The sequence below is a fragment of the Oreochromis niloticus genome, linkage group LG15 (assembly GCF_001858045.2).
Source record: "Oreochromis niloticus isolate F11D_XX linkage group LG15, O_niloticus_UMD_NMBU, whole genome shotgun sequence".
Lineage (NCBI taxonomy): Eukaryota > Metazoa > Chordata > Actinopteri > Cichliformes > Cichlidae > Oreochromis > Oreochromis niloticus.
This window is the reverse complement of record NC_031980.2, coordinates 13,512,377-13,624,099: the sequence shown is the minus strand read 5'-3', so window position 1 is coordinate 13,624,099 and position 111,723 is coordinate 13,512,377. Positions and strand designations below refer to the sequence as shown.

The window sequence follows — 111,723 nt, the reverse complement described above, 5'->3', positions numbered from 1 at the left end:
ACTTTGTAAATAATCAGACATTTGAATCTTTATCAAACTAACCTCGAATTATTCGGTGAAACCTACACCCTTTTTCGTAACCAGTGTGATCTGACTAGGAGGGATATTGTCAGGTGTTTTGTTTCCGTTTGTATATGGATGATCTTCCTAAAACATTAAACAAAGTGAATACTGGAAGTATGATGTGGGGGTCTTATTAATCATCCAATATAGGCTGATAGTTGTTCCAGCAGCTGTTCAGGGTTCACTTAATTTATAATTTGTTGAAGTAAACTCTAATTTTCGCTAATTCTGTTTGGGTGATCATTGTTTAAATGCATAGACTATAGTTAGATATTTGGATCACAGGAATGATCTCTCTGATGATCATCATCATAATCCTTATCCCTCTGAAGCTACTGCACCTCTGCACCTCATCCTTTCAGTGGACTGTGTAAAAAGTCCACTGAGCTCTCTCCTAGACATCTTCATACCTCCACAGGTATGTCATATGGACCTTTCTGCTCTGCCCTCTCAATAGCTGATCTCACTTCCTCCTTAGTAATCGTCTGCACTTCCTTATTTACTAACTTTCCTTCTCTCCCTCTCAGGAGCTCCTCAAACTACTTTATCTTCTCAGTGAGGAATCCAACCTCATAAGAACATTTAATAATGTTAATCTACAAAAGTGACTAAATACTAAAGGTTCCTGACGTGGACATGTAAGGATTTTTAGTTATGGGTTTTATTTTCATTCAATAGCATAATATCTAAACCAAAAAAGAAAAGAAAAAAATGACTTCACTTTGTACGATTACTACTTAGAAGCTTTTATTTTGAACGCAGGATCATATCATTTCCGATCCTGTTGATCTTTTGTGTACATTGACGCGGTGTGATCGGCATCCGGAGAAAGACAACGGCTCCTGGAAGCTGGAGACGAGAAATCACTGATCTTTGTATTTGATGTGTACCTGCGGTGCATATTTTAAGCCGCGTTTGTCTAACGATCAGGGCTGATCCCAACAGGCCTTCCCTCGTCGGCTGAGCCGCCTCTCGTCAATATTCGCTAATGGGAGGTCGGCTAACTTGACGATGACGATGATGGTGATGATGCATCAGAGGATTTATCCCGGTGTCTGACTGAGATGGAGCCAGCGGCGCTCGAGTGGAGTGGCTTGCTAGCCAGCTAGCGAGCTAACGGTGCCCTCCGGGATTGAGCGTGTTCCCGAGCAGACCGCGTTTTACAGCTAAATGGGTGCAGCCGCAGTTTTATCGCGCAGTATTTCCACCTTTGACCCCCACGTTTGATAGCCAGACCATGCCGACCTGCAAATACTGCTAACTGAGGTTAACCTCCTGGGTTGGGTACACGTGACAGCGTTTCTCTCGCTCCAACAATTAGCTGCACCTTCGGCCGTCCTTGGATGCTTCAGTGACGGTAACCGGGTGAGTAACATGAGCTACAGGACTTTTACTACTCAATTACAGGGGTCGGGCTATATTCTGGATGAGGCACACGGCTATTGCGCTTTGCAGAAGCCTCCAGACACCCAGCGCACGAGTTAACGTGTGTTATTGTCTCGTAAAACACTGAAGTGTTGAGTCTTAGCTGCCTATGCTGTGCGTGTCGCTATATTTCGCAATAGTGCCGATATTTATTAACTAATCCCGTTATGCTAACTCCACCGCTAGCTAGCATGTCATGAAGTATTCGACCGCGTCCCGAGCGGCTGGTCCTTTTATGGTGCTGTCTTTGCATAAAAAACTGTAAAAGATTAGCAGCTAGCAGACTGTCGCTAAGAAAGAAGGAGCGGGCATATTTAAGAGTAAATCTTCATTATCAATACTGTGACTGCAGCGTCCAGGACGCGTGTGTTACATATAAATTCCGTGAAATAGCCTCAGCCTCAGCCGGTTAGCGGCAGACTCTGCTTGGTTTCCAGGGTGTGTGTACGTATGTGTGTGTAATAGCTATGAGTAAATTTGGGGATTGGTTCAGAGAGTTTGTGTACAGTGAGGATAACGTGATGCAAGTTGCACACATGACTTGTTTCCTGTCTTGTGAAACAAGTCAGTAGGAGAGGCTAACTGCTGCCGTGCGTGTGTCCTTTTGCAGACGGTGTGTATCAGGATGGCACAGCTCTTGGATGGGGCCGGGAAACTGGTCTGGGTTCTCCTCAGATCCGTGCTTCGTTTCACTTTTATGTTCATCAACAACTGTGTAGCCATCCCATCCTACTGCTTGTACCTGCTGCTGCTTCAACCCCTGAGAATATGGGACAGCTCCGTTTTCTGGCACATTGAAGGCGTCATGTTCAAGTGGTTGCTGGCCATGGTGTCTTCATGGGGTTGGGTTGCAGGTTATACAGGTAAGATGTTTTGTTTTTTTCCCTTTTGTCATCCATTGTGCATCACTGTTACCGTGTGTGTGTGTGTCTGGATGATGGGTTCAGTGGTGACCGTCTAATAATGCAGGAGACTGCTCTAACACCAGTATGAGCTTCAAGTCTTTTCTTCACATAGGACCTGGAAGAAAACAGGCCTATGAGGTTTCTTAGGAAGTTATTGCTATTGGGAAGATATTTTCAAAGTCTTCAAAAGCTAATAGAATTATTCTGTTTGCTGTAGGGAAAAGCACACATTTTTAATGTAAAGAATTTGCTTAATGCATATAATATCAACCCAAAACATGTTTGAGAGAAACGAATGCTTACTGCTGTGACTCAGATGTACTTACATGAAAGAGAGAGAGACGAGCATTGGCTAATACCTCCCAGCATCGTGACAGCAAAACATTGTGTAAACAAGTCATTTAACAAAGTTGTTGTTTGCTGAATGTCCTAGTGTAAAAACCCGCTCAAAAAGTTACAGCTATTCACTTCTAAGGCTCTTCTGAAGAAGTATTATCTTTGCTATATTTGCACCACATACATTTTCTTTTTCTCAACAATCTGCTACTGGCCAAAGGAGTCACAGGTTTTCTGTGTGGCACGGTATACCACTTTGTGACCAACTTCACCTAGCAATAGCAAACTAGTTGTGGCATACACATTTTTCCATAGTGACCGATGGTTATTGTGGCGTCAGTTGCCACGCTCTAGGCCGAAATAAACGGGGCTTTAGCATTTGATTTCAAAGCACCTTCAGCAAGCACTTACAACTAGCAGAAGAATGCAAATTTTTCTGTAGCAACAGGTGGTTGCCAACTGGTCTCTTGGCCCGTGTAACTATGTTTTTATAATGTTTTTTTTATACTGAACATGGACTGCAAAATAAAGGGCTAATATCATTGTTTAAAATAACAGCAAGGCCATTTATGATACTGATATATTTGTTTGTTTGTAATATCTTTATTATGATAAATAGTGTGAAAGGATTTTAAAACGCTTCCGCTATCTTTATATATATTTATATAGCTTAAAACTGATGCAGCGTCACAGGTTGATATAAGACAGAGTAAATGGGGTAAATTTTATAATTTTTCCTCTTTTCTTTTTTCTTTTTTAATACCAGTTGTTGAAAAAAGGAGTCAATAAGGAAGCTATTTGTCTATTCTTGGACATTCCGAGTTGTGGAAACATGTTACCTCTTCCAGCTTCAGCTGTATGGTTAATTGATTAATAAGCTACTAATGGGTTGGCCAAATGATTCAATAAAAATAAACAGCTCGTTCAATAGATGTTTTATTGATCCCACAAGGAAATTATTGTAAGATGGTGCAAAACTTTTCTATATACAACAGTTCTTAAAAAGTAAAAATGAAGTCAAGTTTAAGAAGAGTAAAAAGCGTGACTGAGATTGTGCAACAGAGTAAAGAAAGAGAGATTGATTTAAAAAGAAACAAAACAATTTGTTTTGATCCTCAAGTACTGCAGCTGCACTTTGCCCTACTTTCGGTAGAACTTTTTCAAATAATTGCGGTTACTTGCTTTAATAACTGATTCTGTGTAAGTGGTGTTGTATTGAAATGCATTGCTTCCTGTTTATAAGGTTGAATATATTTCTTCTTGATTATATAAGAATTGTGCATTTGCAGACGGTTCATTTAAAGTAGCTGATCATTGAATATTTCAGTAATTGTTTCAAAATTATAGATTAAGAAAACCTTTTTGTGATGATTTTGTGCTTTTCTTTGTCATTTCTATCAGTAAATTAATTCCATATAGCTTTGGGATTTGTAGTCAGACACAATAGGACATTAAAAAGCGTCTGGTGCATTCAAAAAATTACATTGCACATTTTTCACCCTTTTTGACATTTTATAGGTTAATTAAACTGATAGTGTAGTTGCCAGATAAATCAGTAATGAAGCTAATTGTTGGTATGCTCCCTAAGTGACAGATGGAGACAGAATATCAGACACACTCACCTGACAGACACGAATATCACAGGTCATCGTTGTTTCCACTCGAATGGCTGGTTGGATATCTTGACGTGACTCAGGCTACAGTCGGGTTCATTTATATGGAGCAAAATGCTTACAAACTGCTAAGTGGTGAACATAGGAAGCAACAAGGCATGCTAATTAATAATTCAAAGCTTTCACTCTATAGAGCACCTGGACTTGCGTTGAGCAATATGTATTGCAGGCTCTGATCGACAGCATTTAGGAGTGAGATATTTGGTCATTAAAGTTTAATACAGATTTTAAAGGTATGACATGTACTGTAATTTGCAATCTGGTACTATTCATAGTATGTATAGCTATGTGTACGTACTCGTATTTGTTTTAGATCTTTTAAAGTGATGAAACCCAGATAAAATGGGATGTTAGTTACATTAATGCTTTGCAGTTTTGAAATTTTGAATATCACTTTCAAGCAGGGGTGTCAAACATAAGGCCCAGGGGCCAGAATCAGTCTGGCAAAGAGCCCACTGAACAGCTCTGGAAGTGTGAAGGAGTGCATAGATTTATGAGCTTTTAATTCTATTTTTGTAAGTTTTACATCTTTTTCTATTAATCATTCATACTATGCCAAATTAAATAAGTATTAGATAAAAAATAAATGATAGTGAAAACTCTAAGTTTATGGTTTTTACAGTGGGTCCACAGGAAAAAGACATTTTCCTTAAATTAATGAAAACTTTATATTTAAAAATTACAGCATTACAAATCACGATGGAGAGAAATAAATGGCTTACTGAGTCCCCAATTAGATTTCCAGCCAACTGAAACCTTGCCATTACCCATGCGGGGAGTTGTTTCAGCTCAGTCTCATTTAAAAAAAACAAATAAACAAACAAAAAAACATAATAAAAATATATATAACCAATACATAAAAGGGTTAAGAAAAACCAATTTTTATTTTATTTTATTTATTTTATTTTATTTTCACAGACGCTGAAATGTCAAGATTGTAAGTGTCAGTACAAATGTGTAGGTATTGCATTTCAGTAGGAAGTACATTTCATAACAGAAGACATTGTGTCATTTTGTTCAGTGAAAGCAGGGTGGCATTACCATGGCAACGGAGAGAGTCCTTTTCTTTTTAACCCAATCCAGGATCTTTTTGTAACCCTAACCAAGTTTGTTGCAAATGCCTAAACTTTACCAACGGATTCTTTACAATAAATAATTAATATTAATACAAATTTTACAAAATATGTGAGACTCAAACGTGGTTGCACTGGACAGTTCCAGTAGGACTAACTTTGAATCGATTAGATATCGAGAAAAGACGAGCAGTCGGCGTTTGGTCAGTTTGAAATGTTTGCTGGGCAGATGGACATAGGTGCAAGAGATAAGCCAGCTATGATGCAACATCATCATTATTATTATTATTATTATTATTATTATTATTATTATCAAAGTCTGAGTAATGTTATTGTTATAAAAATTGTGCCAAATCAAAGATGTGGAGCTACCTCCTGCAGTTTTATTTCTGCTTAAAAGCTATGTAAATATACTTGCATAGCTTTTAAGAATCCAAGTTATCATTATGCAGCTCCAATTTGGTTTGAGCGGTATAATTACAATTGAGGATGGTATCATTATGCACCTCCGACCAAATTTCATTTGTGGCTTTGATGCTCAGACAGTTCTGACATGTAGAAAAAAAACAAAACATAAATAGGAAAAGACAGAAAAAGCATTAGATGAACTGTTCAGTGGGCAGTCCTGGTTGTCCTTTTGTATGTGACAGTCTGAATTTTGTGCTCAAGGGCACTGGGACAAGGTTGAGTCAGTTAGCACTGTTACCTCTAAACACAAAGCAGACCTGCTCAAACACCAGTTCCCCGCATTGTCTTTGCAATCTTTTAGTGTGGACGACGCAGCACTATTTCAGTGCTCTAGTTTTTGTCCAAGGTCACAGCTTTCGACATTTATAGTCCATATTTTTCTTTCCGTGTTCCATAAATCTTGTAGTCTGATATCAGACTTGATCTCAATCTTTAATCGCACATTGCTTCTACTCTACCCTTCCCTTAGAAATTAGTTAATCTGATTTTTTTTTTTTTTTTTTTTCCCCCATAAATCTTCCCATAATTTTAAATCAACACTAATAGAAAGCCTTGCAAGCAAAAGTGAAAACAGTTCAGCACCTTCATTTGCAGCAGGTTCAGTGGCCAGACTTTACGGTGCTGAAAACAAGCGAGTATTGGTTGCTTTAAATGTTCCAGCCGTGGAGTCTAATCATTGCTGTTTGGCTAATAGTTTGGCTCCAAATGGGTCTTTGGGTGGGTGACTGTGACTGTATATATGATAGGTATGGTATGCAGACCAAACATGATGCTGTGCTGTCCGTGGTTACTGTTATGTGGGACTTTTGGCAAACAAAAATGTGTTGTAAACTTTGCTGTCGATTCATCTTGATAAAAACTCTTTTTGCAGTTTTGTGTAATCGGTAGAATCCTAACTGGCATTTAATCTAACAATAAATTGGTCAGATAACCATGTTTTAAGAAACTGTGCTAAAACTCTGCTTTCTCTTCTTAAATGTGGATATTTGCTGTTTGCTGGTTTGTTTTCTGTTTCGGTTTTGGTCACACAAAACAAGCTGTTTATGTACTTTTGAAATGATTTTAATTCATTATTTATTTTTTGTCCAGTCATCCATCCTGTCTTATGAATGAGCTTTTTCCAGATTTTACACAGTATCCATGGTCTGCACCATCATGACCTCACAAAATGTCTTTTTTGGCCATAACTCAAGAATTCATCAATAATTTATGATGAAATTTCACATAAATGTTTAATTGGATGGAATGAAACATTGCATTTTGACTGAAGCATTTAAGCACAAGGTTGGGATTTTATTTAAACCAATTAACTGACAGCATAGTGTTAAACAAGGAGTCCTCCTAGCTGCTTGTTGTTTTTATTTATGATGTTCTTAAAGACTGATAAGTAAATATGATGGATATAAGTTGGAGTCTGTTCAGGCTGTGTTTGCAGTCCAGAAAGTCTAGAAATATGTCAGGAAGGACTCTGACAGATTAGTACGCTGCAGTCTTAAAGCTATGCTTTTGGTTAACTATCACACATGACGGATGTTGCATCACCTCCTCTGGAGAAACAGAACAGTGGTGCTTTGTAGATATCGTGGATCATTTTATCAGTAACAAACACTCGCATGAGGATGTTTTGGTGATCACAGGGGCAGTTTATATAAAATTAAATTATGATTCCAGATTTTCTCACAGTTTGAGGGTGCAAGTGAAGGCTGAGGGTTAAAGTAGTTATGTTACTATGAGGTGAATGCACTCTTAATCTCTGTTTATTTTTTAATGTTTTGTATTTTTTTTAACTAGACACTCAACCCAGAGCTGCATTCTTTCCTAATTAATGCACAGTTGTGGGAATTTTGCACCTTTTCAGGTTCTTTGGCTGCTGATTAAAATACAGTCTTTTTGATTTAATTTGAACTATTTTAAATTAAATTTTAATTTTAAATACTACTGGCACTTTGTATTAATTAATATTTTTATTTATTTCATTTTTATTCTGACAGTCCTATTGAGTAATGTTAAAAATGCACTGGATTATTTTAAAATTCATGTTTTCTGTGTCATTAATTTAATTTACTGTGGGACGAGACAACAAGGTGATATTCACAGGTGGGCAGACTTGAGCAGCCTTGAACAGAAGGATTGCCAACAGGATGCGAAGATAAGAGTTATTGAAATAATTGTTGACTAATCGACTAATCAAAGAAAAATTGGCAGATTACTCAACTACCAAAATAATCTTTAGTTGCAGCCCTACTGATTATAATGGAAGCCATGCTGCAGTATTTGACTGCTGGAAGGCTCCCCTCTGCAAACAGGTTAACCTGTGAGAAATGATTAACTAGATTTGTGTAGCAGACAAAGCACTGATCAGCAGTTTCTTTTGACCAGAGGTTTCACAACTCTTATGTTCTCTCATAGACATAGTTACTATTGTTGAGGAAACTAAATGATGACAGCTGTTGGAGTTGAGCTTTCAGTACAGTGATGTCACTGCACGGTGATAAATGTTAAAGTTCACCAGTGTGTGAATGTGTGTGTGAATGGGTGAATGACTGGATATGTAAAGCGCTTTGGGGTCCTTAGGGACTAGAAAGCGCTATATAAATACAGGCCATTTACCATTTACCAAAGTACTTCATCTGTAACTTAAGCAACTGAAGCATTTGGACGGTTCCAGCCTGTTGATTGAAAGAACTATAACTGCTCCACCAGTGCTGCTAGCTGGTTGGCATGACTCAATAGCTAACATTAAAACACAATTATGATGCACTAACAGGTGTTTGCCTGTTTCACATGTAAAAAGGGCACAGGTACAGTTACATTAAGGAAAAAAGTGCTTGATAACAGCAGCAATAATCAAACCGCCACAATGAACAAGTGACACATGCCTCATGTCACCGTGAGTACACGAAGGTGCCACCCTGTACAGCCATAATGTGACACCTTATACATAATCAAGAGTGTGCGATACATCAGTGAGGACTGCTCACCCTTTATTCCATCACCTGACTCACAAAGGCGTGTCCTGCTGTGTTACACTCTCACAGGATGTATTGCATATATTCAGGGCTTGGGTTTCAGAACGAGTATTGCACGTGATTTAATCCATTACCCCATAAAAAAGAATTAATTATGATGTAAGGCATTCTCACATTTAAACCAGAACAGAAGGACTTGCTGGTAGCACTGCAAAAGTGGACTGATGCTGCTTGGCGTACAGTCTGTGTGAGCTCTCGTGGTAGTCCTGCAAATGTGCTTAGTAAAGTAAAACAAAATCTGCTTCAACTAATGAGGGACTGTATGCCATAAGATCAACAAAGTTCTAGTGATGTTGATGATAATGTTATTCCTTAGGATCCTCAGACACATAGCAGTAAGGTGAATCACCTAACATATTTCAATAAATGAAGAAACTCAAAACTGATCCCAGTCTAACAGAAAAGGTGAATTGTTGCTGTGTTTTTGGTCTTGCTGCTTGCATAGTTGTGGGTGGTGTCATAACATCAACAGATAGCTGATGTGTGGAGTTGGCATGTTCTCCCTGTACCTGTGAGGATTCTCTCTGGCTTCCTCCTGCAATCCCAAAACATACATGTTAGATAAATCTGCTATAAGCCTGAAAGGTTCTGTCTCTTTGTGTTAGTCCTGTAATGGACTGGCAACCAGGATGTGCCGCTATCAGAGCGTAGCAACATCAACTAGCCTAGACACAGCAGTTCAGACTCCAGAGGCACGTGTTAGGCTAACGGGCTCAGAATATATCAGTGGCTCAAACTTATAATGTTGAAATGACTTGTTTGAATTAGTAAATTACACAGTGCTGAAGTGCAGAGGACAGGAAACGAAAAGCAAAGACAATGATGCAGCTCAATGAGAGTATCACTAAAAGGAGAAGTGGACAAGAAATTGCACCACTTTTTGTTTAAGTATTTTCTTGAAAGAGAACGACAAAAGGAAAAAGACAGTGTGAGATCTGTAATTAAGCTCACAAGTAGTATTCACACCTAAGTGTTTGAATCCTTCCTATAAATCGTGTATTGAAGCTGTAATCTCAATAGCAGGGAGCCTGTTTCTTTAACATTAACGTCTACAACTACGAGCATGCTATAAATAAGGTTCAGTATGAACCCTGAGATTCTGTGTTTGTGTTCTGCTGATGCTTCTTTATTTTTTTTCTTTTTTACAGCATGTTTTGTCCTTTTATTTGTGTGCAGGTTTACTTTATGTCAGCAGAAATAAAACACAGATGTGCTGTTATAGCTGCGACAAAGAGTGGCCGTTAGAATTCATTAGGCCCATTTTTACAGGATAAATCTTGATTGCCAGGACTTTCATGCATCAAATATGAACTATCCCGCTATTAAGAAACATATGTTAAGCAAGGAAGATGCCTCAGAAAGCCTCAAACGTGTGAACCTTAGTGCTCGGTGGAATGTTGTTGTTGTAGTCGTTTTTGTTGTTGTTGTTGAAAGCATTGTAACTGTGGTCTGATCAGACTGTCATGCTCACAACAGGTGCATTAAAGCCAGTGGGATTAAGTTTTCATTTCATGTTGTGAGTGGGTTGACTGTCTGACCTGCGAGGAGATCAAAGATGATGACTGAATGTTCAGACTTTGCACACTTGTTTGCTTTCGTCACTCTTTGTTCACCGGGAATGTGACGTTTCCAAGAGAAGCAGCGCAACTATATACAAGTCTGAGTGTGTGGACTGAATGAAATCGTTCAGAATTGGTATCTGTAAAAGCTGTACTTTCATTGGAATTTATCGCCACTTAAACACCATGTGAGCAGCATCAGTATGTTAGCAGGAGAAGTATGCAAACCACAGACAGTATAAAGAGTCGACGTAGCTTTAGCTGGCCTTAAAAGATACTTTCCTAAGGATTTTATGGGCTCAGGCAGTCATTTCATTACTTGGGGGTCTTACAGGCTTGTCAATCACAAGTTGTTAGCCAGCGAGCGTGCAGCTTCACAGTCACATTGAACCCTTGCTCGTCACATGCAGTTTCAAAACACCAATGTGGCAACACTGAAAACTTTCAACTCAACAAGGCTCCACGCTGTCTATGTCACTTTATGCCACCCACACACCAAACTGCTTGCTAGCATTTATGCAGTCTTACAACTACTTAGTTGCAGTTATAGTATGATGGAAGATATTCTGCATCCATGAATTCAGAAAGCCCAGACTTTTCCCCCCTCAGTTTCAGTCATTGAAATCAGAATCTGTAAGTCTATAACTTGACTTTTTTTTTAAAAAAATATATGTCCCGCGTCTAACAAGGTACTTTCGGCTACTACCTCCTTTGTACATCCATCTGCTGTGGCAACCTCTTGACGTGTTTGATTTGGCACTGATTTTATGGCCTTCCTGATGCAACCCTTATAGAGCTGCCTTGTATCTCTTTGTCTCTAGCTATAGTCAGACATTGGTCTGCTATACAAAAATCAGGCAGGAGAACTTGGTGTTACAAATCCTGAATGCAAAATGGAAACATTTTGATATGCCATTAGACTTGGGATGTTTTAGTTTTACTTCCATATTAGGGCTGCTTTGGGTTTTTTTGTTTTTGTTTTTGTTTTGTTTTATTTCCTACAGGGTATGCAAAGATGCTAATGCTGAACAGTCACTTTCTGGCACCATATGGTCAAAGTTTACAAACCTTGCAAAGGTCATAGAATATCTGATACTGATACTGAACAATGAACTGATCTAATTAGTTTTCTTCTTTCTTGAGTACCAGTTGCTAGCAGGAGAGCCAGCAATGTCTAGACAATGTCTTCGTTTCTGGTGTTCACTTATTTTCTTCCTATATCAGCGCTGATGTATCTGTATTGTCTGAGTGACAACACCTATCATTCAGGAGAAGTCTGCAGCAGCTACCCGTGTCTTAATGGCGAGCATAAATAGAATTGATCAGTGGTATACTGGTGCCGTCGGAGTTTTATTTTTATTTTTTGATTCTGATCAGTACTACTTTTGTTCCTTCTACTTGATCAGTAGAAATTAAAATCATAATAATTTATATTAATCAAGATTAAAAGCAAATTGCCAACAAAATACAGGTTCAAGCTTCTCGGATGGGACTATATGCTAGTTAGTAATCTGATTACTTTTTGGTATTGGAAAGCGAAAAGTCAGGTTAGCCTTTCAGGAATGTTGATTCCTTCTTGCTGTCTACGCCCAGTACAATTATTGTTTTATAGAGACAATAACATGCTGATGATAACTTATTATCACGTTGTTTTTCTGAATACCTACTCAAGAATGGATGCTTTTGTGCTGATAGGAGTTTCAAGTGATTAGATGCTTCTAAATGATTAGAAGGATAATTAAAAGAACAATTTTGGATGTAGTGTTGTGCATATATTCTCTCTAATATCCCCATCAAAGGGGGATAACCGCGGATAACTTTCAGTGTTCCATGTTATGGCATAAGACTGAGCATGTTTCAGGTTGTCTGAGCAGTAGACAGTGGTAGGCTGGAGTAAATTCATTCTGAAGCTGATTTTCATTTGCCAAAGCCTCTGTACACCCACGGAAACGTTTGCAGTTACTTGGCTGATTAGACTTGTTCTTTGGACTGTGTGGGTGTCCACAGATCATCTTTGACGGACATTTCCTCGACTGTCTCGAGCTATTTGTGTTGCACCTGTTAGGCTGAGACAGCTTTGCTCTCTTTTCAGGATTTCATCAACCTCCGTTTACGTCAGTCTTTGTCAGCATTCTGTTCCGTTTGACCTCAGCGTTGCTGGTATTTTGAGTCATTTATCCTACTGGTTAACAAGGTCTTTGTCCTCGGTAATCAAAGAAATGCATATAGATGAAAGCACCGATAGAATATTCACTATAAAAACAACAGCATGCACTGTTAAAAGCTTTTACCTAGAGAAACAGTACTGTCGGTGTCTTGGCACCACTTTGGTAAATGTTTAATGTGTGTAGTGCATGAAAACATACTGTAGGTTTAAATGGACTTGGAGTCATGTCTTGTATCATGAGTGAAGGAGTGAACCAGAGTGGAATAATGGCCCTGCGGCTCGGGATCAGTGAAGAGGGCGATAGCATGAATGGAAATTAACATCTCTTTTGTTCTGAAGCCCTGAAACGTGTTTGCATAAGTGGAGGCTGACGTTTAAATCCCTGGTGTGCAGAGAGAGACTGTGGGGTATTGATGTGGATGAACACTGTGCATTATGCGGTAAATCCATGTTTTAATGTCAATATGTTGTAACACAACAAACTTTGAGAGCAAAATGATGAGGTCAAACTGGCTTTTAGCTTTTATTGAGAGTAAGAATTTAAAAGCAATTCATGATACTCCACATTCATTGTATTGACATGGAGACCTTGATAACTGGATTTAACCTGGTCTTATACTGTGTAGGGCTGTCTGTTCTTCACACTCACTGAACATGACTTGCTCCTGTATTATGAGAACAGAGTTATGATAACCAGTAATTGATATTTTCATTTAATTTCGTCCCTCAACCTTCATCTTAATGTTTAGAGACGTGCTATCATTGCTGCTGGACTTGGCGCAAAAAGAAAGGATAAAAAATCGATGTGGGGTAGAGTCCCCAGCCCAAACTATATTTAGTCATGAATGTATCCTGACCTGTTCGAGGGTTTTGAAGACAGATAATCATTTGAGAGTTTAAAAATAAGAAAAACTCTGTTGCTTGGATTGTGAGGTTTCTAAACTTTACTATTTCAGCAGCAATTTGAGGAATACCCACGGCATGTTACGGAGCACCTGTTCCCAAAATCCAAACTGCCACACCTCAATTTGAAATATGAAACTCCTCAGCGGCCCACACAAAGCTTTATTCACAAATCTGATCATCACGTTGGACTCGTGAGCTTTCTTTGTGTTTTCTTCCATTCATTTTGATATTCTGCTGATTTGCGCTTTGTGGGTTGATTTAAATTTGAAAGCTGTGCTTGAATTGCGTGACAGTTCCTTCTCACTGTCAACACGAAAATGAAAACTTCAGGATCAAACGGTTGAGTAAGAATGACAGTTGATAAATCTTGTGGCTTTGTTTCACTGGTTCTGTTTTTTTAATTGTAAACGTATGATGGCAACTCTCACTAAAGTTTACATCAGAAATCTATATCATACATTTGTCTATTGTAAATCCCTTCTTTGGCCCAACTTTACCGTCTTCCGAGGCCCACTGTGTGGCCATGAACCGCTTTTTATGTATATTATCTGTATTTACCAGAGCTTTATTAGTCTCAGTTGTGTGTTTACCTTGGTTGCATTAGATGTTACTAATAAACAGTAACATGGAGCGAGCTTTTTCTGTTAAGTGTTGTCAGTTGTTCGTGCTCGCAGCTACAGAGTGAGTACTTTAATATCTGCTAATGAAGTGCTGAATAAATTGCAGACTGAATGACTAAATCCTTTTGTGAGCATGCTGAACAGTTAGCAGCAGGTACAGTTACTCAAGGTTACTCAAGTACATTTAAAAAAATTAAATTAAAACGACAAGGTAATAACTGAGTCATGCAGAAACTGTCAATACTGACAGGTTGTTCAAATGTCTTTTTTTCCTGAACTCATGAAAGCAGATCTTATTCCTCTTTTAGAGGAACTAGAGCCGTGCCCATTCAGAGAGAGCGTAACCCATGTTTATTTACAGAGTTCCCCTAAATGCATCACATGCAGGGATTCACCGAGTCACTGAAATGAGGTTTTGTAGTTAACAAAAATGAAATGAAATGATCTCTGTTGCCCAGTCTTTGGCATTTTTCTAGTATGTTTATTCACAAAATAACAAGATATTTGCGATAAGCCTCATGAGGGTCTGCATTTATTTTATTACTGCACTCTATGTCTTCAGCTACACCCAATTCTGCTTGTTTTGGTCTTGATAAATACTTTTTTTTTTTTCTTGTAACTACAGCTAATAGCTTTAGTCTACTACTTCACCTTAAGCAACGATGATAGCGCTTGTCATCCAAAGACTTTCTATCTAGAGAAAGTAAAGGTCATAATTGGGTTTCGGCAATGAACCAGATGGAACTTGTGTTATTCATTTCTCAATTTCCCTCTGCATGGTTTCCATGCAGGTTTCCCCAGGCACAGGAGTATGCTCCTGCCTGCCTGGGCCTGTTGTCTCTCATCCCTCCAGTGATGGCAGAAGAGGCCAGTGGGGAGTGGCAGATGCCCTTGGGAGACAGGCTTCATGGTCAAAGTCCCTTCCTATCAGCGCCACCTGCTTTGCTTGACTTTTAGTTGAATTCTGTTTTTAATTTCACAAAATCCACTCTAGAAAGACAGCGTTTTTAAGCAATAAGTGTCTAGATTTAATCGGTAACTGTGCCACATACTTGTAACCAAATCCCCCCCCCACCCCCCGAATCATGCAGCTATACACTTTGGTGGAAAGCCACTTTTGTGAAGGAGATGTCATGATACCTTGCCAATTATCTGTCCTCGACAGAGAGAAGCAAGTATAGGGATGGACAGGCAAGGTCAGCGGTACACCGTTTAGCTGACCATAGATACCGGATTAGACATTGTGCCTGCAGCCTGGCTGTCATCCTGCTGCGCAAACTGTGTCATCTCTCAAAGACAATTTCCCTAATGTATTCTATCTGACAGATGACCCATCTTTGTGATATCACTTATTCGCCCACAAAAATAGGGACTTCAGCAAGCATGAAGGCATGCTCCTTATGAAATGACATTGCCTTTAGGGTACGTACACCCCATATACCCATGTCACTGGTATCACAGATATGTCATTTTTCGCAAAGTATGTGGCTGATGTCTGTGTGCGTGTGGATCAGGTGTCTTATCTTTGGAGGTTAAACAAAGGCCTAATTAAACATGCAAATAATAAATTCAGTTCTTTATTCTATTCTTTATTCTACTTCAGATCTTTTTATGAGGATTTGAGATGCAGGTACATTCAAATACAACCATGTGTTAGAGAAATGTAATTCAGCAGCTGGTGTATTGCTGCTGTTAGTTCTTTGTATTTTCTTCATTTACTGAGGCTTTAATATCTCAAATGTCTACCATGGAAGGAGCTTCCTCCATTAAGTGTCATCAGTTGTCGTTCATGCTTGCAGCTACAGAGTGAGTTCTTTAATAGCGCTAATGAAGTGCTGAATTATTTGTGGATTGGCACTGTATGACTAAATCACTTTGTGAACATGCTAAATAATTAGCAGCAGGTGGAACAAGTTAAAATTCAAAAGCAACATTTTTCACAAACACACAAAACACAGATCTTACTCTTGTAGAGGACCTAGAGCCCTGCCTGTAACCCATGTTTATGTAGCTGTCATTTATAGATGTAACCTAAATACATTGCATGCAGACAATTATTAAGTTATTGTTTGGAAAAAGAGGACCGCAGGAAGAATGCATTTGCTGCGTGCATGTGTTTTAGTGCAGAATCAAGAACTGGTCATGCAGATAAGGTGTGAATGACGACATCTGTCACACGAAACCAGAAACAATAAATCAAATGAAATCTTTGTTAGAACTTTTTGGCCTGCTCTCATTTATTGATAGCATTACAAAGGCATGTTCGAGGGGTAAGACTTGGTTTAGCCTCGTCCACATGTAAAATGTTTTGCTTGTCAGATCGTTGTTGTTGCTGCTGATGGTTGATTTCAGGCTCTGATTGTGCATCTGGTTACCGCCATGTCACCATATTGACAAAAGTATTTGCTGATCTACCTTCAAACACAAATGTGATTGAGTGACATCCCATTCTTAATCGTAGGGTTTAATGTGATGTGGGCCCACCCTTTGCAGCTGAAACAGCTTCAACTCATTTTGACCATTCATACAGAAGTTCCACACCAAGCTCGCTCATCCATATTTTTATAGACCTTGCTTTATGCACTGGTCATGCTGGAACAATGAAGTGACCATTCCCAAACTTTTCCAACAAATTTGGGAGCTTGAAATTGTCCAAAATGGCTTGATGTGCTTAAGCATTAAGCGTTATTTCACTGGTACTAAGGGAGCAAGCCCATCTCCTAAAAAAAAAAATACTCTATGCTATAATCTCCTCCCCCGAAACTTCACACTTGGCACAATGCAGTCAGACAAGTACCGTTCTCCTGGCAACCGCCAAACCCAGACTTGTCCCTCAGATTGCCAGACAGAGAAATGAGATTCGTCTCTCCAGAGTCTCCTTGAAGGGTGCGTGTGCAGTGTAGTCCACACAGACCCATGTGCTGCTCACTATATGGCATTTACACCACTCAGACCAGCGTACTCGCAAATGCTGAAATTGAAACACACCTTTAAGGGTTTACCACTCATTTGTTATCTTGAACTTGTGCTAAGAGGCTTTGGAATGCATCAAATGTCCTTATAAAGATGGCCAAAAATAAACATCCTCCTACACACGGAGCGGAGCAGGCAGCAGTCAGTGTAGAGGAAACACTGGTAACTGAGAAGAAAAAAAGGAGAGCTACTCCTCTGACGAACTTCAGACAATGTGCTTTACCTGCAAAGTTTGAATAAAATGAACACAGATGGACAAACAAAGACTGGTGTTCAGTTTTTTTCACCCAAGTCTTGTTTTGGGTTCCGCCTGTTATGTAAGTGACACAATGAACAGATTTAAAACTTTTATTTCAGGGACTTTTATTTGCTTGGGTAAAATTAGTCTTGAATCATAGAGTTGGGATAAATTGGCAATTAAGAAGGCTTTCAGTTCTATTTGAATTTATTTTAATTAGTGTGTCTTGAAGCTGCATCTTCAAGACTTCCTTGAAGATGCAGCTCATGCAGCTCCTGGCTTTTAGCAACTGCTCGCCACCTTGTGTTTGGAAACACTGAACTCGTTCCCAAGACCCAGAGGCAAAGTAAAACTAAAGATTTTGCTTTTCTCTTCGTTGAAGCCCTAATATTTCAGGCTGTTTTACATTAAAAAGCAGAGTGAGTTGTCTCAGGCAAAGAAGCAGCAGCAGAAGGAGAAGCTTGCCACATAAATTTCAATGGGAAAAATTGCAGCACAGTATTACGTTGCCCACTCCAGTCTAGTAGCAGTTTTGCTCCTCAGGCAGTTTCAGTTTAGTCATTTTTTGGTTTGACTCCTTAACCTCCCGTTTGTGTTCTGCTCTGTCAAATTTCCTGACCAGTTCTGTTCAACAATTTCATTTGGATAAAAATGGTTTAGTTCATCTTAAAGATGAACGCAACCGTTTTCCATTTTTGTCACCAGTCATGACAAAACAAATGTACATGATGATTGATTTCGTAATGCCCTCTTTGTACACCTCTTTTTATTAACCCTGAAGCCCTTGTATGTGTAAACTCACACAGTAGTGGGAACAAGAAACATGAGCTTCCCGTTTTAACCAAATGAACACAAAGACTTTTGCATGTTCTGTCTTCTCTCTAAGCTACCATGTGTATAGAAATTGTCATTTGAGCTTCTTCTTTTTTCTTTTTTTAATTTCTGCTGAACTTCAACCAGACGTCTAACATCTATCTGTATCTGGCAGTGCACAGTAAACTAGAGCTTTTAACAAATGTGTGAAAATCACTGACTTCCCTGGGTGCTACATATGACGAAGGACATTATTCCTGACCCCATTCTCCTGGTATTATCTGAGACTCTTGTGTGGAAAAATCTTCTGTCTTTATATCCTGAAATTGGAACATTTGCAATACACAGACCTGGAAATTGTCAGACCCTCCTCAAACTACAAGGCTCACAAGTAGACTATTGCAGCCCAGCTGAATTTTTCCACTCCTTGATGCTCTGTTAATGTGCAAAGCTGCTGAAGTGTGTTTAATGTGGAGAGGAAGCTTCATGTGTTCTCCTGCAGTGCTACTGTTGTCACCCCTTATCTTGCATGAACCATGTTTCCTTCATTGTTGCAGCCCCCTGTGTATTCTGACAACAATCAGAGGTGAATGTAGTGAAATAGCCCTTATGCTCTGTATAGAGGCCTGACAATGTAAATCAGAGAGAGATCCACTGCTATAGCCGCTGACGAGCACTGGACATTGTTAGACAGATCACACTTGACAGGTAGAAACATTGTATTACTTGGAAACAGTAACAAGTCTGTCATTAAGTTCATAGTAAAGGCCTGTTTAACAGTCATGATGGTTTATAATTATAATCTGTAAGGCTTCATGATTTTCATTTTATTCAGTTGTATTTTTTTTATTGAATTGAGTTTGGTTTCAGTTAGTTTCCAGAGTGGAGTTCCTCATTTTAGACTAGGTTTGGTTGGTTGTAATCTCTCCAGCTAGTTGTGGATCTACCCTGGGGTTTTCTCCTATTTGGGTGTACATGGAAAATCTCTCAAATGACTGAACTACCTCAACTAGCTCCTTTCGACACAGAGCAGCAGTGTCTCAATTCCAAGCTCTTCACCTTATCTCTATGGTGAATCCTAGCCATGCTACAGAGAAACCCAATTTCTGTTGCTTGTATTTTCGACCTCGGTCCTTTAGTCACTCTGAGAACCATAGTTTGAATGAAGGCTAACTCGTAAATTTAAATTTTGGCATGGCTCTGCTTTACAATGATAGTCTGGTATAGCGCTCTGCTGACACTACCTTGTGCTCCACCTTCATCTCACTCTTCGATCTGTTCTCAGTAGACTGTGCAAAGTTGTGTTTGACTTGTGTTAGCTTTACCTCCCGCAGTTTACACTCAACTTTGTTTTTGGCATGAGTCCCACACTACAGTGGATAACACTGGCCTAACGCATGCGCGATCAAACAAAACCAGTCCATCTGTTGTGTTGACGCCTTAGGGAAATAAAGGAGCAGCCCGAGTTTTTACATGTTTCTTCTGTTTGAACAGCAGCATCTCATCTCTACATCTCAGACACGTCATCATTCACACATGGTAGTTAGTTTTGCATTTGATTTTAATTTTTGTGGTTGGAAAATGCATTCTAGGTGCATCATTGCAGCCTTCAGTGAACAACACGAGATTAGAAGCTTCAATATGACGGTTGAAAACAAAGAAATGATATATATTTGATTAAAAAAAACCCCAAAAAACAGGTATGGCATTGGATTTTTATTTTAAAACCTTAATGCAAGTATGCACAAATCATGCCTATCCCTGGGCCAGTGTGTTTTGATATTAAACCAGGTCCTGACCACACAAAACCACAGCAGTTTTAATTTCCCTTTTCTTTGTGGTGTGCTGTTGCACCTGGCGGCTACATCGCCTGTGAAAGTTGTGGTGCTTGCTGCTATGGACACGAAATTGTTTCGATTGGCATAATTGACCAATAAGTGGGTGATCATTTATCCAGTGTTTCTATAACTATTTCACATTATTTATTTTTTTAATTGAATCAGATTTCTTTGAAAATGTACTTTGTCACAATGTCCAAATGTCACTGGCTGTGGCATCTGGCATTAAAGTTGTAAACTGAGATAATGAGTCATATCTGCATAACATTTTGTGGGATCATAATGAGACTGGTTCTGTGGGTAGATGAGACCTGGGTGCACCTGTGTGCAGCAGTGTGCCCTCCTTGATGTTTCTGTACTTGGCCCACAGAACTGCAGCTTGCAGCTATATTTTGCTTAGTCTTATTTATATCAGTTTGACGGTGAACAAAGGCCCGGTTCCCTTCAGACATACATGGATTCCTTACGTGGTTTCACTGAGGAGGGAAGAATTATTTATGGACATGCAAATAAGGCTCAGCTCTGTTGTAACAGGATGTAGACCTAACGTTCTGCTTATCCAAATGAAAATGTTTTTTCTGTCAGGGCGTTCCCATACCAACAACAGTGTTGTTTGTCTGACACAAATCCTGATGATTATTTTAGATTTTGCTGTGTTGTTGTTGTTGTTTTTATTACTGAAAATAAAGTTCACCACCCCCCAAAATAACATTTTATTTTATTTTTTTTATACTAAATGTTTGAGTCTGTAACATAATTTAGTCCTTTTTGGGGAAATAAATGGATAACGGCATAGAATCTGATTTCATACACTGCACAAAATAACATTTTCATCATTAAAGCGGCATTTGAAAGTCATCCTTTTATTTGTAAAGGGGCTGTTTCCTCTTCTTTGCTCTGCCAGGTCAATAGAGAAAAGCGACTGTGCTACCATTTCCTGAAACTCACTTCTCTTTCCTCATTTCCAAACCACAGACCAACAGTTTATTGTTTACCTTCAGCTCAGATGAATATGCATGTTCGATGATGACTAATCTGGCACAGCGAAACTCATAAAAATCCACTGTACATGATGTAATCATCCAAGGCACCTCTGCCATGGTCTTAGACCCATTGGGCACATTAACAGAACAGTGTAAATGTTTATACAGCCCATTTAGGAGTGTGAATATATACGTGTGAATATACCTTCTGATCCAGGTAGGGAGTGTATGCAAATCAGGCTGATAGCTGATAGTTTATCACAGTGCAGGAATAGTTATGGCAAGAGGAACAAGAAACAAGGGATACAGTCTCTGTTTTTCAACCAGAGGTAGAACTACGGACAGAGACAAAGTGGATTTCACTAATAGAGACACCTTGGCACTCCCTCTGTTGTTGCTGTGTTGGTAAAATAAAACACCAGTCTAGCTCACTAATGCTCACAGTAAACCTGTTGGCTTAAACAAACTGTTTTTGATTCCTCTGTGTATTTATTTCTCAGCTTAATACCTTTAAATCCTTAACAGTTTACAGTGAACGCTGATGTGTCTGGAAGCAGACCAGGAATTTCAGATGGATTGAAAACATTCATTTTTCCGCTTGGCCGTTCCAAATTGGAGTGCCTGAATGGAAAAACTTTTGGAAGATACAGTTTGTGATTGTTTGGCTGTTTTGTTTTTTAAAAAATGGTTTAAAAAAAAAATAAGGCTGAGCTTACAACTTTGACATAGAAACCTCAATAAGTAATTATATATGTGATACTTCAGGGGAGTGATGATGGTATGAATGAGTGAGCAGGATGTGTGTTAGGCTCTAGTCACACAGGCCTAGAGACCAGTTGGTGTCCAGTTGACAACAACTGGTCGTTAAAGAAAAATATGCATTTCATGACTGGTATTAATAGTTGCTTAAGTATACCGTGCTCCATGGAAATCTTGCTTGCAATTGCTTTGGTTGCTAGCAGATTACCTGCGTTGCCACAGTTTGAGTGGAAGACACAAACTTGCCTGCAACAAGTCGCAGACTCCTTTCAGAATTGCAGAAAAAAAAACTGGGCCTTCATCAATTTCAATATTTTGTTTGTTTTCTGTTCTTATTTATTCCCCCGTTTGTCTCACAGATTTGACAATTTAATCTTAATTAATCTTAATTTCCCGGGTTTTGCTTCTTTAAGGTGTTCATCACAGTGTTGAAACATAACTTGCACAAAACATGTGGTACAACAAATAAGTAACAGCCACTGATGGAGAGAAGAGAAGTAAGAAAGTCTGAGGAGGTCAGAATCCCTTGAAATAAAAGAGAACCTTTGCGAGGCAGATAAGCCATGGCATAATAATACATCTTGCAGTGTAGCATCGCTCTAAGATGTTACACTGCAGAAACACAGGAGGAGGTTTAGTGAAAACTAATGTAAATACAAACTTTGTTTACATTAAAGCTCCAAAGGTTTGAAGGGTATTACTTGCACAGCGTGTTTTTTCATTAAAGTGCATGTGTCTTTTTGTTTTGTCTCACAGTAACAGAATGGGGTGATGATGTGCGGCCGATCTCCGAGGAAGAAGCCATGGTCATCGTCAACCACCAATCAACAGGAGATGTGTGCACACTCATGATGTGCCTGCAAGACAAGGGAACGGTAAGAAAGGACAGGGATGTGTTGCTTTCTTGTGACCTCCCCTTTGGGGAAAGTGTGTAACACTGTTAAGGATGCACTGTCAACATCTTTACACAAAAAGCAGTGCAGACGTTCGGACCTGTGGGCTGTTCCTGTGAGAACAAACATCGCCCTGAAAAGCCTTTCGGCTAAAATTATGTTAATTTGGAAACATAATTCTTGTCTCAATTCATCCTTAAGCATTTCACATTAATGTGGCTGTTGTGACTTTGTGCATCATGCCAGTTTTGAACGTTTCACCTCTGTTGTAGTAACTGAGGAAAGCGAGGACACACAGTGGTGTGCAGTGGGACACCACTTTAATAAACGAATAAATAAAAAACATGTTTTATTTATTAATTTATTTATTTAATGAAATGATTGCTGTGAGTCTGATTCGGACACAAATACAGGAGTCGGCCACTTTGAACAGCCGTTTTGCTTACTGCATTAGGGAACTCCAGCTGTGAAGTGATCAAAATGACATTATATGAACACATAAAACAGCGAAAGTTGGATTTTTAAAAAATTATTGTTAAAATGAATGCTGCAGAAAGTTCATACTAGACACTCATGCTGTCTGCTTAAGGCTTTCTTTGTGACTTTGTGAAATAATAATAGGAAGTAAGTTACTCCACGCTCACCTTTACCTGACATGTTTTACCGTAGCAAGCCAAAGTTGGTGTAATAGATTTATATAAGGAAAAACAAATGCCAGGTACTTGCATCATTTTGAGTCTGCCAGGTAACAGGATATCTACCCTTTTTCTCTTTTCCCCCTCAATGTTTTCACTTCTTTGCTTATATCGAGGCTGCTGGCTAGTGGCAAGGTGGATGGTTAGTTTTATTTTTAGGCACTTTTCTTCTGTTAGCATCTTTAAAATGTGTTTGTTAAGTTGGGTGAGAGTGATTGTAACAATAAACCTAATCTGATAGTTCAGTTGTTTTTGCTGTAAATCTCTCTGCGATTTAATTTGGGAACTTTGTGTTTTAACTCGCAGTGAGGAGCTTCCACGATAACATTATTTGGCGTGTGGCTGTGAGGTGCGCAGTCAACAGCTGCTGCCAAAATAGCATAAATTATGGCACCAAGATATGAACTCTCCTAACCCTGCAACTATTTACTTGTTTGTGTGTTGCGCATGTGTCAAAGAGACCAGTGGACATGCATGAGGCTAACCAGCTGGTCACCGGTCAGGACCGAGGATGCTGAAAATGAGTTGATGCTGCTTGACTTGTAAATTAGTCACCAGGAACACCCCTAATTTTAACTGTCTAGTCTGCTGCTAACGGCACAATAAAAATAGTTTTTGAGCGCTACAGGAAACTTTCCCTTTGAATTTTTAGTGATGTTTAGTGAATTCCAGCGTTAAATGTTTTCAAACTACTATTGTACTCTGTTAATAGTTTCATGCTTTGAGTTTTAATAGCACCAAGGGGAATGTGTTTATTAGCTTCTTGAGAAAGAGCAATAGTGATGGGGGTGTGCAGATGCTGGCTGCCTTGCATTCTTTCACACTGATCACTGTAAACAGGCAGGGAAGTGTAATGTCAGTGCACATGCACACCTATTCCTCCAAGAGTGATCACTAACTTCAGTCAACATGTGTTTATTTAAATGCATGTCATGCCTGCGTTCTTATAGGACTCCTGTTAATTGTCTAGCACTATAAAAATCAATGCAGAGGGCAGTGTTGTTGTTTTCCCTTTTTTTTTTTTTTTTTTTTTTTCCTCCTCTTTTCTTTTTTTTGCTGAGAGCTGGCATTTGGATCGGGGCAGCCGAGCTACACTGCACAAACATGATGACATGATTCGCCTCAACAACCGCATCCCCGGCCCACTTTATCCTCTTAGCACTGAAAGGACAGTAAGCCAAAGCCACATGGGTGCAGGTCATGAGGGCGGAAATGCTCAGAGGGGCAGCATCAGTTTGTGCTGTTGACATAAACTGTGCTTATTTAATTTCTTTGTGTTTGTTTAAATGATTATTGAATTTCTTCTTTCTTGCAGGTGGTACGAAAAATGATGTGGCTGATGGACCACGTGTTTAAATACACCAACTTTGGCCTAGTGTCCTTGATCCATGGGGACTTCTTCATTAGACAGGTAAGTAGCCCAAAATGTAGAGGTCTTGCGTTCATCTTTACTTTTGACTTTAATGGGGGGGGGTTTCCTTGGTTGTCAGCATTAACACAGTCTGCTTCGCATTCTTAGCCTATTTTTTTTTTTAATTGGCATATTAGCCTCAAAGCCTGCAGAAACACTTCTTTGCCGAAGGATAAAGGTCTATTTTTCCACACTTGTCAACACCTTGTTTTCTTCCCCTGAAGTTCTGAGAGTTCAAACCACAGAACTTTGAAGTCGCAACCCATCTCATTCAACCCCAGCTACTAGAAGCCTGTTATTTCTGCGCTCTCCACAAGTGAAGCTGCTATCCATCTGCTTGTTCCAGCTGGACAGCAGATATGTTAGCAGGCTTTCCTGCAGCCATGGTGTCCCGAGAAGGGGAGAATGTCAGCGGAGAGTGGTGTGGGAGGCCTGCTGAGCCCCTCTGGGTCAGACTGGGTTCTTTTGTTGTGGGGGCAGCTGAAGCAGAGCTCTGACAGGACTACACATACATCCTACAGGGCTCTGACTGGCCAGAGAATTCTTGGAATATCATGCAAGTTTGAGAGGTTAATTTTAGGCAAGACTGATTCGTGCTAGATTTATTACTGTCAGTGATACACTTAGACAAAAAAAGGGAGATATCTATTAGATATCAACTACTACAGCACAGCAAAACAAAAAGGTTTTATGATTTCAGTAGTTTTCCCTGCACAATCCAGAAAAAATAAATTGAATCCCTGTTTCAGTACAGTCCTACATTTGATGCATCTCAGGTATACAGAAAGATAAATAGATTTAAATTACAGTCCAAGATATTAAAAAGATCCAGGAGGATCTTGAACCATTTCCACTAACCAATTATAAAAGATAGAAGTAGTCATCCGTTGGTACATATCCAACATCTTAGCCACAAGTGTCCATATTCATTGCTCTACAGAAGCAGCACACACATACTGTCTACTTATTGCGAGATGATGAATACGAAAATACTAGAAAAGAAACTGGAGCAGAAACATCTTGAATGGTCTATATTGATCAGCAGCTGTGTTATTTGTCTGGTAATTCAATTAAAAATGCTCCAAAAGGCACCAATGCCACAAATTTGACGTCACATCCGCTGGCAATTAGCTCCACTTTGGCCAATTGCGTACTTCTCAATTTTTGAACTTGGTGACTCGTGCAACTGCCGCCGCAGCTGAGTTGGAAACACAAATGCATGATTGTGTTGGTTTTTACCACCAATTTAATGGTATATTAAATATAATTTGTATACTGGGGCCTTGAATCTGCACTTGTGAGTTCACTTGTCAAACCCACCATGTGCCTCAGTTGAACGAAATCCAAATTAGTACAGTTTTAAAAGGAAGAAAATCTATTTCACCACCTGTGCAGTTGTTAGGAACAGGGAAATGGGTTATGGATAGAAAAGCTTTGAAGACACTGATTTCATAGCAAAAGATGAGTGGTTTAAACTTGAGTCATTAGGGATTTGATAGCTTTTGGAGGACGTTTTTGACAAGTTTATATTATTGTGGCAATTTCCAAGTTTTACCAAAAAATGGGACATGAGCATCTTGACATCACAACAATGAAAACCACGACAGAGGACGGGCTATACAAATGCAAAAGCTCAAGTACACACAGAGAGGCAAGCGACTGCAAAGAAGAAGGGGCAAGACGACAAAATAATCGCAAATATAAAAAGAGGTGTACATCTAGTGAACGTAGATTAGACATGACACATAATGTAGTAATCTGCAATAGTATTATTTAGTTGCATTATTTTTGACTACAAATAAACTTTTAAAAAGGTTTTTCTAGAGACAAAGCAGATTTTTCATGATAGGCATTCAGTCATGAAATTGAAGCCATATATTTATATTAATCACCCAGACTATTGTACCCCTGTGTCCCAGAGTACACAGGATGTAATAAACATTTATCGGGTTACATAAACATTTGTTGCCTTGGATGTTAGAAATCAGCACGTTTAACTTCACTGAGTAAATAAAGCCAGTGAACCTAAACGGAACTAGCTTCCAACTGGACAAAATCTCGGAGGTCATGACTTAATAAACAGAAGCGCTGCTGAGGGGCTGTCGGTGTTGATCCACATTTGTTTTGTTGAATGAAAAAGCTCCCACGCTCCTCACTCTTATCATGCTGTTGTTGCACTTTCTGAGCTGAGCAGAAACGCCCTGACAAGAGGGAATTAAATTTTTTAGGTCACAGAAATGCTTTGCCGCGGAATTTCACATCAGGCACCGTGCCGAGGGTGAAGCACCCCGAGCCTGCTAACAGCCAGCCAGACAGGCTGTAGTGGGAAGTCTGAGCGGGCTCAGTCATTTCTGCCGCCCTCGTCTCTCTCTGCAGTCCCCTCTGGCATTCCTGCGCGTGCATTCTTGACATCCTTCCTCAGAATCTTTCACACATCCACACAGTGCAGCAAGCAGCTGCCCCGGCCACCCTGAGCATCTGCTGTCCACCCAGGCTGCCAGACGTGTCTCAGACATTGTTATGCAAAACACAACGCACCATTCTTTAAAGGAAATAACAGTTATAAGCATACCTCAAAATTACAGTTCTTGTTTTTAATTTTAAGGTGTAGATTTCAAGAATATATATTTAAAAAAAGCTTACTTTTCCTTTCATTACAACACTGGAAAGAAAAAGAATGTGTTCTAAAACATTTTTGTTGTTGTAAGTGTAATAGGCAATAATAATATATTTTTAATCAAATGTTCAGAAAAAAGTGCAGATTTCTGTTCAATGTGGTTATGGTGTCATACACATTTGTAAATTAATACTTTATATCTTTGGTACTTGTAAAACTGGACAGTTGATGACTTATTGCATGTTATTTGCTTATTAAATTAAGCACCTATTTTTAGTTCTTTGACTACAGTGATTACTCCTTTGACCATAAACCTTCTGCTGGTAATAAAAACTTATCTAGTTTAGTGCAATAACTCCTGAGTTAAGCCAGTTTGAACCTTTTTAAAGATGGTGTCATTTAGAGCTGTTGTTGAAATTGAACTTCACGGTCATTTTAAATGCTGCATTTCCTGCTGTCGTTGAAGTTGATTGCCTTAACCACCGTACATTTCTTCCTCTCTAGTGGAAAAACATTTGTTAGCTCATAAAAAAATACAGTTAAACAGTAAAACAACCTCCAGCCTCCTAAGTGAAAGAAACTTCCATTCACCTTTAACCTTTATAGTAGGATTTATTGCAGCACTATTGTTTGCTTTAGTGTATCTCAGTGGACCTGATAAACTGCGAAGTGAGTAAATGCCTGACTAAAGCATGTGGGAGGGTAGCTAAAACAAAGCTGAGACAGGTGGAGTACATTAGTTTCATTTATGAATTCAGCAGCTAAAGATTGAGTCACATCAAACCCCAAATCTAAATGCAATATTATCCTGTAATAATTTAGTTTTATTTATATAGGAGCAGTTCACAACACCAGCCATCTCAGGTTGCTTTGTAAGGTACAGACCAATACAGAGAGATGGGGAGAATGAGCCTATGGCCCCTGTGAGCAAGCCCTTGGTGACAGGGAAACCAAAGAATGCTGTTTTAACAGGAAGAGTGGGGTGTGAGGGGGGAGGGGGAGAGAAGCATAGAGAGACATGAAATGTCTTATAAATATGAATGTAGCCAACATGAGGTCACATATTGGATTTGAGCTCCATAAATTGAAGCCTCAACTTTAGCATTTTGTTGCTTTCTTGGAGCTAGAAGTGACCTTGAAACCGTACAGGTGCAGTGCATACATGACCAAGATCCTAGAACTTTATTCATCAGAACTGAATCACAAACATTTAGGCAGGCTGCAGTCCGTATCTCATAGCGAGCCATTTTATTAGTCAGTAAATTAAATCAAAATGCCAAAAGGCTTCAGCGGCTTGGGTGTGATTTGATCTGCTGTGCATGTGCATACAGTCTGTCCTGTCCTAAAGGCGAAAACGAATAAAAAAGATTAAAATTAAAAGCTCCAGTAGAAGCCAACAGCACAAACATGGTGGTCAAGTTCAGTAACCAGCAAACAGCAATTGATGCTATCAAAGTTGGGACACTTGTCCCAAGTGGTCATATCCTTAATTCTAGCATTATTAAAAATAAATAAATAAATAAATCCCCTATAGAGTTACGAAGGGGGTAATTATCCATAGAAGCAAAAAACATTTTCTATATCCTAATGTTAATGTGTTTTTAATAGCCCATCAGCCTTTCTCTGAACATCTTCAAGTTTAACCTGAAGCAAAAATGCCAGATAGCACAGCAACTGACAGACGTTTAATTACTGCTGCCAGAATGGCATAAATTATGGCGCCAAGATATGAACACAACTCTCCTAATCCTGCCTTACTGGGGAAATCCCTGCTTCTCCACAGCAACCCTGACTGTCAGTAGCCCATTTTTTTAACTGTAGGAATGATTTACCTGACATTGGAACTTGGCCAGCTGTGGTGTTATAGCACAACAATAATGTGACCAGTTGATACTACCAGAACTTTTTGGTCCTACACTGTCAAGTCAACAAAATGTACAATGAACAATTTCTTGTACTTCACCTTTTACATAGCTGCAGTATTTACCCATCGAGGTCGAAAACACATGTAAAGGTCCATACTCTGAAAACTTTTATTTTGGCAGCAATGTAAGGTGAGCGATTCTCTACTAGATACATGTATGTGTCACTGAACTGGAGCTGTGGGAGAAACGTCGCCACTTTCAGGGATGTAAATAGAGCTGCCAGAGCAGAATATGGATCGTATGTCTTCAAAATTCGTAGTTTGACTTTAGATCTTTGTTCATGGATAGATGATTCAAGTAGTCTTGGCTAGAGGAAAAAAAACACACTTTTTTTCCGTGCTATACTACCAACTGTCCATTATTGGCCGTCACGATGGCGTAATATTTTCCACCCAGGGTAGTTACTAAAAGCTACAAATTGTACAAATTAATCAGGAGTAGAGATGACTGTAAGCTGTATCAAAAAGAACACTTTTAACCCAAATCTTAAAACCAGATTTTGTCATCTGACATTAGGAAAGTGCTCTCTTTGGGGCTGTGATTGGTCAGGTGCTTGAGCACATTGTCCACTTGTCAATGGGTTAGAGGTTTAATCCCAAAGTGTCCTTGGGCAAGACTTAACGAAAGATTGGTTCCAGTAATAGACTGGCACCTTGCACGTGTGTTTCTCTTTAAATTGGAAAAACCTGAGTAAGTGCTTTGTGGTAAAGCTGCTGTATGCTTGCAGATCATTCCCTTTGCCCACTGCACCGTAACTCTAAAAGCAACATAGTGGACTACACTCCTCACATAGCTCTTGTATCTGCTGTTAAACTACATCAACGGTATCAAGGTTATTTTTGAGCTTGTAATGTGTGGAGTCTCCTAATGCCTTTCTACCTCTGCAAATCAGCCTTTGTAGCTGCCGCCAAGAATAAATCTTGAAATGTCCTTCTTGGCCGAATACTCGGCTGTAGCGGTTGTAATGCAGCAGTTGTAGTAGACACAGCTGCTTAAATAAACACATGTGCTCACAGAGAGCAGTTTGCTATCCTAATGCATTTAAAATGAACTTTGACCAGGCCTAACATAAAAATCAATCCCGGTCCTCCTCATCCTGTTCCTGCTAATGCTCTTAATGTTGTCAAGGCCATCATGTTTGCATCCATTTCGGTGGTGCCGTTAATGCGGCTCGGGGAGTTACTGCACCTGACTTGTGATTTGTGTGTGTTTGAATTCATTTGCTTAGTCGGTTCTGCTCTGTTGAAAAGGCTTTCTATCTTATCAAGTTAATCAACTTAGTGTGTAGCCCCAAATTTTTTGTATCCTTGGGGCAACTAGTGAAGAAGATTGTGCTTATTTTAAATGCGGTCAGCCCAATTTAAGTAGAATTTTTAGGTTAAAAAATGGACCTGAAACCTCTTTTTAAAATAAATGCATATTTTCTGTGTTTCTTCAGGGTAAAGCTCACCGAGACAAACAGCTGGTTTACCTGAAAGAGCACCTAGATAAATACTACCACAGCCGTGACAGGAAGTGGATAGTGCTGTTTCCTGAGGGCGGCTTTCTTCGCAAGAGGCGGGAAACGAGCCAGTTGTTCGCCAAGAAGCACTCGCTCCCCCATCTGACCCACGTCACGTTGCCTCGTCTCGGGGCCAGCCACGTCATACTGAAAACTCTGGGAGCCCAGCAGGAGAACGGCAGTGTGGGCGGCGACGCCAGCATGCTGAACACGACAGGTAACTAAAACACACACACATGAGAAAAGCTTTTGGTTTAAAGTGAGACAAACTGATATAGAAACTGTTAGTTTAAACTGGTTTACTTGGCACAAATAGACTTGGTGCCAAGGCTGAAGGTGTTCTTTGAAAGTGCAGGATTTTATCTCGGGGAGTTTTCTGGGGTTTAATCTGTGTGAACTCTCTCCTGTTTACTGTCGTTTTTGATTACTTTTTTTGGTAGAAGAGCTGGGAAAAAGCATGCTTCAAACATGAAACATTAAATCACGTCTCTGTCCTCTGAGAGTCGTGTTTTTAAACTGTAGACGACTGGTGGTAAAGACCACCAGTGAAAGAAAGGACTGACACGCACAGAGGTGCCAGAAATTGCATCAGTGTCCCTGAAAACCCCAGCCGTGATTTGCAGGAGAGTAATTTTTCTGTCTAGAGACCAGCCCTAAATACAGCCAATGAAGAGGACGATAATGCAGCAATTAACAAGCTTAGAGGGTGAAAATTAATTTTTTAAACATTGTTAAAATTTGTAACAAATTTTATTTGTCAAGCATAACTTTATTCTGTTTTCCCAGTGGCCCCTATGGGCCACAATAAGCTAATGTTGATTGCTTTACATACTGCTGGGTAAGTTGACCTGGAGTATTATAGCATATATGGTCATTCCATTTTAAATCAGGCAATTTGTGGAACATTTCCTGCTGCTCGTCTATCTCAAAAATCGGAGGCAAAATTTGAAAGTGGATCGAAAGACAGTTTAACAAAACACAATAACAGTAAAAAAGAAAAACTTAAAGGATTCATATTTGAAGCTACAATTTCACAGCGATGTTCAGATTTTGCATCATACAATTTTTATGCGGGCAGCACGGTGGCACGGTGGTTAGCACTGTTGCCGCACAGCAAGAAGGTCCTGAGTTCAATTCCACCATCAGGCCGGGGTCTTTCTGTGTGGAGTTTGCATGTTCTCCCCGTGTTTGCGTGGGTTCTCTCCGGGTACTCCGGCTTCCTCCCACCGTCCAAAGACATGCAGCTTGTGGGGATAGGTTAATTGGATAATCCAAATTACCACTAGGCGTAAATGTGCGAGTGAATGTGAGTGCGAACGGTTGTCTGTCCCTGTGTGTTGGCCCTGCGACAGACTGGCGACCTGTCCAGGGCGTACCCCGCCTCTCGCCCTATGACAGCTGGGATAGGCTCCAGCGCCCCCCGCGACCCTGGAAAGGATAAGCGGAAGCGAATGGATGGATGGACAATTTTTATGCATATCAGAGACGGTTGAGCAGAAGGCTTGGTTGAATTCAGATGGAGTGACCTGTATAAAGAGTGTAGTGGTTAACACATTAACCTGACATGTGAAAGTTTCTAGATTCCTGCCAGCATGAGAGACAAATTGCTGTGTCTGATGTGTTTAAAAAAAGTTTTAAAATAAATGTAGCAGAGTAAGTGCTGTGCATTTTTTTAACCCCTGCTGGCTGTGGGTATCATGACGTAGAGATGGGATGGGTGCTGTCAGCCGCTGCAGATTTAAGGGTCACAGCAAACTAAACAAGTAGTTTGTGTGTGTATATACAGTTTTTTGTTTGTTTGTTTGTTTGTTTGTTTGTTTTAAAAGACCTTGCGCTGTCACTGTAAAACAAATCGACAGTGGATGGGAGCAGCTGAAACAATCACTTTTCTTCATATTTAAGCTTTTTGAACTTTTGAAATTGGATAAGCAGGGATGTTAGATGGGTTTAATATTTAACTCTTGTTGTCTTTTACCTGCAAATTTTTGATCGACATTTAACAAGCATCGTATACTGTTTCCGTTTCTGTGTGGAGACACTGCAGCTCCACCTTAAACTACACCTCTGGTCATCTTTACTGGTGTAATGTTATAAACTTTTATGTTCTGAAATAACTTTTAGTTGACAAGGGAGTGAAACCGTCATGCTGTTGAATCCTGTTTCCCCCCTAGTGGCTCCTTCCTCCTGTGGCTTCCATGATAAGTTTAATCCGGTTACTTTTAGTGGCCTTTAAGTTTTCCTTTAATGTGTCAGTGTTGCTTTCATACAGGCAGTTTACTTCACAGGTGAACTCATAACTGTAAATTAGTGGAAATGCAGTCACACAGTGTGGCTCTATAGTGTAGTGGTTTACAGTCCAAAAGGGCATGTGGCGTAAGGTTCTGCCAAAAAGTTACTCAAACTGACCAATCAGCTTGCCTTTTAATGTCTGAGCCACTTGATTATGTCAAAACTTGCAAATTCAAAATAAAAGGTTTCACTCGCCTACCTTTTTGTCCCTATGGATGGATGTATGCAGATCACAATGTGACTGTGTTCACATTTTTGGAGTGCAGGAAATGAATTTCTCCAATTTTTCTAGAAGAAATATCTCTCATATTGCAGTTAATATGTTAGTTTGGTCATTACAGATACCACCACTACAGTGTCCACCCATTGTCCAAATCTAGGAGGTTCCAGTTTTTCCAGATGCATAGGTGATATCTTACTGCCATCGAAGTACTTCTAAAAGAAAGCAGCCATCTTCGGTTAGCTGGGAAAAAGCACTGCAATGTCTGACCTGTCAGTTTTTCTATACAGCATTTTTTGCTTTAAAATAAATAAATAAATAAAAATCATAAATGGATTGATACAGAATGTATCAATTAGGCTCCTCCCACCAGCTTCCAGTGGATGCTGTGCTATTGCTCAAGTATAGCCAAGAAACAGTGGAGCATCATTACAATAACAGGGAGGGAAAATGCCTACAACTACATGCATAAATTGTTGTGAAACTCTAGTGTGGACTTGTGCAATGCAACTACACGATTTGCTCACATTTCCTGTTCGGTTGTTGATGGGCTCTTTGGGGTGAGGGGTGTGACAGGTGTCATCTTTGCTGCTGCTGACTTCTTCCACAGATTTCCTTTTTTTTTTTTTTTTTTTTTTGAGGGTCTTGTCTCTGTAATGTTTTTACTACCAATTTCACCTCAGTCAGTCCAAGACGCAACCTCTTGCTGCCCTCAGGGATCGAACCTCTAACCTGTAGGCATAATAAACTCGTATAATTAAATAGATATTCTCCCAAAGTTTCTTAACACATGACCAAGAACTATGAGGATAAATTAAATTATTAAATTAAATTATAATTATTATTATGTATTTATTTAATTTACCCAAATTCATGAAATCTAGTCTTAGCCATCCTTTCTCAATTTGGGCCCTATTTCAGGAGGAGCTAGTACCCGCTTAAATCTCCTCTGTGGACTAATATTGGAATACATGTTTTGTTTTTTACTCAGCAAATTTATCCAGATAACTCAGTAAATCTGCTGCTTGGAGCAGTCCTCAGCAAAAAGAAGGCATTAAAACGGCGATAAATGTAAAGCTTCAACGAGTCCCCCAATGCCTGTGCACGCTGCACACTCAGTGTCGACCCAGCGGACTCTTCTTGGCTTTGGTTCAGAATCCATTTACGGGGGTTTGGTGTTAATAGCAAATTGGAGGGACTTTGAGCCAGCATTATTGAGAATGTGCCCCAGACTTTAGCCTTCCTCAAGTTTGCTAGCGCAGCTCTGTGTCCTACAGCCTCAGCACTAACAGCAAGATGCCGTCTGATTACTCCTCTACAGGGCAGACACTCAGACTGAAGATGAGGTATCTCTTGATTGGCCACTGTAAAATTTAAATGAGTAGAGCAGCTTTATTTACATACTGACGGTGCTATATGTGCATTTTTTTTTTAAACACACCGGTCTGATTAAGTTCAAAATATTTAAGCAAACTCGTCTGTGTCAACAAACACAGATGTTTGCAGAGGTTTTTGTGTTTATAACCTCCATCAAAGGTAGATTATTATGAACTTTTTTAAGCATTTTAGGCACGTCAGTCTTAATCATGTGTAATCGTGCATTATAATTTGACCTTGCTGTACATCCAGTTCATATCCCAGTTCATGTTACGTCCTTTCCTCTGTTCCAGCAGCTCAGGAGGAGGGGAAGCTGGTTGCTGCGGCAGGGCTTGTCCTTCCACTTAAATCTAGCTAATGGCATTAAAACATAGGGCAAGAAAACACACATACCCAAAGGAGCGCTGTGTCCCTCACTACCCTGTGCTCTTCATTTGTGTGTGTGTGTGTGTGTGTGTGTGTGTGTATGCGTGTGTGTATGCGTGTGTGGCTGTCTGATGAAAGACACAGTTCTGTCTCCCTCTGACCCTCACTGATGCTCTGCAGAGGACCCAGAGCTCGCTGACTCACTCGGAGACAAACGGGCCACTTGGAGAAAATGGGATTTGATGCAGCCATGCAATGTCACCCGGGCTAAAAATGCCACTCAGTGCAAACACAAAGATCAGCACAGCTCTGTGGAAAGGGCTGTCCCTTAGACCAGTAAGGTGTGTGATGTGTGTCATAAAACTGTATTTACAGTTGTCAGGAAACCAAGTTCGCCATTGTAAGTCATTTAGGGTGGGACATTAGGGAGCTCCTAATCACCCAAAGGTCAACATGTTCGATAACACCAACCAATTGGAGGGCTTTTTTTTTTTTTTTTTTTTTTTTTTAATCCACTTTTCAGTCAGTAGGGTAGACAGTTGTAGGGTTAAAGTGCTGCAATTTGGCCTGAGGAGTGGCCTCAAAGAGAGCCAGATATCTGCCAGCGGGTTTCCTTCCTCAAATTGTTTACCGAAGGATGGAGCCTATCTGTTGTCATTTTAAATTACCGTGGCCGGTGCTGTTACACTATTGTGTGCCACAGCATATAGGGCGCCAACAGTACTTTGGCTCAGGGCCCCATTCTTTGACCGGCCGTTCACGGAAGACTGATAGAGATGGGATCCAGTTACCCACACAGGGATAACTGGCGTTAGCTATTTCCATTAATACCAAGGATGCCCGTCAAGTCACTAATATTGGTATGAATCAGACGGCTTGCTCCTCAGCTGCTTCTTTCTGTCTTCTGTCTGGTGTTGAAACTATAGAAACATGCGCATGAACACAGGTGTGTACTCTTAAAGGTCAATCTTTTCTACGCACTCGTCTCTATCTAGATTCCTCGGAAGTGTAGACAAGCTTTGTAATCAGTTATATTGTCCGAGCTGCCCAGAAGAAATCCAGTAACCCCCACTGACGGACCCGCATATATTCTCCACAGTTTACAGGTTCCCTGCAGGTCACTGATGTCTGCAGATTAGGGGTTGATGAATTAAATTAATTACCAACATGAATAGGTGACACCTTCACATTTAAAAAAGGTTACTTAACAAACACAACAGAATGTGTCTCAACTCTGCGGGGATGATATATATATATATAATTAGACAGTTGTTTCAATAAATATTTTGAAAGCGGTACCCAAACCTTGCTTCATCACATCTCACTTTACATTAATAATGACTTTACACCATAATGTGGTGCATAACATTTTAACCGGAATGCAGAAAATTTAATGCTCAACATTCAAAATACTAAAAGACAAAAGAAACATCTACTTTCACACAGGTTACTTCTTCAGCTCCGCAGTGTTTATAATGGTCTTTACTGTCTGCCAAGCCTCAGTGGTAATGTTGAGGAACAGAAATACCATTGTAAAATTCTATTTAAAAAAAGACCTTTATTTCCTTTTACTGGGCACATGGTACACATCTTTTGAATGACTGTTACTGAAACTGAAGCATATCTGGATGCCTTTTCAACCTATTCAATCCTGTCAGTGTTTCAGCACTTCGTGCTGATCATTCATACTTCTCACACCCTAACAACATGAGCAGTTAAACTTTTTTATGGACACTGTGGTGTTTCCCCCCCCATCATGTCAGATTTTTGCTGGTATTTTATTTAATCCATTTTTTCCCTTACAGCAGTGAAGTGCTTCCCGAGCCACTCCCTGCAACACAAGCCCAAACTGATCCACCCCTATATTTAACAGTTGAGGAGGGCTGTTCTCTTCAGAAAAATTCTTCTTCCCATCTTCCCTAAATATTTGTTTCCTCATAGTCACTACAAAAATATATATTTTTCCACTTCAGTCTTGTTTCAAGGTGGGAACGCCTCTTCCGTGACTCTGATTTGTGCCGATTGTAAAACGGTACAATCTTTCTGGTAGTATTCTGCAGTCAAACAGGAGAAGTACACCCCAGAGGAAACACTGGCTTGGCTGTTTCTGGGGGCAGCCAAACTTTTGCTTTGTGATAATTAAATTTTTTGCAGTTCACAAGGAAAATTACAGATGTTTTCATTTCAAATGCCTGCCTCTTGGCAATTAGTTTGTAGAATTTTCCAACATATCTAGAGTAACGGGTCAAAGGAAGAGCTGTTCCTGTCAGCATAACCTTATTGATTTGTGCTGACCTGACAGGTCACCTAAACAAGAGCAACATGTCAAGTGTAACTGTCTGTACTCCACTTGATAACGTCTCTGTTGCACTTTTTAACTCTTTCCCTGCTTTTCTCTGCATTTTGTTCCCATCAGTTATAACTAGTTTGCATTATTTCCTTTTTTTTCTTTTCTTTTTCTTTTTTTTTTTTACTGCTGCTGACCTTGACAGTAGTGTAATGTAGTCAGTCTTCTGTAAAATTTAGCTCCACTTTGTCACACAGCATGCCATATTTACTTCCCATAAAGACGCCAGTGTGTTCTGAGGGGGAAGTGCTTGCTGCACAGTAACAGCAGGCAGGACTGCGACCTTAGCAGTCAAATATGCTGCACTGCTTCACGTCAGCTTTGCTTTATAGCTCAGACTGCTGGTCTCCTCTGTTTTACATCTGACAAGCCTGTTCCGAGTATTAGCTTAAGGGAAAGCACTTTTTCACACCCTCATCTTATGTTTTGCAGTCCTGTTAACTTAATTTGATTCCTAGTGTCAGTTGTTGTTTTCAACTTCTTCGTTGTGTAGTGATGGAAGAAGCAGGTTGAGGACATGTTGAGGCTGGCTTGTGTTTTGTTCTCTCTGCTTTTTTTTTTTTTTCCTAGAAGGAACACAGGTTGGAGGGCTTCACATTGCTGTAATGTTTGAGTCATATCCAAACCTGTAATAACAAGAAGCAAGAAGTTGAGTGTAGGTTCGATAAATCGGCCTTACACACATCACTTAATTTATTTTATTGTCTTTGTGATTATGAGCAGGTGAACACAGACTTGACCCTGCTTAATGCAACTAAATACTCACCCACATGCACCCTGCAGCTGACTCCCAAATTTAATCACGTCTGGCATTCCCTCCCCCATCTGTCGTCCCCCGCTTTCCCATCTATTTTTTTTCCTCTTGCCTTTTCCATTAGAACTAAAAGTAACAACAACAGTAAGAGTTCGCTGATAGAAAAACATGTTATGAAAGATTAGCTGTAGAGGTGAAAATGTTTCCTTTGCTATGACTCACAAACATAGCTGCCAGCCAAGTTCTGTCAAACAGGGACTTCAGCTGGTACTCCACCAGTCGTTTTGGCAGGTAACCAGCCCTAATTTGCATGCTTTGGTATTTTATTTAAAAAATCCAGGGAAACCTTCTGATTACAGAAAAATCAGGATGATCTTAACTATTGAAGTGTCAGTGAACTTTTTTGGCTTGATGACTGATTTTATCCAGTTCTTCTCACTTTCTTCGTTTGTGTTTCTTCCCTGGCAGCTAATAAACGTAAAGGCCTGCAGTGGGTTATAGACATGACCATAGCGTACCCCAAAGCAAGACCGATGGACATCCAGACCTGGATCTTTGGCTACAGGCCTCCTACAGTCACACATGTACATTACAGGTAAGAATGAAATGTTGGATCGTTATACTCTCCATTCACTTTAGCATTTTCACATGAGTTACAGGGAACAGTAAACTAATCTGTCACATTCACAGGAGGGAAAACCAGAACCACAATGCAAATGTACTTTGCAGCACACGTGCAGCAAAGACTTTGTTGCATGAAAATCACATTACATCACAAAATCAGAAAAGGCAATGTAGGGAGAGGCCCATGTTGCTGAAACTTGAACATGTTAGTCACTTGTTAATTGAAGTGCTGTTGTCATATGCACAGTGGTTACACTATTTTGTCAGTCTCCCTACTGTCAGTGAAGTTATAAAAATCCTAATACACATATTAACATAAAATAAATACAAAGTTACGTCTGTGTCGGCAGAGAGAGTTGAATACATCAGCCACAGTTTTACTGTGTTTGTGGTACTTTCAGGTCATTATTTAAGGTGTATTTTGTGGTTTTAAATTTGCTGATTTATCTCATCAGCCTGCTGTTCACATTTCTGCTTGGGTTTTTTTGTTTTGTTTTATTTTTAAAGTGTGAAAGGGTTAGGAAACTTAAAAAAACTAACAGCCAGAATAATGTTAGCATTCAGGTCCGGTTTTACCTGTTCAGCTGTTATCAGTCCACTTGTGATTATAAATTAGAGAGCATTGAATTTCACATTGTTTTGGCGTGTGTATTGTAAGTTGTGTATTTTGTAATGCTCTTTACTCTTCACTTTGAGTAAAGAGCATTATGTATTTACTCCCTGTAGAAGTAGTTTGTTGCACCAACTTTGTATTACTTTTGCATTATTCTGTATCAGCGCCTTCAGAATTAACAGTTGCAGTCATGTACATTAACTTTTTATATGCACAAACATTATGCAAATGCCCAATTTAGTAAAGAAAAATGTTGCCGTGTCAGTGTTTCCACTGTAGAAACAAGTACAGGTGCAAATGTACACCTGTTCATGTTTGCATTTGCTGCCTGATGGAAGTCAGCCTGCCTGTCTGGTTTGGGTCAGATGCTGACCTTTAACATCACTCTGAACCTGGGGCCTCGCTGCTAGCATGGTCTTTGCAGGCGCTTGTACAGCTTTGATGTAGCATTGGCAGCTGAGCATGTTTTGCTCTTTACTGTCACATTCTTGACCCTTCGTTCTTTACTTCTCATCATTCTTCGAGTGTTGTAGCTGGTGCTCTTATTTTAGTCCCGACTCCCACATAAACTCATGTCAAGCAAGTGTTTTGAGAGGTTTATTTCTTTCTCTTTTTTTCCCATTTTTTGAGGGAGGGTCCAGCCATCATACAGATAATACTGAACTTAAGCTTGTTGCATATGTATGTTAACCTCAGTTTGGATTGTCACTAACTGGCTTGCAGATGGCTTGTGCTGCTTTTTTTTCCTAGTAAAGGTAGGAAATGAACTCTTTGGTGTCTTTTTTTTAAATTATGCTCACTGTTCTCACCTTAAAGAAGTGCAGCATGCACTAAAAGTGACATCACAGCTACTGGTACACAGACCACTTGTGCGTCTTTTCGACTGGTTGTTCACATTTCAATTTTTAGCTCGTCCTGATGAAAGATTGCTCCGCTTATACCACATGGAGGAGTCAACCTGTCCACAATGCACAAATGAAACTTGCACACAATTACCACCTGATGGATCTTCACCCAAATTGTGCTTGAGGTTAAATTTGTCATTTAATGTGCAATAACCTGTGAAATGTGATGAAGTGTGAGCTGGATGAAGTACTACGTCGTTCTGGTTGTAAATTGGAAAACATGTCTTAGTTGGAGGCACGAGTGTGCGATCGAGTTGGTCTTCATTGCCACTTAAATGTCATTTTAGCACAGAAGCTGAGAGATTGTCAAATTACAGAGAGGGGGGAATACTGCAGAAAAGGTGAGAGGTTCTGGAAAAAGATGTGAGAGGGACAAAAGCAGTCTCTTTGGTTTCTGTTTAGACTTTATCTGTTCCTGTGCGGCTGCTGATGCGTAAGTGTTTTTTCTGAGAGGTGGCACTCATCAATCAGGAGAAGACTGCAGTGAGTCTGCTGCACCTCAAGCGACAGGATAAATGGTTACAGGGCTGTGGCGAAATCACAGGTGGCACACGCAACCACCAATGTGGTGACTATAAACTTGGATTTACTCTTTTCTTTAGCAGCAACAAAGCAGCTGCAGATGCACCAACCCAACTTTGCCTTTCCATTTTCACCTCACAGTATGCGGATAGTGATGCGTTTAGCAAGTGTTCATATTGTAATATTAGTGAGATGATATTTTAGCAAAGTGTCAGGAATAGTCTGGCCATCCTAATACACACCTGTAGACATAGGACACTGAGCATTAGTATTCACTGGACATGCTCTGCCAATGTAAACAGGAAGCAGGAGGTTGGTTGCTTAGACAAAACAGGAAGAAGAGCAATGAGTAAAAGACTAGTGATTACTTTGCTTGGACCACCAATTAAGTGGAGCCTATATGCAAAGGCAGTCATGTTGGCAGAAAACCTGTTAACGTTGGGAATCATTGCAAAGCAAATATGGTGACACATTAGTGCAGTATGAGTGGCATTATGGGATCATTATGGGAAAGCAGCACACACAAGTGGGATGAATTCACAGATGGTATGTGAGCCTTGATATAATAATGTTTTGGCTTAATTTGTGTGACTGATAAGATCTAATCAGGAAATGAATGTGGGTGTGTGCTTCATAGTTTCCAAAAGTCCCCAGTTCTGCCCTTTTGAGACTAAATTATAATTCAAATTATAGCTGAAACTGGGTCAGCAGCATTTTTAAAAAGTCTCAGTTTCAGGGTTCCTAAAACCCCCACTAGTGTGGACATTAGGTTTAATACTACTGTGGATGTGTCTCATGAATTTTAAATATTCTTGGGACGAGCGGAGGTAGTTTTCCCTTGCGTGGCAGGTTCAGCCACTGCTGTAAAATTCTGACATTAAAGAATTAAAAGATGCCTTCAGTTTTCACCTTCATACCTGTCTGATTTGGCTTTTGGCTGAACCTTTTGTAGCAGCATAAAAACAAACAAAAAACAGATCAGACTTTATATGTTTGCTCTTTAACGACTGCCTAAGATTTGCTTTGTATACTTGCTTTTTTTCAGTATTTGGAGTAAAGATGTGCCAGTCTATGATAGGCTTTAGTATATGTGAAATATTGAGAAAATCAGGATCTGATGTCTGGGTGTTTTTTTTTTTTTTTTTTTTTTAAAAAAAACATCATCTGGAAAAACAAAAATGCAGAAATAAGCTACAGTATACGGCTGCCATCTTAAGAATATTCCTCTTCTTATGCAAAGCAAATGCAGGTGTCACTCCACATTGTCCTGCTCTCTTTGCCCTTCAGCTTCTCCTCTCTATTGCTTTTCTATCCACTTGAGGATAAAGTGAAGGTGGGCCAGGATTAGATTTTCTGTAGACTGTGTTCAAGATGAATATGATCCCCTAGGGTAGATCAGAAAAGATGTATCCAGGCATCAAAGCAGTAGTCATCAGGTAGAAGTCATAGTGAGCCCAAATGTTACCTTGAACAACCTCCTCAAGCAGCTCAGGTGTGTGTCTACACCTCGGTGTGATGGAGGTTGATTTATGAACCGTGGCCCACCGCCCCCTCTCTAGAGAGGCCCCTCTGCCCACTTTGTCTGTGACTAAGGATTCATCAGCTCTGTAATTAGAGGGGATGCTGGATTCTCTTCCCCACCTCCGAGACTCTCTAATCAGCCATCGATACAATCAGCTTCCCTCGCGCTGTCAGCATCTCTGCAGCCAGGGGATGGACAAGAAGCCACCCGACTACAGTTGTTCCCGTTACAAGCGTGCGCACTCAGTTCCATGCCGTGCAGACAGTGCTGATCATAGACAACTTAGACCCATGCTGGTACAGGTGCAGAGTCAACAAGAGGATTAATCTCCTTGCTGATCAAGGGAGCGCTGTAGGGGAGTGAGCAATGCGATGCACTTTGGTGATGCGAATAGGAGACGCGGGTGGACAAGTGCCACCCTACAGCGGTGTTTCTGCTGGGTCAGTTAAGGGCAATTTTGATAGTGAGAGCAGCATTTAATCACTGTCATGGCTACAAATAATTCAGAATAAGGAACATCGTGAAAGATTGCCCTTTTTCAGGCAGTTTTTATTTTTTGTAATTCTTGGCTCTGAAATATTCCACTGAGAGCAGATATCCCTAAAGTGGTCATCTCGGGCACAAAACTCTGAGGAGCTGCACCAAGTCCAAGTATAAGATATAAAAGGGTTATTTTTAAACTTTGATGGCAGCTTTGCATGATTCAAAATATGGTGCTGGAAATTAGCCTACTATCTCCATTTGATACTCATGCAGGATTCTATAGGGATTACATGGACTGATGAGTATTTTCCCTCCATAACGCTGAACACCTTGAGTCATATTTTAGCAAGGATAGTCAAAAGCAAAGCTGGTAGTACAGTTGAACTTCAATAAATGAAGAAATGTAGTTTACTTAACGCTTACTCAGTGGAGCTAGTAATTAACACAATGGGGTTTCTTTAAGAAGTAGTCCTTGATGCTTGACTGTTGGTGTAGTAAAGGTAGGTTAACACCTGCCTTTAAGTAATCGGGTATGTAAACAGTTGTATTTTAGATGGCGATGAGAGTAAGGGCGGTCAAATGTTAAACAGTTGCTAAAACAATGTTGAAAATATAAATGTTTAATCGTAGTGCCCTCATAACCCTATGGACCAGACCTGCAGATTGTATAGCCCACAGGCCACATTTGGTCCTTTAGTTGTGAGGTCAGAGGTTAGAGTACCCATTAACTTGCTCATTTCAGCCTCCAAAAGTTCTTGTTTTTAATTTGTTTTTTGGGGGGTGGTGTGAAGTTTTGTATGAAATAACAATACAACTTAAGCAATGTTTATTTCCAAGGCAACTGGTATTTTTTACATTTACGTTTGTAGATGCGTGCAAGTGAATGCATCTTCACTGTAAATGCGTTGGAACCAACATTCATAAGATGTTTGCTAGCCCTGAAAGATGTCAACTTAAATTAAGAAAACAAAGAGTAATGCAGAAGTCAGTGGTGAAGCTGTGTGTTTTGTTTATGGATAGCTGATTGCGGAGTTTAAGGCTTATAATTTGAATCATCATTACAAGAGCTTGACTGACGCAGAGCCGGAAGGCGCATGTGAACCTCTGCTAGCAAAGCCGCATCATGTTTATAATTGTACCATCTACTCTTACCAGTAGTAGTTTATAACATTAATACTGAACAGACTTGAGTTCATTGTATCGGTGCGGCCTTCTGCAGTTTCTAATGTGGCCCCCTTTGGGAAAATTAATCGCCCACTGTTGCTGTGCTATTATGCTGCCTTGTGAATTGCTCATTTTATCCCAAAAGATGATCCATAGACATCACGTACAGAGTAAGCGGCTGTGACACCAAGTTGAAAGTCATCCGTAGGATTATCATGATTCAGCAGGGAGACCGTTTGAGAGAGAGATTTCTGACTGTCCACTCAGCTTAGCAAAAGAGTGATTTCACCCATTTAGCGTGTCGTGTTATGTTTTTTGCACACACCCCCGTCCCACAAGCAGGAAACCCATTAACTCAATACCACAGCAGCATAAAAATGGTTTGTTTGTCTCTCTTTTTGAGATGCTGGGTATTTTTAGTTTTCCTCTAGTTATTTCCAGCTTTCTAAGCACGAGACATGTATGTCAGCTAGATGTTTGCTGTAGTTTGGGTGCATTCAGGTCCAGCTGTTACAGAAGGCAGGTCGTGTTGATGCGTCGGGGATCCTGCAGTTAGCTGCTTCAGCCTGACTGTTTCTGTGTAAACTGAGCTTTGTTATAAGCTGCTGTCTTCCTCCCGTGTTATCGTTTTAAGGGGGCTCCAAAGGTGTTGGCTGCCCTCTGTGCTTCAGCTACACAACAGGCAGCTGAATTTTGGGTAATGATGTAGATGGATCCATGTTTAACACCTCTGCTTCCCTATTCCAGTCCTCATCCCTCAACTCCACCCTCCCTCGCTGTGTCTCCTGCCCTCTCTCCGTATAATCTCAGCCTCCCAGATTGTGGCATCATAAGCTCTCTGTGAATGGCAGATGGGAGAGCTAGGTGGGTGTACAGAGGCCGAACGAGGGCAGTGGTGGGTGTTAAATATGGTGAAATCCTTCTTTCTAAATGCACCTTGTCCTCCTTTTTTTTGCTGCTGTGTACATTTCTGAAAGCCGCTGTTTGGAAAATATCTGAAAGGTGACATAATTTACGGATTCGGGAGTCTGCCTGGTCATCACGTGGATGCTTTTGAGCCACACACCTGGCTTTCCGGACTCGCATAGAAGTGTTGAGCTTGCAAAATGCACATATAGCTTTGTTAAAATATATGACACATTTCCCCCTCTGAGCCCTTACATATTACATACACGCTGTGTGCTAATTAATGTCCCAACATTACACTCAGGATCAGTACGTCTCATGTGTCTTACCTGCAACGGTATGAGTGTTTTTGTGATTATGGATTGCATGTTGCAATAAAAAAAAAAAAAAGGAGTAGAAGGCATATTTTTATTTCCTAAAGCTTAGGGTCTTCAAAGGGTTAGTGTTGCTATAGAAACCCATTAAAGGAAGCATCCCCCACCCGTGTTTGCTCCACTCGATAGTGAACCCTCGTCCAGAGGCTCATTAGCAGAGTAGTCAGATACTTCAGTAGAATTAGCAATGCCTCAATGGGAAAGTCCTGCATTTGTTAACATCTAAAGCTTCTCTTCTTCTTCTTCATGCGTATCAGCTTCTCATGTTTTTGGCTGAAAGTTGTTCTGTTACCAGTGTTTAGGCACGCAATACTACTTGACTGGTTGGTCATTGTGCAAAACTGAGACGTCACCACTGCTGGATGAACATTGATAATTGTGCTTCAGGCTGCACTGGATTAGCTGCTTTCTTCTCATGAAGAATGTACCTCTCAGATTAGAGAGGTGGCGAGGGGTTTTTTGTTTTTATTTATTTTTTCCTCTTTCCAGCCAGTTTCTATTAACCCTCCTTCACTTCCTGGCCTTTTTTGAAGCTTTAAATGAAATTAAATCCAGTGAGTTTTAAGTATTGTAAATTTAAAATTAGAAAAGGGAAACACTGAGATTTTATCAGCACTCGTTATTGACAGACAGAGTTGAGGTGTCTGATGCAAATATGGAGCTTGGGGCACAGCCACATTTAGATTTATTTATTTTTTAAAATAAGAGAATTATACTTTTTGTGTTTCATGCCGCTCTGTCAGTTGCTGGGAATGTTTTGATGTGTGAATAATGTAGTGGATCAAAAAGGCCTATATTTACCTCAGATACCTAAATATTTACGTCATGCAGTATGATGTAATATGAACTACAGAAGAAATTCATATTGGGAAACCTTAAAAGAACTTCAGTGCTTTATTTTACTGTATTTGGTTGGTAGGTAGGTTGTTTTGTGTGCGTGTGCGCGTGCGTGTGTCCTAGTTAAAATGACCTTTGGCATGAATCCACATAGGGTGTTCTGACATTGTGTTGTAACCGTTAAGTTAGTTCAGGACTCGTGCCCTGTCTATGTTTGACAGTGGTTGTAATCCCTTTACCCTTAACCTCTGCAGTGATAACAGGTCGATGCTCCCCTGATGGCTCTTAATCTCTACAAGACAAAATCAGTAGTCTGTCGAGGGGAGGTTATGGTCACTTTAACAAGGTGAAACTTTGCTCTTGCCACGTGGATACAAAAGATCAAAGTTGAGACAAAAACATGACAGTGTTTGTTGGTAACTGTTGAACATGCCTGGATTAAGGAAATAAAAATTTGGCCCTCAAGTTGATGTTTGTGTTTGTACAGTTTCCGCTGCTATAGGGAAATCATGCTGCTACTGAGGCTTGATACTGAAGACGTGGTGTGTCTTTGTATACTGAATCGGAAAACGGCTTTACAAAATAAGTGGTCAATCGTGGCAGATTGCTGCCTCTCTCTGAGCCTGGCTCTGCCAGAGGTTTCTTCCTGTTAAGAGAGAGTTTTTCCTTCCTACTGTGACCAAGTGTTCGTTCATAGGAGGTCGTCTGATTGTTGTATTATTGTAGGGTCTTTACCTTACAATTTAAAGCACCTCGAGGCGACTGTCGTTATGATTTGGTGCTATATGAATAAAGCTGAACTGAATTAAACTGAGTTAAAAGTACTGTGAATTAGTTTTATGTATGAAGGAAAAAGTACCGTTCCTCCCTCTGTCTGTGGTCTTTTTATATCTGTTTTGGTTGTGCCTCTTGATGCCAGCTTCAAACCATTTCCTCCAGTACAGACAGTCTTGAGACGGAGAGGAAGCAGATTAAAGACTAAATGGAGCAATTAACGTGCACACTCCTACCATCCCTCAGTTTCTCTCTGATTGCAGATAAGGGCTTCTTAGTGTTTCACAAGCAGCGACCCTTAAGATTCACGGAGAGCATGCGTGTGGTTTGCTTTGGGATCGGCATCGACCTCGAGGAAATCACATGACCGCTGTTGTGGTGTGTTGTTGTAGCATAGTAGAAATAAAGCACTTGAATTGTTGTTTCATCTCGTGCAGTCTACCTTCACTCTTCAGGAAGATTGATAGTTTAAAATCAGGGGCGGCGGGTTTATTGCATGCTGTTGAAAATATTTATCTATATGAGAAAGATACAGGAAGAGGAACACGAGACTTTTTTTTGTCTTGTCCCTGAGCTACACTGGCCAGTAATCTTAATATTCACCTTCTGCAACATTGGGCCCAAGAGCAGATTTCCCAGGCATAGTCTTTATTTCCAGAGATTTCACAGCCAGAGATTTAGGACCTTATAGAGTCCCCAAACAATGACTGGCTTCGCTCCAAAGAGTCTTGTCGAGTGGACAGGCTTTTACAGCCACAGTCCAAATTTAATTAGCTTCCTACGCCGGTTCAGAGTGGAAACAGTATCTCAAGAATAAGAGCTGTACAGAAGCTAAATGACTCAATCAAGACAGTAAATATGAAGGCCTTAAAGCTTCTTATTTACTCTTGTTTATTACCCTGATTTGTTTTCCTGGCGAATAAACACGTGCACCTCAATCCAAGAAAATTATGCTATTAAAATTGGTCATTTATTCACCGAAGTCCTGAAAATGACTGCAGTAGTTTGTACATCACATGTCAGTGAGGATCTATGTCCTCTGCTGCCCGTAGCGCAGGTCAGCACGCTGTAAAAGCCTGACGTTGAAGGTTATTGACAGGAGAAACTGCTGCTCTCCCCCAGCTGTCTGTCCGTTCGCCAGAGTGTCAGGTTAACAAGCGAGCCGGTGCCAAGTGGGTTAGGGTGGAAAGCCGTGGCACCGCGCCAACACATCACCGCCGGTTCTTTGCTTCCGCCGCCACCGTTGTTGTACGCTGTAACACGTGGTGCTGAAACTGTGCACACAGCAGATACAAACACCACCATACTCTGTTTCTCTCTCAGCACAACATTGGCACAGCAGAGCAGCGTTTCATTTTTCACACCACTGTAAACACAGCGGAGCATTGTTAGAGAGCGCTCGGCTCGTCCTCCAGCAGCCGCTGTAATGATGCGACCCGCAGGTGCCGCGATGCACTGATTGATCTGTCTGTTTCTTTCCTGTGAGTGAGACCATGATGATGATGATGATGATGTCCACAACTTCAGCAGCCAGCAGAGTCGTGGCCCTCCTCGCTAACCTGAAAAATATCTTCTTACCTAAAATTTAAACCCTTAACTTTTAGAGATTTATATTTTTCAGTGTCACACGCTGTTGTATTATAGCCCCAAAAGCTGTCTGTGTAAGGGGATTCTTGCTAATTTACCAGCTATTAAAAATGAAAAAAAAAGAAGTGTTTGGAGTGATATCCTTATACCTACATCCAGCAGAGCTTTGTTTGTGTGTAGTGACACCAGAAAGAAATTTTAAGAGATTTAAAGTGAAGGCAGCCAATAATTATGTCATAGTAACTGGTACAGCTGCAATAGGACATATAATCCTTTATATTTTTCTTAAATACTGTGTAAAGATGGATTTAGAGTATAGACAAATGCTGCATACTGTGCATGGATAGTTTAGAGGTTTTTAAATGTTCACTTTTAGAGGAAATTTTCTGAAAGACCTATTAAGTTGTTTCCAGTATTTCCCCACACTTAAAGTGAGCGAGGTACCCAGGTCTATTTTGACCTCATTTCACCTTTTTAAAAAATAATATTATTATTATTATTATTATTATTATTATTATTATTATTATTATTAGTTTTGTATCTGTCAGGGAGAATAATGTTGTCAGATCAGGTTACTAGTAGCAAATCCCCCATTTTCTGAAGTCCGGCTTTGAAGCCTCAGGTTAGGCATTTCTACTGTTGCTGCCTTTTTATTGCAAAAAACTCAATATGATGAGAAACATTGATGGACAGCTTGTTAGCCAATGAGCATTCAGTTTCATACCACAGATAATCTTCTTTTTTGTAACATGTTATGACCAAGATTGACTTGTTTTGTTTGTTTTTTACTTTTACTCAGTATGACCCAAATTGAGTGATGAATTCATTAGGAAAGTATTTATAGGTGTCAAGACAGAAAGCAGTGTTCTTATAGACTTCCATAGAAGTCTTTTTTTCAACCACAGCTGTTGCCATCTGGTGGCCTTCAGAAAGAACACAGATTTGATGCACTTCCACAAGGGCTTAATTTCTCCAATGTGAAAGTCCATGTAACCATCTAGCTTTGATACATTCTATCTCGAGTTTCTCCACCATCAGGCTGATCGGGTAGTTTCTGTGTAATTCATCTGCCCCTCCAGCAAGTCAAGACCTTCTTGGTTTGAGGTGATGGTGCTACCCACTGTGCCACTGTATTGTTGGAGAAAGAAAAAGCCACTTAATCTGAAAGATAAACGATCATGATGGTTACTTAGAGCTGTAATTAGAAATTATTCTTGCAGCTGGTGTAAGATGCAAATGAAGTGTCAGTTGGTTTCTGAGCAGGAAATGAAACCAGTGAACATCCCATAAACTGAGTGATTTGGTTTGTCAGTGGTTTATCTGGAGCCACTTCTGCAGATGTGGTTATGGCCATTGTTCGCCAAACAAACCAGGCTGATAAAGCAGAGAAAGCAGCTGATACGGGGAGAGTGTGTTCTACCTCAGCATGCGTGTTGGGTTTTGGTTTTTGTGTATGTTTTTTTTTGTTTGTTTGTGGGCCCGAACCAGCAGCACCGCCTTCAACCTCAGCTCGTGCAGCTGCTCTGAACACCAACAAGATCCTGATTTGTGCATGAATATTTCAGCTGCAGGAAACCACTGTGGCAGCCACCTGCTACCCAAGGCCCTAAACGCTTCAACCCTCTTGATAAGTGGCCCGAGTCGGTTTTTGTTTCCCTCTGCCACGGTTACAGCACTATTGGTTTACATTTTGGAGCATGAGAGCTCTTCAAAGGCATCCTATAGTGGAGCAGGTGTGAAAGACTCTCAAGCCTTGCATGGCTTTGCAAATTAATTCATTCATTCGCTTTTATTTAATAATGATTGATGATCATTACTGCAAAAAGGCAGTCAATTATCTGAAGATTTGTGCTTTTAATAGACGCTATTTATGCACCCAAAGTCAAAAATGACCACCCATAAACTAAACTAGAAGCAGTTAGTGGCTTTCGTTGTTATGGTGGTAACTCGCTCGATTTCTGTACTGTTATTAAAAGATAATGATGTTCCTATTGCGTTCAGTCTCTTAGTTTCTCTTTTCTTAGTGCTCAGACAAAGCCTCAGTGCTGTTGGCTACTATGACACATCAGTAACAAAGAGGACACCTGATACCTGCAGACACAGGAGGAGAAGCTTCGAGGAACGTCTTGCTTTGGCCTCTAGTCACCTGATCAGGTTTCCACAGCAGTTCTGGGCAGGCTGAGCCGTTCAGGGGGCCCAATGTAGCTGTTGGTCAAAAGCAGTTTTATCTTCAGAAGTCCAGCTCTATTAGAGCCTTTAACGGATGAAAGTGGCTGACTTGAGTCAGCTTTAACTTGAATTTTAACAGGCGTTTCTTGCTGGCAGGGACATAAAAGTTGGTCTGCTTAGACAGGATCTTGTTCAGAGCAACACCCACACCGTGAACTGCTGGATAATGAGCAGAAGTGTCTATAGACATGCACTTGAAGTATATGAACCAGACGAGGGAGCGTGTGTGCAATCACCAGCTCCTGTCCTCCTCGTTTGTGGGGCAAGCAGGCCGAGCCTTTCCCTCATTTGGTCATACTGACGGTTTCAGTTCAAAGATCAAATCTTTACTGCAGCGACTCTCCATCTTTGCATCAGGCCCTTTACACTGAGCCTTTTTAACCCGTTACATGAAAGAAAGAGACAAAAAATGCTCTGTGATAATCACTTTTTCAGACTAAAACTTTCAAGTTCGACATTTTAAACTTGGAAGGTTTCATGTAAGTGTTTGCTCTGGTTATTAATTTCATTTAGAGCATCTTCTTATTCATTTTGTTGAGTAAGTCTGCAAGTAAAGATTATTTTATCAATTAAATCCCTTATTTCTTGTTTTGCTTGGTTGATGTTAATGAAATTCATCCAAATGAGGGGAACTAATCGATTCCTTTTGGCTTGATAACTAGTAGATTAAGACATTGTCCAGGCTATTACTCGTCATTTTTCACTGTTTCTTTAATATTAACATTTGTATTCAGGGCCTCATGTGAATACTGATTCATTTAGTTGCACAGGTAATCGTCATGACGATCATGTCTGCAGCAGGCCTTTTAGAAACGTGCCTCTTCTGTTCGGTTACATTTAAACGATGAACCCACAGGTCACATTTTAAATGATCGTTTTAGCGTCATACTCTTTACTTGCTATTCCTCTCATAAGATGCTTTTCTCCATGGCACGGATGTACTTTTACTGCAAACATTATCCGGTCAGGAATATTGAGCGCAGAGGAAATGCTTTGTCTGAGGGAGGAGACTGTAACCTCTATTTGAAGGTGACCAGGGGCTGGCTGTGTGGGAGTGCAGCCTACTGGAGACCCCTTCTGGTTAGAGACGAGATTTCATCGGCACTTTTTATGCTGTTTAACAGTGACCGTTTTTATCAGCCACCTACGGTTTGTGCAACGTCAGCCACCAAATCAGTCATTCAGTTTGTTCAGACACAGATTTCTCATCCAAAATTGAGTTTGAGCCATCTAGAAGTGATGAATTTATTAACAAAAAATACATTTATTTTTTTTTGTGATGTCTTCTTAAATGGTAATATTTTCTAGTTTTCTTCATCTTCTCGGTTGTCATGTAGAATGTTTTTAGTGTTTAACAGCTGCTTAAACACTTACAGAGAGGTTTTAATTCGTTTTAGTCCAGATCCATTCAACTCTTCTTTAGTACACCTTTATTCTTCAGACACTTTTACTATCATGCCTTCATCAAGTCAGTTTTTGAGGTACAGAAACAGTTACTTTCAGTTTGAGTTCAAAATGATGTCTGAGCAATATATCGAAGGCTTTGCTGATCTTACAAGACCCACTTTTTGTTTTGCTAACATTCAACTTGGATCCCTCTTTATTGTGAGTGAGTGAGGGGGAGGGTGCCAGTGAAAGTCTGAGAACTACTACATGAAGTTTTACAAAGGGAATGCTTGAATATAAATATTCATGACCACTGAAAATGTCTCATAAAGCACAAGTGATTCACAGTGATTTGAGTCATTTCAAGGCGAAAATGTATGAAATATCTACCAGGCCCTGCTCTCCTAATGTGAGAAATTGCTGTTTTCTTTGTTTTACATGATCATAAAATCAGGTTTTCTGACCTTTCTGTCAAAACCTGCAAGAAAAATGGTCATGTCATTACCCATCTACAAAGATGTAGATATAGCCCTGATACATCTACTGTCCTCTCCATAGTCAGCTTCTGTAAATTGGCCAATAAGCAGCCAGAGGGACCTCGATGCCTCCACTGGCAAGTTTATTTGCATAGCATTTATCAAAAGAAGCATTATAAAGTGCTTCATACAGACACATTTAAACATAATAAAGCATTAGAATGTCAATTTTGAAATTGGCTATACAAGACTCAAGTGCAACATGAGGAATATAACCGTGTAAAACTCAGTTTAAAATAAATAAATAAATGCTCGATCACCTTTTTGTCAATACCTAAGGACCTCAGGCTGAGGCCTGGCGGGTAACAAATGCTGGCACCGTAACTATAAGTCCCTAGCATCTATATGCCAAGTTATAAATGAAGAAACTACCAGATGATTAAAAAGTAACTGCAGTTTGCAGCTTTACTTGTTCCTCTCTGTGGCTGTAGATGAGTTGGAAGCTGAATTTCCAGGATTTAATAGTGTGGCTTCTCTCTGACTTACAAATGTAGCTTCTGTGTTTGTTGAGAGCTGCACTGATCTAACTTTGTCAGTTTGAGGGGGAAAAAGGGACAGAGAGAAAATCTGACTTTCTCCTCCCACTCACTTTTGAGCGAGCTCTGTGAGTTGTCTGTCTGCTGTCGGGGGCTCCCTCAGCACTTCTGTCTCTCTGTGACACTCTGATGAGCCGGCCAGCTAATGAGTCCCCCAAACAAGCTGAAGCTACAGCAAACACAGGCCGCTGTAATAGACTCCAGGTTGAAATGGACTGCTGTGCACAGGGTCCACAGCTGACTCCCTGAGATTTTGGACTGCAGCTTGCACGACAGATCAATGCAGACAGTTTTTGCTGAGTGAGACTCCAGAAACCCTTTTCTGTGTTTCATCTCTGTCTCTGCCTGACTGCCCGGCTCTTCTTTTTTTTTAACCTCAGGATGTACCCCATAAAAGAGGTTCCTGTGGAGGCTGAGGCCCTGACTGACTGGCTATATCAGAGGTTTGTGGAGAAAGAAGAGCTACTGGCCCATTTCTACGACACAGGTATGTTACTGTGGTAAAATCAAACTGAAACACTATGGTACTAGGGATGCACTGGTTCACCTTTATCCAATACCACTGCTTTGACTTCAATTTATTTGCAGTGGTCTCATTTCAGCTAAATATTCCGTCTTTACTGCGCTTTGCTGTGGTTTGAGGCTATGCTGCTTTCTCCTTTACCCTGCTCTAAATGTCAGGGTGTAAAGTGGATGATGCTGATAGTATTGATCAAGAATGGAGAACCTGTGCAGTTGAATGTTAAATACACCTGCCTGAGCACTTCCCATTTGTTCCCTGGGCATGCACAATCCAGAAATAGATGATAAAAAGTCTTCCTAATAACAAAAGCACAGTTTGAGTTAACTGTAGTCAGTCTAACAGTGAATAGTGTACAGCAGCCTAGCTTAACACAATTAAAACAGGCAAAAAGTTGGTTAGCTAGTTTCAGGCTCTGAAAAGTGAAGCCAATGTTCAGTTGCATTGAACCTGCATTCATTTTAAAGGCCACCAGGGGGCGATGTGTGTGATTGCAAAAAGACTTCTTGTCTTACTAAAATATATGGGATAATGGACCACTATATATACTTTACTAATGAATTTCAGTGTCAGTCACCCTTATTGGGTCATGCTGGATAAAATATTGAGTCCATCTTGTAAAATTTGGTCATTCTTAAAGTCAGAAGCGAGGATTATCCAGCATATATCTAAAATTGATGAGTCGGTAATCAGTGAGGGTGCACTTTAACAGTCAGATCCGCCCGCTTGCACCAAATGTAGTTTGAGAATACCAAAGTGACGAAGCCTAAAAAGATTATTGCAAGTGCTCAGAAAGGGATTTCAGAGGTCTGTGTGTGATGTCACCGTAGCTGTCCATCTTTTATACCAAGGGTGTGAAACATAAGGACCACGGGCCAAAATCGACCTAGCAATGTCTCCGCTTTGGAAAATGTGAAGGAGAGCATCAAGTTTGGATATTATAAACATATACATTACATAAAACTTCCTGGTTTTTTTCACTAACTTCTATAGAAATGTCCATTTTATTATGGGTCCACCGTAATAAATTAATCAGTTAATTCACAGAAAATGCTGTAAGTTTTTTTTTTTTTTTAAATTAACAAAAACTTTGTTTTATAACTACAGGGCAGTCTGGCCAATAAGCTACTAGAACCTTTTCTGCAATTTTGCACTTTTATGTCTTTAAATTTAAGCCCAAACAGTCGTGCTGACACATTTGTCATGAACTACAGCAGCATTTCTATATCTTGTAGAAAAACTGAGACACACTCTTGCACATAATCTTTAATCTTGTTAAACTAACAAGATAAAAGTGGGCTGTATGTGGCCCACAATGTAAAATGAGTTTGACATTTCTGTTTTATACTGTCTGTGGTGCTAGCTGGGCAAAGTTAGTAGGCTGAGGAGTTTTCTAGGGGCTGCACTGCAACCTTGGATTTTTCTAGATATTAGCCTAGTACAAGTGTTTATAAGAATGTAAGTGCCGAACATGGTCGGAGTGAACGTTAGCTGGTCTTTAACCTGCTACCTTCAGATACAAAATCTCTGTGATGTTGGACTCCAGCAATGTAGGCGAGGTACCTGGTGCATTTGGTGGGCATCTTCTTCTGCATAATCTATCCGTGCTACTTCCTCACCAAAAGCACTGACTTTTTCCAGCAGTGTACAAGCAATTCCCTTAAAATAATATTCCACCCTAATCCCCTCCGAAATTGTCCAACATTTATGTGAAAATGGCTTAACTGTGCAACCTCACACAACTTCAGTTGCTCTAATCCAGAGCCCCTAATGAGCCCAGTCTGCCTCACAAGCTCAAAAGGTGCAGTAAGAATCAATATAAGGTACCTTCATCTGTCACTGGAAACATTACCTGACATTGCCACACTGATGGAAAATGCAAACCTGTTACCAGATTCATCTATAAAGTAATGAGGCTGATGAGCTGCTTACTGGAAGAAATTTCAAAATAAATCTTGTTTTTACTCTATATTGGGGATGTTTGTCATTAGTCAGCTAGACACTAGATGTTGGGGCAAGTGAATAAGCACAGAGGTCTACAGACCAGTCAGCGATCCCCTGGCAACCATCTGTCGCTAGGGACAACATTTATTTTCCAACTTGGTGGCAAAAACTAACTAGCAGTGTTATGTACAATGCACCGGGTAACATTTAAAATACAGTTTCATTAGTGAAGCATGTTATTGACTCTTTCAAATTCTCTTAAATATACGCAAAGTTTGCCTTCCTAGTGTTTCGTAAGTTGCTTCATTGACTTTTGCCTACAGTTGATTACTCAGTTTTTTCTTCTTCTTTTATGCTAATTAGTTGACTAGTAAAACTATTAGCAAGCACTTGGCAACCAAATAAGCACAAAAACCAAGAGAAAGCACATGAGAGCATCCTGGTGATGAGTCTGCAATTATTTGTCCCCCAACAGGATCATTCCCTCCTCCAGAAGGACAGAAGGAGGCGCTTTCCCGGCAGATGACCCTCGACCCCATGTGGCTGTGCCTGATCCAGTCGTTTGCTTTCGCCTCAGGCTACATGTGGTACAGCGTCCTCCAGTACATCTACTGCTGTTTATTCTGAGTGCGCTGATGAGACGGGAGTCTTTATTGGACCACTGGGACAGCCTCAGGATTGGATGGTGTGTGGCCCAAGTGTCATACAAAACCCCCCCCCCCATACGATGGATGAATGTACAATTTGCAGAGGCGAGACTTGACAGGAAAACATATGAAGACAAAGTACACAAACACGCAGATTACACACAAACCCCATACGATATGAAACTGGTTACAGGCATAGTTAACTAACTTTAACACAACCCTAACACCACACACACACACACACACACATGAGAGAGGCGGCCTAGCAGAAGAATCTCACTTGTCACGACCCACATTTTGATGTTTACACGTCCTCATACATGTAGACACTCACACGTACATGACTTTTTTTTCAAAGGTAACGATATGAGGCTCAGGACTCCTCCAGAAGATGCTCTGGACTGGACTCTTCCCCCTTCCCCCCACTCCCAGGCTTTCGCCGCAGTAGTTTTACAGAGTATAACGTGTGAATGGATGCGAATGCGTGTGAAGGAATATGTGTGACCAGAAGCATCATGTCTGCCCTTATTCTTCCTTCTGGCGAGAGTCGACGAAGCCCACCGGACATCTCTTTTGATCCGCTGATAAGTCAGCTGGCTACATTTTGCAGAGCGAGCGGCCGTACGAACGCTGAGGCCGAGCAGCCGGCCGCTCCTCTGGCCGTCATTGCACTAAGGATCCATACTGCCCTAACTGCTCCCTGCTCCAGGAAAACCTCCTGAACGGTAGCTGTCAGTGTTTTCTTCTTTTTTTTTTCTCCTCCCTTAGCCCGCATATCTTCACAACAACGGCCACTGTATTTGTTGTTGTCTCTTTTTTTTCTTTTTTTCTAAAGTGTTTTTTGTTTTTTCTCTCTCTCTCGTCTGGACTCTTTTTTCCGTGTCCGTGAGTTTGCTGAGAAACTGGGGGGATCATGTTTACATTGGTGGCTTGACTGAAAACTCTAAAAGGGATGATGGCTATAATGTGGCGCTTGATTAAGGGATTGGATTTTCTTTTTCTTTTTTTCCTCCCTTGGTGAGATGTGATGTAACACTTATTTCAAATGAAACAAAAAGAAAAGTACTGGCAAGATTTTGGATTTGAAAAAAGTAACCCTACTTTCTCTGCTTTCCAAAATAAATACCGATACAGCAGAGGATCGCTTCAGCAAGGCAAGACTGAGAAGGCAGAGACACTGTTCCCCCATTGGACTACGTAGTTTTACAAATATTTAAGCCATATGCTTATTGTTGTCGGGGTGGGGAAAAAGACATGGAAAATAAACATGATTTTTATAGAAAGATACCCTAATGCATTCTACAATAGAAATTTTGGCTTACAGAACTATAGGTGTCATCATTACTGTAAATTTACAGCATAACCTGCCTAAGTGAGTGTGTGGTCGTCTTTATTTCCCCCCCACACCCCCATCCAACCATTGTTGATATATGATTCAAGTTGTATTGCTCTGTGTTGTCAGAGTGTGGCAGCGGTTTCAAATTTTTAGTTTCTTTTTAAATTACTTGAACTGTTCTGTCCTCATGTCCCAGTATGTTTAAATCTTGTATATAACAAAGCTGAGGAAATGTGTGAAATGACTGAAGCCTGTCTCTCTTTTCTCTTTGTTTCTTTTTGGTTCGTGATCATTTCAAAAAATTTTATTTCAAGATATGAATGTTTTTTTTAAAAAAATAAGAAGAAAGCAAGGATTTTATCCCCTCCCCCTCTTCACTTATCAGTGTTATCCTGTATTGTTTTGACCGGGAAGTTGACGTGTGATCCGTTTCTGTGAGGTTATAGCTGCTGTAGGTCCACGTGAAAAGCGACACACGGTCCCAGTTTTGTGGGAAAAACTATTAACGCCTTACCAGATGTTCTGGTTGACCACAGTCCTCTGAATAATGCTGTTCCCTCGCTTTAAACGCTCGACAAACGTTGCTGTGAGGAAGGATTTTGGGGTGTCCAGGTAAAACTGGTCCAGTGAGGGAGAAATCACTGATGAGGGGGAAACTCTGCCAGGGCCCCTGCGAAGATGCAGATGTTCTCTCTCGAATGTACTCATGTTGTGGTTTTGCTTAGCCTGCTTTAATATGAAAATGATTGAGGAGCAGTGATTATTATTGTTATAACAAATGCCCAAAAGGTGCGTTTCTAGTAGCTGCTGCCCTCCCTCTGTGCCACTGTTGATTTAAATAAAAAATAAAAATAAAAAAATGTGTGAAATGCAAAAAAAAGGGCTACCTGGCTAGTTAGGTAGGTGAAAACATGTAAAATCAGGCTGTAATGGTGTTTCATCCTTTGACCCTTTCAGATTCCCCTCCATTGTGAGCGTGACTTACACTGAAGCATTTTTTGTCATCTTTTTTTTCTTTCTTTTTTTCTCTTTTTTCAATTTGTTGACCATGTTTCCAAAGAAGGCAGGGAAATCATGTTTTCCTAGATGTGGTTTTAGGACATAAACACAATAGGGATTTAAACAAATTATACTAGAACTGTCTGTAATTTTCCATTTTGTACTTCTCCTTTAATTCCTAGCTACACAGCCATTTTACAACACAAAGAAACTTGTGCTGGAATAAAACATAAAGATCCTAACGGTGTGCTTCTCGTCAATGTATTCTTGCACTCTAAAAAACAATTTGGTTAGAGCCCTTTTTGCTTTTATTCATTGATTCAACAAGGTGCATGACACGGTTTTTGGAGATTTATCATATGTGGCACCCAATGTGGTCTTCTGCTTCAAGCTTTCAAACACTGTGCCTTCAGAGATGCTCTTCTGCATACCTTGGTTGTAAGGAGTGGTTATTTGAGTTACTGTTTTCTTCCTATCAGCTTAAAGCAATTGGGCTCACACCATTCTCTGTAAACCTTAAAGATGGTTATGTAGGAAAATCCTAGGAGATCAATAGATCGATTTAAAGGAGAAGAAAAAAGTAAAGCTACCAACGACTAAAAATAAATAAATTCAAAACTTGGGGTGGGGTGCATGTTTTAACTGAATGTTAGAAACGCAGATCGAGCCATTTTCTTTTCAGTTGGAAGTTTGTCATTCACACATGCACTGGAAATGACAAACTAATGTACCCAAAGGAGTCTAAAAAAAGATCCGAGTGGAGACGAATGTGGTGCAGAATTAATCTCCTAAATCGTGCTGTGAAAATCGTCAGTTCCTGCTGATTTTTAATTCTGGTCGTCTAGGAAGGGTTCCTCTCTTCTGCCAGCAAATGTTCCCGTCTTGTTTTCAGTGAGGTAACAAACTATCAGAGGTCCTGGGGTAACCGAAAGCCTGTATTTGCTCAGTACTGTACCCTTTGTTTAACCGTGGCATCAGTGTCTGGCTGTTGAAAGTAACTGGGTTGTGTTACAGAGCTCTGATTTCAGACACTACGATCTTATGTTGGTGAGAGGGCCACAGATGCATCAATCAGATTAACATTGGTATGAAAATCTCATAAGACCCGACACGTCAAGACATAACATCACGCAGTTCTGAAGCATACAGTGTTTCCCCATCAGTGCATGTTTATCATAATCTATTAAATAAGGCTGGTCCAACTCTAACAGGGTTTCTAAGATTGCTCTCTCAGTCTGACCTTCATGGCCTCATGCCCCAGAAGCCTTGCCTGTTTGAGGTTTTTATAATTGGCTATTTAGCTCTGTCACCTTTCTATGGGGTGTTTGCATATGCTCCCTGTGCCTGTATGGGTCTACTCAAGCTTCCTACCATGGTCCGTTTGCATGTTAGGTTAACTGGTTGATTCTAAATTGACCAAAGTGTCGATGCAAACTGAGGTAAGAAAAATGATATATAAATGCAACCCCATTTCATACTGAAAAATAAAATGCCTGCAATGCAAATCTTTTATTTAAACCAGGAAGATAACTCAAGACCAGGGTAATCGTCACGCTTTCATCAACTTCTTTTCATCATGTTTTAGTGGTTCGCTGATGTGTCATCTATAGTGTAACCTGTCATATTTGTCATTTTGAACATATGGTTGCAAAAAATCTTGTCCTCATGAGCCTGTTGTTCATCACATGAGCAAAAGTGGCTAAAAATAAAATTGTACAGGGGGAAACCTTTGACCTGTGTCCTGCAATGAGAATGTGGACTTGTATATTTTTCTAACAGTTTAACAAACAAAATAATGGAAAGTTGAATTATTTGACACAATAATGCCATCTTGAAATGGCACTGAATAGTAGGAATGACTCAGCAACTTCTCACTGCATCGGCGAGGGTTAAATAACTTGTTGCCAGCTGCACTGATTATCCAATGGAAACATGCTGCCTATTTGCTTAGTTAAATCCCAGTGGTGGCCAGGCAGTGGGACTTGGTACTTTAAACCACTTGGTCAACAAACACTGTTATATTCCCAAATCAGATGCACTGACAGAAATCCAAATGCCACCTTTCCTGTTTTGCCAATTTGCCCTAAAATTATTGGCTTTGCAGACTAAACAGAAACTAAGGCCAGCGTGATGTTCCATCTACTACATTTCTGCAGCAGCTGGAGTGAAATTTGAAGGGTCAGAGCTCCGGGATGCCACACGCTCTGGGCAGCCAATGGGAAAACGGCAGGAAGTGAGCTGGAAAATGGGATTACGCATGCACCGAGCTTCACCAACATACCAAAGGGCTAACAGTGAGGAGCGACGGTGGCTGTTGCTCAGTGTGGTGATCAGATGGAGGGAGGAGCGTCATCACACTCCTGCTCCTCAGCAGAGCTCTTCCCAAGGTCGGGCACATTACACAGAAACATTAGTCTCTAGAGGAACTTTACTGTCCTCTGCAGAAGCACCGGCGTTCCTCCTCGGACACCTGCAATGAGCTATTTCACGGGCACTGCTCCCCAAGGTCCTCAATGTCACGCCTTGATGGCTGCTCCCTCGTGAATGCTCGGGTGATGGCGGTGTCCCTTGAGTCAGCAAGCACTAAAACATCCAGCTGTGGAGAGAAGGCTTGAATGTCACTGCAACAGCCATGGGCATCGCAGAGTCCTCACCCTCTCTTTTCCTCGCTGTCACGCTGGTTGAACCCTCGGTGTTCATATGCCTCATGTGCAAATACTTGTCAACAGATCCTGCTGGAACTCATCAGCAGTCAGAAAAATGAAATTAAGAGACAGGTTTGTCTCTGTTATACTGTTATACTATACACTGTTATACTGAAACAGTGCTGTGAACAAGCATTCACCCATTTCATTTATTGGTATTTTCATTTGTAATGTTAGACAAAATGCAATTTTTAAATGGCTTCATTTATTAAGGTCTAAAAGTTATGCCAACCTACCTGGAGCTGTGTGACCTCTGACCTTAATCGAGTCTAGTGAGACCTGCAGGTTCTACTCTTGGAGTAACTTTGGTCAGCCTGATACTCCTGGGAAGCTTCACCACTGTTCCTGTTTGGTTCACTGGACTCCCAAAGTCTTTCCATTGTTTCTCAGCTGCTTCTTTAGATCGTGGCATGATGTGTTGATTTTTCAGATCTATGCTTAATTCGTTTAACAAGGCAGAGCAATTACTTTTTCCACATAATGGTCCCCTTAATAAATGAAATCATTACTACTGGGGTTATCTTTGCCTAATATTTGATTTCGTTTGATGATCTGAAACATTTCACTGTGACAAGTGTGCAAAAAGACAGAACTGTGTGACACTGGGTTGATGTACTGATAAAAACTAATTTATAAACAGGTCAATTAAAGACTGTAGTACCTGTGGGATTTCATTTAGATGTGACTGACACACTACTGTTTTTGTACCTTTTGTTTTTGTTCTGCTTTTAGCATTTGCAGTGCTTTAATAATGTTGTTTTGAACTATTGCGATGTGTTTTTAACGTGAACCCTGTGCTTTGTTTGTGATAATGGGGATCCTAATAAATAAACAAAATCAGGAACCAAGTCACACAATAAATGACTGCAAATGCAAAGTAAGAGCTGAATGACAAAATACATAAAAATACTTCATCAGGGTGCCTGATGAAGGATTTTTATGTATTTTTGATAGGAGGTAGTGTTGATTTTTCTGTTATTAAAAAAAAGGAACACGAAACATAGTCTTCATTTTGTAACAATCAGTCAAAATATGCTTTGATTGCAGACTATTTCTATTCCACGCCTCAAAGGTGTAAATATAGTGTCCCCATCTTCTGCCTGTTACTGTCAGCAGGTTAATGCACCATGCCGCAAAGAGTGGCAATGAGTCGGATCATACTCATGCTCAAGTTCAGCTTCTGTTTTAACCTAAATTTAACAGCTGTAATGTTTTGTGTCTGCAGCTTGGATGGTTGTAATGTTGGAAATAGCCTGCCAAATTATTCTAAAGCACCTTTATTAGATGCCATCTTCATGATTTTCCAGACAGATTTGCAAGCTGAAAACAATCCAAGCTACACTATCTGAACTGGTGATGTGACTGTCACTAATCACAAAAACTGCTCTCATTAAAAAACTACTCTGTTTATAGACAGTTTTTTTTTTCTTTTGTACATTTAGTTGTCGCCATCCTCTTCAGGTAAGTTCACTTCCTTGATTAAATTCATAAATACTGTACCACCCATTTTAGCTTAATATTTAGGTAAACAAGTACAAATTACTGCATAACCCCACAAAAACAAATCCAAATCTTGTCTGCAGAGACTACCTTCAGAATTTGGGAGTGGAGAGGCTGGAATGGCCAGCCTGCAGTCCTGAACTCAACCTCATGAAAACCTTGATGGTTAAAGCGGCAATAGTTTTAGCAGCCAGCAGGGGGCGACTTCTGTAGTTGCAAATGGATGGAGAAAACTGCTGGCGGCCCCCTCGCTCTGTGATCTCCGCAAACACTTCCTCCTGACTTTATGGGCTCAGTCTAAAGTTTTGAGCCTTACTGGATAAAAAAATGAAGTTAATTTTGTAGATTGTGGTCATTCTAAGAGTCGGGAAGATTATCCAGGATCAAGATTTCATGGTAATATCCACCCCTTGGTCCATCGCATCCGGTTTCAAAACGCTGACATGGTGGCGGCAGCACTTATTCTTGGCAGCCGCAAGCATTGCAAGCATGTGTTTGCCTTCTTTGCCCTTTACACTGTCCGCCAAAGAAAAATAACCCACCTGGATGAGCGATAGTGCTATAAAATGTGTGCCACGTTTATGTGTTTGGAAAAGTCTTTGACTGGAGCTGCACCCAATAAAAGGGAATCAGAGGTGACAGAAGACCCATAAGCTTCCAGTAACCCCCATTACAGCCCACCAACACCCCGGCAGAGGGGAAGAGGATATTATGGGATGGATCTCTCTGTCCTCCCTGTCACTCCCTCCCATCTCCTGGCCTTTAACAGGGCCAGCTGACGTCAGAGCGGCCTCGGGCACCCGACTGTCTCTGTTGTTTTTAGCTGTCAGTTTTCCGCTCGCACCCTCCTCCCACCACAACTGTTTCTGGCTGATATCCAAACTCCTCCAGCTCTTTGTAGGAGTGACCTTTGCAGAGGCAGACTGACAGACCGGCCCGGGCGCTCACTCTCTCGGTGGTGTGAGTGGTGTCAGTGTGTGGCGCTGGCAGCGGAGAAGGGGCTGAAAGGATAGTCTGAGCTGTGACTGTGGCTGCCCCGCTGAGAGGACCGTTTACTGACGGAGATCCCAGAGACTGCGTTTATCTCGGGTTGAGATCACGCATCACTGCTGAACTCCGAAATCAGCTTTTATCGAACGCAGGGAAATAAAACGGACCAAGAGAAAACCAAACTTTTACTTCTATAATTAATGCGTCTTGTCTTTCTGAAATTGTATATCATTTATTTCATTTGAATTGACTTTTTACTTTTGTTAGATTTAGAAAAGGTTCTTGCACAGTCTCTTTCATGTTTTTCCTCCATTTTATGTAGTTTAAACCCTTTTAATAATGTGTTTTAGCACCATATTGTACACTTTATGTATACTGAACCTCAGAGCCTTTAATATAATTATATTTTATGGCTTTGGCTTTTTAAATTAAAATATGCTACATAACAGACCCACTTACTGTATTATGTTCAACATTTTATTTTTTACTGTTACTTATTAAGCTACATTCGGTATTCTTGTTTTGTCATTATTCTATTTAAAATATATATATATATTTTACTTTATTACAGTGCTGAAACAATTTTGGTTTCTGTAACACACTTACATAGACTATCTTAGTCTATATAATTCTGTTTAAAACATTTATGACAGTTACTTTTATGTATTTGTGATGAATAAAGTTGAAATAAAAATACAGGAAGATCTTATTCAAGTCATGTTCTGACTGAGTGAAGTGGATGTCAAAATTACAAAAATGAGAACAATATAGGCTAATAACAAGACCACATCAGATAGAAATCTGAGAAATGAATTGAATCATGCAGTTTTTGAATCAACTTTTTAGTAAATCATTAATTGGGATTAAGGGATCTGCTCTAAAAAACAATTTGTAGGCTCCTACTCATTGAACAAAACCTTTTCTGTGGCGTCTCTGTTGCCAAATTTAATTGTGGCATTCCTCAAGGCTCCATCCTTGGCCCACTTTGTTTCCCTTTTTTTCTTCTTCCTTTTTTGTGTATATTGGTCACACTGAAATCATCAAACAAATTTTAATATTAACCTGAGTAAATAAAAAAATGCTGTTTTTCCTCATCGACTAAGGGGAAATAAAGCTATCTAAACCTACTTGGCCCTATGTGAAAAAGTCTTTGCCCTTCTTGTTAAATAATTAATTGTGATTAACTACTTTTTCTTTGGAAACCTGAATTCAGTTTCACTCGCTACACCCAGTCCTGATTACTGGCAGGCCTGCTGAATCAAGAAATCACATAAATAGAACCTGTTTGACAAAGTGAAGTAGACTAAAAGATCTAAAAATAAATAAATAAGTACAAAAAACACATCATGCCACAAACACATTTTCCAAACAAACAAATAAGTTTCTAAAATTCAGTGACTATAAATCTGACTCTTGTCCACAGAAAAGTTAGCTCAGTGATCAAAAATGTCAAGCAGTTCACTCAAAACCTGGGAGTGATTTTTGACACTGAGCTTTTATGCTGAAGTAAAAAAACAAAAAACAAACAAACAAAAAAAACATTGTCCAGTCATAATTCTGTCAGCTTAAAAAAAAAACTTCCAAAATTAGGTCTTTCTGGTCTGCTAATGATTTGCTTTTAGTTTTTCCTGCCTTCATTAAAGGCAATGCTCTTTACACCGTGAATAGTACTCTCCTGGGTTTTGCAATACCTAAGCCCAGATATTTAAACCATCCACCTTCTTCTGCTTCTACTCTTAGCATCACCTTTCCACCTGTCTCCTGCTCATTCACAGACATGTATTCTGTCTTGCTTCTACTTATGTCTATTCCTCCTCTCTCTAGAGCATACCTCCACCTCTTCAGGATCTTCTCCACCTGGTCCCTATTTTTACTATAGATCACAATGTCATCTGCAAACATCATTGTCCACAGAGACTGCTGCCTGACCTCATCTGCCAACCTGTCCGTCACCACAGCAAACAAGAAGGGGCTCAGAGCTGATCCCTGATGTAATCCCACCCCCACCTTGAACCCATCTGTCACCCTTACCCTGACCACTGTCTCCCTGTCCTCATACATGTCCTGCACCACCCTCACATACTTCTTATAATTCCTTCCTCGTGCCACTGTAATAATAATAATAATGATAATAATAATAACAATAATAATAATAATAATAATAATATTGTGTTTGTGTAAAAAAAAATTAACATGTGGATGGCAATTTGAGTTGCCACTAACACCTTTTTTTCTTCCCTCCCCTCTTCTTCGCCAGTCGGTCAGAGCAGACTGTCTGCAGGACATATGCGAGTGAGAGCAGAGTGAGAGGTCGCTGCGTGTTGCCGCTCTCAGATGGCGACTCTTCAGGAGGTCCTGCTGGTCAAATCAAATGACCAGTGACAATAAGACGACTACCAGCTTTTAACATATGCAGTCTTGGGCACTGACAGTCGGCGACCTTTTTGTGTCTCCGAGGATCATTCTGCACCAACTTCAGAGATGGCAAACATTTACACAGATGCATGTTTTTAATTTGATCTTTCAGACTGCTTCAGACCTCATTTAGGTTTTCCAATGATTTCACATAGCCTTAAAAAAAGTTACTTGATCCTTTGTTATGGATATATTATTGAGCGGTTCCCTTCTTTGCATGATTAATATTCTAGACAGCTACTCCTGCTGTTCCTTGTAAAACCATAAATCCCAGTCCCCCAGTACAAAAGACAGGCCCAAGAGGTAAACAGAAGCGTTTGTCAAACAAGTAAAAATTTTTTGTCTTTACATATTTCAAGTTATGTTGTGCATACCTTACATGTAGAAAATAAAAGCCACAGTGTCATACTAACCTAACAGAATTACATAAACACTAAAAACTGCCAGTAAATATATTAATTCTCAGATGATTTTCAAAAAAATATTCTGCAGAAAAGGTTAAAAAAATATTTAATTTTGTTATTATGTGTCTATTTAAAAGAGACACTTTTTAGATCCCCATATATCTCCGCAAAACAATCTAAAAGGTTTTTATCTTTTCTCCCCATAGTTATTATTTTATTATATATAAATCATAATAAAGCTGGTTGTGAAAGAGAAATTAAATCTTATTGGGAGCTCAAAACCGGCAGTGCTGCTGAGGTGTCGTTCGGGCCACACGTGACTAAAACCGCATTCTTTTTATCAATATGCGCAAAAAACCCCCTGTACATACTATCTCCTTCCACTCCAGAGAGGAATACATTTAAAAAAAAGAATGGCAAATCCCAGTTCCGCCTTCTTTTTTTTTTTTATCAAACTATCTTAAAATCCAATTTTTCTGAATAAATGAATTTCCTGACCCCGTTTACCTTCACGCTGCGCCGATGCCGGCTCCCAAACGCGCGGTTGCGCTCACCCGGACCGTGCGATTCTGGCGCCACCTCGTGGAGAGCCAGAGCACAACTCCTGTGTGTCGTCTACCCGCTCAACTCTCGCGGTACTCTGGGGCTTTGCAACCTCACAATTTGCGTCTCTGCGCTGACCAATCGGCTGCCAATCAGCTGCGCGAGCAAGGCCAATCACAATATCAAGGATTTCGGCACCAATTTAAACAGAGTAATCACTTCCTGTTTTGGTAGTTAACACACGATAGAGGAAAGAAAGATAAGTAAATGAATCTTAACCATTTAAACATGTACATAGACAGAAAAGGCGGCTTAGGATTAAACTGAGAGCCTGTATTGGAAGACGCTACCCCCAGTTTACATTTACGTTGTCGTCAGCTGACGGTGACGCCAGTCCGGTAAGTTTTGAACGTTAGAATCGGTTACAAATCAGCATGCCGTCCCGGGTGGAGGACTACGAGGTGCTGCACACTATAGGCTCCGGATCATATGGAAGATGCCAGAAAATAAAGCGAAAAGCTGACGGAAAGGTGAGTAAAACACACTTCCCGCACACCTGTGGGTTAAACTCACCTGTTGCCCGTTAGTCCGCGGGGCAATATTGTCGCAGTCATGTTGTTTTTTCTCCCCCCACCTCAAGAAACTTTATATCAAACCGTTAACAAATGGCTACCTGCCTGTAGCGTCACAGAAATGTTTGAAAATTTAAGGTGTTAGCTTGTAATGTGGACCTTAGAAATGAGCAGCTTAACATTAAAAAGGTCGGTTATTAATGACTTAATATTTTATGTGAATTTTTATATTCACATAAAATATGTGAATATTTTATGATATCACCCTCAGTCATCACACCTGAATCAAATGATTAGTTCATTACCAGGCCTCTAGAGAACTTCAAGACATGTTGAGGAGGTAATTTAGCCATTTGAATCAGCTGTGTTGGATCATGGACATATCTAAAACCTGCAGGACACCAGGCCTGGAGTTCCCCCACTCCTGTTCTAGAGTAAAGACAAGTTGCCCAAGTTAGCTTTACTTTTCCATAGCTTCCACTTGTCTTCTGTCTACGACACTGGTCTTTATTGAAAGACATTCTCTGCTCTCTGATTCAGATAACCACCATTCTTTGAATTTTACCTCTGTAATTCTGGATAATTAAAAGCTGGTTTGTATCGTAGATCCTGGTGTGGAAGGAGCTGGATTATGGCACCATGGCTGAGAGTGAGAAGCAGATGCTGGTGTCAGAGGTGAACCTGCTGAGGGAGCTCAAGCACCCAAACATAGTGAGGTACTACGACCGCATCATAGACCGGACAAACACCACTCTGTACATCGTCATGGAGTACTGCGAAGGCGGCGACCTGTCCAGTCTCATCAGCCGCTGCATCAAGGAGAGGTGGGGTTGAATGCTAAATGATACTGAAGGTTGCATGCTGGTGTGTCCTTTCCCTTCACAGGTGTATGCATGTGTTTATTACCTTGACAGGCGCTATTTGGAGGAGCAGTTCGTCCAGCGAGTCATGGCCCAGCTCACGTTGGCCCTGAAGGAGTGTCACAGGCGGAGTGACGGCAGGGCCACCGTCCTTCATCGGGACCTGAAACCAGCCAACATCTTCCTCGACATCAGGCAGAACGTCAAACTGGGTGACTTTGGCCTGGCGAGGATCCTGAACCATGACACCAGCTTTGCAAAGACGTTTGTCGGGACGCCGTACTACATGTCTCCAGTGAGTGGCTTCATGCTGCTGGAGTTTGAAGCGTTTAACCTGAGCTTACAACTTTCCTTGCCTGAACTTTTGATTTTATTCTTGTTTGCTAATCTTTGTTTTACTTCATGATAAAAAAAAATAGGGACAAATAGCTTAATAAGCATTTAACACTATCTCTTTTCTTCTGTCAGGAACAAATAAACCGGATGTCATACAACGAGAAGTCCGATATTTGGTCTCTGGGATGTCTGCTCTACGAACTCTGTGCCTTATCGTAAGTTTTCCAGCTGTTCCGCTTTAGCTGATTTTCCCACTGCAAACTGTTTGGCTGCAGATCTTGCAGTTTTTCCTGCATTTTTCGTTTTCCTCTCCAGGCCTCCTTTTACTGCTTACAACCAAAAAGAGCTGGCAGAAAAGATCAGAGAGGGGAAGTTCAGAAGGATCCCGTACCGGTACTCTGAGGAGCTGAACACCCTGCTCGGCAAAATGCTCAACTTAAAGGTTGGAATTGAATTTATTTTTAAAATTTACACGATATGGTGCCTGAGCTATTGGATTATTTTAGACGGTATAAAAGATGGACTGCATGTCCACATCTGGAAAAGGGAATCCTGTGCAGAAATACTTCAAACCTTGCATTCTTTCTAACAGCCTGCAGGGGGCAACTGCTCTAGTTTTAGTGCTGTCCATGGCAAACTGGCCCTCAGCTCCCTCCCTAAACACTTTCCTCATGACTTTATGGAGTCAAGTGCTAGTTTTAGGTCATTGAATAAAACGTGAAGTTAATTTTATAAATTCTAGTTAAATGAGAACTCTAAGCACTTTTTACCACCACCCACATTCACCCATTCTCACACACATTCATACGGTGCCTTTAGGTGCTTTTTCTAACTTTCTCACGCTTGCTCACTCTCCGGTAGATCCTGAACTGGGCCAATTTGTTGTTCAGTATCTTGTCCAAGGACACTTGACATGTGGATTGCAGCAGCCAAGATCAAACCACCCACTCTACAAATAGGGCAGCTGTAGCTTTACCTCCCAAGCTACAGCTGCCCTGGAGTAGAATCAGAAAAGAGGTTTATCCGGGGTACACACACACCCTGGATAGACAAGCTGTGACAGTGAAAACATTGAGCTCAAGGCTTTAAAATTTGATGTCATGGTGGCTACATCCATCTTTTATGCGGTCTATGGTTTTGCACCGACGTGATGCTGGTGTCTGATCTGGAATGGTTTCCAAACATTTCCACCCTTAAAGTGCCATCAGATATCTGCTCTGCTAGCAGCATTACATAATAACTGGACCTCAAACTTATGGAAATGGGGACTGGTTCTCAAAATGGAACCACTGGCAGCTACACTAGCACCACATTGGCAGGAAGAAAAAAGGCTATTTATGTTTCATTTATGGGCCCCTTCTCTTGGCAGGACTATCTGAGACCTTCTGTAGAATCTATTCTCCAGAGCAGCCTGCTGAGCGAGGCGGTTGCTGAGGAGCAGAGGAAGGCACAGTCGCGACCCCAAAGGAGATCGGCTGATTCTGACGTTCCCCTCCACAAACCGGGTGAGACGGCGCCCGCCTCGGCCACGGAGCTCAGACTGAAGGAGCAGGCGCTGCGGGACCGAGAAACAGCACTGAAAGAACGTGAGGAGCGGCTGGAGAGTAAGACCTGTTTAAGCCCTGCTTTGAGCCGCACATAGCTCAAGCCTACGTCTGTCAGTATCGCTGTAGTCTGGCCTGGATTTTGGGAGAAATTAGAAAAGCTGTGGATTGTATTTTTAGTAGAGAAGTACTTAATTTACATCAGTTTGAAGAGGCTAATCCTAACAGGAACATCCTCTTCTGCAAAGAGGACTCATCAGTATTATCTCATGTTTATGGACTTGTTTTCACATTGGCAGCAATAAGTAAAGTTGAGTAATACCCTAGAAAGTACTAGTTACATCTTGTTTAGAGGGTGGAAGTGTAGTTGAAGAAACCTGTGTGGATGGAACAGGTTTGTTCATGTTGCTTGGAGTGTTGCAACCGAACGATGACCTACTTCTACACCTACAGCTCCTGGCTGACAGTGGAGATTACACACCGCAGTGTAAAAGTGTGTGTACCCAGAAATATGTCCAAATAAAAGACTGTTAGTCACACATACAGCTATGGTAAAAATAAAATGCCTCCTCTTTTAATGCTAAGATTGTGAAGACATAATAAAACTTTTAAATATTACCTGATTTTTTTTTTTTTATTTTTTTTAAGACCCTCTGAGGATGTCTCGATGTTTAGACTTGAAAGAGGGTGTACTTTCTTTAAAAGTGAGGGATAAATTCCCAAACTGAATCTGTCCATTTTTGTCTTTTAATGACAGGAAGAGAGCAGGAGCTGTGTGTTCGTGAACGACTTGCAAATGAGAAGCTCGCACGGTAAAAAACTTTTAAGATGGAAACGATTTAAGCGATTCTTTTTTTTTTTTTTTTTTTTTTCCATTCTAACCATTCTTTGGCGGTCTTTCCAGCTGATTTTTATTTTTTCCCCTTTATTTTTAATCGACCGTTTCAGAGTGGAGAGTTTGCTGAAAAATTACAGCCGCCTACAGCACCACAGGGACCTGACACCGATCAATGACAAAGACATAGGTATGGGAATCCAGCGAAGACTTCTGAACTTACTGAACCAAGACCAGAGCCGAGCAGTTTATTTTTAACATGTGTTTTAACGCATGTGTCGACAATGTGAATGACTTTGGATCAAATGTATTTATTTTTTTATATAAATTGTAAATATTTTTTATACAACAATAAAGAAATTATTTTTTAAAAAGGTGCAGTTCTAAAAGCTCACACGACACACTTCAAAATCACAGCTGTTGAGATTGTGATTTGTTAACAAGTTTACTCGACTGTTTTGGTCTAGATGCGGAGAACCTCTCTCCGGGTAAGAAGAAGGTCCACTTTGCCGGTGAGAGCAAAGAGAACCAGCGGCCCGATGCTCTGCAGAGCACGCCGTCCCAGGAGCTGGTGCTGCTCAGGAGGCTGCAGGCAGCGGCCCAGCGGAGTCAAGCTCTGAGTGAAATGGAGAAGATGTGCCAGCTCAAGAGCAGGCAAATCCTCGGCCTGCGCTGATCGCACAGATGTGACCGTGAAAGCTTCTGAAGGCCTGGAGTCATAACAACTGGATGAAAATGTTCATGTGTAGCTGTGGACGTGTAGTGAATGTGTGTGTTCCTGTCTTATTTAGTCTGATGAGTGAGTGTGTTATCACGGGCAGCTAATGTGATTATCAGTGTACTGTGTATAGTTTTTTGCTGTATTTATGGCTGTAGACATAAATTCTTTAGAGACATCTCTAGAAGAAGGGAGACTATGTGGAATGACATGATCCTGTGATGCCAATAAACAAAGTGATTGTAATCATTACTACATTAAAGTAGGCATGATGTGATGATAAATACTTGTTCTATACCATATTTGGGATTTTTTTTTTTTTTTAATTTTTGCATTTTTTTTTATAGCAGTTGAAATGATGATGTAATTATTTTAGTATCTGCCAAACAGATATGGTATTATAGAACAGAACAGGTATTATAGAAGGAAACAGGAAGTGGTCTGAGAGGTGTTCTGGTGGCAGTGGAGCTGAATCCTGTTAGAGAAGATATTCTGCTGCCTGTACAGTAAGTTGTGCAGAGGGTTTAGATTATCCATGATGCATAACTGACTGATTAGTGACCTCACTTCTACCACGGCTTCAAATGTGTGGTGGGGCCATTCACAGTCAGCCTTTCTGAACTGCTTACAAAAACGCAAAGAGAAGTTTGTCTTTTGATTGAAACATTGTTACCACTTGTTGAAAATATGCACTCATACCCTGATACAGGGGTGGGGGAACTCCATGCCTCAAGGGCTGGTGTCTTGCAGGTTTTAGATATGTCCTTAATCCATCACAGCTGATTTAAATGGCCAAATTACTTCCTCAACATGTCTTGAAGTTCTCCAGAGGCCTGGTAATGAACTAATCATTTGATTCAGGTGTGATGACTGAGGGTGAGAGCTAAAACCTGCAGGAAACCAGCCCTTGAGGCCTGGAGTTCCCCACCCCTGCTCTAATATGTGTGCACTTGATATATAAACAAGCAAAAATGACGGATAAATGAGGAATTCTTTATCCACTCAGTTTGTGTGGAAATGTGGGCTTCTCTTGTTTGTTGCCTAGAGACATTACAGCTGTCTATGTTACTTTAACAGGGATAAATTTGTTTGCCCGGCCAGAAAAAAAGAATCTGCCCTGGGGTCTATCACAGGGCTGTTTTACAAGTGGAGTCGGATCTCTGTAAACCAACTCCTATATTTCATATGTATACAGACTGTAGTGGGTCTAAGTTGGGCCAAAACTCATTTCTACTGTGGTTTTTCACACTGGCGTAGCAATAGATGTATATAAAAAAGAGATAGATATACAGGCTGATCATTTTCACAGTAATAGAATTGTTTTTATATAACACTAGCTCCCACAAGGGGTCATCACTTTTCCATGAAAAGAGATTCAAGTGCAATTTGCAATCAAGCCTTTGCTTTGAGTCAGTAGCAGATTAGATGTAATTTATTGTTACATTTGTCATTATTTCCATTGAAGCTGGTAGCTTACTGGCTTGATTAGCGAGTTTTTTTTGTTTGCTAGTTTGGTTGTTTTTTTTTTTGGGGGGGGGGGGGGGGGGCAGCTTGTATTTAACTTAATGTAAAATTAACTAATTTTACAGCGTAAGTATACGGACTTTTGGAAAATAAAATATAAAATAAAGGAAGCAATTACAGTATGTAGATGGAACACCAGTAAATTTATTAAGGGATTTTCCGTGATTAAAAGCTGAGTAAAGACCAGTGATTGTGTAAAAAAAGTGTTTGTTACTGGTAAAGGCTCAGTTTTTGTCATTCTTCGCAGTCACCTTTTTTTTTTTTTTTGAATACGCTTTATTGACAAAGCACAAAATACAGATATGCAAATACAAAATAGCAAACACAATGTCAGGGGGTTCGTATAAAAAAACCAAAATAGACACAGTCTATTAAAGAATCACATGATATTGAACAGGGAACATAAGTTTATGGTTTTGACAGCTTTTAGATATTGAGAATGTTGTATGGTTTTAACATATTGTTTGGTTTCATTTAAAAAGCACTGAAAGGATTCTTCGCAGTCACCTGGTTTCAGCTGAAACGCCAAGATTTACGAATCAGTTACGGACCTCATCGCGATATTACATTTGCCATTAGCGTGCGTAGCAACCGCCGTTGTTTGGCTTCTTTGCGCCGCCTACTTGCAAGAGATGCAGAACGTGACCAATTACGTTCCTCCTTGTAGCTCGTCGACCAACGAAAATCGTAGTAGGCGTGTCCCCCTCTGTGCCGTGTTCCGTGTGGAAAGTTTACCGGCTCGGGTGCAAAGTTTCAGCCGTCTGCAAAGCGGAGCTCGTCGGCAAAACGAGCGAGGAAGGTGCTGGTATTTATACGGTTGCTGAATCGTTTTTTAATCGCGAATTGATTCGGTGTGTGTTTGTCCTCAGATGTAGCCGAGTGATGCTGCCGTCGCCGAATAAGAGTGTTTTACGCGGATGATATTAGCAGCGATCGTATTGTCACAGGGAGCCAAGCTAGCTTAACGCAACCCGGAGTTAAACGGGAAAGCCAACCAGCGGATGTCGTGGGGATTTCTTGGTCTTTCTCAAACCTGCTGATTTCTTCAACGCTAACTTAAACTTGAATCGACTGTGAGGAAGGAAAAATGGCTTGCGAACCCAATCGTGCCCGGCTGCTGTGCATGCTATCATTGACTTTTGGGTTTTTCATCGTGGAGGTGGTGGTCAGTCGGATGACCTCGTCCCTGTCAATGCTGTCGGACTCCTTCCATATGCTGTCGGATGTCATCGCACTCGTCGTGGCTCTAGTGGCGGTCCGGTTCGCCGAAAAAACCCAGGCGACCAACAAGAACACCTTCGGATGGATCCGAGCGGAGGTGATGGGGGCTCTGGTCAACGCCGTCTTTCTCACGGCGCTGTGCTTCACCATCGTCCTGGAGGCGGTCGAGCGTTTCACCGAGCCCCACGAGATCGAGTCTCCAGTAGTGGTGGCCGGGGTCGGTGCCGCGGGGCTTCTGGTTAACCTGCTGGGGCTCTGCTTGTTCCACGGCCACGCGGGCGGAGGCCACGGACACTCCCACGGAGGGCACTCTCATGGTAGTAAGAATAAGCGGGGCAAAACGAGCAAGAACTCGAAGGCTGGAAACGGGTCTTCGGGAGAGGAGACCAACAACTTGGTAGGAAATCACAACAGCCCAGGCGATGGGAGACCAAGAAATGGTGAGCAATAAGAGTTGTTGGTGTTTTAGTGTTGAAATGAACAGTCCACCCTCACTGTCCCACCATTAATCTGAATACATGTGCCAGACTTTATCTTCACTGTTAGCACTCCAGATTGTGTAACAGTGCATCAGTTTATCTCCAGCCTGCCCTGACAACTCCCCAAGTGACTAATCCGTATTGGTTTTTTGGGTTTTTTTTTCTTGACATATGTTTGGCGTCTCATATTTGTTGGGTCATTCTATCCTTGGAAACATGGTCTCCGTGTTGGTGACATATCCGGGCAAAGAATCGGGTTTCACTCTGGCTTATAATTAAAGATAACGAGAAGTTTCTGACTGACACAGTTAAGTCAAACTGAACTCGATGGTCAGTTTTTACCTGAATTTCCACGCTGACTGTGACCCCCTGAAGAGCTTAGTGAGTTACCTTATCTGCTAAATAATTAGTAACTAAAGCTTAAAAATAAATGCAGTGAAGTAGGTAGGTGCCCACCCTTTACACTCACCTGGCTGTCAGCTGTCAGCAAAGAATCAGAAGCTAAACAAACTCATCTGCATACAGACAGCTTTTATTTTAACTTCTTCTTAATTTAATTGTGCTTCTACAAGGTATTGAGTGGATGGAAAACTGGTCAAGGGCCAAAGCGGGGCAGCAGCTGGCCAATCAGCTTGTCCAGCATACATTTTTGTTACATTAAACGCTTCTTACCAGACAAGCTGATTGTTTTCAAAGTACTGATAACCTCCTGTTCGTGTCTACATGTCAGTTAAAAAGTTTCACAGCAGCCCTGGAGAGCTTCTGTGCCCCTTTCTGCTGGTCAGTCTAACTGAAGGGTTAAACATACAGAAGCTCATTTATTCTCCCCCCCCCGCACTGTTAGGCCCTGCCAGTTTCAATAAATGGGGGTTATATCCCCCGCCCCTCCATGCACTGATTGCTGTTACTGGGCCATACATCAGTGGAGCCGTGGAGCCGACAGCCCCAGACACACCATTAGCCGCTGATGAATGGACCAGCTTGGTCCCTGGAATGGAAGCGAGCCACCGTTGCTCAGGTGCCGTTGCCCCAGCTTAGTGTTGCCACGCCGCCCGCCATTACTAACTGAATTTGCCTAATGTGAATTACTGAGCAGCATTTTGCTGCGTTTAGGTTCCTGCATGCTGGTTTTTTTTTTTTTTTTTTTTTTTTTTTTTTGTCATCTGGTATGTTGTTTTCCTGAGTGTGGCCCTGGGCAGTTATATAGCACAGATTCAGTCACAAGATGTAGTCTTCAGCAGTGAAATCTGCAACATTGTTATGTAGTTTCACATGAACTTTTCCCCTTTCGCTCTTAATAATGGTACCGTATTTAACAGCTGGCTGCCATTTGATGGCATCCAGGGTTTTTACCAGGAGAAAAACAAAACCGAATAGGGTTCACTGGGAGTTTTTGACGAAGTGTTGGAAAGTGGGGTTTAATGTTATTCAAAACTGAATACATGTTTTCTTATCACATGACCAAAAACAACAGGACAATGCACAGAATTCTGTTGTCAGGTGACATGATTTTTTTCCCCCGTCTTAAGTGTATGATTAACAATCGTCCAGTGTGCATCGTCCCCATGCTCAGAATGGGCCCTTGGGGTGGGGGGGTGGGGTATAAGCATAGTCAGTCCAGACAAAGGGACTGTGTTACCTTAGTCCTTGCAATTTCTTACAATTTGATAACCTAAACTGTGTTATTATGGTTTACTATATTAAATACTAAATGACAAACCTGTTAGCCCCAGATAAAATCTTCTTTCAGGGTGTGTGGGAAGCACGTGCTTCTTTATGTAGGATAAACCCCGGTCTGTATATCTTGTGTGAAACCTGTGTGTCAAAGTCCATTTGATTATTTAAATGTTCCAAACTAATCTCTGTTCTCCTTTTTTAATCTTTAGAAATCAGCTGTAAAGGCAGCACAGAGGTGCAGATGAATGGAAACACCCACTATGAGGAGATGGATCCCGAGCACGACTCGTCGTCGCAGCTCAACATGCGCGGGGTCTTCCTGCATGTGCTGGGCGACGCCCTGGGCTCCGTCATCGTAGTGATCAATGCTATAATATTCACTTTTGTGTGGCAGCCCTGCATAAAAGGTGAAAAGTGCATGAATCCGTGCATCAACAGCCACTCCACTGACCATTACCATGACAACGACACCATCGTCGATCTGCAAGTGGGTCCAACTGTGCCGACCATGAAGTTAGCCGGCCCCTGCTGGGTTCTTTACCTTGATCCCACACTGTGCATCATCATGGTGAGCATCCTGCTGTACACTACCTACCCTCTGCTCAAAGAGTCGGCCCTCATCCTGCTGCAGACCGTGCCCAAGCAGATCAACATGCACCGGCTCAACGAGCGTCTGCTGAGCCTGGACGGCGTCCTGGCCATCCATGAGCTGCACATCTGGCAGCTGGCCGGAAGCCGCATCATCGCCACGGCGCACATCAAATGCCACGACCCCACATCTTACATGGAGGTGGCCAAACGCATCAAGGACTTCTTCCACGACGAGGGCATCCACGCCACCACCATCCAGCCCGAGTTTGTCACGTTCAGCTCAGAGTCTCGAGACTCCCTGTGCGAGCTCTCCTGTCGGACTCAGTGCGCTCCCAAGCTCTGCTGCGGCGCTGCGGACAAACAGAACACCGGCTCCGACAAGAAGGCTGCAGTCGCTTCAAACCTGGAGGTGATCAGTGAGACCTCAGAGGCGGCGGGGGCTGTAGTTCAGGTGTGCCCTGGGTCTGAGGCTGAGGTCAGGATTGCCAGAGAGGTGGAGTCGTCTCTGTGAGATGAAGGGTGTGGAGAAGAGCAGAGGAGAAGCAAGAAAACCTCCACTTTGGGCAAAAACATCAACATCATTTGCAGAAAGCTGTAATATTTGTGGCTTAATCATTGCCCTTATAGGTCCTTTTATTTTCGATTATTGCCCATCTACACGGCTGAACCCGTTTCACTCCCTCTCATGTTCATAGATTGAGCCTTAGTTCAACACCCCCCCCCCCCCCCCCCCCCACCCCCACCCCACCCCCACCCCCTCAAGCCTTTCCTCCGCCACTCAGTCCCTCCTTTGTTGTCCGTGGCCCTGGCAGTGTGGCGGTATGGTTGTGATGCATGTTGGGTTGCACTGACCTCATCTCCACCAGGACTGGATCAAGGCCTGCATGAGCGTCCCTCATTAGCACCATATTGTGATGTCTCATCTTGTCTCATGGTGTTTCTGTGCCAAAGCTTCTCAGTGGACTGAAGGGATCAGAGGGACCTTCCCTCCTCCAAATGGACACACAGCACACACATCACTAGGTTATTTATTTAGCCTATGGACCTGCTGGAAAAGAGTCTACCTTCCTGTTTTTTTGTGTAGGCTTCGAGCAGACCTATTCTCTTTACCCTCTGGCCTCCAGATGGAATAGTATTGTATTGCATAATAATTTATGTATCTAAGTTATTAGAAATGATCTATTTCTCTGTAGATGCTGTTTGTAATGTTTAGTTTGGATGATAAACATTCATTTTTCTCTTTCTCTCTTTTTTTTGTCTTGAAATCTTTTGACAGACCATCTATGCTGAAGTCAGTGTTTTTTTTCCAGGTGTGATGTTTTTATAATGATTTAGTTTCTCAGACTTTTTCGTCTGGCCTTGACTCGGATTTAATTGCAGTCGTTAGGCGGATACAGAAGCCGTATCAACACCTCTCTCACCTTGCCTTTTAATTAAAGAAAACTGTTGTGATATGGCACTAAGCATAGTCGACTCGGTGTAACAGGACTTCTTGCAGTGGCACAGTTAAGGAAACGTTTGTTCTTAAATTTCGATGCCTTGCAAGCCAGAGAGTTGCAAAGAAACGAGCACTGTCCGCCAATTAGTGAGACCTCCGTCTGAATTTGTACTGGAAAGCTTTCTGTTGATGCCTGTTGGGTTTTAAAAACCCTCATGAATGTGTTCGGCACTTTGTCACAATCCATGCTGAGAGAGGTTGTTGTTGTGTGTGTGTTTTTTTTTTTTTTAAATAAATATATGTATTTCCAGGACCTTCTGTGTTGTCTGCATGACCAATCTGAGACCTGGTGTTCGACTCTTTAACAGCTCCACTAAGAGCTCTAGTTGCTGCTTACCAGCGTCTGCTGGTATCCTCCTATATAACTCATGACCGTGTGTGGGGGAATGACTCATCATATAGCTCTGTCTGTCCTCTGCTGTGGACAGCTGAGCCGAGCCGGTTGTTTGCTGAACTGTCCATATAGTGGCCTTTGAATTTGTTTCGACTTTTCCCCTCATCAGCACAGATATCTTGTGAAGTTGACCTGTTGATGAGTTTTGGATTTCCACTCTTTGACTTATTTTGCATTATAGAAATGTGTTCTGGGAAATGTATTTTTCTCCATTTGGAATGTTTGGTCACTTTTACTCTTTTATGACTTGAGCTCTATGTGCAAATCGAAAACAAGTGTGAGTGTGTGTGTGTGTGCGCGCGTTTTCTTTGGTTTTTTTTGTTTGTTTTTTTAAATTTTAGATATGCTGAATCAGCTGATGTGTTTTTGAACTGTATGGTGGCATGCAAACGTTTGTCCACTGCTGGTCAACATGACTTACTGTGACTAGTTAATAAACAATTACCTTATTTCTGAAAGGCAAAAAATGGTTAATGGACTTATTTTTAAAGTGTTTAAATAATAGGTTTACCCTTTGCATGGTCACTTTTTTTTCTGTTTGCGGTCTGTGAGGGTCTTGGAAAACCGTCAGAACTCTGCTCTTCATCTTCAGATCTTTTTGTCCAGTGTTTAACTCAATCCACTCTTCTTTTCACCAGTGAATGCAGGACTGGCTGTAGCACATGCTTAACAGTTGGAGAAGTGTTCTTCTAATGAAAGTTCTTATCCATTTTTTCCCCAAGCATACCTTTGCTTATTTGGCCAGATGGTTTTCTTCTGCTGCTTTCTGCTGACTCTCCAATGATAGTCATATTTGCATGTTTCACTGCGGAGGAGATCGGTGCACAAAGAAGTCGTTGTTTTTCTTGTCTTTCGCACCTGAGCCGCATTTCCTTTATACCTTAAATTCTTTGCAGACCTCAGGATCGACTACCTGAAAATGCTTTGCTCTCTCCTCCTGTGTGGGCACCACTTGTTTTAATCTCCAGAGTGCTATGCAGCTCCTTAGAGGAGCAATATCAGAGTGTATAAAGCTTTAAAATATGAAACTCCCAACTTTCCCCAGTTATTGCGAATAAGCCATAGACCTAAAAAGCAAATTAAGGTCTGAGACTTTTGTAAAAGTTATTTGTGAGGTCAAATCTTGCTTAAAATGTTGAAAATCTATAATTTTATGCCTTTCGGAGATCAATCCATCCTCTGTTTACTTAGCTGTTCACAGTAACCTAAACTATTTTGCAAATTATCCAAACTTTTGCATGCCACTGTATCGACATATATACCTAAAGTACCTGTCCAGTGTGTTATTGTGAAATTAAAGCAAAACATGTTTGTTAAAGCTGAAGAACCCGAGTTAGTCTCATTCTTACTTTCTCCAGCTTTTCAAATGTACATTTTTACATAGAGCACCACTCTTTAAAAAGTCAGTAAATTACAGAAGGTGGAAGGTGGTAATGCCAAAAGCCAGAGCACCTTTCAGCTTCTCCCTGCAGCAGAGAAGGACCAGAGGAGTGCCCAGGGGTGCCTTTGCTGCCCTAGACAATCCTACCTCAGTCAAAAAATTGTCCAGTGACCGATCACTGGACAATTCAGCTCCAAGTTAACTTAACATGTCAGTCAAACAAACACAAACGGAAAACGAGCAGTAAGTGAAGCAAACCTGCGAAAGAAGACTGAAATGACCGCCGAAAAAGACATGCGATAACTTTCAAAAGCACAAAACACCCACAAAGAGGCACAAGGTGAAACAAGTGGTGCATGTGGGTTTGCTGCTGAGGTTAAGCGAAAAAAAGGTAAAAAGCTGTCACTCAAATAGATTCTCAGTGAGACTCTAGGATATAGAAAAGAGTTTTAAGTAACAGTTACGAATTTTCTAAACTTGTGCTTTGAAATCTAAATCTTCCTGTGTCACAGCCATCAGTTAAAGTCAAATTAACACAGAAAGAAACATTTACAAGCCCGCTGTGTGTAAAGACCCATGCACGTTCATGTAGCTTGTAAGGCCAAGCGGATATTTGTGGCTTATGTCCTCTATCCAGCTCCAGAAACCTCAACTACCTAAACAGTGATATCGGTTAGCCGTAAATCTCCCCGAGTGACTTGTGGAGTGTGATGCAGCAGTTACATAAGTCCATAATTGCAGCGTTTCACAACTCATCTCCACGGTTCGCAGCAGGGAATCCTGGCCTCCGTCTGCGGCTGGGTTTCTATGGAAGGCTGGAGAGGCTGCTGACTGAATGTGTGGCTGCCGCCGGCCTGAGAGGCCTTACGTAAGAGACCCAGGGGCATTCCAAGGGCAACAAGCATGAGGCTCTCACTGGATCCTTTCACATGGACAGAAAGGGGCTCGTGCTGTGGGTGTCTCTCATTATGTACTCTTGGGTTTAAGTCAGGTGTTCTCCTGCAGCCCCCTGAATGCAACAATCCTCTACTCTGTGGCTTGTGTGTGTTCCCATCTCATCTGAGATAAGCAACGGAAATCTGTGAAAAACACAGAGGCTCATTTAACAGCAGTTTAAAGCTGTTGTGATGTTTTTTTCTTAAGGCTGCTTAAGAACATAAGAACATCTGGATTTAAAGAAATACTCTGTTTACTGCTTTGGTTCTGTGATGCAAAAATACGATCCTTTTACTAAAAGAAAGGTTTGTCTAAAAATATGATCACCTAACACTAGAAAGCAAAGTGCAAAGTATATATATCAGCCACCCACAGAGGTCACTGCACAAAGTTACTACAATCAGCTGATGAAGCAATTGATTTTTCTTTACAGACAATAGCAACACGTGTTATAGGATATTCATTTGTGTAATGCTACAGGGTACTAAGATGTCAGAGTAAATTATGGAATAATTTAGGGATGGTTATTACTATGTGTGTAGTAATATCAGTATATACATTGGAATAGCAGCTAACAATGTAACATAGAGCTTAAATCCAGCACAAGCATTTAATGTTGTGACTCTATGGAAGCTCGTTTCAGCCACGGAAAAATATATTTCTCGCCTGAGTTATTATCTCAAATAAAAACTAAGCATCTTTCTACTAATTTTCTTTTAAATTGTGTCATCATATAAGGACTAAAGTTTACTTTACAGTACAAAACAATACAGTCATAGTTTCACAAAAACAGTAATTATAGGGGTCAGAAATGAAAAATAAAATCTCTGGATCTAAAGAGGTAAAAGAAGCATTTCTGCATTTTTAAATGCACTTATTTTAATAATGAAGACGGCTTGTTTTCTTCCCTAGTTTCCAGCCGTTATGCTAAGCTAAATTAACCAACTGCTATAGGATGTAGGTTAATAACAACCAGCCGTCCACTGGTTACTGTCAGTGACTGTCCAGTGACTGGTTACTACAACATAAATGTCCTGTCCTTTTTTTTTAATCAAAATGAAAGGAGCTAGTATTTAAGGCTTGAGGCATAAGTAAACTTAAGTATAGCTTAGGCCTGCAGCTGCCAAATTATTTTGGTGACTAAAGTGTTAAGGTTTAAATGTTAGCCTCGAGGCTTCTGCACCGGTAAATCTTACTATTCTAGGTCGGTTAGCCATGGTTCACTACAAAACAAAACAATGTAGTGATTAGAAGGCAGTGGGCAAATAAATTAGGCAAATAAATTCATGTTAGGAAACATTTTTACCTTTAAAAATATTGCTGCACATACAGCTGAGCTGATAAATGACCCTGCTCAGTCAGCCGTATCAGTAAAACCAGTGACAGGTGAGTTGAATAACATCAGGTTACAGCAGCACCTCTTCAAGGCTGGATGTCTATTAGCCAGCAAGTCATCAGTCAGGTCCTGCAGTTGATGCTTTGTAAGTGGAAGAATGGGAAAGCGACTTTGACAGGAGGCCAAAACCACGGAGACTCCACCTCACAGCTCCATGCCTTAATGGGTCAGAGCTGTTTGGCGGCACAAAAGCTGCTCACACAGGAAGTCATCATGTGCTGACTATGAAGTCTGTGGTCGCACCAGGCCATCTGGCCCCTCAGCTTTGCCCCTTGGATTTAGTGATGGGGTGAGTTCAGGCAGGATGGAGGGGGGTTAACACTGGACTTGGGGGTGAGAAGTCGCCCTGCTGCTACTAAATGGATTCATTTTTGCCAGCACTTGTTTGCAGCGTGATATGCAGTCACTGCAGTGATGCATTGGAGAGGAGAGTAGGATACAAAACCCCCGAAAGGCATCCTGATGAGGCTTTTGAGTCCAGTTTGAAGCTCTGATGTATTACAGGCTACAGGTCAACTGTTTTATTGTGTCTCTCAATCTTTATGCTGAGCAATTAGCTGGTTTTATAACAGGCAGATAGATATGACAACAATATTAATCTTCTCTTGGCAAAAAGGCAAAATAATATATCAGCTACTAAAGACTGTTGAAAAAATAAAGAGGAATGAAAGTGACAGTAAAAGCTACTCTTGCAGCTGCTGTAAGTGGCGTCTGATCTTTGTTTGGAGGGAAACAGTCCACGGTGACACATTTAAAGATGCTTGGATTTTACTGCTGCCAGGGTCAAGTCAAACTCAACTTAGTCAGTGCGGGAGGCCTGCTGTCCAAACTCAGGTCAGAAATGATTCCCCTCTGGGCCTGCTGATGTTTTGAGCCTCTTTGGGGTGTTTTTTTACACTGAAACCCGAAGCTCAATATCTATAGTGTCTCACTTACAGCAGTGACGCGTTATTTTGGTTCAAGTCGTTCAGCAGACTGATACAGCAGACTGCCAGAGTAACAGCAGACTTGTGGCATGGGTTCCTTTCAGATATTATGAACTGAAACCCTGATTTTTGGTGAAAAAAGCAGAACTTTGATTTCTGAGGGAGTCTGTTTTGAGTAAATGTGACAGATCAGGGTGGTTTTGGGTGTGTCGCTAGGCTGTAAAGATGAAATCATGACTCAAAAAGAAATTGATTTACAGTTCTGTGATAAAGAAAATCTCTGCAGGAGTATGTGCAGCCTGGTGAAAAAAAACTTACACCCCATGACTCAGCAGCTTGTACAACCACCTTTAGCATAAATAACTTGAAATAATTTTTCTGCCTCTCATATTGTTGTAGAGGAATTTTACTCCACTCTTTGAAAGTGAATTATGTGCAAATTATACAATATGTGCATTTTACTGTATCTATGCTTATTAGGTTTGAAAATGCACACATGATATATGACTTATGGGCTGCAGACCAAATCTACCAGTGGGTTAAAATCATGTAAACTGAACCCGAGACCATTTCCCAGCTGTGCTTGTGCATAGCACAAGTTTATGCCCTTATTTGATTTGCTGATTTTGAAATACAATTTCTATCTTTACAATGTTAAAAAAAAAGAGAAAGCAAAGCAAAGCAATTCTGTGCATACCGAACAAACCAGTTCATCAGTGCCCACGCTTCCGGGGATTCATCAGAGTGAGTCAGAGACCTCCCAGGTAGAAAATGAACATGACATGAGATCCAAACTTATTGCTCAGGCAGTGAAAGCAAGGGAATCACTTAGAAATCTCCCTGGATTTCACCACTAGAATGTCCTCTCTCACACTTCTCTCTTTAATCACATGGTAGGCCTGTAGCCACAAAGGCCCTGTCCATCTTAAAGAGAGATTAGCAGTGTAGGAATGTTACCCAGATGATGACCCTCAGATGAAGAAAACCCCAAACTGATCTTTGTGAGTAAAATGGAACCACCACAATGGTGCAATTTCCCATTAAAAAGTAAAAAAAAAAAAATTGAATAAATATTATATAAATTTGAATATACTGTGAAAAGACAACAAATAACATCTACAATGTAACCATTTACACGCCTGTGGCCTCAAAGTAAAGCACCACAATCTAACTGGATGGACAAGTAAATAAATAAAAAGACAAAGACCGCTGCTGTGTGCTGTCAGGTTACCGCCCGCAGCCAGCAAATCTGTGCTCTAGAAAATATCTGTCCTCAGTCAACATGCACAGATCAGACACGAGAGGCATATTCTGCCCCTTCAGGGCAACTCTCAAATGAGTGGAAAATGACTCTAATGAGGAAGAAAGAAAAAAAAATACCCAACTTCTGTTGGCAACAAGCCTCTCAGAGTGGTCCAGGAACAAGTGCGGGGTATAAACAGGGGATAAAAGGAGTTTTTCACACACAAAGATCACACAAGTTTTATGAAATCAGCTGATATGTTGCTGACAAACAACTGTGAGGGATAAGCTGAAGAACTGCTGGATCTTGACGTCACAGAGGCAAAGCCAGAAGTTACCGCTACCAGAGATGGAAGGGGTCCTCAAAGAGGAGATACACTAAGGGTGATGAAGGGTTTAATACCCCTCGAATTAAACAGAATTTTTGTTGATTACATCTGAAATTACGATGTAATCATATTTACCTACACATATTTACTGATCGAAGTTAGGCGGCAAAACAGCTTTCAGCTTTTTAAAATGATTTCTTCTTTTCTTGTTTCCTCTCCTTAAAGAAGTGCATCCCTAAGTCATTCATCAAAAGAGGCATTTGTGTAAAAGAGGTAAAATTTTCCTTCTCAACCTAAAGGGGAAATTGCACTTAGAGGCCTTCATTTAAACCTGGCTAAAGACACTTTCACAAATAACAAAGTAAGACAAAGTGCAGATTTTTACTGGTATTTAAATACAAATCTTCCCAGTTTTAAAAAGTTGAAGCAAAAGTAGAATAAGACACATAATGAGACCATAATGACAGCTAACTACTAAAAGAAGGAATCCCTCTATGTGTGTCTTTTCCCAGTGACATCAGAAGTTAAGCATGGACTCTGACATTAATATAAAGGTGAGAAACGGGGACAAAGCACTCAGTTATATAACGTCATAAACAGGTCTGCACCACAGCAGGAGTGCATGCCTGCAGTGCAGTGCACAGGTTGAAAATAATGTCACAACTACAGGGAGGAGACAAGGAAGTTATAATGACGAAATTGAAACAGTATCCTCATGTCTGAAAATAGGACCTCTGAAATACAGCTGTTGCAGGTGTGGTTAACGTGCAAACGCAGCAGTGATGAAGTTTTAAAATCATATGACTGTATTAGTCTGCAGAGAGAAGCTAACAAGAGGAGTGCTTTGATTTTCTTCTTTTTGGTCAAGCAGCAAATTCAAAGGTCAAAAATCGATTTCTCGCGGAAGTTATCTCCAGTTTATCGTGCTGACACGTAGTCTGAAAAGTTTTATCAGCGCTGCTGGAATGCTGATGTTGTGGAGATGTGGACAACAGAAAAAAGGTCAAGACATGCTGTTTCATCAAAGCACATTTATACTTTTTACTGCATATTTTTATTCGATCAATTTTTGATTGTATACCCAACTGGGACGCCATCTAAGATCACGGTGGCGAGGATATCGGTTTCAGTTCTTGTGAAACAATTAAAAAACTGAAAGTGGAGAAAGTGGCAAACCGAATCTTGGATTGTTCTCAAGGCTGGTGAAGAAAGATGTAGGAAAACACTCGGTTAATGTTTCACTGACGCTCGCACTGTACGGCCTTACCTCACTGGCCAGCCTCTCAGACTTTGATCGCAGAGTTGATCGGGTTCAACCCAGCATTAAATAATTCCTCACTGATAAACAGCATGATAGGAAGAGAAGAGAGCAAACACTCTCACTGTCTCCCCGTCCTCTATCATGCAATCTGCATACAGGGAAGATTCCTCTTTTAATGTCTTATGCTCTTGGACTCATGTAACGACTGCTCAGCATTTCAGCATGCGGACACTGCAACAGCTTATCATCTCTATAAGATCTGAGGACACAGGACAGTTAAATATTAGCAGACTTTTATTTGAGTTAAAATCATAATGCCATCACTTTAATGCAAAATCCTGTTATCCTACTACTGCACTAAATTTACCTGATTGAAGTTACAGTCGTGTTTTTATAAAGGTGATTAGATACCTTTCTCTGTTTCTATATTTTTATTAGTCTCTTTTTACTAAACTGTAGTCAGCCTCATGAACCGTCACCTATTAAACAGCTTTATTCAGCTAGGCTTTAAGTGTGAAGCTCCCAAGGACCAAAAAATTCTCAAAAAAGATTGAATGTAATCATGTCCCAGTTTGATTTTGTAAAAAGAATTAATAGACTACAGACTATTAACAACAGCAAAATCCAAACTTTAATACGGTTACATGGATTTTTTTTTAACCCAAACTAATTTAATTTGATTGACAGTCAACTCCTTTATATTGTACTGAATATATCATAAAGTCAGTGACATAAAAGACAATAAAATGTTATCTTATTAATAGGCCATGTTAATTTATTAACAGCATATAAACTGAACATGGATGCAAAGTCATTCTCAGCCAGCAATCTAATCAAGATCAGCTGATCTCAGTGTCCGCCCACATCAGCTGACTGCTCAGCACATACTCTTACATGTGTTGTTGGCAAATCTCATATGGGCTGTGCTGTTTAAATTGCTTCAGCTTGCCTCTGCAAGCTGCTTTGTAACCCCCCCCCTCCACTCCGGCACTTCCTTTTTATGTGAGTTAATCAGTCACGTCAGAGATGCCTGACCTATTCAGTGGGGAGGTCCCCAGCTATGACTGCAGAAGCAATGACCAGCTAGTTTCCCCAGCTTGCCTGTCACTGATCAATAAAGTTGTTTTTAATCATGTAACTGCTTGGTGATAATTAAATCAGGCCAGAACATTAACTCCTCTGCATTTTGTCGCACGTCACGATGAAGCTGCAAACAGACTTTTGCTGTTACACAATCTTAGCCGCGCTTCCTTTTCTCCTGACGTTCTCCGCCTCCAGCTCACAGATTTGTGATGATTCACAAACATTATCTTTGGAAACAAACGCACAGGTACGAGCTGCTGTTGGACACCGCGTACCTCCCTCCTCCCCCGACTGACTCACGCGCAGGCTATCATCACCATGTGTGAGAATCAGCACGACTGGAAGGACTATCCCTGACTGAAGAGGCTTTAATATGCTCCCCTCCTACATACACACACACACACACACACAAACACACACACACACACACACACACACAGATTCAGTGAATTCCACATTTTGCTATATTTCAAACCCAGTTTAAAATTGACTTTGTTCAATATTCGACAGCAACAAAAAAAAAAACAATCAAAGATGAGACTGAAATATCCCGTTCATGTAAAAACCACTCCATGTACCAGCACTCCGGCATATTATAGTCTTGTACATCTCATTTATTCTTGAAGGGCATTAAGTCTTTTCAATTATTTATGATGAAAGGCATTCTGGGGGGAAAATGACTGCAGTGTCCTCCATTTGGAGAAGTCACTGCAGATCTGGACTTTAACACTTTCATGGTAAGGATAAATTAAAAGCTGAACTACCAATGACAACAGAGTACACCCTTTTATCCTCGAATTTGTATTGAAGTGTTGTTCTCTTTGTTGGTATTTTCATGTACGCTGGTTAACGTAATGATAACCAATTATTGTTAAATTATTCAATCATTGAATCAGTAATAACCAAATTTATTGGATTTGGTTACACAGAAGAAGACTAGAACCAACCACAGTCTTGCTCAGTGTGGCTGGGGTCAGACCCAGTGGTCTCTATGAGTAACATCCACAGTTAGTTTGTTGAGATGAGGAACTTTTAGAAAAAAAATCCCACCAATCAGCCGACCTTCTATAAGCAAGCACTTGGTGACAGGGGGAAGGAAAAGCTCCCCTTTTAACAGGAAGAACCAGAATCAGATGGAGGGGCAGCCGTCTGCTGTGACTGGTTGGGCGTGACATACTCCACCAGTCTGACTTCTAAAGGTACCTGACAGCCAACGGGGAGTTAGCCAAAAGGTGCCGAGGACCGTAGGTTGGGCTGAAGATTTAGAACAAGTTTTTCTATCAGGAGATCTTGGAGTAGTCCAATCTGATCCCAACAAATCTCGTCGGAGGCCTAAAAACTGAAGTTCACCAGCGCTCTCCATCCAACCTGAGGGAGCTTGTTTCTTTTTGACTGCACAATAAAGACACCAAAGTCAGTTCACTGAACATTGATGCTAAAGACATTATTTCAAACAAACCCGCAGTGTATCTTTGACGGCTTAGAAAATAACCATCAGTACTTTCAGCTGACTAGAAACAGTATTTATTCAAAGCACCAGGTCCAAGTTCTTTGTGTTTTTCAGTACTAAGCTGGTATTAGCTGGTATTATTCATTGATCAGAGTTATAGTGATAACAGAAATGTTCCCTCTCATTTTCCACATTTTGTGCAACAATGTTCGCTCAGTTGTGAGAGGAAATAAACCACAACAGAGATAAGTGAAAAGGGTCAAAGCTATATAATAATAATTTAATTTATGGATGTTATTATTATCAATCAAATGTAGATACATTTATTGTGCGACATTGCTTTTCTGAAAACAAAGCTTTCAGAAATGCTTTCCCCACATGACATTACAAGTGAAAGCCTTTCATTTCACTTTCATTTCATTAGAAAAGTACATGAGGCTAACTTTCTCTGCCAGATAAACAACACTTTATCCTCACGATGCTGAGCAACATCACTGTCAGTGCGGCTGAGACAAACAGGGACTGTTTGCAGTGTTTGGAAACACAGACTTGAATATAGACTAAATCAATTAGCCAATAATTTGCCAACACCCAGGCTTAAGAGAGATCATTCTGCACAGAAAGTGAACTCCAGTTTTCCTGGAGGATTTTATTCTTTCATTTCATTACATTTCTACCCATCTGCCATTGCAATATGGCCGTGACAGCCAGCAAATCACGCCTCAGGGTGGCCATGCCAAGCTGACTAGCCGACTGTAAGCTGGCAGGCCGATCTCAGTGCAGTCCAGTGAACAGGGAACGCTGGGATTTGTTTTACATAACGTGTTTTTGTAAAGTATGTCATCACTAGTCTTGTTCGTGTTTTTTGGACATGTTGGGGACAGAGCTGCTTTGAGAGCTTGATGTAGATGGTTAAAGGTGTCACTTTCAGCACGCCCACACCTCTGCCGTTCCCCTCAGCTGTAACCAGGTGTTTTGACACTTTGTTTTTCAGCCCACTTTAGTGCTTTTCACGCACAGCTTTTTTTTCTTAACGTCACAGATTCAAACAGCAGTTTGACAGTCTACAAGTCCCTGGTGTGCAAAAAAAAAGGATAATGGAGCCAGATGTTTCTCTCAAGAGATGATGAGGAAAAGAAAAATGATTATTTTGCTTGAATTTGGATGGAAAAGTGATGTGGAAAATGATTTTATATGTGTCTAGTGTATGTTTTACCATGTTAATCTTTGTACTGTCTTGTCAGTCAATGCAGGTTTAAATAGTTTAGCACTTACAGGTATCAGTGGGTCTGGCAAGAAGCTGTGTTTTTACCTTTGTAGTATTTTTAATACAGTTACCTGACAAGTGTTGCTTCCTGTGCGGTTATTTGTCCTAACAGACCACCTAAAACATCAGTCCTCAAGATTAAGTAAGTGAAATTTTATTTTTTCTTACTCGGCACTAATTAGCAGGTTCACATGTCTGTGACAATAATAGTAAGAAAAAACAAAACAAGACAGCATGGCGGTGGCCGTAGTACTAAAATTAAGATTTCAAAGCCAAGTTTCACAAACCTACAGGTGATGTCAATTTAGGTATTTCCATCTTTTATATACAGTACTGTGCAAAATCATGAGCCATCCCTCATTTCCTTATATTTTGCTAAGAAAATGGGAACAATTTATTGAAATGTGCAAACATGCACCAAAAATTTAAGTAATTAAGGTACAAAACAGATTTTGTACAGTTCTAATTTGATATTACCTCCTTCAACACAGTCAGTCTTGTCTATACTTCAGTAGTCTTCAGGAATAATTCTCTACTTTGGATGTCGGCTGCCTTTTGTTCCATTTTTGTCAAGATGATCTGACTCTGCTCTGAGGAGGCCAGTCCATGACTGATTCCCATTTGTTCCTTGTCCAGGTTTCGTATTTATTTATTTTGAGACACTGCACATAATGTGGAGATCCCAAATATCTGTCCAAAAGCTCATTGAAAATCACCTTGTTGTACAAAAATATAGTTTTATGCCTGTCAAACTTGACATTTTTCATTTCATTCATTTGTTACCGTTTTCTAAGAAATGGTAACAAATGTAAGAAATGGTAACAAAAGTAAGAAATGGTAACAAATGATGCTGCACAGAGATGCTTAGTAACAAAGTGCGATAATATAAGATAATATTTAATATTCGTTCTTTTGCTAAGTCATCAATTATGTATAGACACAACAGTGGTTCATCCCTGGAGTTAGATGCCTTTTTTAAAACCCTTTTTTTAGGTGGAAGACTTTTGCACAATGGTGTTAAAGAGCTGTACAGTTAAAGTTAAGAAATACCTCTGCATGTTTCCTGAAGGTTACCATAAATGCAGAGCTGACATTTGCATCAAAGGACTGGTGCTAGACCACCAGTTCAAGTAATCCTCTAAATTTGTAATTTTGCACTGGAATATAAATAAAAAAAATATTTCATTAAATACTTGTATGATGTATCTTGTACATGTAAACGCTTTTTTTTGCTTGATTTTAAAGTTTCTTTATGGCTTCTTTTCCACCTCCTCTGACTGCGATGATCTATGAGAACATTCATGTCGCAGCACAGATTCACTGACCTTAGTACACACTCAACAATCCACACACCCCACAGAGGCTTTTCTAGTAAAATGGGCCGCTGGACAAAAGCCAATGAAAATGGGGATGTCAGCATTTTGGAGTTTTTTTTTTTTCCTCAGTCTCTGCTCTCATGTGATCTGCCCTGCATTTCCTTCCCCATTGTCACAGCAGAGGGCAGTTTGGGACATTGCTGTCAGGCCAATTTCACTTCCAGGCAGAAGTCTGATAACATGTCCTTTCTTCCAGGGCTTTAGGGTTACAAAATAATCAAAAGTTTGAGTCGAACAATGAAGGAGGTGGATTGAATAAAAGAAACAACGAAACACCATGATAGCAGGACCAAGGCCCTCTGATAAGTGGATTTTTCTGCATCGCAGTTCTTCGTTACTTTTCTTGCCTTTGGTTTCCAGAAACTCTTATCAAATCCTCCATTCATTTAAAAATCTTTTCACAGTGAAGAACCTGCTTTTAAAATTTACAACAAAAATATGCTTCAAAATATCAAAAAAAGAAACAACACATGCTGCCATCCAGATTACGCCTTCTTTAATGGGATGCTTTGTTTATTTTAAGTGAGACAATAACCAAAAGGATTCAGCATGTACTTTTCATTCATTCAGCATAAAATCATGAATATTTAGGAGCTGAAATCCAATGGAATTAAATGGAAATGGAAACTTCTAGATGACACCTTCTTTCTTTTTAAGTATTTTTTTTTCAAACTGTTGTTTAACCTGGAGAAAAAAAAAAAATCATGTTTAAATGCCTTCTCCAAGAAAGACATCAGTTCAGTCAGAAGAAGTGGCAAAAATACACACAAATAAATCAAGACTGAGATTCAAAAGCTTCCAGCTTATAGCACTTCATTGGTTAATTAAGTTAAGTTGCATTTTTATCAGCTTGACACAATCTGGTCATTCTCTTCTGATCGCTCCAGGCAGAAGAAGGTACAAAGGAACTTTAAGATTCTTGGGACCGAAGACAACCGCTTCCCATACTTTTCTGACAGATGCAGGTCACTAAGTAAGATGACCTTATTAGTAAGGATATGATTATATGAAGTCTTTAGAAGGACAAAGTAGACCAACCATCCATAACATTCAGCACACAGAGGTGAGAAGGGCTTTAAAACTCACAAATGATGAACCAGAGATGTATATGACATGTTTGTGAGCGCTGTGGATGCTACAGGTGGATTTTGTCATCTGTGGACAGAGCCAGAGTTACTGTCTCAAACATATATTGAACTATTCCTTTTAATAATCGAAAATGTGTTTAAAAGGTTTTATCCACTAAACCTTTGCTGAAGTTAGAGTTTGGGGGCATTTTCACACCAGTAAATAAAGGTCAGGGCTCAAGGTCAGATTATGAGACCAGAGTTTAGATTGTCACTTTTTTTCCCCCTTGGGAGACAATACAAGACTGTGGCGAGATCAAACAGCTTTGAGAACTCACAAGTTGGATATTTATCACGGAACAGAGAAAATATCTGAAAAAAAAGAGACAAAAAGTCAGTGTCAGAGGAACAGACCTCTGACGTCAGTGCCAGTGTTTTGTGCTCGGCTCATCATGTGACTCTTACTCAGTTAACTTCAGTGTGGAGCGCACAAAGCCCGACGCGTGTGGAAAAGAGGCTGACAATGAAACAAAGCTCACGTTCAGCACCGTGTCTGGCCATGACACTTCACTTTAATGCGCAACCAGCTCTGAAGGTTAGTGCGACTTTTCTGCACACGTCCCTCCGCTAACAGATAACACCTAACAGATAAATATCTGCTGAAGTCCTCCTCGCCCCTTTCATTTGTGTTGATAGTTCAGGAATGTGTTCATGCATGTGGAATAATGTTGGTTCAGCAGGTGAGGCTGCCTGTTGTTTGTTTGATCCAACTTTTCAGGCTTTTCATCTCGAGAATGTCAAGCATGAGTTCTCAAAACAAAACAGCTTGCTCCCTCTGCACCCCTTTTTCTCCACCCAAAACCTGTGGTGACTATTTTACCAGCAAACCCCACGTTCTTGCAGAGATAAAGAAATAAACGAGTTTATGCGGGGTGTATATGAAGCCTCTTGGCAGCTAACGTGGTCAGCTTCTTCCCCCTTGTGGTGGGTTTGGGTATTGCAAAAGCATGAGGCTCTAAGAGGAACTTAATCATCTGGTTTCATTATGATTTTAAGTAGATTGCTAAAAGGCTAAATACTAAATTAGATGCAGGCCACTTTAGCACAAAGGAAGTTCAAAGCATTACAAAGTATTTAAATGCAGATTTTAACATGGATAAAACTGAGTGAGAACTTGACTGGATTTATGGAAATCCCAGTATATACATGAAAATGACCAGAGTGCGTCCAGCTGCCTCATGCCTCACATGATGTCTATTGTTGTTCACACCTTCTCAGTATTGTTTTCCAGGCTTCCTGCGATCAATCCCCTGCTTGTGTCACTCTGACTCACTGTCTACATTTGCCGTGTCCTGTTCACCTTATGGAGCTTAAGAGGTTTATTTATCATGGTCAGCTGTAGAATGAAATCACCTTGTTCACTCTGAGTAATCAAAGCAAATTTACTAGTACAGCAAAAATAGATTTTTGATGCTTGATGCTGAGCTGTTTGCAGTGAAGTGCCGCGTGTTGAAATAATAACATATTGGAGCACGAAGAGTACATTTACAAGGAACAGTTTAGGCCTGAAAAATGATCAGTGTAAAAACGGGAAAGACCAGCAGAAGGTTTTTGGTTTATCTGTTTTTTAGGATGGGCGTAGGTGAAGGGATTAGCACCTTTGGGCCCGGGATTTGAATCTGAGTGGAGTTTACATATTTTCCCCATGTCTGTGCTGGTTCAAACTGGACTTCCTCCCACAGTTCAAAAGCATGTCGGTTAGGTTAACTGGTGATTCCAAATAGACTATGAGTGTGAATGGTTGTGTTTCTCGGCCCTGAAATGGACTGGCAACCTATCCAGGGTATAACCTGCTTCTGGCTCTATGACAGCTAAAATAAAGTGTAAAAAAACAACCCTCTGCATTTGATATTTTTCACTGTTTTTTCACTGTTTCACTTTACTACAGAGATTCCTTATATTATTGTGACCAGTAGCAGCACAGTAAACAAGAGTAGCCCACATATTTAGGGCACATATTTAAAACAACAACAATATTATTTGCGTAGCACTTTAAAAAAACACCCAGTTACAAAGTGCTTCACAGTTTGGATAAAACAACACATTAAAATAAGCCTGCAAAGCTCTCATTAGGACCTCATAGCTACCAGCACAGTACCAGTCTTCATGCTAAAATAAGCATGATGAATGAATTATGCAAAATGTGGAATGATTTCTTTTTAAATGCACATCCTGACTGGTTTTGATGGACTTTTTCTGATCGTTTAATGCAAAACATGCTTGGGCAGTCACGGAAACCCATTTAAGAGCCTATTTTCCCAGAAAAACACCACGCTGTCCCACTGCAATAATTTTCACCCACCTGGTAATTGTTTGTGATTCAGTGCAAATGCAGACAGTGTGATTCTAACCAGTATGCTACCCAGAAGTGAGATGCGTCAGATCACACATCAAATCTGCCAAAGCGTCCAAATGAACTCAGCGCCAGTGACGCACTGTCCGAGCCCCGTCGCCGCTCACTCTGAGTTTAACATGGGGCGGATGGAGGGAATCACTTTAGAGGATTAAAACTGTCATCTGGTTGGATTACAGCGAGCGCTTACCTGCCCATCTGTCACCTTCAAACTGTGGCAGACAGACTACCTTTGGATAGTGGAGGCCTCAATCCAGCCAGACAGACTGAAACCATGACACAATTGTGTTGGATGTTTGGAAGTATGCAGTGCCTTCATCCTGTGTTATATGACATCTTCTATTTGTAAAGAAGTGCCCGAAAACTCAGTGCATGTGCAGCTTTTCATTGAAAACCCACCTTGGATTCATTTTTAATAAAAACTCAAGGGAAATTAGGCAGTATAGAGACTTGGACTGATCAATATCACTTAATCATGAGCTGTAGGTGACACAGGATCTTTAGGTTGCAGGTTATTATTATTAAACAGATTAGACCCATGTACAGAATGAAAATGGTCAAAGTGCCCACTTAACTAAAGAGCTACATTAACACTTTTAGATTACATTACATGTACATGAATACATCAATCAGATAGATGTTCACAACCTGGCAACCTGAATGCTGATATTTTCCCCCCTCTTTTCGTTTAGCATTAATCATTCAGGAAATAAGATGGGAATCAAGAGATTTTAATAACCATGGTAAAGGTAATGTTTGATAATACAGCCCATGACTAAGGGCGTAATTCCCCTGTAACTAAATGTATTTTATTTGAAATTACAGTATAATAATATTTAACTACAAATACTTAATTTAGGCACACTGGAATTAGGGGGTACTCCGGTTTCCTCCCACAGTCCAAAGACATGCAGTTAGTGGGGATAGGTTAATTGGAAACTCTAAATTGCCCATAGTTGTGAATGTGAGTGCGAATGGTTGTCTATGTCTATGTGTTAGCCCCGAGACAGACTGGCGACCTGTACAGGGTGTACCCTGCCTCTTGCCCCAAGACAGCTGGGATAGGCTCCAGCTTCCTCGCGACCCTGAAAAGGATAAGCGGCAGAGAGTGGATGGATGGAATAAGGGGGTAACAAGTCAGGTTTGTTACCCCCTTACCTCCAAGCCCTGAAAGGTACAGTGTGCTAACAGTGTAAGGTGGGAAAATATTGGTTGTTTTTCTGTGAAATGACTGTGTACTTAAAATTACTTACATTATAATTTGTCCCCCTTTCTGCATAATACCCAGAATTTAGGCATTACATAAAGTTACTTACATTACAATTAAGTATGAAGAACGTTTTCCACTACGTTTGCACTCCTTAAAATTATGCAGCATTTGAAATTATGTACAGAATAATTTACATCTCCTTTCCTGTCATATACCTTAAGCTATACAATATTTCAAATTAATCAGGCACTACTTAAAATGAGGTACACATTATAATTACTTAAAGATTAATTAAATTTTCTTGCAATAATAATAATAATTTTTGCTTCCTGTAAAAATCTGATCTATTACCCCTTATTCTAATGCACCTACCTTTAAGTATTTGTAGATAAATATAATTGCATTGTAATTTAAAATATAATACCCTGATAAAGTGTAAAGTGTAAAGTGTGTTGTGTTAGTCCCCGAAGGGAAATTACTCCTCTGCATTTAACCCATTCACCCAGTGAAGCAGTGGGCAGCCACCAATGCAGCGCCCGGGGAGCAGTGTGTAGGGACGGTACCTTGCTCAGGGGTACCTCAGGGTAGCCGTTCAGTGGAGTCGAACCCCCGACCTTCCGATCATGGGGCAGACACTCTACCTACTGAGCAATTTAATTACAGGAGAATTAAGTGACAGGCTGTATTATAAAGTGCTACCAATTATTGTTCATCATTCCAGTGAAGGAGCCGTATATATTTTCTAAAAGTGTAGAGTCTATGCACTTTAAACATAGTTTTGCTTGGTGTAATAATCTGTCCTGTTTAAAAAAATTCCCTTCGTAACTTATTTACAGAAAAATACTTCCTCTTCATTTTACAGCGCCTTCACAAAAACGCTACAGAAACACAACGAAGTGCTGCAGCATGTCATACCTCTTTCATATGATGTGTGTGCTGACTGCAGATTTAAGACAGACTTGAATCATGTGAACTTTTGTTCTCCTTGTTCGCACTGTCTTTATTTCTCTTCCAGGAAACTGGTGAGTGGAGCTGACCTGGTTAGAGATGCACCACACCTGATCAGGCAGGGCTCAGGAGACTGTGGCTGAGGTCCAATCCAGCCAATGCACCCTCCCCCTACACACTTTCACTCTATCTGCACGGAGGAATGGTGCCCACAGTGCAGCTCTATCTGTCTTCAGCTGCCTGGCCGACTGAAAAAGCTCTTTGTGTTTTATATTCATACTCTTACGCAGAGACAGCATACTTATTCACATGACAGATTTACTTTCTTACTTTAACACTGCATCATTATTTAGATTGTTATGTAGTTTTGAGGCACATTGTGGCATGCATTTAAGAAAGAACAGTTTCATGAGTTTTGAGCCTTCTTCCTGAGCTCAGCTCATGTTAAAATGCTCAATTTTCCACAAAAATAATCAGTTTTTTAACTCACCTGGTGAAATTATTAAGGCTTATTATTGAGAGTGTGTCATCTTTGACAGACTGGTGGATGCCGATACAGGTGTCTATAGCTACTAGATGTCTGCTTTGCTTCACTTCTGCTAACTGGAATAACTGCGTTGTGCTTTTGTTTCCTTTTGGATTATTCGTTATGCCTTTATCTTACAAATAATACCGTTTTCTGTGCCATATTGTTTGCCATATAATTGTACTGACTGACTGCGTAAAATTCTAGGATTTTATTTGGATCTTACTAATTAGCAGGTCTCTGGGACTGTGTGATGCATCCATATGGTCTCTGGGTGCAGCTTGCTAAACCATCTCATCTCATCTTTATCTTTAATCCTCATGGCATGATGGGAAATGCTATCCCTTGATACGATGTTAGCTTAAGGTGTGATTTATTGTTAACAGTCTCTCCATAATCTGTGTTCTGCCTGAAGCCTTCTCCTGTAAAGAAGGAGTTCTTCCTCCCCACCATTGCCAAGTGTTGCCCACAGGATTCTTATGAATAAATTTTGAGTTTTCATAGCTGGCATCACAACAGCAGCGGTATCGTGGTTAGCACTGTCAACTCTCTGGGGGCCCTTTCTGTGTGCAGTCTGTGCATTATCCTTGTGCCTGCATGTTTCCTCCAGATGCTCTCGTGTCCTTTTCAGTACTGCTTGAATTGTTTGCTGCAATATTTTTATGAACCATAAATATTGTGACACATTTAGAGCTTTTATGTTATTTCTTTTTATATCGGTGTCACCATTTTATCATTGGAAGATGCAGCAGTGAATATAAATGTTTCTGTTGTTTTACTTAGTGAGCACTCTCAGTAATGGATTCTTCTGCAGTGACTAAACAGAGGTCGCGGTTCATCCAGCATTTTATTTAGCAGCGTATCGCTAAAGAGGAGGAGGAGGATGGCGTTGTGCTGTAATGGAAGGGTGATGAGGATTTTAAGGTTATAGTGAAAATGCACAGAAGGAAACTGTCAGAGGTTAGCTGCTGTTGCTGCTGTTGCTGCTGCTGCTGCTCACACCTACACACAGAATAAGCCAACAAACCTTGATTTCCTCCTACACAACAACTGCACATTAAGTCTGGACTCTATCCTGTGCATCACACACACTGACAAACATTTCCTCCTGTAATTAGCACATTTCCTCCCCTCCAATAATTCAGGACCATCCAGTGTAACCCAGTGACTCCCATTATCTGCGGGAAGTTAATTTGTTCATTCACACAGGATGACCTCCTGCAGGTGTTGTCCGTGCACCGCCGAGCTCCCACGCCACTAACACTGTCCTCCGAACAACATTCTTTGATTTGTCTTCCTCTTTCCTTCTCGCTGCTCAACCCACTCTGTCCTCTTTATCTGCCTCTTCATCGCTCTCAGGCTCCCTTTTCAGCTGATGGAGCTTATTGTGGACAAATAGGCTTACAAGTGTCTCTATGGCAACGGCGGATCGTAAAGAGCTACATAAGCACTTCATCAGGGGCCATGATCCAACGGCTCCCATTGGAGATGGTGCCCCCAACCTCCCGCAACAAGTAAAGGCAGGCCAGAGAGGCTCCTGGGAGGAGGGGAGGGCGAGAGGTGGCGATAATGCTGAGAGCGGATGGAAGAGGAGAAGAGAGAAAAACCATTTCTCCTCTCTCTTCTCTCTGCGTTTCATTCAGCCAGTCTCTTCGACATCCACCCAGCTCTTCTGCTTCCTGAGGACTTTTACTGTTCGGCTCTACGGTGATTTTATATCTTGTGGAGACCAAAGAAAACTTCAGAAACAAGGAAGAGGTAAGTCATTCTTTGAAGCAACAAGCTGGGTTAAAATAAAGGCTGAAAGATGAAAAAATCTGACTTCAGGAAGGCATGTATTTTTTTTCTGGTATTCACGCCACTTATAAATAAGAAATCACTCAGATTTGGAGTCCTGAAAGAGAGCAGCTCTCTCCAATTCAGGGCTGAAAGGAGTGGTCAGTTTAAATGGTTGCTGTTGACAGAGAAATTAATTGACAATGGCTGGAAATCCAGTGATCTTTTAGGTCATTTATTAACAAATATTCCAAAAACAACTTGAGATTAAAGGTTGTTCAATGCTTGGTTATTTTGTGGTTTTAGTTTATGTCATTTTTCTTTAAATGACTCATTTTTACTTTTTTATTTTCTGATTTTACTTTCTAGCAAGTTTAATATTTTGGACTTCTGATTAAAAAAAAGATGCTATCAGATTGTTTTGTTTTCTGATTACTTGATCGATTGAATAATGCAGCCTTTATCCTTCCTGATGTAAAACATACTGATGCAGTGACTCTTTTACTTGCTCCATTTTTAGGAGCTAAAGTGCTGGCCACTTGGGGTCGAGGTAGGGCTGTAATCTCACTCCATCGCGCTGTTGTGAAAGGTTTTCTCAGCGCATGTTTTATCGTAGCCACAGCACCTGGAGGCGCATGTACAGCTGATGTGGACCAAAAGATACCTCCAGCATGTAAATAGATTAACCTACCATAAAAACACTGTGGTCAAGCGTTAAAGGTGCTGGTCATGCTGAAAACAACATCTACACAAGAAAAACCACTAAAAATGGGATTTGTAAGCTGTGAATCGGAAACATTGTTTTTCATTTAGAAAAAAAAGGTGCCAAAGTCCCATCATGTAAAAGCAATGCTTTAAAATCCTAAATAATGACTCACGACACATGAATCAGTGGCCTGCACAGCTGTGCTTTTTAATACAAGCGAACAAAAGGCCCACTATTGATCGGCTTGAATAGAGATCCTTTGGAGCAGATATGACACCTGCAGAACAAAGAGCCGACGCAGCATGGTGGATGTCGTCTTTTTGAAATATATGCAGATGTCGAACACACTTCAGAGGATGCTTTGTTTTACAAAATGAATGTTCATTAAAACATTAAAACTGGTTGCAGGTCAACCCTGTGCTGTTTGTTGTTTTATTGGTACCATTTTCAAACATCCACAGATTCCAATTAAACATTTCAAGCGCCTCTCTTTTTAAACACATTATTTAACTCTTTATCACTCGAGTGAGAATAAGAATGTTATTTCCATCTGCTATAATTCATATTTGCCAGTGTGGCTCTGTTCTGGGACAGCAAAAGCAAAAATGCTCACAGAGTAGAGCAGGCAACAGAGGTGGGTTGCAAAGTGGCTTGCAGATGTCCAGGAACTGGCAGGTTAATGCAGATTAAATAGCGCAACCTGTATTGCCAGTTGGATGCATAAAAGAGTGTCAGCTGACTCGTCAGCTGATGTGGGCTGGAACGGAGTTCAGCTGATCTGGGATTAGTCTGATTTCTGTCTGAATGAATGCTCTGTTCTCACAGACACAGCGTTTCAGAAATAAACTTGAAGTCTGCTTGTCATTCCCCCTCATCAGGGAACAGTGACGGAGGACACGGCCATGGCCTCCTGGTTCAGCTGGAACGAGCCGTATTACCGGACTCCCCGCCGGGACCCGGCCGACGTGGTCACCGACACCCTGATGCTCGAGCTCAGCTGGCAGCTGAAGGAGTCCGAGAAGCAACAGAGAGAGAAGGAGAACGAGTACCGACGCATGAAGACTGGGGTCGACTACAGCTGGCTAGCCAGCACGCCCCGGTCCACCTACAACATCGGTACAGGCGAGAGGCTTGGCCTGGAGGACCTCTGTGCCAAGGTGCCCCCATCCTGTTGTGGGCTGGTCATACTCAAGTAAGGTGATAGTGACTAGGCGTGAGATCAAAATCACTATAGCAGTTTAGCAGTATACCATATTATTTCCTTGTTGCCAAAAATCTACTTTTCTTTTATTAAATGTGAAGACAGTTTGACTTCAGAGCCACTATCTCATGACGCCTTATGAAATGAATGAGGATAGCTACAAGTTGCGGATAAATAACAAAATAAAACCAGAACCGGTACCAAAAACAAGATTTATTCATAACAGACGGGGAAAAGACCCAGGGAAACCAAGTAAACGATAAAAACGATTTAAAAAAAAATGATAAAAAAACGATAAAACCCTGAAAACCATAAATTTCACACCCCAGCCTCAACTCTCGCTGCCCGGTACCAAAAGACTCACGTAGCCCGGGGGTTGGGGACCGCTGTGTTAGCATGCTTCCTAAGTACTAGGGCAGAAAAGAGGCTAATTTGGATCTGGCCTTTTTTTTTTACCCCCCCAGGTATTTATAGACACACCCACTGGACACTTCATTACTTCCACTTGTTCAAGTGCTTGTTAAATCAAATAACTAATCAGCAAATATCATAGCAGCAACTCAATGCATTTAGAAATGTAGACATGTTCAAGACAACCTGCTGAAGTTCAAACTGAGCATCAGAGTGGAGTAGAAACGTGATTTCAGTGACTTTAAATGACTGCCATTGACAGACCGGCTAGTCTGAGTATTTCAGAAACTGCTGATCTACCGGGATATTCCCACACAACCATCTCTAGGGATTAAAGAGAATTTTCTAGAAAAGACAAAATATCCTGTGAACGGCAGTTCAGAGGAGAATGACCGGACTTCAAGCTGATGGTTATACAACCATGCATAACCAAGCTGTATAGATGCTGTTATTCATCACGCTAAACCTTGAAGCAGGTGGGCTACAGCAGCAGAAGACCACATTGAGTGCCACTCCTGTCCTGATTTCTGGTACATTATTCAGATAGTAGTGTCAGAAAGCATAGTTCCATCTTGCCTTGTATCAGTGTTTAAACTGCTGGTGGTGTAATGCATGAGGCTTATTTTTTGGCACAGTTTAGACCCTTTAGTACCAACTGAGTATCATTTAAAATCCACACCGACCTGAGTATTGTCGCTGACTGTGTTGATTCCTTTTAAGACAACAAAATCTTTTGTGACAGTTTGAGACATTTCACTACACTGCATCAACTAGGCATGAGGCACTCTGGTGGTCATTAAAACAGGAATGGCTACTGTTCTGTGTCTGTAACCAACTATAACCCCTCCCTAATTCTGTTTGTGTTAACACTTTTATGAGACACACTTAAGCGTCATCTTTGGCACAGACCAGGGGAAGGTTTTGTGAGGCAAACTGATAAGATGGCCAGCTTCTCCGTCATTTGACACGTGACTTTAATGCTCTGGTGCATTCAAAGCCATTTAATCTCCGGCAGAGACTTCCTGAACTCATCTTAGCATCTGTTCATAGAAAGCTGCAGAGGTCCCAGGTGCCTTGTTAGAGTTTAACAACGTTAATATGAGTAAGAGGTGAGGTGCTAAATGGTAACTGGAAGTCACCAACACAGCAGGGACCAAGATGACCATGTTTTTGCAATCTCAGTTTGCCTCATGTGGGTAAAGAACTCAGCTGTCTTACTATAAAGTGTGTTTAACAAAGTAAAATTGGATTTATTCATCCATTTTTTTGTCCAGTTCAAGGTAGAAGGGAGACTGGGGCCTGTTCCAGCTGCCACAGGGCAACTGGGAGATCCCCCCGCCCCAAAATAGCAGTGTTTTTTTTTTTTTTTTAAACAAGCAGTTTTAGGTTAGATATACTGTCTGGTGAGTCTGGTTTCTGGGGAATTGTTAAAAGTGTCATCTTTAAATTCATATTAAACTTACTCAGTTTCATACATAAAATGAAACTGAGTGACTCTATTGGTAAAGGTGGTTAATTTTTAATCTGTTTTACAACCGAAAAGAAAAGTTTTGTGCCAGCCAAACACATTAATAACACATTTTTGAACATCTTACCTTACATAAGACATTTAACCAGTATTAATTATAACTGAGTCAGATTACTAGGGTTGAGAAGTCAGCCCAGGATCATGACATATGAAGGCCTAAGGATGGATTTTCGTTTCTTTTTAAATTTCTTGCCAAACTAAATTGTACCCTTAATAGGAATATTTCACTGTATTTCTAAAATTATGTTTTTCGAATCATAAAAACAACAGCAGAGATGCTAAATCTGAGCTAGCATGAGTTGATGAAAAGGCCAATTATGAGTCAGTTTGAAGTACTTACTGAGCAACTGGTTCCCTGGTTTTCTATTTAAAGGTTTGTTAGGGCCTCAGGCACTTGTTGGCAGAGGAGGAACATTTGCCATCACATGGATCCTCATCTGTTACAGGCAGGTTAAGATGGCTCTGAGCATTACATGTCATGGGACGTGTCGAAAGATTTAATTTATCGAACGTATTGACAAAAGAAACACAGAGTTTGCTAGAAAATGATGATGCTCATTAACTGACTTGTGCAGTTCCAGCATTAGCTCTGACCAGCATCCTTTTATCAGATCATTTGACCATAGTCGCTTTCACACATTTCACACATATAGACAGTGCTGCTTTGAGGATCTCAAGTGATTCACAGCTAGAAGAACAAGCAGGTGTTATAATGTGAGCATGTTTGTATTAAAAGGCATCTGCTGTTACTCCACTGCACTCATCAAGGACACAAGACAAAGAACCTAGGTTGCACCATGTTATCTCACAATGCTCAGATTTAATCTAATAAAACTGCTTACATAGTTGTGCAGGAAAATCCCAGCAGATCAGCAGTTTCTGAAATACTCAGACCAGTCTGTCTTGTAGCAAATATCCTTTCTTTTGCCCCCCCCCTTTTTTCAATTTTTTATTTTAATTTTTAATTTTTTAATTTTTGCAGGTATCTAACTTTTTCCAATTGAATGACTGATAACATGTCATTGAGCCAGAAACTGAAGGAGGGAGGAGCAGCGGACTTCCATTCCTTTAGAATAAGTATTTTTGGATGTTCTCTTGTCTTAATTGCAAGGGGCTCTGATGCCAGAGCAAATAGGACAGGGGACAGGGGGCAGCCCTGCTGAACAGAGCGCTGCAAAGGAAATGGCTTCTTTTTCAGTTTGAGCTTCAGCAGGTCGTCTCTATGAAGTCTACATTCCTAAATGCACTGAGCTGCTTCCGTGCGATTGGCTGATTTCATGTTTTTGTTTACAAGCATCTGAACCTAACAAAGTATATAGAGGTAGGAAATGTGACTCTAAATAACTCAGTATTGTTGTATGAGTTAATTAGAAGCTAATTACTAATAATTTTCAAATTTTTTTAAATGAAAAACATTTTTAATGGCGTCTTTTTGTAGAAAGGGTGCACAAAACAACCAAAAGAAAAAAGCCAATTAAAAAACCATCACACTGACAACCACACTATCACTGTTTCATTTCTTTGCACAGGTTCAGGGAGGCCATGCAGGCCAACGAGCCCGAAGTGCATGAAGTTTCTGGTCTGTTTCGCTCCGTCCTCATGGAGGCTCTGGATCACCTGAAGGAGGAGCAGGAGGCGGAGCGACTTGCTCGCCAGTGGAACAACAAACGTGCCATGAGCGTTTCCCTCATGAACTTTAGATCGCGGATCAAGATCAACCCGTTTGGAAGCACGGTGGGCCTGACCTCTGCTGCAGCTGAAGGGGCGGGTCTAAGCGACCTCAAAACCGTGTCAGAGGACGTGGAGAGAGGGATGGACAAGGACGAGAAGATGCAGAGAGTGTGGAGCATGCCTGACTTTAGATACAAAGGAACCGGCAGCAGTAAGATTGTTTGATGCGGGAGTTCACGGGAGAGAGATGGTGATGATGATGGTGGGACATTTCAGTAGGACTAATGCTTTGTAGCAGTGTCCACTTTTGCACCAGGAGAGAGGATGAGTCCATCTGTCCTCCTGGTTTTACAGTACAGTACCAATCAGCATTTGATCCTGCTTTACTCTCTTATCTGAAGTGTCTTTTTTCTAGTTTATATTTTAAATATTTCTCAGTACTTGAAAGAAGTTTCATGAGATTATCGCTACTTGAAGTGATGCCTCTTTCATTTTGCAGAGATTTGGCATCTAAGCACTGAGGGCTTTTTACTGTAGCCTAATAGGGAAATTAATCTAATTTAAACTGCTGTTTATTGGGAGGAGAAACTTGGTGCTAGGTCAGACTACACAGGCAGGGCTGGGCTATAAATTTTGTTCACACAGTTTTTGTATAGAAGGAAAATAGTCTTAAAACAAATGACTTCCAATGAGAAGGTGAGTCACGCGTTTCCTCCTGAACTGCACAGAAGGACCCAGGAACATAATTCATCATCCAAGGTCGGTGAACTGAAAGCTCTCTTCCTGTGCTCTTTATTCGCAAGAGGATGTTGGAGGGGAGGGGTTGGGGGGGAAGAGGAATTAATCATCAAAGGCTGTCAGATCAAAGTAAAAGCTTTGACGCACTTTAATTGCTGTTTCTGCTCCATTTGTCACCCACCATTATTCAACAATACATAAAAGGTTTCATCCATCATCCATAAACATCTTGACATTGTCTCCATACAAGAGGAACTGACAGTGTTTGTGTTTTTATATGTCAATCCAATAAAAATGACTGATTTTGAAACATTGTTCATGAGAGAATAAATGGTTATGAATAAGACTTACTATAATAATTCAACAAGACAGAGTCGATTCGCATTTTTAACATAATATACATATTAAAAACTGTTATTTCAACACACAATCAGACTTGCACTTTCGCAACCACAATTCTCGTCAGCTACAAACAGAAAATGAACGTACGAAACCTTTCTAAATGTAGAAAGGCTGCTATGAACGGGGAAAGTAACTAAGAGCTGAAAGAAGAACAGCAAAGTCTGTTTTCAAATCTTTAAATCAGGTTTATTTAAAAAAAAAAAGAAAATCAGAGGGTGTGATTTGATCAGTCCTCTTTTTGTTGCTACACGAGACTCCGACCAGGCTGCCGGTGGCTGAGATACACTGTGGGTAATGTTGGAGCCAGCTTCACACATGGAAGACACATATAGATCTAAGCCCATATCTCTTCTGAACCAATTACTATCTGACTGAATTCAGTATTTTGTGAAATGGTATGTTGCGACCTAAATAGGGAGTTCTTTTTTTGAAAGAGGTGACATATTCAAACTGCGAGCAAATCTGAGAAGTCAGACCGTAGCAGGTGAGCAACTTTATTTCCATCTGGTTGACCACAGATGAACTTTTTACCCAACTGCTTAATAATAACACCGCTTACATCATGAGCCTGCGGTGTGAATGCTTCTTGTTTTGCCCACAGAAATATCTCCTCCTGCACTCCAGCCACGTTGCTGCTGCCTTTCTGTGGCAACTCAATTTACAGTCATCATTTCCTTCTCAGAAAACTCTTTTTAATTTTTCCTGAGATCTGCTGAGGTGTCTGGGCCTGACAAACAGGACTGGTGTTCACAGCGGGATTACAGGGTAGAGTTCAAGAACTCCAGAAGCTCTGCTCGATTTTTGTCTCGCTGTAAGAAAACAAAGCACACATAAGACAAGTGAAAAAACAACAAACAATCTATAAACTACAAAAAGGCACATCTGATTGCTTACCTGTTTGTCTTTCTTTGATTTCTTTACTTTCATCTTTATCTTCTTCCCAGAAATCATGCTGTATTTGCCCTTTTTCTTGTCCTTCAAATACTGAAAGAAAAACACATTTAATTTTCAAGAATCTTATCAGTTCAACTTCTAACTAATGCCAGGAAAATGCCAGACAGGCTTTTTATCACATTCCAATATCAATGCAAACACAGACTGTACTCAAGACAACACTTGCAATTTGAAGAAATGCATCACAGCATGTCCCAGAAACGGCTCTTTGTTCTGTGATGCTTAACACAGCACTGGGTTTATTGTGCATGGGAGCTGCACACGGCGTATGAGGATGGCAGGAAGTCAGGTACAGGAAAAGAATAAAAAATGAGGTCAATTTTCAAAATAAAAGCCAAGTTAAGGATGGAACAAAAATGTCGGAAAACGCGAAGATGCGCACGGATCAAAGCAATTAAAGATGAAAAAGTTTGGGTGTTCCATGTGAACTTTAACATGCCTATAATATTAGCCAGGCTGGAGTCACAACTCTTTAAAAACAAAGTTGTAAAATGAAGAATATTACCATCTATGGATGGTTTTGATATTAGAAGTCCTTTATGGTCTATAGGATTTTGGAGGGGACTTTATGGTGAGGCGAGCTTCATTTGGACAGGTGCTTGTGTGCTTTGTTATTCCCACCTCAAAGATGAGGAGGATGAGTAGTAATTGTTGCATGTTTTATTCTAAGAATAAAGATGAATAGACTTATTCTATAATTCATCTTTGGCCATTGTGAGAACACCTAATGATTAAAGTGCTAGTCCGTAATCTTTTTTTTTTTCTTCTTTTTTTAACCTGTCCCGTTTGGTTCTTTTGCCATCAGAATTATTGTCTAAAGGCGAAGAAAGATGATTAATCTTAAAAATTAATCACTGTATTCTTCCTGTGAAAGAACTGTTTGCAAATGCATGAATATATTTACATGATATAATGCACCAATATAACACAGCCGTCTAACAGAAACACGTAAAGGTTTTTGCTGAATGTTTTCCTACCTTGGAGATCTGTACAGGTCCTGAGCTGTCCTCCTCTCCTTTTGACTTCTTTTCTTTCTTACGTTTAGACCGTTTCTCTTTCTTCCCTTTCTGGATAGAAAAGAAAAGAGCATAATTCAGTTTTCTTGGGGCTTAAAAATTCTTTGGCAAAATAAGCTAACAAATGAATAGTAAATTACTTTTTTATGTTTCTCCTTTCTCCTTTTCTTGGACTGTTTTCTGGACTTACTGCGAGAGTCTAACAAGAACAGAAATAACACACTGAGGTGAATCCAAACAGATATCAGCACTGTGATGAGACACTTCAGGAGAAAAAAGATTTTTTTAGATACATTTCAGACATTCAGTGCACACTTACCACTACTGCTAGAGCTGCTGCGACTTCGGCTGGATGACCGTGAAGAACCTGAAGATGACGATGAAGATGACGATGCAGACGCAGACGATGATGATGATGATGAGCTGGAAGAGGATGATGAGGAAGATCTGCTACGGCTGCGTTTCCGCCTCCTTTTTTCGCTTCCTGAAAAAAAGGGGCAAAACAAAAATGTAATTACACAACAAACTAACGAAAGCCATATTTACAAAATTACAGATGCAGCCATTCAGCATTTCCCTTGACTGACAGTGTCTGGAAGTGAAACACAGTAAGGTAGTGTAATTGGTCACTAAGATTTAATTTTGAATATTACATACACAATAGGGCTGCCACAAACGATTATTTTGATAGTCGACTAGTCACCGATTATTTTTGCAATTAGTCGACTAATCAGATCATGCATCCATTGAACGTAAAACATACAGCTTATTGCACCAGCATGCATCTGCTCTTATATAACTATTATTATCTTACAGCTTTAAGTGTTTAAGGTATGTGCTAACTAAAAATAAAGACAAGATGATAGTTTATTGAATTTAAATGAAATTTGCAGATTGTTTCGGAGGAGTTTTATAAACGCAGCCGTCTGCTCCTTGCTATCTAAAATATAACAGGACACCGGAGTATATTCTCGAGCATCTCACACTTCTGATAATCAGTCGTCTGCTTGACGTTTATTCAGCTGTGTAAAAACTATAACTTTCATCTCAGCCAAACCGATTTACTCAGGAACAAATACTGAAAAAAGCCAAACAATAACATTTTTAAGTTATCTAAGTGACTTATATATCATGTTTAACCTGAGTAGCGAAAGACGGCGGTGGGTTTGAAAACGATTTGCCGGGAGTCCGGTGTTCTCACCGGCTCTAGTGAGCCTTCAACCCCAGCTAGCTATCGAGCTAGTGGGTAACAGACATCTCCGAAAACGTCGGAGCGCTTTTGAAAATATGTGGTGTCTTGATAAACTAAGCAGATATTTTAAGTTTACACAGCTACATTCCCGCCTGAAAATATGTTAAACGTTTATTTTGTGACCCAGAAAGAATGATAAGAGTAACATTAAAACTAACTAGCTGCCGCCATTGTTGGAAACTGAACAGGGCCGCGATGGGTCGCGCTATGAATTCTGGGACAGTTTCTTCTTCTTCGGGGTTTAACGGCAGCTGGCATCCTTGTGCATGCAGTGCTGGCATCTTCTGTTTCAGTCCGTTATTACACTCTTAAATCCTACTACTTATTCCTGCGTCTTTTGCGATCTTACAAAGCTTCAAACGACGTGTCGACTATTAAATTAGTCGTCGACGATTTTGATAGTCGACGTAATCGTGGCAGCCCTAATACACAAACACAGTTTGTACTCTGGTTTTTACTATTTTTAAGCATTTATATAGCTCTAGGTGCAGAGAAACAGAAAGGAAATGTGTCCTGTTTTATTTTTTTTCTGCTAATGTGAACTCAGTCTCTTTTATGTATTTTTTGCTGCTATATCTTTACAAAAAATGAAGACTTTCAGTCACATCTTTTAATAGATTTGGAGAGATATGTTGCATCTACTATAACGATATATAGTAAACATAATAGGTAAACACTAATTTAACAGTCAGTTTTCCTTCTTCTCAGCAACAATCAGTCCACTCTTTGATCACCAGTCACCAACATGAGACACTGTTTTACACTGTTGGCTGCTATAATTTCCCTTGAGATCAATTAAGTATCTATTCATCTATTTATCTATACCCAGCCGTAACGTCACATGTGTCTTCAGCTGTTAACTCTAATTAAAAATAAAAAATAAATAAAATGAAAGAGCAACCGGTAGCACTGGGGGAAAACTTGCCTGTGCTTCTTGATCTTTTCCTTTCATCCTTCCTGGAGCTGGAGGAGGTGGACACTCTACAGTCCGCTTCTGCCGACTGCAAACGCAGAGAAATCATTATTGCTTGCGTTGCGTGTGTGTATATGTGCGGGTTTTATGTGTAACAAGAAACAGGTCTCCGTTTAAAGCTCCCGGATAAGCTGGCAAAGCTACGAATAACAAAACCCCAGATAAATGGCTTAAAAAAAAGAATACGGAGATATGGATATCGGATTTGTTTGGAGGCTTTTTTTTTCTTTAACACACGTAAACGTTGCAGACAGTGCTACGTTTACAGAGCTACAGCTAAAACCCCCCCCGCTATAAGCTATTAAACCTGAGCTTTTGTACTCACCATAGCGACAGTTGGGTGAAGTTAAAATGATATTAATATTTTCTATCTACAAAGATTTTAAGAAGAGGTAAACTGTGAGTTTATAACCAGTTATCTCCGGTAAATTAGCACTAGTTAGCTACCTTAGGAAACATTTTGTATCCCATGATGCACCGGTGCAAGCTACTTTCAAAACAAAGGCGCGAGAAGAACCGAAAGCTATCACAGCGCCCCCAGTGGCGACAGAGATATTATTAATTGCAGAGTATTCGTGCTGCTTGTGTTTGCTCGATGAAAACATTTTAAACAAGTAAAAATGTAAACTTCACGATACTATTATATTTAATTAAAGAGAAGGAGTTTTGAATATAATTTAATCAATAAGTGGTCTAGAGAAAGCTTATGAGGTTAACAAGAGAGGAACTGTGATGCTTCATTAGAAAACAGGAATGGCAGACAAGTATATTTTTATTCCTTGTCCTCCTCTCCCATATCTTGAGAGAGTGT

The 111,723-nt window shown here is 40.6% G+C and overlaps 5 protein-coding genes and 1 long non-coding RNA gene across 12 annotated transcripts; 4 read left to right on the top strand and 2 right to left on the bottom strand.

The window, feature by feature from the left end:
- Positions 1-842: 842 nt before the first annotated feature.
- lpgat1 (lysophosphatidylglycerol acyltransferase 1) lies at positions 843-58,587 on the top strand. 2 transcript variants are annotated; one of them, XR_003214118.1, is made up of 9 exons: positions 843-1,428; positions 2,099-2,351; positions 22,585-22,703; positions 24,732-24,827; positions 30,808-31,087; positions 38,692-38,818; positions 53,602-53,708; positions 56,161-56,370; positions 56,691-58,587. XR_003214118.1 is itself a non-coding variant. In XM_005474974.4 (8 exons), exons 2-8 carry the CDS (start codon positions 2,114-2,116, stop codon positions 56,310-56,312), a joined length of 1,119 nt encoding a protein of 372 aa, XP_005475031.1. In that variant the 5' UTR covers positions 843-1,428; positions 2,099-2,113; the 3' UTR covers positions 56,313-58,587. The 2 variants fall into 2 exon arrangements, 1 of the variants encoding a protein (XP_005475031.1); XM_005474974.4 differs by having other exon boundaries at positions 56,161-58,587.
- Positions 58,588-59,111: 524 nt separating this feature from the next.
- On the bottom strand, positions 59,112-67,254 carry LOC109194846 (uncharacterized). The gene is made up of 2 exons (XR_002056587.2): positions 67,189-67,254; positions 59,112-61,809 (listed from the first exon to the last, which is right to left on the bottom strand). It is a non-coding gene; the product is annotated as an uncharacterized LOC109194846 (long non-coding RNA).
- Positions 67,255-67,448: 194 nt separating this feature from the next.
- Positions 67,449-72,389, top strand: nek2 (NIMA-related kinase 2). 3 transcript variants are annotated; one of them, XM_025898734.1, is made up of 9 exons: positions 67,449-67,754; positions 68,403-68,620; positions 68,711-68,951; positions 69,125-69,207; positions 69,308-69,434; positions 70,362-70,578; positions 71,294-71,348; positions 71,485-71,561; positions 71,839-72,375. In XM_025898734.1, exons 1-9 carry the CDS (start codon positions 67,659-67,661, stop codon positions 72,045-72,047), a joined length of 1,323 nt encoding a protein of 440 aa, XP_025754519.1. In that variant the 5' UTR covers positions 67,449-67,658; the 3' UTR covers positions 72,048-72,375. The 3 variants fall into 3 exon arrangements, with proteins under 3 accessions (XP_025754519.1, XP_003446347.1, XP_005475032.1); XM_003446299.5 differs by having other exon boundaries at positions 67,451-67,754; positions 70,362-70,596; XM_005474975.2 differs by lacking the exon at positions 67,449-67,754 and adding an exon at positions 68,159-68,249 and having other exon boundaries at positions 70,362-70,596; positions 71,839-72,389.
- A 1,561-nt stretch (positions 72,390-73,950) lies between these two features.
- Positions 73,951-78,193, top strand: slc30a1a (solute carrier family 30 member 1a). Its single transcript, XM_003446366.5, has 2 exons — positions 73,951-75,274; positions 77,200-78,193. Exons 1-2 carry the CDS (start codon positions 74,701-74,703, stop codon positions 78,090-78,092), a joined length of 1,467 nt encoding a protein of 488 aa, XP_003446414.1. The 5' UTR covers positions 73,951-74,700; the 3' UTR covers positions 78,093-78,193.
- Positions 78,194-93,627: 15,434 nt separating this feature from the next.
- rd3 (retinal degeneration 3, GUCY2D regulator) lies at positions 93,628-106,625 on the top strand. 3 transcript variants are annotated; one of them, XM_005474972.4, is made up of 5 exons: positions 93,680-93,782; positions 97,826-97,832; positions 99,644-100,042; positions 101,645-101,958; positions 105,436-106,625. In XM_005474972.4, exons 4-5 carry the CDS (start codon positions 101,669-101,671, stop codon positions 105,800-105,802), a joined length of 657 nt encoding a protein of 218 aa, XP_005475029.1. In that variant the 5' UTR covers positions 93,680-93,782; positions 97,826-97,832; positions 99,644-100,042; positions 101,645-101,668; the 3' UTR covers positions 105,803-106,625. The 3 variants fall into 3 exon arrangements, with proteins under 3 accessions (XP_013127500.1, XP_013127501.1, XP_005475029.1); XM_013272046.3 differs by having other exon boundaries at positions 93,628-93,782; positions 97,826-100,042; XM_013272047.3 differs by lacking the exon at positions 97,826-97,832 and having other exon boundaries at positions 93,677-93,782.
- Positions 106,626-107,062: 437 nt separating this feature from the next.
- si:ch211-22i13.2 (protein FAM133) lies at positions 107,063-111,421 on the bottom strand. Of its 2 annotated transcripts, XM_005474973.3 has the most exons (7): positions 111,238-111,421; positions 110,865-110,940; positions 109,007-109,171; positions 108,828-108,886; positions 108,649-108,738; positions 107,612-107,701; positions 107,063-107,526 (listed from the first exon to the last, which is right to left on the bottom strand). In XM_005474973.3, the coding sequence occupies exons 1-7, from the start codon at positions 111,238-111,240 to the stop codon at positions 107,476-107,478; spliced, it is 534 nt and encodes a 177-aa protein (XP_005475030.1). In that variant the 5' UTR covers positions 111,241-111,421; the 3' UTR covers positions 107,063-107,475. The 2 variants fall into 2 exon arrangements, with proteins under 2 accessions (XP_005475030.1, XP_019201624.1); XM_019346079.2 differs by lacking the exons at positions 110,865-110,940; positions 111,238-111,421 and adding an exon at positions 110,098-110,150.
- Between the last annotated feature and the right edge of the window lie 302 nt (positions 111,422-111,723).

What these genes read in the sequence shown, in the direction of transcription:
- lpgat1 (XM_005474974.4), top strand. Translation starts at nt 2,114, where the DNA reads ATGGCACAGCTCTTGGATGGGGCCGGGAAACTGGTCTGGGTTCTCCTC. An exon ending in GGGACTTCTTCATTAGACAG is followed by an intron (nt 24,828 to 30,807) that starts GTAAGTAGCCCA and finishes GTGTTTCTTCAG; the next exon opens with GGTAAAGCTCACCGAGACAA. An exon ending in GTCACACATGTACATTACAG is followed by an intron (nt 38,819 to 53,601) that starts GTAAGAATGAAA and finishes TTTTAACCTCAG; the next exon opens with GATGTACCCCATAAAAGAGG.
- nek2 (XM_003446299.5), top strand. Translation starts at nt 67,659, where the DNA reads ATGCCGTCCCGGGTGGAGGACTACGAGGTGCTGCACACTATAGGCTCC. An exon ending in TACGAACTCTGTGCCTTATC is followed by an intron (nt 69,208 to 69,307) that starts GTAAGTTTTCCA and finishes TTTCCTCTCCAG; the next exon opens with GCCTCCTTTTACTGCTTACA. An exon ending in GATCAATGACAAAGACATAG is followed by an intron (nt 71,562 to 71,838) that starts GTATGGGAATCC and finishes GTTTTGGTCTAG; the next exon opens with ATGCGGAGAACCTCTCTCCG.
- slc30a1a (XM_003446366.5), top strand. Translation starts at nt 74,701, where the DNA reads ATGGCTTGCGAACCCAATCGTGCCCGGCTGCTGTGCATGCTATCATTG. An exon ending in CGATGGGAGACCAAGAAATG is followed by an intron (nt 75,275 to 77,199) that starts GTGAGCAATAAG and finishes TTTAATCTTTAG; the next exon opens with AAATCAGCTGTAAAGGCAGC.
- rd3 (XM_013272046.3), top strand. Translation starts at nt 101,669, where the DNA reads ATGGCCTCCTGGTTCAGCTGGAACGAGCCGTATTACCGGACTCCCCGC. An exon ending in TGTGGGCTGGTCATACTCAA is followed by an intron (nt 101,959 to 105,435) that starts GTAAGGTGATAG and finishes TTCTTTGCACAG; the next exon opens with GTTCAGGGAGGCCATGCAGG.
- si:ch211-22i13.2 (XM_005474973.3), bottom strand. An exon ending in CAGCAGCTCTAGCAGTAGTG is followed by an intron (nt 108,887 to 109,006) that starts GTAAGTGTGCAC and finishes TGTTCTTGTTAG; the next exon opens with ACTCTCGCAGTAAGTCCAGA. An exon ending in AATCAAAGAAAGACAAACAG is followed by an intron (nt 107,527 to 107,611) that starts GTAAGCAATCAG and finishes GTTTTCTTACAG; the next exon opens with CGAGACAAAAATCGAGCAGA.